The sequence below is a fragment of the Notolepis coatsorum genome (genome assembly GCF_963971535.1).
Source record: "Notolepis coatsorum genome assembly, chromosome: 7".
Lineage (NCBI taxonomy): Eukaryota > Metazoa > Chordata > Actinopteri > Aulopiformes > Paralepididae > Notolepis > Notolepis coatsorum.
The window spans coordinates 130191408-130335586 of NC_140171.1; the positions used below are offsets into that span (position 1 = coordinate 130191408).

The 144179-nt window shown below is 44.7% G+C and overlaps 2 protein-coding genes across 2 annotated transcripts; one reads left to right on the top strand and one right to left on the bottom strand.

The window, feature by feature from the left end:
* Positions 1 to 56582: 56582 nt before the first annotated feature.
* Positions 56583 to 87691, top strand: LOC311232065 (ATP-dependent RNA helicase DDX39A). The gene is made up of 10 exons (XM_084318741.1): positions 56583 to 56704; positions 57784 to 57992; positions 58498 to 58625; positions 61586 to 61862; positions 64159 to 64277; positions 66121 to 66252; positions 83007 to 83116; positions 86529 to 86673; positions 86889 to 87036; positions 87419 to 87691. Exons 2-10 carry the CDS (start codon positions 57785 to 57787, stop codon positions 87433 to 87435), a joined length of 1284 nt encoding a protein of 427 aa, XP_084174867.1. The 5' UTR covers positions 56583 to 56704; position 57784; the 3' UTR covers positions 87436 to 87691.
* Positions 87692 to 87785: 94 nt separating this feature from the next.
* LOC311232254 (CCN family member 1-like) lies at positions 87786 to 120750 on the bottom strand. Its single transcript, XM_084318995.1, has 6 exons — positions 120523 to 120750; positions 116994 to 117207; positions 104502 to 104749; positions 94604 to 94745; positions 94017 to 94195; positions 87786 to 89384 (listed from the first exon to the last, which is right to left on the bottom strand). Exons 1-6 carry the CDS (start codon positions 120571 to 120573, stop codon positions 89079 to 89081), a joined length of 1140 nt encoding a protein of 379 aa, XP_084175121.1. The 5' UTR covers positions 120574 to 120750; the 3' UTR covers positions 87786 to 89078.
* Positions 120751 to 144179: the final 23429 nt, after the last annotated feature.

Genomic DNA, 144179 nt, shown 5'->3' on the forward strand with positions numbered 1-144179 from the left:
TACACGTAAGCACGGAGTCAAGTTCAAGTTGAAATTGATGAATCCCACTCTTTGCTTAGAAATGATCGTACGCACAGGGTAAGCACAAATCTGTGCGTAAGACACGTTGATGAATGAGGGCCCTGGTGCGGGCATTTACCTTACCCAGCCAGCACCTGTAAGGCCATTCCCTCCCCCCCCCCAGACTGTCATCCAGCATCCAGCCCAGGTACTTCACTGCTGTTCTTGCTGCTATAACCTCAGACCCTAATTCTACCTTGAGTTCAGGAGCCATTTTTTATCTGGGCTTAGATCCGAACAAAATAGACTCTGTTTTGCCTAAGTGAAGTGAGAGCCTATTGTCAGACAGCCAATTCCTAACCTTAGAGAGTTCCTCTCCTAGCATTCTTTGGAGTGTACTCAGATCCTTATGGGAGATGAGCAAAGCTGAATCATCTGCAAATAAAAATAAATTACAAGAACATGCTTCTCTCATATCATTTATGTACAATAAAAATAGCAATGGTCCTAAAACACTTCCTTGCGGCACCCCACAAACTATTGGTTTGGCATTCGACAAAAAACCATTGACCTCTACCCTCTGGTCCCTGTCTGTCAGATATGAGGCAATCCACTTTACAGCTGTATCATTCAGTCCCAGAGCTTTCAGTTTATTAAGCAGTAGACCATGATTTACTGTGTCGAAGGCTTTCTGAAGATCAAGTAAGACCATTCCACACAGTTTCCCTTCATCCATCTCCTTTCTTTTTTTGTTGATCTTTTTCCCCCTCCTTTTTCCTCAATTTTTCTCCCATCCCAATGTTAGTCGTTATGCCAATTCCCAATCCCCTTCCTGGTCGCTGCGCACCTACCCCCTATGGTCGGTCTGGGAGAGTGGAGGCTATCACATGCTTCCTCCGACACATGTGTAGCCAATCAACCGCTTCTTTTCACCTGGCAGCGCGGACTCTCACTGAGAGGGTGTAACGTGTGGAAGGATCACACTACCCCCCTTTGATCCTTTCCTCGCTGAGCAGGCGCCCCGACCGAACTGTAGGAGTCGCTGTTTACAACGACCAGGACCCACCCACCAGCTTTCCCACCCCTAACACTGCCAATTGTGTTAGTATGAACAACCAGCCAAGCTGGTAGCAATGCCGAGAGCTGGGCTCGAACCCAGCATTTCCTGCACTAGTGGCGAGCGCCTTGCCCACTGCGCCACTTAGCCGCCCATCCATCTCCTTTCTAATAAAATCAGTTAAAGGAGGCATGAGTCTGTAGAATATGACTTCCTAAAACCCTGATTGAAATTCATATAGAAGTTTGTCCTTGCTAACATATTCTGATATCTGCTCGTGCACCACTCTTTCTAAAATCTTGGACGTGACACTCAAAATGGATACTGGCCTGTAATTACCAGGCTCAGAGCTATTCCCTTTTTTGTACAAGGGAATAATCTTTGCATGTTTAGTACCACTTGGTACAATGCCTTGCTCCAGGGAGAGGTTAATAAGATATGCAACACAGGGAGCTATTTCCTGTGCCCCATCTCTTAAAAACTTTGCAGAAATGTTGTCCAAGTCAGTGGCTTTTGCTATATTAAGCTCGGCCAACATTTCTGCTACTTTCTCAACTGTCACTTTGGTCAAGGTAAATGAATTGGCCAGTACCCCTCGGCCAGAATAAAACCTCTGAATAAACTCCTCTCCATATACTCCTGTTTTAGGAGTATCCTAGTCTAGTGTGTGTGACATCATCAACTGTCTACTGCAACTCAGACGGAGGGGGGCTCGCTCGCTCTCTCTCTCTCGCTCTCTCTCTCTCTCTCTCTCTACGTCCAATATGATTTAAAGCCAAACGTTACACTATAAATACTAACTGGATAGTTGATAAACATTTCATTTCATTATCTGAAATATTCTAAAATCATTAAGTCTGCTATAAGCCATTATCCCTTTGTGTGTGATTATTATTTTCTCACAGTCAAAGTCAAAAAGAAAAACAGAAATAACACGTTTGTCATCGGTAGTAAATCAATGAGATTGTGGACTCTGATGAGGACATGATTGAGGAGGTTTAAGTTAGGTTTATAAAACCTTCACATTTTATTATGTTCTGTTAAATCCTGCAAAGAGGGTAGAGTGAGGAGTCTGATGATGTTTAACAGTAGGTTACAATTAAGATTGAATTGACATGTATTGATTAATCAATCATCAATGAATATATTAAAATAATTAGCTTAAAATTTTACTCTGGCCTCTTATTTAAGTGTATTCTTCAACATAATACCCTATCTACTTGAAATTTACAGAAATTTTTTATATATATGTGACACAAAAATAATTTTTTTTGGCTGGTAAGAAATATGCTTGGCGGGTAGATTTTTCCCATCTACCCGCCACTGGCCGGTGAGTCAAAAAGTTTATTTCGTGCCCTGCCTGTGCTTTATCAAATTCTATTTTACCTTTGATATTTAGGCCAATATTGGGCTTGCCATTGCTGGCTTTGCCCCCACAACCCATGTCTTTCAGAGCTTTCCATAGATTCTTAGGTTCATTTTTGTTTTCCTTTATTAGATTCATGTAGTACCCATTTTTGGTTTCCTTAATCCTTCTTTGAGCTTCATTTCTGCGTTGTTTATATATATCAGCATCTGCTTGCTCATGGGATTTCTTAAATTTCAGCAAGGCCTCCTCCCTTTGCTTAATAGCATTTATAATTTCTGGGTTAAGCCATGGGCTTGATCTCTGCTTTAACCTAACTTGCTTATATGGAGCCATAGTATTCACTACCTGAAGGAAACAGTAGTTAAACAAATCCCAGGCACCATCAACACAATCATTTTCCAACACTGCACACCATTCCATGTTCCTAAGCTGCTCCGTAAAGGTCTCAACACAGTAGTTCTTGAAAGATCTGATTTTAATGTTTTTATGGCTAGACATTTTTTCTCTATGAACCTTCCTGGTACAGTATGTGATGAAGTGGTCACTGATACCATAAGCAATCACACCATGTTGTGAGATATTGCATTTGTCTGACACCATGATAAGATCTATTGTAGTTTGGGTAGTTTTACTTATTCGGGTGGGTTCATTAATCAGCTGAGTTAAGTCAAACAGTTTGCTAAACCTAGTAAAAGCACCATGCGTTGGACAGTCCTTGTTAGATACATCAGTATTAAAATCACCCATCAAAATACATTCGTTTTTCGTCACACCACAGCTAGAAAATACATTCTCTAGTCTAGATTATCATAAAATGCACTTTGATCAGGTGGTCTATAACATACTCCCAATAGCACTGGTTTCGTTTTTTTTTGTCAGGTGAATGTCCAGCAGCACAACTTCTGTCCTAACAGTAAAATGAATATAATTTCTCACAAAAGCACAGACCCCCCCTCCATTACGACTGCGATCCTTTCTGGCTACACGACCCAGAAAAACCTCGGGGTCAGATGAATCTGCACCTGCAGGGGGTGGAGCTGAGGGGGGCGGATCTGTGTCTCGTGGGGCTGGTTCCTCAGGGGCTGGTTTCTCAGGGATGATTAAGTCACTCAGGTCATGTCGACAGATTTTTTATGCCTCAAACAAGGAGTCCAAGAGGTGCTCATCTTCCTTGATACTCTAGAGCATAGATATTCTCCCTTCCAGCATGGACACTTTCTGGGTCAGGCGGAGGCATCCATCGCATCTGGGAGGTGAGGTAGGCATAGTGCCCTACCTTGCAGTCCACAGGACCGAGGCAGTGAAGCAGTCCCAGGAAGGCTGACCCAGACTGGTAGTAAGCAGGCAGGCAGGCAGGCAGGAGACCAACAGGCCAGACACAGGTTCCCTCAAGTAGCTGCTGGTAGCTAGCTAGCTGCTGCAGGGCTGGTGGGTAGCTGCTGGTAGCAAGCTGCTGCAGGGCTGGTGGGTAGCTGCTGGTAGCTAGCTGCTGCAGGGCTGGTAGCTGCTGGTAGCAGTTGAACAGGATCCAGGGTGCAGTGTAGGCCACACCAGGAGTATGGTAGTGCAGGACTCACCAGGGTTTGAACAGACCAGTGATGGTGGGTAGCTGTTGGTAGCTAGCTGCTGCAAGGCTGGTGGGTAGCTGCTAGTAGCTAGCTGCTACAGGGTTGGAGGGTAGCTGCTGGTAGCTAGCTCCTGCGCAGGACTGGGGCTAGCTGCTGCAGGGCTGGTGGGTAGATGCTGGTAGCTAGCTGCTGCAGGGCTGGTGAATAGATGCTGGGACAGCTGAGGCAGCGGCACACATCACTTCCCCAACCCGGTGTTTTGGGGCCAGACCGGCAGAATTCGAACACCTCCTCCTGAATAGTATTTTGTAGGTAGCTATTCAATCAGGGAGCATGTCTAGGTTCCCCGGGTCCTATGTTCCCCGGGTTCTATGTTCCCCGCTTTGATTGATTGATTGATTGAAAATGTTAGACCACCAGCCCTGATTCCAAACTCTAACCTTAACCAGTTCGAAAGAGGGCCTAAGCTTAACCGTTCGAAACAGGGCGGACATTAATAATTAATAAAATAATTAAAATTTATAAAATGTTCAATCTATTAATAAATCAAAGCGGGGAACATAGAACCCGGGGAACATAGGACCCGGGGAACATAGGGATGATCCCTTCAATCACACCCAGGAGCCGTTAGACCACCCTGGCATTTTAAAAGGATGGATCCACAATTTTGGGACCTTCATAATTATGATTTTTAAGGGATTTTACTGTCAGTACTATAACAGAGTATGTTCTGCATGATGTATAATTCAACTTTAATTCAACACAGAAAGGACCCCAGCAGGGGGTATTTCTGTGTGGTTTGCATGTTCTCCCTGTGTTCACGTGGGTTTCCTCTGGGTACACCAGTTTCCTCCCACACCATAAAGACATGCATGGTAGACAGGGACTACAGATGGAAACTAGCTAATTTGCTCAAATCTGGCACATTTACATTGATGTGGAAACTGAAGATGTTCATTAACACTTTGATTGCCTAAGGTTAAATTCATGATATACCATCCGTTGCCAGCTCTATTTAACATGGAGAAGTTCCCCTTCTTTGCAGGGCTATAACTTTTTAAATTCTATTGCTAGATTGCCATTATTAGGGCCCATTCAAGGTCCTATATGTATTGTTCATGGTGTAGCAACGTTAAACTTTTTCATTCACATATTCATACTAAAATATGGTCTAAAGTATAAGTATGTTTTCATCTCTTTCTGCAGCTTTCTCCAGAACGTGATTTATAGCCCCAAATGCATTATATTGATGATGAAATACAGTTTGGTAGGAATCTGTGCGAGATCAAAAATTTCAATTGGACGTACTTCTAGAATTTACTACACGTCATCTGATGTTGACCGGATGGGCGAGGGGGCGTTTATAATTCCGTGGGCAACGTTATACCATTCATCTAATGTGGGTCATATGTTCATCATAGCAGTTAGTAAAGAACACGTTAGAATATAACGCTAAAACTCACCCCAGTCTCCTCGGGCCGTTGGGCGATCAGCGTGGGGTAGACAGTTTTCAATTATGGGATGGCGAAATACCGGATCTATTTCCAGGTTGTATAATAGTATATACGTCCAAATCATGTTGTTTTTTCGAGTTATTTCCACCGATCGATGTTCACTGTGTGAAGACTGAGTCTCTCTAACATTAGCGAGTGCCCGGACCACATATGGAGTGAGTCCTGCCGGGTTAAAGGTTGACATCCGGTTTTTCGATCTGCCGATCGGCCACCAGATGGCGCTCTTGAACCGCTAGAGGATTGAGAGGAGATCAGAACTGTGTGTCAAGGCTGCAGAGGGGAAATATGATTCCGATCACAGATTTTTGAAATATTGATATCAAAGACGAGTTCCGGCGTCCTCTGCAACTTGAGCATGGCGGGGAATGACGAGTTCCGGCGTTTTCTGCAGTTAAAGTGTTAATGTGCAGTGTCCCTGGGTAAAAAAATGTATAAACAAACAAACATAGTTGCATCACTTTCTACCACCTGTTGACCCATGTTTGTCATCAATGAAATACTCATCTTCTATTATTTAATTAAAGGGGCATATTGTCATCGTGTTCTGACCTCAAGTGAATAGCAGACGGTATTTCCGTAACTACTTTCAACTCTAAAATAGGCCCAACTCAAAGAAAGTTTAGGAACGTTTTGGAAATATAGTGTCTGAAGTTCACAGCAAGAAGGTCCTGGGTTCGAACCCCATCAGGGGGCCTTTCTGTGTGGAGTTTGCATGTTCTCCCTGTGTTCGCGTGGGTTTCCTCCAGGTACTCTGGTTTCCTCCCACACCATAAAGACATGCATGGTAGGCAGGGACTACAGATGGAAACGATAGGTTATGTATATAACCTAGTTATATGAGTACTGGCTGAGCGTCTCGCTCTTCGCCATATTGAGATATACCTCATCTCCAGTACCTATTGTACTACATGAACGAAAACAAAGCACCCTTGCACTTGACCAGGCCCCGCCCTAGTGACCTCCTATAAGTCACCAGGCGTGCCAAAGGAAAACAAATCAGAGCCCCTTTTCCGCTGGTGGTGGGGGAGGGAGTGACCGGAGAGCGGGCTGCACACAGCCGGACGGCGACGTTTTTTTAGGGCATGCTCATCCAATGTAGCCGATCCCTCGGCCGCCAAGGCTATCGGCCTTGTGGACACCTGTTGACATTGAGCCCAGGGTACCTCAGGCGGGGGAAACATGGCCGCTGGTCGAGGGCCTCGCCACAGCCGCTGGCGAGGCCGTGCTCTCACCTCTGGCTGCGCGGCGTGAGGCGGTGTGGGGCCTAGGTCAAATACCGCCCACGCTCCAGCGGAAGACCAAAGATCCTCTGCGGAGAGGGGAGCCCTGAGGAGGGAAAAATTCTTTTTAACTTCTCACCCCCTCAAAGGGAGACTAAACCAACCAAGATGTCTGTAAACAAGCGTTGACAGCATCCTAGCCCTCCCTGCGGTTATAGCTTGCGGCTAGGTCAAAGCTAATAACGTCAAAAACCTCGCGCCCTCACCAGACACCATTTTTGACAGAAAAAACAGCAATTCGAACAAAGTTACTAATCGCTGCTAATTCTATACCGTGGCGGTATAAGCTTAACAGCCCACCAGCCACCCGCCGGGCCGACTCACCTCATGGCGTCGGCCGGGCGGGGCACTGTTTCAACATGCCAAAGGCAAAGGACTGATGCCACCTGCTTCATAAACACGGAGCACCAGTGGTGGTTGCAACCAGCAACCTCCACCGTGGTGTGCACCCATGAAGGGGTTAATGAATAAATGAACTAAAAACACCACCAATACACTGTAGAATGGGCTAGCCCATACACACAACGTTAAGGGGATGCGGACCAGAGAAACCCAGTCCCGCATACCATTCATAATATTCACAAAAAGCACACCAGCCCTAGACCTCAGCCCATTCACCCATGAAAAAGGTAAACAAGCCCCCGCAATACTCCCAACAGTAGACATTGATTGACCGTCAGCATGAATGGTTAAGAGGAGGGAAGACCTTTTAGAAAGACATCCCTCAGCGGGGAATCAAAACAGAAACAGTAACCCAGCATATAGCATAGCGTTAGCCACGCGCACCAGGATAACCGGGAAACAACAACGTTTACCAAGATATCCTGCCCCTTGCGCCAATACACAACTCGGTTGTCTCCCGGGACAACTCGAGCAACATCACCAACGCCAGCATTGTTATGCCTAGTGGCGCAGATCCTACCTGGACGCGAGTTAGCCCGATAGCTAAACATTGCGTGACGTCCCTCAATCTGCTGTCAAAAGACGAGGAAACTCCAGGACAGGCCCGACGCGGAGATGCATCGAAATGCATCCAGCTGCAGGACTGCAGAACCCATACGAGGCGCCGTTGGAACATGCCGAGAAGATTCCAGGGGCTGGCAAATCTCTGGCGAAAACCAACATTGTTCAATTTCCCTCTGCATTTCATCACAGCTAGTTACATGGGATGCAAAGCACGTCCATGATGGAAAACGAAAAAGAGGAAGGGCGAGTATGACCACGCCTGGTGACTTATAGGAGGTCACTGGGGCGGGGCCTGGTCAAGTGCAAGGGTGCTTTGTTTTCGTTCATGTAGTACAATAGGTACTGGAGATGAGGTATATCTCAATATGGCGAAAAGAGAGACGCGATTGCCAGTACGAGTATATAACTAGCTAATTAGCTCAAATCTGGTAAAAAATAAATACATAACTTAACTTAAGTTAAAGGAAAACTCCAACATTTTGGGAAATTAGCTTATTTAACATCTTCCCTGGAGTTAGACAAGAAGATACATACCTTTTTTGTCTCTGTGCATGCATTAGGCTTAGGGAACAGCCGCTCCGTTAGCGTAGCTTAGCTTCATCACTGGAAGTTGGTCAGACTTGTACCCTGTCGTTCCCTACAGTGCCCTACAGTCACGAAATACACTCCAAATACAACTCCAAAACGTTCCTGTAAACATGTTGTGACCTGTGTATTTACCACGTGGAGAAATTAAAAATAATTGAATTCGACAATTACGTTTTCTAAGCAAATATACTCGGAACTATTTTTTGCCTAACCACTCCTCTCTGGGCGCAGTGATTTCAGTGCTACTTTTTTTTTTTTATATATTTTTATTTCATTTTTGGAAGAAAAGGCACAGGTACAGGCATACAATGCACATAAAACATACATTTAAATTATTTGCCAATTACATGCATTGGCTTGCCCCTTGCCTCATTTAAAATAAAAAAACTCCTACCCCCTAACCCCTGCACCAACCACCGTTGACAAAAAAATAAATAAAATAATAATAATAATAATAATAATAATAATAATAATAATAATAATAATAATAATAATAATAATAATAATAATAATAATAATAATAATAATAATAATAATAATAATAATAATAATAATAATAGTAACCCCCCCCCCCAACCCACCCCGTCATAGGCCTGAGAAGAAAATTTATTAAACAAAAATTTCAACAAAGACCAAGAAAATAAAAAATAAAAGGAATTATACAGATATAATTAGTTATGTCCTGCTAGCTATATAGTGAAGGTCCTAACTTGATAGAGAATATGGTTCCAGCTATCTATTGTTTGATAGCTTGCACCATTTAATCTAGCTGTAGAGTGCTACTTTCTAACGTGACGCCGTGTTTGTTTACATTCTCATTTCATTCAAATGATCCGAACCGATTGAAGTTTATGGATACCATGACTTAAAATCCTCTTACCTAGACGATTAAAAGCCTCCCCAATTTAGAAAACAGTATTTCCATGGCTGGTCTTGATATGCTGCACTCTAACGGAGCTAACCAGCAACCGGACACTCAAGCAGATAACGAGGGTAATGACTTCCGGTCGGGGAGTTCCAAAATAAAAGAGCGACGTCTATAGCAGCGGAAATACGTTTATTTTGTACATTATCTAACGTTAACACGAACCTAAACTAACGTTACAACTAACCTAAAGTTAAATAAGAGATACAACGGTAGCATTATTCTGCGCACAATAGGATTCAAGTTGAAAATCTGCTAAATGCCCCTTTAATATTTCAAATTTCCCCAGGCTTTTTCTTTTCAAACGCACAGAACGTGTCAAGTGATGTGATATATAATTCATAGTCTTATCACTTTACTACACCTGTCCGAACGTCTTCTCTAAGTCAGGGAAACTTGACACATTAACCCAGGGAGAAATTAGGCTTGTTTACACCCACCATAATACACACCTATCCTACTGGTACAATAGCCTCATCGTACACCGTGTTCCCAATTGATTGTGTGAAGGATTCTGTGTTCGTTCAACTCTATATCGAGTGTCAGAGGCCTCTGTGAGGCTTTCCAAACTGGTCCGGTTAGTCTACCACCCAGCGATACTGTAAATGATACTCCCAGAGAGGTAAATTATCTCCTAACCTCTGTGTAAAAAAATTAATAAAATAACTAACAACAACAACTCAACTATGCTTATGAAATGGCTAGTCATATCAGATGGACTAGAGGCGTTAGGGCACTTGTATGCTGATGGAAATTAATGTTTTTGTCTTGGCTTGTCTATGAATAACGGCTGTTTACCTGAAAAGGACAATGGTGGGCGATGATACGGATCAAATGTCTTTTGAAATGAATATGAAAGAAAAAAACAGTTTGAATAGAGCTAAAAAGAAAACCAATAACTAAATATTTTTGAGCTGAAGAAGGAAGCTTTATGCCATCTAAAATGGCTCCATGGACTTTTGTATAAAAGTATTCTGTACTTCTGTATGATAACTCTTTCTTTGTGATTTATTGTATTTTTCTTGGGACCATGTTGGAAACAAGTCGACAGACTTTCACATGTTATCCTTGTACCCCTTGTTTTTATACTATTGTATAAATTGTATGTACTAAATAAAAATCAAATCAAATCAACTAATAAAGAAACTTTTTTTCCACTGTAGTATGTTTTGCAATGACTAGTACACAGCATTCTGAAGTTAAGTTTCACAAGCCAGTTAACCCTTTCACTACCACACTACAGAAGGTTAACCTTTCACTACCACACTACAGACGGTTAACCGTGAAAGGGTGAAAGGGTTAACCATCTGTAGTGTGGTTGTATCATAAAATATTCTATTTTGAATCTAGTCAAATTAAGCCTATAGATTAAAACCCATATAAATCAGTTTCAGGTGAAACAGTTTCGTAAGGGTATATTTGTAAAAGGTTTGAACCTCTTCCCTGTTCCACAACTTTCCTGAATGCAAGCCATTGCTCTAGCACAGTGGTGCCCAACCAGTCGATCGCGATCAACAGGTAGATCGAGGGCTGATTTCAAGTAGATCTTGATTAATAAAATTAGATTATAAAAAAAAAAAAAAATTTGCTAAATCAACTCTGCCTCTCCTTGTTAACTACAACAAGCAATGCTGTTTGTTATTTAAGATGAGGTCAGACTCGGCACTGACAGATTTGTGTTCATTATGCTGCTTTTATAAAGCCTCAAATGACGGCTTACAATATACAATTTTGGCTGGTAGCTCTCGGCTAGGTGGTAAATTAAAAAGTAGATCTTGGTTCAAAAACGGTTGGGCACCCCTGCTCTAGCAGGTGATTTTTAAGTATGATGAAAAGTGTTGAAGTCCCTCTTGTTAGCAGACCAAGTATCTCCCTTGTCACCTGGCTTTAAAAAACAACATTCTACATTCCCACTATCCTCCTTATAACCTGACCTGCCAAATAGTCTCTTAACACTTTCCGTGCCAGCAGGGGGAGCCAAAAATAGCGCTTGAGTGCCAACACTCTATTCAATGAGAGAGCGATCACATTTGCAAACGCATAAACTATATCTTAAATTATGGCTATGTGTCTAATACGCCCGTCACTTATCAATGACTTGTTTGCAGTCAACATTGTCGAAACGGATTGTTTTTTTAATCGGTTCATTTCCGTTTTATACCATTCTGAAAAATGCTTGTTTTTTGAAACTTTCAAAAAAAAATAAAGATTCTGCAGGAATCGCGCTTTACTGGAATACACAACACGTTGTCATTTTTCGACCTATTTAAGAATCGTTTTCAAATAAACGCTAGATTATCGATAGTATATGTGTACTTATGCACGTTATAGAAGCGGGCTGAAAAATTGATTATCTTATTTCCTGATCAGCACACACACACTCACAGCCACACACACACATATGGGACACGCTGATATATAGGTGAAAAGAGCTCTGATTATCCCAAGACTGGTCAACTAGATTCCTTACCTCAGATCAGATGTTCTCCAAAAATACTATTCAAATTCCTGATCGCCATTCCAAATATCGATCGTGTTTATTGATCCAACGCTGGGTGGTCGAAAGACATATTCCACGCTGTTCTGATGGTGGGCAATGACTGGTATTGTCTCCGGTTACATGCCTGACAAGTAAAATGTGGAATCCGGACTCTTTTTTTCCCATCCATTTCATTCAGTCCAATCCAATGGGGTGCGAATCCGGAGAGACGATAGGGGGCGGTATTTTCCCTGTTTGAGCTCAGACAGATCCCCACTGGTAACGTGAGGCTAGATTGATGAACAATTAAAGGAAATCGATAATAAAAAAAATAACGATTAAAAACGAGATTTCTCGTCGGTTGGCACTCAACGCATGACATGAACTAACGAGATTTCTCGTGGCTGCCACTCAAAGTGTTAAACAGAACCATCTGGGAAGTTGTCCTTTGAAACTGTTTAGAATAGGGCCGGCACTAAAAAAAGTAGTTCCTCAAAGGATGCTAATTGGTCCGAACCACCGTGGTTTGGGCACAAGCGCATACATTTAAGCCTGACAATGTAGATTCTCTTTTTTTTATCCACTTTTTCTCCCATTTTCAATTTTTCTCCAATCCCAATTTCGTATCGTCCAATTCAACCCTCCCCTGTCTCGAACGCTGTTTCTTGCCTCCCACAAGCCGGCTGCAATGTGGACGAAGCCATAAATAGCATGAGTCCCCTCCGATACTCGAGGTAGCAGCCGTCGCATCTTTTCACCTGTGCAGCGTGATCTTTCAGCGTCAGGGGTCTGCGCTTTGGAGGGGCGCCGCCCCCATCGTTTCTTGATTCTACTGCGCAGGCGCACCAACTGACCTGTAGGAGTCGCTGTCCACAATGTCCGATCCCCACCCCTCAGTTTTCCCTCCCCCTAATACTGCCAATTGTATTAGTACGGACGACCAGCCAAACTGAAAACAATGTGGAGAGTTGGGCTCGAACCCAGCGTCTCCAGCATTGGTGGTGAGTGCCTTGCCCACTGCACCACCTAGCCGCCCATCACAATGTAGATTCTCATGTGATCTCGCGAAGCCAACTGCTGTGCAAGGTTATGTCACTCATGCACCTTCAGTCCACTATAATCCTTGGTTCTCCCACTCTATCCCTACCCAGCTACTCTCCCTCTCTCTCTAAGTACAGGATGAGGTGCAGGTGTGTGACAGCGGAGGAGCAGCTGATTGACATCTACCGGCTGATTACCATTCCTATTTACACCTGGCTCAGATGTCATGAGGCTGCCAGATCGTAGTTCCTATTTACCAGTCAGTCCGTATACTCTTGCTTAGTCTCATGTCAGTCCATGTTCAATTGCTTTACCTAACGTTTCTTGTCCTCCTTTGCTCGCAGTTCCTTACCTGGCTTCACACCCTGCTCCCGAGTCCTGGATCCCAGTGTCTCGCCAGTTCTCCGAGATGGACTCCAACACTATACCTATAGCACCATCTTTCCTGCCACACCTGGGTGATCATGGCTGTCACTTGGGACATTAAGACCACGATCCGGGCCGTGCAGACCCTACAACCAGCTCCTGTCCGTTGTCCTGTTGTCCTGTTATTTGTTCCGGAGACTGTTCGTCCAGAGGTCCTCAAGTGGGCTCACTCTTCCAGGCTCACCTGTCACCCCGGCATCCACCACACAGTGGGGTTACATCACATTGTAACAAGTCCTCACACAACACTCCCTATGGGTTACTCCAGCCTCTGCCGTCTCCTCATCGCCCATGGTCACACATTTCCTTGGACTTTGTAACCGGGTTATGCCCGTCGGAAGGAAACGCCACCATCCTTACGGTGGTTGACTGATTTTCTAAGGCCGCCCACTTCACCCCCTCCACAAACTACCCTCTGCCAAGGAGACGGCAATCCTCATGGTCCAGCACGTTTTCCGTCTGCACGGCCTACCCCTTGACATGGTCGCCGACCGGGGGACACAATTCTCAACCCAGTTTTGGAAGGCGTTTTGCTCCCTCATCGGGGCTACAGCCAGCCTATGTGAATCCCCTGGACTGTCTGAGAACCCGTTCCTGGCTACGAGTCACGACCCCACCGCACGTCTGACTACCCTAGCTGCAACTCGCCTACTCCCCAGACCGTCTGAGATCCCGCTTCCGGCTACGACCCTCCACTCGTCTGACTACCGTGCTACTCGCTCACTCCCTGGACTGTCTAATATACTGGTTAGTTACCATATTCTCCTTTTTCCAAATAAATATACCTGTCATTTGGGTTTTCTCTGATTCCACATTGTCTCTGCCTGTTTGTGTCTGCATCTGGGTTCTGGCTTTAGTTAAACTGTTACAGTATGATCTGGCCATGGAACAGAACGCAGCAGACACAAACATAGCAGACACGGATGCGTTCCGTCGAGCGATGACGAATCAGGAGATCATAGTCAAACAGCATAGCCAGACGTTAAAATAAGTCATGGCTACCCTCCAAGGGTTCTCCACTAGCGTCAACGCTATGGCTAGTCAGATTAATCAGCTCACACTGGCCCAAAGTAATCACCCCCGCCACCTCGCCGCTCCCCAGCCTTCAACTCAGTCTCCCTCGCAGGTTTTTGATGGTGAATCTGGAACCTGCAGAAAATTTTTTACGCAGCGTTCACTTGTCTTCGAGCTACAGCCCCTGTCCTACCCCACTGACCGGTCCCGGATAGCTTACCTCATTAACTTGATGCGGGGACGGGCTCTCTCATGGTCTTCTGCTGTCTGAGAGGAACAGTCCGCGTTATGCAACACTTTTCCAGACTTCATCAAGGAGATACACCCTCCCGGCCAGGCCCCCCTTAATTGATTTTCGGGGCTTTTTTTTGTATTTCGGGGGCACCGCATTTTTTTTATGAAAATTAACAAAGATTATAAAACATTGTTGACACTTCGTCCCTATGTTTGATAACGTAATATTAATGTCTCCATATAGGGCTCTACGCTAACCTTTTTCCCAAGGAGCACATGTGCTCCTAAATAACATTTTAAATAAATAAAATCTAAATAAAAATTTAGGAGCACACAAAGAAATTTAGGAGCACAGTGAAAATTGTTCAAGTAACACAGTTTATTAACAAACTATTTATTACATGCATATTATACTGTGCGTGTGCATACTAAGGGCTAAACATCTGTGCAAATAGCACATACCACCAAAATCACAAATTGGCCCATGCCTACTAGACGCAAAGGATATCAGTTGTCAAGTTGCTTTTGTATGTTGTAGTCTTGTCACGATACCAACATTTTGACTTTGATACAGATAGGAAAGGCAATGGAATATATTATTAGATGACAGAACATGGAAAATTCTTTATACAATTATTTAATTCATTATAATTGAAACGCTATTGAATAATAGTTTATTAATAGTTAATACAATTATTCTGTTACAGCTACAACCAGGGGCGGACTGGGACACAAATTCAGCCCGGGACATTCAGACGCACCAGCCCACGCACCGGCCCCGAAACCGGCCCACACAACGGCCGTTATGAAACACTCGTCCAGTATTAAACAACCCAAGGCTGTGGCTAAGGAGTCAACATCAGGGAGACCAAATCTACACCCTGCCCCTAGATGTGCACTTGTGCACAGTGCACGCACACACACACACACCAGGGTTTCCGTTAGAAAAAATTGTTGCCGGCCTCAGTGTCCGGTAGATTTCAATCTACCGGTCAAATGAGAGAAATTCCGGTCAGAGTTTATTGAGCTTAAAAACAATTGATAGGCAAAAGAATGACAACAAAACAAAAGAATGACATCATCAAGGCATGTAGATTTATAATATTTTTACTTAAAACTAGGCTACTTTTGCGTATAAAGTCATTATATTCCAAATAAAATAAGTCCCGAGACTCGTGCTGCTGCCGACTTTAAATCAAATAGGTGTCTGTGGGCAGTCGCCCGACATTAATAAACAACAGTCTGTTATAATCACATTTTTATGAGCTAACGAATTCCGTTATATTGGACATTTGTATTAATTATATCAAGCGAAGAACTGAGAAATTTGGCAGAGAGAGACGGCAACATTATCGTGGGTTTGCGTGACGACTCTCTCTCTCTCCACCTCCCAATGACTTATTTGCGAGAGTATGTCGATGCAGAGCAGCAGATTCAGCTGTTATTGGCTCTTTTCTGGGGACCGCACAGCAGCGCCCCCCACCCAACATTGAATTGAAAATGGCTGAATTGGAGTACTGCTGGAGTACTGCATTGTGCTGCTGCTGCTCCGGCTCTGCAGCTTCACAAAAGTTCGCACACCCAGCACTAAGCTCTCGCTGACAACGTCGTTGTCATTATTAGAAGCAACGATGAAACAAATGTAATGATTGTTTCGTTCATCGCATAGGCTATTTAATTTTAGCCTATTTTAATACAATTCAAATAATCAAATTGTGCTTAGACTCAGGGAATTATTTTCACCGGACATTAAGACCGGAGAGATTAAATATGTCGGACTTCAACAGATTTTGCCGGTCAAATACCGGTAATTACCGGCTAACGGAAACTCTGACACACACACACATATATACCGTTACTTCCAGTCATTGGTATATGTCCTTTTTTTTTTTACTAACATCTTAGTGCCTCATTAGCCTAGAGATTAAGGATACATGAAGTATTAACTACACCATAATAATATTGAGGTTTTGATCCATAGAAAGGTCTGTGCTACACAATTTCAGTTAGATTAGATTTATTGTCCTTTAATTTTGCACTCATGACATTAGTTGCTTGCCGTTTAATCAACAGACCCCCCACTTCCTCCCAGACACCCATTCCAAGAGCATGTTCGCTTTCCAGGTCTCTCTCTCTCTCTCTCTCTCTCTCTCTGTCTGTGTGTCTCTCTCTCTGTCTGTGTGTGTGTGTCTCTCTCTCTCTCGCTCTCTCTCTCTCTCTCTCTCTCTCTCTTGGAACGATGGAATCATCCATGATAAATTAACTTTGACTTGAATGAATGCCCATTCTTTCTCTAGAACAATACAGATTGACAAACGTTTCATTATGCACTAACTAAGGTTAATAAGTTATAATTAAGATATCAATTGTATAAGATTTATTTAGGATAACTAAAAACAGGACTTTACTAAAGGTTGACACTCACAGTAATTTCTTCCATAACAAGCTTAAAATAGCAAAGGATATATGGTTGATCATTTGTCTGTCTTCTATATCGTGTCTGTTTGTCTCTCTCTCTCTCTCTCTCTCTCTCTCTCTCTCCCTCTCTCACACCTTTGTAAAACACTCATGAGACCAAAAAAAATGCCTTTGAAAACAATATGTAAAGATATATAAGATGGTATATATATATACATATTGTTCACACTATGGTGAGGCATAAGACATGGTGTTTAGGGGCGGCTAAGTGGCACAGTGGACAAGGCGCTCGCCACCAACGCAGGAGATGCTGGGTTCAAGCCCAGCTCTCGGCGTTGCTACCAGCTTGGCTGGTCGTTCATACTAACACAATTGGCAGTGTTAGGGGTGGGAAAGCTGGTGGGTGGGGATCGGACTTGTGGACAGCAACTCCTACAGGTCGGTTGGTGCGCCTGTACAGCAGAATCAGGAAGCAACGGGGGCAGCGTGAGCCTCCCACACGTTACTCCTCGCCACTGAGAGATTGCGCTGTACAGGTGAAAAGATGCGACGGCTGCCTCCTCGTGTACCGGAGGGGACACGTGATGCAAGGCTACGTCCACATTGCAGCCGACCAGTGGGAAGCATGGTCTAGCAACATTCGAGACAGGGGAGGGGAGAATTGAAGGGAGAATTGGCAAGGCGAAATTGGGATGGGAGAAAAATAGAAAAAGGACAAGAAAAAGTGGATAAAAAAAAGACATGGTGTTGACACATTCGAGTGGTTAGGGCTGAGCGATATAACGATAACGATAATTATCGCAATGTATTTTAATAATCGATATTGGGGGGGGGATTCCGATTTTCTTTTTTTTTTTAACCCAGATACAGTGGACAGACTTGTCTTTCTTGCCTGCAACTTAAAGTAATGGCTTTGCTTGTCCAAATGACAATACTGACCAAATTGAGATTTATTTTTCTCTTGTCCATTTATTTTGTTTTCTTTCTAATGTAAAATACAGTTTGAAACCATCTGTACACAGTAGGCTATGTGTGCTAGCAGAGCTAGTCTCCAGTCACGAGTCACGGTGCACATGTGCAGTGGTTTGTCCACCAAAAAAGCACCAAAAGATAGAAAAGGAACTAGCAGAGCCAGAACTGTTCAACTCCCCTGGTGCCACAGCCAGCAGAGAAGCCTGTTTACTTTCGCTTTCAAACCAGCTGCAGCCTGAGAACTGGAGTGTGAGGGGCTGTAACACTAAAGATGGCGGCAACGACAAAGAATTGCTGCAAAATAAACATACATCTGTATATATATTTTTTTAATACTTATAACAATATCGATAATTATGGATATCGCGTGATATGATATTGATATCGATATCGTTATCGCAATATAATTTTTTGCCATATCGCCCAGCCCTACAAGTGGTTATAGTGTAACAGAGTATTTTCTGTTTCCCAAATAATAGATTCTTATCAAACTGGTGAACTGGTTTTGTTTCTAGAAGTAGAGCAGGTTGGAAACCCTAAGTATTACTCTCCCCAAAACCAAGACTTCTCCCCAAGCAGAAACAATTTATGAGTAACGCATACCTACTCCCATTATGGGCGGTAAGTGTGTACACAAAGTTAAAACACAGATATACACATTCTCTCCTCAAGTAGATAATGTTTTTTTTTGGTTATCATTATCAATGAATACAAATGTTTACATGTATTAACTCTAGAATTGCCACAGTTATCTACAATAGCAACGATAAAGAAGTGCCAACCACATATTATTATAATAATTCATCCAGTTTTCTTTTAAGTGTTTTGGTTAATCAGAGTGTTTACCAATCGTATATTATCGGGTTTTTTTTGTTCCAAGTGTTCTATATCATACTAGCTTCCGCTCAGCGTCATCTGCACACATCTCACTCCAGTGACGTGCACTGAATAAAAACTTCACAATGTACCTTTACATACCAACATCCGTCTGACCACACCCCCATCCGCTACCTACATAAGCAGGGGTGGGGCCACACACTCATCTCCTTCTCAAATTTCACCCCAATATACCAATCACTTGAAATGGGAAAGAAAGTATTTTTCTGAAGAAAGGAAGAACAAGGAGATACGTTGACGTTATATCTTTATTTTCTCTCTCACTATTTCGAGAAAATACGGCGATAATGTCTTCGTCACTGGAGTGTCTGGAAGATGATGAGTCGTTGAGATCTACAACTGGGTTAGGTTTTGGCCCACAGAAGCACATGTGTAAGTCTGGTACCGGGGCTCTTAAAGGGGCCCTCTCTGTTCTGTGTTTTTTCATTAGTAAAAATCAGATAGCAGGTTAGCACATGAGCTATGTGAAGCTGTTAGATGCTTCATGTAGCATGCTATGACTGGGTCATGCTCTACTTTGTCATTACATCGTATCAGGGGTGAGGGGTCGTAAAGGGGTGAACTGGTAAACCTTTCCTCCCCTTTTCTGATTGGTCAGGGGTTGAAACCCCCTGTCCTTCAGGGTTCCTGTCACGTTGCTGTTCGGCACGTTACTGGGTAGGGGGGGGGGGAGTTTCCTGGTCCCACGCCCTGAAAGATTGGGCGTGTGCACCGCGGAAATTCCCCCGCCATAGAGTACGTCACTGAGCGTGTTTCTATTGGTAAGACTTCCGTGAGTTGTTCAGGTTCCATGTTATGGATCTGTTTCAGGGAGTTGTCAGAGCTCCTCCTCACGAAGCTCCTCCTCAGGGAGAAGTGTCTTCTGTGAGTTCGGACCCTCCGTCCCAGTGAGGGAGCCTCCTCAGAGTTTCAGAGCCTCCTCCTCAGATTGTCACGGTGAGTAGAACTTCAAAAAGGAGTTCTGCTCTATTGTATGTGTATTCGATTCAATTCGATTATTGAGTGTGTATTGGTTCAGAGCCTCCTCCTCTGAGAGTCCTAACCCAAGTGTTACATAGCTCAATGTTGCAATATTCTTTTCAATCTATACAGCTCGCGTGGGAAGTCTCTCTGGGGGTTCCCCGTCCTCTCCTTTTTGGAGTAGGTGGACAGGGTATTGTTTAGGGTTTCCCTGACTCCTCGCCTTATAGGTCTGTTGAGTCATGGGTTTCCCCCCATCATAGGGGTACGTCGCTCACCGTCCCCTCTTATGAAGTGTGGTTGACGGGGTGGTGTTTCCCTCAGCCACTTCGCATGGGATCCATGTCTGTATTATTTGTTCTTTTTCTGAAAAGTGTAAAATTAAAAAGTGGCTTCTTATCGTTCCCCAGGCGGCTTGGAGGAACGGTATCTGGTGTCTTGTTAGACTATCCATTGATGTGTTTTGGGTCTCGACGCGTACATAGTGCTGGCTCTGGGTGTTTCTGATAGGAATCACGCATGAGGCTGGTGCGCCTTGGTTGCTCGTTATTAAAACAGCGTTTTTATAGGGCAACTGGGATGGAGTTTGTCTCTTCCGAGCGCCAGTTTACTAGGTTTGTCTCGACAAATTCTCGTTCATATCTGGGGGATGTTAACGGAATAGATCAAAACATAGGTAGAGGGGTCTCACGCCCTTGGGGTGGGCCACTGAGCGCGTTACAAATGGGACCGTCTGGGTGGCGCCCTCTATAATGTTTAGATCGACACACGTACCTACCCCCTCTCCTGGAGTGGGGATGTTGGCGTGATTAGGGCACGGGACTGAGTCTGGTCACGCTGGTCCAGGTCAGTTAACCCGTTGTCCGCCGGGGACGCAGATCTTCTGTTCTGGTACCCTGAGGGACTTGTGCTTTTTTCAGGGGGGAAAATGCCGGGTCGGCCCGGGTGTCACAGGGTTGGGCGTTATGGAGACCCTGTTTGGATTGGGTACATGTTGTACCCTGTGCTGTCATGAGGGGCTGGTTCTCCTTTTCCTTTCGCCCCCTCTCTTCTCCCGCTTACGCATGTTGAGGTGGTTTTTTATAGTACTCCTCTGGCATCCCTGTGTAGGTCCCGGTCCGCCGGGCCCGGTCCGAAGTCGTTTTCGTCGACCCGTAGGCCTGGGATAACCCCTTTTTGTAAACTGAAACACTTGTACTGCGGTATAGCCAGTGTATACCTGCAGGTGTGTTTTGTAGTTTTTTCCTGAGGGGTTATAGGAACAACCACCGCATGAAGGGGGTGGTTGATTCCCTGGTGTGTTGGAGCGGAGTCAACTCCCGGGTTACCCGGTTGAGTGTGCCCCTGCACGTTCATGACGTCTGCCAATCGTGTCAGCCTTCTCTGCCTTGGCCCCTCTGGAGAGTCGGGGTTTTTTGGTGGAGGCTTTGTCATGGTGCGCAACAATGCCAGCATACGCCCCTTCCGCCGGGGTGCTGTTTTCAGTTCACCCCTTTGGCGCCTGTCTCGTCCGCAGTGCTCCAGGCTCGGGTCAAGTGCCTGCTGCCTGGATTGAGGGATCGACCTCTTCTGGAGGTCGTCTCCCCGGTGCGCTGCCTGCTCCCGCTGTAGTGTAGCCTCTTGAGTGCTTTGAGTTACAGCCGTGCTGACTGCCTGAGTATGCCAGGGTCAGTGTGCCAGGCGGCGTGCTAGTGGGGGGAAGGGCCCGCTCTTGGATGGGCCCTGTCCGAATACGCTGGCGATGTGGGGGGCGGTGTCACTAGTGACCGCCTGGTGAGGTCTTGATGCTGTGGTGTCGTTGACCTCTCCGGGCCCCCTTTTTCCGGGGGGCTCCAGTCCCTTCTGGGTCTGGGTCTTCCTTCGCGCTCCGCTGCTACGGCCTTGCCACGGGGTTGAGTTTGCTCTTGACCCCGTGATTTTGGGGGCGGTAACGAGGTTTGTTCCTTCCGTTCGTTCCCTGGTCTCCCTCCCGTCCTCCAATAGGGAGGGTATCCTTCATTAGGGAGGGTCGGGGGGCTCAGTCCTCCCCGGTCTGATGGTTGTGGGGGGCCTCAGCGGGGTACATTTGTCGAGCTTCAAGCTCCCGCTCAGCTCCCGTTGTGCAGATGACGCTGAGCTGAAGCTAGTATGATATAGAACGATAGGTTATGAATATAACCGTAGTTCTATGAATACTAGTGACGCTCAGCGTCTAGACGCCACTGCAGCCCTTGATCTTTCCTTGTGGTGAAATTTTTGGGAAGGAGATGAGTGTGTGCCCCCACCCCTGCTTATGTAGGTAGCGGATGGGGGTGTGGTCAGACGGATGTTGGTATGTAAAGGTACATTGTGAAGTTTTTATTCAGTGCACGTCACTGGAGTGAGATGTGTGCAGATGACGCTGAGCGTCACTAGTATTCATAGAACTACGGTTATATTCATAACCTATCGTTATTTTTGATTACATCACTAACAAAATAATAAAAGAAAAAAGACTAATTTAATCAGATGAATCACTTTATTCAAATTGAGGATTTAGTTTGAGGATATAAAAAAATAAAAATAAAATGAATTTTAAAAGAAAATGAGAATTTTTTTTTATTTTTTTTTATTTTTTTTTATTAATATATTATATATATATATATATATAAAGAAATATATATTTTTTTTATTAAAAACGAAGGTTCGAACGTTCAAAGAACCCTGAGAAGTTTGAATCCCAAAAACAGGCTTCGGGGACCTTACCAAACATTATTTATATTATTCAAATGGTACTCAAACATGTTCTGTTGTGATGTCACAGTATGATGTCATAATAGACATTCTAGAACATTTGTGATGTCACAGCATGATGTCATAATAGAACATTCTAGAACATTTGTGATGTCACAGTATGATGTCATAATCAAACATTCTAGAACATTTGTGTATCTATTCAACAATTATCTCAGAAGATCTCATTGTGCATCTTGAAACAGTACTGAACACTATTGAACAGATAGACTAAACAACATAGATTGAAGCCTGCATTTCTCAACCAAGGTGCCTTGTCTACTGTTTTGCTGTGGAAAGGTGCGTGTCCACAACGGCTAGCTGTTCTACTTGAATACTGAATGTTAATATTGAATCAGACAATATTGAATACTGAATGGGGCTATGCGTTATAAATGTCATTTTTCAGTCTCTAGCATTGTATTATAGTAATAGGAGTTCGTATCAATGTGTTTTTGGGCCTAAATACTATATTGACGAATTCCTCAGCTACAGCCCATCCCCTGTTTGCCTCTAGTAAATCAGGTCATGTTGATTTGACGACCTGGTGCACGTCACAGGGCGCTGTTTATAGCGCACGGTGATGTGATTGGCTCTGTGGTTTTAGTAATGCCCGCCTCCATTCTTCAACAGACAGACCGGCGTTAGCTCTCGGGACTCGGGAGCGATCGCTAGCTAGTTAGCACCAGCCGGGGCCGGCGTTAGCAACCGGGGGCGTCGCGGAGCATTCAGCCTGCTGGCTACCTAGATCCACTTCAACCAGCGTCGCGGAGCATTCAGCCTGCTGGCTACACAGCTTGTCGGTGTGCTAATAGCCTCTGCAAGCTAACGGTAGCTGGCTCCAGGCTATTAGCACATCGACAAGCTGCTGGAGCTCCCGACGCTCGGCTGGTTGAAGTGGATCTAGGAATGCTCCGCGACGCTCCCGGTTGCTATCATGTGCAGGTCCTCTTCTCAGACCTGTGTACTGCACACGCATCATGCAAGCTACACATCGCTGCATGTTGATCAATGGTGGCCCACTCGGTGCATCACAGTGGGCTACTATTGTGCTAACAACAACCGCGGTGTCCGGCTTGTCGGCCGGCATGAGTGCTCGATTTAAAATGGTTCTCTCCTCTTTGTATACCTTTGTCCTCACAAGTATTCTGCCAGGGAACTTATGGATACAACAATAGTAGTAGTTATAAGGTGTTTGATCATTGTGTCGTTGTACATATTGTGTATACACCGTTAGAAGCTAACGTAGCTTAGCTTGGTAGCTATTGTGCTAACAACATACCCCGACGTCTAGCTTGTTAGCCGGCATGAATGCCCGATTTAAAATGGTTCTCTCCTCTTCGTATACCTTTTTCCTCACAATTATTCTGCCAGGGAACTTATGGACACGACAATAGTAGTAGTTATAAGGTGTTTGAGCTTGTAACGTTAGTTAGCTCATAGCTATCGTTTGAGCTTGTAACGTTAGTTAGCTCATAGCTCTCGTGTACCACGATAGCTATGAGCTAACTAACGTTACAAGCTCAAACACCTTATAACTACTACTATTGTCGTGTCCATAAGTTCCCTGGCAGAATACTTGTGAGGACAAAGGTATACAAAGAGGAGAGAACCATTTTAAATCGGGTATTCATGCCGGCTAACAAGCTAGACGTCGCAGCATGTTGTTAGCACAATAGTAGCCCACTGTGATGCACCGAGTGGGCTACTATTGATCAACATGCAGCGACATGTAGCTTGCATGGTGCAGTGCTTTGCCCCACAGGTCTGAGAAGAGGACCTGTGGTACCCTTGACTGAGATTTCATAATCAAAACTGTTAGATCAACCCTGAAAACTGAAAATATCTGTGGTAATAGTTCATAACATGGACTCTCAGAGTGATGGAACCTATGTTAGCTTCTAACGGTGTATACACAATATGTACAACGACACAATGATTTACATTATTACAAATATGGTAACGTGGTTGTGGCTTTTACAAATAGTGGTAACATATATATATATAGATAGACAGTACTGCTACATCTCTATATTTATGACATACCATATTTGTATGTAACCTGAAACCTAAGGGGGGACCCTGATGTAAACAAGACGAAAGTCTTTCTCTGGTCTGCATCCCCTTAACAATTGTGTGTATTGAGCTGTACTGTATTGTACCCATTCTACAATCTGTTAATAAAGTTTTCAATCAATCAATCAATCAATCAATAAGACCTCCACCTGGATGGAATGACGGGGAGATGGGCGGAGCTATTTGGTGGGTGGCTGTCACTCAAAGTGTGGGTGGAGCCAAGCCAATAATAGCCTGCTTTCATGAGGCTGAAAAATTCTGGTTTTGAGTACAAGATTAGAAATATAAAACAATGATTATTTTTGGAATAAAAATTACACATGTGTTACATAGACTCACAGGAAGTGTGTAAAGTTGCCCAAATAGTGCTAGGAATAGCACTGCATGACACCTTTAATATCAGACCATATTGAATACTGAATGTTAATTCAGGTTGACAGTTGACATCATTTGACAGTTGACAGGGGGCTGGAAAGTTGATTTAAAGGGGACATGCATTATAAATGCCTTTTTTCTGTGTTTAGCATGGTTTTATAGTAATACAGGTTAGTATCAATGGGTCTGTGTCTCTAATTACCATATTGACTCATCAGTCTAGTCTCGAGTTCACAAGATCTTCCCTCACTCAACTAAACTGTTCTGATTTGACGGTTTCTGTGACATTACATTGAAACATTAGCATTGATCTGCAGTAACGCCCCCTCTATGGTTGTAGTGCAGTGTAACCCGACACTTCCTCAAACGGGTTTTCACAGGCAGAGAACGAGCGAGAGGGAGAGAGAGAGAGATAGAGAGCGAGAGAGAGAGAGGGACGGCGGGAGGGACTGCAGAAGTGTGTGTAATGTCAACTGAGCTATCATTTATACGTATAGCTACTGTCCATCAATGTCTTCCTTTTGAATGAAATAGGTTCAGGAGAGAGAGATGTAGAGAGGGAGAGGGAGAGAGAGCGACACACACACACACACACACAGGGCTCTACGCTAACCTTTTTCCCAAGGAGCACATGTGCTCCTAAATGAAAAAATTTAGGAGCACACAAAGAAATTTAGGAGCACACAAAAATATTTAGGAGCACAGTGAAAATATTTCAAGTAACAGTTTTTTTTTTTTTTTATATATAAATGTATATTTGTATTGTGCGTGCATGTGCAAACGGGAACGGGACACACATCTGTGCAATAGCACATACCACCAAAGTCACTGGCCCACTGTGTGCGTGTGTGTGTATCTGCGTGTGCAAACGGGAATGGGACACAGACATTTGAACTATTAAGTGATTAATGCCTACTGTGGCAAAGTTGTAGCCAACAACTAGGCCTAATAAAAAAGGCAGTGACATTAAACAAAAAGGAGACACTGGCATTACCACCAGGGCCATCAGTAGAGGGGACTGTAAGGTGCCTTTTCGGTATACTACCTTTGCTAAAACTGTGTTCTCTGTTAAAGGTGGTAACTACTGGAATAGCCTACCAGTTGGAGTGCCCCACATACTCCATGTTCAAGACCCATCTTAAACTGCATCTTAACACTTTGCCGCCCAACCACGAGTTAACTCATGTTTCGATTCCACCCGTTGAGGACCAGAGCCACGAAGTTGTTATTGTTTTATTCCATATTAATAAACGGATCAAGGTCCCCGATCGGCTCTGCAGATTTACCCGCCAGATTTTAATCGGCGACATGCAATACCGGCCAGATCCTCTTAGGGGCGCCATCGCAAAAACTACGATAAAGCTTATATTCACGACGCTATAAAATGACAACCAACCGATGGATTTTTATTTTCTTTAAGCCATTATGAAGGCACGGTTTATACAAAGCGTTGTCCTCCAGCCACATATTACACTGCAAGCCGTGGTCGTCAATGTGTTAAGGCAAACCAGAACTGTGATCATTTTTAATCTGATTTAGTTTATATAACTTGTTTCTTGTTTTTATTGTTGTTTTTATCATTGATTGTCACAATGCTTTTACCCTAAGCAGGCTATTTATTTATTGAAAGAGTTTTGCTGTCTCCTGTTTAGGGACTATGGGTGTAAATTAGCTCTTGCTACAACCCTGCATGTTTACATTTTGTATTTTGTACTTGATGTTCATTAACATGTGCTGTCCCTATCAAATAAACTATCAAATCAAACTACTGCTACAAAAGTAACAGTCAGTTAACTTTAGCTTTTGCCCCTTTATGCATACAATGCCTATGTTTTGGCTAGTGTTGCTCTTCTAGAAAAATAATCCCCATCGCAATGCATCGATCCTAAGGGGAAAATTCAACTGCATCGATTTGAAAATGTTAGAACCGATTATCGCAATTTTAATGTGTACACAGTGTTATGTTATTGTCATGTCCGTTACAGCCAACACAACGACAATACGACATACGCTACTGCATCAACATTATGATTAACAAAGCAAGGCATTCGTTTTGTTGCATTAACGTTATATTACTATTACTATCGATAAATCTAGGTGTTCTAAAATCTATTGCTATTGGTAAGACTAGAATAAGTTACATTAATTTAATGTTACTTGTGTCTCTGAAAACTCTCGCATATCGCAATGGCGGACTTTCAGGAAGTAAAAAAGGAAATGAAAGCTTCCGATTGGTCATTTCCTTTATTTCCCTTGAAACCAGTCACGTCACTCTACTGTGATTGGACCGTTGGCTTGAGTGCAATGTGGGACTTGTAGTTTTTTAACGATTCATCAGCGGAGAAAAAAAAGCACGACTGAGGCTGTAATCTTCACTCGCACACTGTGCGAGTAATTGATTTTTCCGGTTCGCACACACATATTTCTAGGGGCATATGCGAGCAATATGGTCGCACTGTAGAGCCCTGACACACAGATAGACACAGATATTCTCAGCCCCCCTTTCCTCTGAGCGTTCCCAGGCTTACTATGTGCGTGTGTGTATGTGCGTGTGCAAACGGGACACACATCTGTGCAATAGCACACACCACCAAAGTCACTGGCTGGCCCACAGTGTGCGTGTATGTGGCGGTGCGTGTGCTAACTTCGCTTACGTTATCCGCCTCAGTAACATTAGCTGCCTCGCCGGATTCCTCTTTCTCCTCGTCTCTCTTTTGCTCAAAATAAAAATGAATGGGCTTCATGGCTGGCTGAATTTTTTGCGTCGTCTGATTCTGAATGTTTAACTTGCCTATGCCGGTACCGTGACTTTGTTTTCCAGCGCATACTGTGTTCTCATTTCCTTTCACTCGCATGAAACCAGCCGCGTCACCGCAGGAAACTCTACTGTGATTGGACGTTTATGCGCCTTGTGGAATGTGGGACTTGTAGTTTCTGAACTATTAACAGCGGAGCTGTTTGTAATCTTCACTCGCACACTGCGAGTAAATAATTTTTCCGGTTGGCACACACATATTATTAGGGGCAAATACGAGTGAAATGCTCGCACTGTAGAGCATATATATAATTATATATATATAATTAGTAAACTGTCTGGGGCTTTTCTTGCCCCCCGTAACTGATTTTCGAGGGCATTTGGTCAATTTTTTAGGGCATTTTGCCCCAAGCCCCCCTTAATTTCAAACCCTGCTCCCGGCACTTATTGAGTTTAAGAGTTTCCTGGGCCGCTTGTTAGTGGAGAAATTTGGCATTGAGACCGAGCCTGTTGACCGTCCCGTTAACACTCTTAGCCTCTGGCAACCACGGGAGATTATTTATCTTTTCCTTATAGACTGTCCCCTCACACCCATAGTGTTGGGTTACCCTTGGTTGAGACAGCCTAATCCTCACATCGAATGGTCCACTCGGAAATTCCTCACCTGGAACATCACATGTCACACCTCATGTTTACACTCCGCCAAAGCACCTGTACCCCCCCTTCCCCGGCCATACCCGAGACTTCTGACCTGTCTTCTGTCCCTGTGTCATACCATGATCTTGCAGCCGTCTTTAATAAGGACCAAGCTCTGTCTCTGCCCTCCCACCGCCCTTCCGACTGTGCTATCGAGCTGCTCCTAGGAGCTCCACTTCCCAGCAGTCGTCAGTACAACCTCTCTCTCTCTCTCTCTCTCTCTCTCTCTCTCTCTCTCTCTCTCTCTCTCTCTCTCTCTCTCTCTCTCTCTGCCAGATCGTAGTTCCTATTTACCAGTCAGTCCGTATACTCTTGCTTAGTCTCATGTCAGTCCGTATTCAATTGCCAGACACTGGCTTTAGTGAAACCGTTACAGTAATCCTCCTTACTACAGTAGGTTTGAATGAATCAGCCTCTGATGGCTCAGCTCCCAGCTGGGTCTGCCGTCTGTGACTTTGACATCCAGGCTATGCCACTGCTGCTAACCAGAGGGGCTAACCATACTGCCAGCCAACTTTAGAGTCATAGACAAGGGTAAACGTCAACAACAGCAATACTATTGTGTGATACAAGGACATGCAGCGATATACAGTAGAAAAAGAGATAATATCCTATACTAATCAGCAGTTTATTATGGCGGTACACAACTCCACATAGACACACAGACACGCACACACAGACACGCACACGCACACACACACACACACATGAAACACAAGAGTGTTTATCCTGACAACATTGTCCAGGGCCTATTAGCTTACCACTAACTCACACAGCTATCCACAGCATAACGGAGAAGCAGCAATGATGAGCTGATATGAGCTGCATGTATCTCAAAATGTGCCTCTAGGCTAGGGTTTGTATGTGTGTCATCGGGTGTGTGTTTGTGTTGTTTCCTTGTTTTCCTATCCTTGTGGGAACCAAACAATAATGTTTCTGTCCTTGTGGAGCATTGGCCGTACCCCCACAAGGACAACTGGCTATGGTGAGGGTAAGTCAATGGAATGTCCCCACAAGGCATGTGTGTGTGTGTGTGTGTGTGTGTGTGTGTGTGTGTGTGTGTGTGTGTGTGTGTGTGTGTGTGTGTGTGTGTGTGTGTGTGTGTGTGTGTGTGTGTGTGTGTGTGTGAGAGAGAGAGAGAGAAAAAGAGAGAGAGAGAGAGAGAGAGAGAGAGAGAGAGAGAGAGAGAGAGAGAGAGAGACAGACAGACACACACACAAAAAAAGTGTGTGTGTGTGTGTGTGTGTGTGTGTGTGTGTGTGTGTGTGTGTGTGTGTGTGTGTGTGTGTGTGTGTGTGTGATTTAAGACCTTGCTATTCCAGTATGATGTTGCACTTCCAAACAAGGTCGTCTGGATGTGAAGACCAGATACTTGTTTCCTTGACAGTGAGATGTGATAGATGCTGTTTGGATCAGTGGACTTCAATCTCTCTACCCCCCACTCCATCCTGTTTGCTTTCATACACAGATCTATGATCAACCCATTACTCAGTGATGCATGACTGCATTCATGGGCCATTCAAGCCATAATTGCAGTCACCCGAGTTAATTAATTCCTTGAAAAGTTTCCCCCCTAAAACATATGTTCCATTATTGATTAGTCAGCAAAACCTCAAACATTGTAGTTATCTCACTTTAATTACACAAAGAGATTACATTTAGGATGGGCCTGGTCTTCTGTTTATTACTGTGTATCTGCTATAGTGGAGGGCAGCCATCTGACATACATTGGCATGGCAGGCAAATTACCCATAACATGCATCCAAGATATTGCTTGCACAGTAGGCCCGCCTAAGAAGCCATGAGGATGCAATATCATTGGCTAGGTTGTTTGACGGCACAATTTGACAGCCCCTATAATGGATCTAAAATGCTGATGCATATGGCTACCTGTTCAACGGCCCTGCATTACAGTACGCTGCGATCATCAAATGATGCAACATCTGTAACCAGAATAAATAACACATCTCTTGCGACGCGAATTGTCAGTGCTTTTCAAAACAGCGTGATTGTGCGCAACCACATTCCAACGAGGCCGCCGGCCGCACAGGCAGAACAATGTATTATGGCTCGCAGTATACAGTAGCCCGCCATGCCATAGAAATAGCCGAGTTTAAAGGGATGTATCCATGGGCAGCAGTTAGTGGGCCTATTTCATTTGTCGCTTCTCTTTGCATGATGTAAAGTCTACATTGTAGACAGTCTGCCGACGACAGTGGAATTTTACATTGTGAGAAATGGAGCAGTCTGATGACTGGCTGCTGATGATAGGGTTTCGGGGAACATATCGGATTTAGCTATTATTCAGTCACTGCTTTGCCCATTTCACTACATATTAAGCTAAAATAAACAGGAAAAACAGCAGAACGATCAATGTAAAAACAACAACAATCATAGCGACCATAATGACAGGGGGGGGGATTAACTGTCTATAAATAAAATACAAGAGCAAAATACCAACCTGAATTCCCTTCCCATAATCGGAGCCTTGCTACCGTTGCTCCCAGTCGAAGCCGCCGTGACTATATAGAATATATAGTTATCAGCTAATAAAATCTTAATAGACCCCACCGCTCTTCACGCCGCATACAGATACAATGTCCAACGCAATGCCATCATCACTCGTGCTGCTGTTTCGTTGGAAACAGAGAGAGAGAGAGCGAGTCCCGCGGCTGCCTGCAGTGCCGCTGTGTGAACGGCTTCAATGGATATCGGAGAGTCCGAATCAGAGCAGAAAAACCCTTCTCAGAAGCGTTATCATAACAGAGACAACAAGACAGATGCACAGTTAACAAGATCACATGTGAAAGGCAGCATCAATCATTAAAAGAAAATCATACAGAATCATGGCGTTATTTGGCATTCTATTCGACATGAGGTGGGGCACACCAATCAGATTACAGGGTGAGATATGATTGGCATGTGAGGAACCAATGGTCCGCCCTAACTACGGAACATTTTGTGAGGACAACAAAATAAACCAATCATCTGTGAGCTTTATTCTGCGGGAAGGCGGGACTCGCAGGTGTCAACCAGCGGTGTAGGTTTATGCATTATATAGGCTCCAGTTCACTGTGCCTGTGTTGTGTGTTGTTCTGGGAATTATAAAGAATGTCACCGTTAATGGACTGCTGCAAGCCTGTGCAAACCTTAGGTTAACTGTAGTACAACTGTACATCTACACAAACAATATTGTGTAAACTATTAGTGATCAAATATAATCAGAATAACTGAAAAGTCCTATAGAGAACTACTGGTAACCAGTCCAGGTACAACATTAGAGAAGATGCTGAATGGATTTGGGGCTTGACCCCATCGAAAACTACACAGTAAATTTCGCTGAGTACATTTCACTCAAACTGAGTACATTTGACTCAAACTGAGTAAAATTCACTTGAGCTCAAATGGACTCAGTTTCAGTAAAATTTACTCAGTGAAATTTACTGTGTACAATCAATGGTGACCCCTATCTATCAGAGGAGCCATCTGAAGTAGCCACAACTGCATCAATACTATGTCAGCAGTAGGTCGGTTACAAACGTTATCAAGACCAGAGGCATAACCTGATGTTTGGGCCCTATGGGGACTGACTTAAAGGAACACGTCAACATTTTGGGAAATTAGGAACGTGATTTGACATTACAGTGCATGATTGATTTTTTCACAAATAGGAACAACATAATAATAATAATGATAAATAAATAAGTAAGTGCAAAACAGGACAGAACAGTGAGACAACAATAAGACAGTAAAGTGCAGTGGTAGGGGACATGGAAACAGTGCAGCACAGTTCAATTACTGTCTCCTCCATAGAGAGACAAGAAGATAGATACCAGTTTTTCCTCTCTGTGCATTCAGTAGAAAGCTATCTGGCTGCATGTTAGCCTAGCTTAGCACAATGAATGGAAGCGGACATGGCCGGTTAGCCTTCGGGAGAGGTGTTAGTTGGACAATGCCTAGGCTAACCGAATTTCCAAAGATATTGGCGTATTCTTTTAAATGAATGCTGTCTTGGTTGTTCTCCATGGCAGATTCCTGAGGACATTTTTGCTCTTGGGCCTGGGTGCAGGATTTTTTATGGCGCCTCCCTCTTACTGTTGATCATGTTAATGCAGTGATTTCATGTAATGTGGGCACTTTTCTCTTCTGAGGATCCTCTCTGCGCCCGGGGCGGTTGCACCTCACTGTATTTATACATTTACGGACAGGTTAAGAGGTGACAATGGTTCAGGAGGTAGAGCAGTCGTCTGGTAATCCTGAGTTTCCCGGTTCGATTCCCGCTCCTCCTGGGCAGTGTGTCAAAGAGTCCTTGAGTAAGACACTTAAGCCCTAACTGCTCCCGATGAGTATGTTGGCACCTTGCATGGTTGCCTCTGGCATGAATGGGTGAAATGTGAGGAACAAATTGTAAAGCGCTATATAATTGCACCATTTTCCATTTGATAAAAGAAAATGTCCAATTTATGAATAATGTGAAACAGGGCTCGATTTGTGTCTATGCCTGGCCCTGAGAAACTTGCTCTGTGTTTAAAAGATCCATGTGTGAAGTCTATGAGCGATTCCTATCCTATCTGGTAGTCTAATCACCCTATCTGGGTACAAACATTTTACTCTGTTGCCATCGGGTGGACAAAGTTAGTATTGCAGTTGTAATTTAATTGCTCAGTATCTCAGAATCAGAATCAGAATCAGAATCAGAAAGGTCTTTATTGCCAAGTAGTTTTCACATACTGTACAAGGAATTAGCTTTGGTCGTTTTCGGTGCGACATTGGCAGACAGACATTAACAGACAGATAATACAATAAAGAGGTGGAGTAAGATCAAATGAAATCTGAACTAAGCACAATAGAATAGAATAGAATTATGAAATAAAATAAAATATAGGCCAGGGCTGTACAACTGTAAATAAAGAGGTCGAATAATATTAAATGGAATATAGTACAATAGAATATAGTACAATAAAAATAAAATAGGAATATAGGAATAGGAATAGGCCAGGGCTGTACAATTGGGCAGTTATGTGCAATATATCTTTGTTGAAACTACTGAACCATGGTCAATAAGTCTAGGCCCTTGATTGGGATGTAGTATTTGTATTATTAATGAAATAATAAATACATAATTTTTCAATTTGATGTGACTAGCTACACTGTCCATTAACACTTTGATTGCCAGGCAGCAGGGGGCACTGTGGGCCTTCAGTGCCAGCGTTCTATTCAATGGAGAGAATGGCGTGTTTGCAGTGCTAAAAACTATATTAAATATTATAGCTATGGATCTAATAACGTTTTCGATTGTTTCGATTTGAGTTTCTTCCAGTCAACATGCAAAAAACATATAATTTTTTCATCCGTACATTTCCGTTTTATACCGTGGTGAATATGAGTATAGTTTCAGTGATTCTGAGTAATCCCATGAAAAGTCGCGAAAACAGCGTTTTATTGGAATTCACTTATCACGTTGCCATTCCTCGCTTGGATCAACAATCAATCTGAAATCAACGCTAGATTATCGGTATTATCTTTCATCATGCACGGATGAAAGGGGGCTTGCAGCGGGGCGGCCATTCATGCCATGATGTGACCAACGGTACACGGCCCACACACATAAAACACAGACACGTTTCGATCAGGGGGGGGAATCAGATTAACGCAAAATCGGTAATATAGAGTCCTTACCTTGTCTCTGATGTAATGCAAAAAGAATAATCCAATTATCTGATCGCCATTCCAGATATCCACAGCGATCCTGTCTCCGACGTTATCCGGCATTGCACATGAATGGGCGGGCGGGGTCAGTTGTCCAAGCCATCCCTACAAGCGCTTGTTTTGCCGGAGTGTTTAGGACCCGCCGCAGCTCGGTAGAGAAAAGAAACTACATAGTTTCAAATGGAGTGTAATAGCGTCCGCAAGGCAGTAGGCAGCGGTATTGACTGTCTGCGATCTCAGACACATTCAGTACAGCATGCACAGGCTGCCCCGATGAATTATGAATGGCAATAGCGAATAAAATAAATACTGAAACAGAAACGTAGATCTACGGCGGCTGAGTGGCGCAGTGGGCAAGTCGCTCGCCACTAACGCAGGAGATGCTGGTATCAAGCCCAGCTCTCGGCGTTGCTACCGGGGTTGTCATACTAACACAATTGGCAGTGTTAGAGGGTGGGAAAGCCGGTGGGTGGGGATTGGACGTTGTGGACAGCGACTCCTACAGGTCGGTTGGGTGACGCCTGTACAGCAGAAACAGGAAGTATCGGGGGCAGCGTGAGCCTCCCATGCGTTACTCCTCGCCACTGAGAGTTCGAGCTGTCTGGTGAAAAGATGCGACAGGCTGCCTCCTCGTGTACCGGAGGGGACACGTGATGCAAGGCTTCTATCCTCACTACAGCCGACCAGTGGGAGGCATAGTCTAGCAATGTTCAAGACAGGGGAGGGGAGAATTGGAATTACGGAATTGGGATGGGAGAAAAATAGAAAAATAAGGAGAAATAGTGGATAAAAAAAAAAAACTGTAGATCTACGTTTCTGGCACTCAAGCGCTGGGCCACAGAAACGTAGATCTCCGTTTTCGGCAACCAAAGGGTTAACTGATTCTGATTTGTGAGTAATGTAAGCTTCTTGTAATGTGTACACATCACCAGCTATGATATCCAACATCATTGAGACATGTGAAGGAAATGTTTTATAAACAATGGTACTCAGTTTGTACTGTAAAGGTTCCATACGATAATTATGAAACAATGGTCAATGTTAGTCCCTGTACTGGGCAGGTGGGGGCCATTCTTCCCATATAAGTTTATGCGTTTTTTAATTAATGACGTGCTCAGGGAGATGTTGGAGAAGTTTGTTTTCGTCTACTTAGACAACATTTTGATATTCTCTGAATCCCATGTCAAACATGTCAGGCAGGTCTTGAAGTGCCTTTTGGATGCACGGTTATTCGTGAAGGCTGAGAAGTGTGCCTTCCACGTTAGCTCTGTATCCTTTCTGGGATTCATTGTGTCTGATGGGAGGATTCAAATGGACCCCAAGAAGGTGTCAGCAGTGACGGACTGGCCTACACCTGTCTCGGTCAAGCAGGTGCAACGATTCCTGGGATTTGCTCATTTCTACCGCCGTTTTATTCGTAATTTCAGTTCAGTGGTAGCACCTATCACAGCACTCACCAGGAAGACAGCACCCTCCCATTTCCAGTGGACTCCCAAGGCTGAGGCGGCGTTCGTTGAGCTTAGGAGAAGGTTCAGTTCTGAGCCTATCCTCATTACTCCGAGTCCTAACCCGTCACTGCCATTTATCGTGGAGGTGGATGCTTCTGAGCTTGGAGTCGGAGCTATACTGTCCCAAGGTTCATCGTCTGACGGTAAAGTACACCCATGTGAGTATTATTCACGTGGGCTCTCGCTGGCTGAAAGAAACTATGACGTTGGGGACAGAGAGCTGTTGGCGGTCAAGTTGGCATTGGAGGAGTGGCGCCATTGGCTAGAGGGAGCTGAACACCCATTTACGGTCTGGACAGACCATACAAATTTGGAATATATCCAGGGTGCTCAGAGGAGAAACTCGCGACAGGCTCGCTGGTCACTGTTTTTCTCTCGGTTTAATTTCCTCCTGACGTACCGTCCCGGGTCTAAAAATATCAAGCCGGATGCTCTTTCCCGGTTATATGATGGGTCAGAAGAGGACCATCCTCCTGAGCCCATTGTTCCTGCAGGACAGATCCTAGCTCCTGTGACATGGAGCATTGACTCTGCTGTGCGGAGGGCACAACGTTTGGAACCAGATCCAGGTGGGGTGCCCCCGGGTCGGTTATTTGTGCCAAACAGCATTCGTTCCCGGGTGTTGAAGTGGGGCCACTCCTCTCGGCTGACAGGACATCCCGGAGTGCACAGAACTCGTGACTTCTTGGCCAGAAGGTTCTGGTGGCCTGGTATGATGAAGGACGTCCGTGAATTTGTGGCAGCCTGTCCCGTTTGTGCACAGAACAAAGTGTCTCAACAGTCACCACCAGGTCTGCTTCATCCTTTGCCCATCCCTAGTCGTCCATGGAGCCACATCGCCATGGATTTTGTGACTGGTCTGCCTCCTTCTGATGGTCACAGCGTCATCATGGTAGTGGTGGATAGGTTCTCCAAAGCAGCTCACTTCATTCCGCTGGTCAAGCTGCCATCTGCTCAGGAGACCGCCCAACTGGTGGTTGACCATGTCTTCCGAATTCATGGCATCTGCCAGGACGTGGTGTCGGACCGTGGACCCCAGTTTACTGTGCGGTTCTGTGCTATCCTGGGTGCGTCGGTTAGCCTGTCATCAGGTTTCCACCCGGAGACCAATGGGCAAAAGGAGCACACCAACCAGTCTTCGCTGCTTGGCCTCCTCCAATCCGACCACCAGCTGGCATGGGCAGAATATGCACATAATTCATTGTGCAATGCATCCCCATTGCTCCCCATTCGAGGTTCAGTTTGGTTATCAGCCTCCACTGTTTCCTGAACAGGAGAGGGACGTGGGGGTGCCATCTGCCAAGGCGTTTAACCGTCGGTCTCGGGCAACATGGAAGAGGGTGTGTTCGGCTCTTGTGCGTGCTGCGGCCCGGCACAAGCGGTTGGCGGATGTACACCGTCGCCCTGCGCCTTCCTACTGTGTGGGCCAACAGGTGTGGCTTTCCACACGTGACCTTCCATTACGGGTTGAGTCGCGCAAACTCGCTCCCCGTTTTGTGGGCCCTTTCACTATTGTTCGCAAGATAAACCCGGTCACGATGCGTCTTCGGTTACCCTCGTCGATGAGGGTACACCCTACATTTCACGTATCCCGGCTTAAGCCGGTTCGGAGGAGCAGGTTGGTTCCTGCAGAGAGACCTCCACCTCCCCCTCGATTCGTTGATGGCCAACCTGTGTATACTGTATGGCGTATCCTGTCCAGTAGGCAGGTTGGTAGGGGTATACAGTACTTGGTGGACTGGCAGGGTTATGGGCCAGAGGAGCGCACGTGGGTTCCGGCCAGGGACAGGTTGTTCGGGAATTTCTGAGACTTGTCTCAGAGGGTCCGTCTGGAGCCGTGGTTTTTGCTTCATTTTCACCTTTCTGTGAGGGACAGCTGACTATTTCATCTCCTGTGAGGGATAGCTGTCAATCCCTGGTCTCTGTGGTTAAATTGCCTCATGGGTCGACAGGTGTGTGGGCTTGATTGCACTTGATTCAGTGCAGTTGTGCCTATGGCAATGCTGAGTATTTAAGTTTGGATCTCGCAGTGTCAACTGCTTATTCATTTCCTAGTGTTGGCTATCCTTTTGGCCACGCTTATTATATTGAAGTGTAGTGCTGATTTCTGCTTCAGAATTTAGCCTTTATTGTAGTCATTCTTGTTTTGGGCTACTGGCGTTATTCTACACATAAACTCCCTTAGTGGTGTAGTCCTGTTTTTTGGACTTGATTTATTTTCTTAAATACTCACTTTGAGGCTTCCACCTGTAAAGGTTGTTTTGTGTTTATTTTTGTCCCCCTTCTCCTAAAATGTCTGCGTAAGCAGTTTAGTGGTTATTCGTTTCACGGATAACTTAGAGTCCCTATTATTTGCTCGTGACCCACACACACACACACTGCCAGGGGTGCGTTGCTCATGGGACGGGGTTGCACCCAGAGCAACCGGCTCTGTGAGCAGAAGCACGCGCACGCACATGCACGGATGTGCACGCGTGTGCACACAGGAATGCGCTGCACAGCACTCGACTGATGCGCCAACTCGCTAAGTACCATAGCTGTCAACATTGGCATTTGAAAAAACTGGAAATTTCGCCCCGCCCCCTCCCCCCGGCCCCGCCCCCTCCCAATGGAGCTGCCTCGTCGCTGCCATCTGCTGGTCAAAACCTGTATGTACCCATTCTACAATCTTAAAAGTTTAAGGTTGAATCCTAAATCTCCACTAGGCAACCACTTATCAGTCCAACAAGGACTGGGTGAACTACTAGTTGCTACATTAAATTAATCAGATACCTGGTTGAAAGTGAAATGCTGTGAACATCCCTGCATTAAATGAATGGAAGACAAATTCAGTATAAATTCACTTTATGTAGTAGTATAGCATTAACATGTTCATATTTATTGAAATCTTACAATTCATACATAAATGTTATGATGAATTGAAAATGGGGGAAGAAGTCCTTCTCTGGTCTGCATCCCCTTAACAATTGTGTATTGCGCCATACTGTATTGTACCCATTCTGCAATCTGTTAAAGTTAGCAATCAATCAATGTATTACCATAGTGTCTTTATACCTTCATCGTACATATTAATACTACAACTCAAGAAGAATCAAGAGGTTTATTTGTCACATACATACAGTGAAATGTGGGTGGTCATGCCCGCATTGATTGTGCAAAATACAATAAAGAAACGCAGAAACTGAAGGCCACTGTTATATTGACGAGGCTTAACCCGAGGTTCAATAAGATTCCTTTATTGACTCGTTCGTATATCTGCATCCATTCATGTCGCTCACATCTGTCACGTTCAACTCCTGTGTGTGTCGCCTTCCTGGTACAATAACAACTCCATCGTAAGCTACATCACCGACGATGATGAGGAGGAGTACAGAGCCCGGGTGGAGAGCTTCGTGGGGTGGAGCGACAGCAACCACCTCCAACTCAACACCAGTAAGACCAAGGAGCTGGTGGTGGACTTCCGGAGGGGCAAGAAGAGGCCCCCCCCGATTCCCATCACCATCCGAGGGGTGGATGTGGAGGTGGTGGACTCATATAAGTTCCTTGGGGTACACCTGAACAATAAACTGGACTGGTCGGATAACACAGAGGCCCTCTACAGGAAGGGACAGAGCAGGCTGTTCTTCCTGAGGAGACTCAGGTCCTTCAATGTGTGCAACAGACTGCTGCAGTCATTTTACCAGTCTGTAGTGGCCAGCATCCTCTATTCTATGCTGTGGCATGCTGGGGAGGCTACATCAACTCAAGGGACACCAACAAGCTCAACAAGCTGGTGAGGAAGGCTAGCTCCGTGGTGGGAGTCGAGCTACCTAGACTTGAGGTGATGGCAGAGAGGGGGATGATAAGGAAGCTGGCTGCCATCATGGAGAACCCCTACCACCCCCTCTACGACGAGCTAGTCAAGATGAGAAGCTCGTTCAGCCACAGACTCATTCCCCCCCGACACTCAACTAACCGCCTCGGACAGTCCTTCATACCAGCGGCCATCAGGCTCCACAACAGTGGGCAGCGACTAGCAGCCTCCAGGCTCCACAACAGGGGGCAGCAACTGCTACCAGACATTGACCTGGGACTTATAGGAACCCAAGGAGGACAACCTACACTACCTTAGGCATACTGCACCTTATGTGGATACTGTGATACTGTGAATAATGTATATTTCAGTGGATACTGTGATACTGTGAATAATGTATACTCAGTAGATAGTAAATTATAACACTACCTTATGCATACTGCACCTTATGTGACACTGTGAATAATGTGAATATTCTTTTTCAGCTAGTTAGATGGTAAATTATATTGACCAAATTGACCTAATTGTTTACACTGCCTGTGTTGTTTTTACTACCTGTACCCCCCCCCCCCTTCCCCCATGCTGCTATGATGCCTGAATTTCCCCAAGGGGATCAATAAAGGAATATCTTATCTTATCTACAACGACAATCAAAGAGGTTCAAACCCGAACCTAATACATCACATCCTTCTCTTTAACATATTTTTTTTTCTCAAACAGAACTTAGTATTCTACCTTTGTTTAGCTTGAACTCTTGCTAACATGTCCTATTTCCCAAAAACAAACTTAACAAACATTTCCCAACTTAAATGTTTACTCAGAGCATCCACCTGCTGTAAATGAAATAACAATGTTAGTCACAGACAACTTTCACTTTAAAGGATCCTGTAACATAAACCCACTTGAACCATGACATAATGCAAAGCACTTAATGCGAAAACTTGAATATGAAAATACTCCAACAACATGCATATGAAAACACTCCAGTTACTCTCTGTATCTAGGAGGTAGTTTAACTGGTCTACCAGACCTAGTCTGATACGGCTGCGTTTCAGATTGTCCATCATGTGTCTCTCTGTTTGGTCTGCAACACCTGTGTTCTCTGCTGAACGTGTGCGTGTTGCCAGATTTTCTCTCGTGTCACAGTCCATGTTCTGGTAAGCATCCTGTTCATTTGTAGATAGAAAAGTTCTCTCCTCCGTTTGTCTCAGGTATTTTCTGTTTCTCCTGTACTGTCTCCCATCCGGTGTGCGAACCACATATGAACGCGGTTGGTCATGTTTGTGCAGGACCACGGCCGGCTGCCATGTTTCACCTCTTTGAACCCTGACGTTTTCTCCTGCTTGTAGGTCAGGCAGTCTTTTTGTTTGCCTGTCGAAGTAGAGTTTTTGTTTCTCCTGTTTGTCACTCAACTGCCTACGCACGTATGTAGTTCCTTCTGGAGTGAGCAGTGATGTCGAGGCAGGCAGTTTTCCTTTCAGCCGCCGTCCCATGAGCAACTGTGCCGGTGATAGTCTTACACCTTCCAGCGGTGTGTTGCGATACTCCAATAGCGATATGTAGGGGTCGCCATTACTTCCTTCTGATTTCTTCAGCATATTTTTGATAGTCTGTACTGTTCTTTCTGCTTGCCCATTTGACTGGGCGTGACCGGGACTCGACGTGGTGTGGATGAATTCCCAGCCTTCTGCAAAGTCCTTGAACTCAGCACTGGAATACTGAGGACCATTATCCGTGAAAACAACATCAGGAATGCCATGTCTGGCAAATATTGATTTCAGTCCGACAATGACACTGCCACTGGTAGTGTCTCTCAGTTTTGTGATTTCCGGGAACTTTGAGAAATAGTCCACACACAGCAGGAACTCAGATCCCTTATAATGAAAGAGATCACTCCCTACTTTTGACCACGGTCTGTCTGGTACTGGGTGTGGGAGCAACGGTTCTCTCTGATTGTTGTTCCTGTTCTCATTACATATGGCACACTGAGATACCATCTCCTCAATTTGTGAAGACATGCATGGCCAATATAAAATGTCTCTGGCTCTTTCCTTGCACTTAACAATTCCTAAGTGTGACTCATGGATTTTGTTAATCATTTCTTGTCTCAACTGCTGCGGAACAATGAGCTTCGCTCCCTTGAACATCAGACCATCTGCGTGTGAGATTTCTTCTTTAAATGTCCAATAGGGTTGAATTTCCTTTTGTACAGCACTTCTGTCTTTCGGCCATCCCTTGAGTGTGGTTTCTTTTAGTAGCTGCATTTCGGAGTCTTCTGCCGTTGCTGTTCTGAATGTGTGCAGTTTCTCCTCTGATATCGGCAGCTGCAGAGTAATCATATTCACTTCCAAGTCTTTCTCCAATAGATCTTCTTTCTGCTCTTTCAGGAACGCTCGACTTAGAGCATCTGCAATATGAAGTTCCTTGCCTGGCCTGTAGGTGACTTTTAGGCTGTACCTTTGCAACCTAAGCAGCATTGACTGTAGCCTCATAGGAGCTTGGTGTAAAGGCTTTTTAAAGATGCTCTCCAAAGGCTTGTGGTCGCTCTCAACGTGTATGCTTTTTCCATAAACATACTGATGGAATTTTTCACATCCATAGACTATAGCAAGTAGCTCTTTTTCTATCTGGGCATACCAGCGCTGACAGTCAGTGAGAGACCTAGACCCAAAAGCTACAGGTTGCTCATCTTGTAGTAGGACCGCTCCGAGGCCTTCTGAGCTGGCATCTACTGACATAGTCACTGGTTTGTTGACGTCATAAAACTTCAGGGTTGGAGCACTAGTGACCAGTTTGATTTGTTCAAAACTCCTCTTTTGTGGTTCCTCCCAGTGCCACTCTATGTCATTTTCAAGCAGCTTCCTTAACGGTGCACTGACATCTGACAGATTTGGTATGAACTTGGCGAGATATTGAACCATACTATTGAACCTGAGCAGGTCCTTTGTTCTGTGGTGGGGGTATTTGTGTCACTGCTCTCACCTTCTCCCCATCTGGTTTCAGCCCACTGGCGCTGAGTATGTGTCCTATGTATCTTATTTCACGTGTCCTGACAGCGCACTTGTTCCTGTTCAGTTTCAAGTTGTATTCCCTTGCTCTGTCAAACAGTTTAAGCACCCTGTGGTCGTGCTCTTCCTTGGTGTCTCCCCATACAAGCATGTCATCTATGATGTTTACGACACCTTCTAGACCTTCAATCATCTGCGCTATTGCCCTTTGAAACACCTCTGGCGCAGATGAAATACCAAACGGTAGACGTAAGAATCTGTACCTACCTATGGGAGTGTTAAAGGTGCATAGCTTTGAACTTTCTTCGTCAAGCTTTATTTGCCAAAAACCCTGATTAGCGTCTAACACTGAGAAGAACTTGGCATTTGGCATACAGGAAACTACTTCCTCCACAGTGAGCAATGGGTAATGCTCCCGTTTAATAGCTTCATTTAAGTCCTTAGGATCCATGCAGATTCTGATTTTATTTGGTTTGACCACAGTCACCATACTGTTAACCCACCCAGTTGGCTCAATCTGCCTTGTTATTACCCCCAATTTCTCCATGCGCTGTAGTTCCTCAACTACCCTGTCTCTGAGCGCGACTGGGACCCTCCTGGGAGCATGCACTACAGGTGTAACAGTGGGGTCAACTTGAATATGATGCTGACCGGGTAAGCAGCCCAGTCCACTGAACAGATCATCATAATCCTTAAGAATGTCACTTTCCTTGGAAATGTCATGCATTCTCTTTACTAAACCTAGTTTCTCACAAGTGGCTCCGCCTAGTGTAGCTGGTACATCCTGCTGTGTAATTTCAAACTCTATATTATGCTTTTGGCCTTTGTACTCACATGTCAGTGCTCTCTTGCCCAGTGGTGAAATCTTTTGCCCAAAGAAAGCAACTAGTTTGCATTTGCTCACCCTGAGTCTGCCTCTAACGTCCAGTTCATTCAGCGTTTTCACTGACATGGCGTTGCAGTCAGCGCCTGTATCCAATTTGAAAGTCACTGCTTTTGTTACGGATGTGTTGGCAGAGGGCCCAAGCGCAAACAGATACGAGGGAGAGGTAGATATGGATTGTCAAAAGTGAGCACTGCTCCTTTAATCTTAAACACTTCGAGCCAGGGGTGAAGTGTAACAAAATAATCCAATGTAAACAGAGGGCAGCAACAAAGATGTTTACAAAAATACGTCCAAAGGCAGCAGCAAAAATACAAAAACAAAGAATAGCACAGCTGAAGAACTGGCAGAGGGCTAAATACGAATAACAAATAATAATCTCATAAAGAGAGCAAGTCCAAAAGGCACAAACAAAACACTGCAAGGCAGGCTAGGAAAAACATGAACAACTGACTACAAATTAAAACCCTAACAAACAAAATGAACACTCCACGAAAAACAACGAAGGGAGGAACAAACAAAATAAACACTAGGAACACTTACTACAAAAATACTGGAAGGAGTAACAGGATCACAGGAACAGAGGAACTAGACAGCAAACACTAGTAGGGAATCCAAACAATGAACCGACAAAGAGAGAATGGCAAACAAGGCAGATATACACACACTGATTGACACAAGAGGGTAATTGGGAACGAGACACACCTGATGGGGAAAGCTGAACTAACACACAGGGGTAAGGAAAACAAAAGGCCAAACACACACTGGGGAATAAACTAGACTAGAATCAAAATTACAATTACAGAGAGAACACCATACAAGGGACAAATAAAACAATTACAAAGGGAACGAGACTAAAGACAAAACAACGCTAAAACACACGGGAGACAATACAAACGCCAAGAGTACAAGAATGTCCAAAGGTGGGGGCTGGTGAAGAGTAGAGGAGAAAAGTCCTCGCAAGGGTGGGGGCTGTTGAGGAGAGGAGACAGGGAAAAAGGGTCCAGGGACAGGCGAACCCTCACAGCTTTTCTGTTTATCCTCACTGTTTCATTCCACGGATTTTCCTTGAATTTTGTCTCCATCAGTCTGATGTGTTTTTCCTGCTCCACTTCGACTGTGCCGATGAACATTTCCTCCTCATCACTCTCACTCTGCTCAATTGCATGCAGCTTTTTTTTATATTGGTGCTGTGGTGGGCCCTGCGCTCTACACACCTTGGCAAAGTGATTTCTCTTGTGGCATGATTTACATGTTTGCCCAATTGCCGGACATGTCCTTGTTCCATGTCTGTAACCACATCTGTAGCAACTTGACTCATCTGGTTCAGTATGACCTGTGCTATCTGCAACTTTACTGTCTTTTGGCCTGACTGTTCTCAGTCTGTTCACATCCACCTCTTCTGTCAGTGCTTTCACTTGACTGGTTGTGATCTCACTCGCACGGCAAATATCCAAGGCTTTTGCTAGTGTCAGATCTGCTTCTCTTAACAGTCTGCCTCTTACTTGGTCATTAGTTATGCCACACACTATCCTGTCTCTTATCAGGGATTCGTTCAACTGACCAAATTCACAATCATTGGCTTAATACTTTAAATCCGTGACATAGGCATCTATTGTTTCTGACTGTTTCTGTGCACGTGTGAAGAATATGTGCCTTATATATGGCACGTTTTTCCGGGGCTCACAATAGTCCTGAAATTTCTTCTTCAGTATGTCTATTTTGTCTTTTTCTTCTGCAGTAAAGACAAAATTATTACATACTTTAATCGCCTCCTCTCCGGCGACATGAAGAAACGTCGCACACTGCACTTTCGGAGACTTTTCTGAGATGCCGCTGGCGATGCTAAATAGTTCGAAGCGGTGTGTCCAATTCCTCCAATTTTCAGCAAGATTGCCTTGCAGACTCAATGGCATCGGAGGTTGAAACTGCGCCATCCTCTTATTCCAATTTTTAGTTTACTGACACCATGTTATATTGACAAGGCTTAACCCGAGGTTCAATAAGATTCCTTTATTGACTCGTTCGTATATCTGCATCCATTCATGTCGCTCACGTCTGTCACGTTCAACTCCTGTGTGTGTCGCCTTCCTGGTGACGTCACAATAACAACGACAATCAAAGAGGTTCAAACCCGAACCTAATACATCACAGCCACGTTGGCTTTTGCAAGAAGCATGGACATTTTAACTTCAGCTTTGATGACTTGATCAGCATCTGATGTGTTTCTCGTCACGAACGTAGTCATAACACGGGCATTTTTCATAGCCTCTATGCCTCGCCTATGTTTCGCCGATTTTGTCATGCTGACTGACGTAGTTTTTTCCTCTGTATGCGACATTGAAATCAGCGCGGCATAATTTACAGAAAGCATAGTGTTGAAACGTTGCTTTTCGTGAGGTACGGGGACGCCTCCTCCCACTTGGCGAGATATTTGCAGCTCTTCTTGGCTTTCTTAGCTGCTGGTGGAACAAATCCTCCACAATCCTCTCTCAAGTCCATCGTAGAATGTAATACATTTCACGCTAAACCCCTCCTTTATCCGGGACGGGTGGCTGTTCTTCTTCTTCTTCGGGTCGCAACCGTCTTCCGGTCTGACTTCCTGTGCTAACGTTCTAATCTACACTGCTGCCACCTGTCGTCAGGGAGGGGAATTGCAGCCATTTTGTAAAAATTTATAAAAAATAAAAAAAACAGGAAAAATCCGGGAACGGTATGACGGTGGGAAGGAAGGTTGAAATTCGGGACAATCCCGGGGAAATCGGGATGGTTGACAGCTATGCTAAGTACCCACCTGGCTACTTTGCATAACAATAGCGCAGGTCGTCAGGTATACGTTCTCAGATACATTCACACAAAACTTGTGTGTTCCTCTTCGGGGACAGGAAACGTCCAGGCAGGGACGGCGGTCCTTGGGGCACAGGAGAGATGCTGGTCGTATAAGGGTAAATGGAGGGGTGGATGGAGAAGGAGAGGATGAGGAGGAGTGTGTAGTGGATGGAGAGGGGGATGAAGAGGAGCGTGTGGAGAACGTGAGGGGAAAAGGAGGGTGAGTGAAGTATGCCCGTGCTGTTATTATGACAGGACCCCCCCCTCTACGGGCGCCTCCCGGCGGCCCAGGCTTGCCAGGGTGAGCCCGATGAAAGTCCCGGATGAGACCCGGGTCCAGGATCATTGGCCGGGAGATCCAGCTTCGCTCCTCCGGGCCGTAGCCCTTCCAGTCGACCAGGTACTGGAAGCCGCGGCCGCGGCGCTGCACGTCCAGCAACTCCCGGACCACGTAGGCCGGGTGGTCGTCTATCACCAGTGGAGGAGGGGGATCTGGAGCAGGGGGAGACAGGGGACTGGAGACCACTGGTTTGAGCTGGGAGACATGGAAGGAAGGGTGAATGCGCATATGGGGGGGAGCTGAAGTTTGACAACAGAGGGATTTATGAGGGACAGGATCTTGTACGGCCCCACGAAACGGGGGGTTAGTTTCCGTGAGACGGATTTGAGTGGCAGGTCCCGAGATGAGAGCCATACCATCTGACCTGGTACATAGTCGGGAGCCGGGGTCCGGTGGCGGTTGGCGAAGCGCCGGTTCTGGTCTGTAGTGCGGAGCAGCGCAGCTCTCGTCTCCTCCCAGATCGTCCTGCAGCAGCGGAGATGGTCTTGCACCGACGGCACGGCGATCTCCTCTTCCTGGGCAGGGAACAGCGGGGGTTGGTAGCCCAAAGATGACTCGAAGAGGGACTGACCTGTGGCCGCCGAAGACAGGGAATTGTTGGGAGCGTATTCGACCCACGGCAGGAAGGTGCTCCAGCCGGAGGGGTCCCGGGCTGTCACGCAGCGGAGTGCGGATCCCAGGTCCTGGTTGGCCCGCTCCGACTGGCCGTTGGTCTGTGGGTGGAACCCGGAGGAGAGACTGACCGTGGCCCCCAGAGCCCGACAGAAAGCCCTCCAGACCTGGGATATGAATTGAGGGCCCCTGTCGGAGACTATGTCTGCCGGGATCCCATGGAGTCGGAAGACATGGAGCACCATCAGGTCAGCGGTCTCTGCAGCAGAGGGGAGTTTGGGGAGAGCAACAAAGTGCACAGCCTTTGAGAAACTGTCAACAATGGTGAGGATCGCTGTGTTACCGTGTGAGAGGGGAAGGCCGGTGACGAAGTCCAGGGCGACGTGCGACCAGGGCCGACCGGGGACAGGGAGCGGACGAAGGAGCCCGGCGGGCGGTCGATGGGAGGCCTTCGCACGAGCACAGACGGTGCACGCCAGGACGAAAGCGCGGGTGTCCTCTCTCATGGTGACCCACCAGAAGTGCCTCTTCAACAGGGATAGCGTCCGGTCGATACCAGGGTGGCACGCGAACCGGGAAGCGTGAACCCACTCAAGCACCTGGGAGCGGACAAGGTCAGGGACAAAAAGCCGGTTAGGTGGACCGTTACCTGGGTCCGGCTGGGCACGCTGTGCCTCCCTGACAATGGACTGGATCTCCCAGGTGGCGGTGGCCACCAGACAGGATGTGGAGAGGATGGTGTCGGGGTGTGTGGGACCCTCCTCAGGGACAAACTGTCGGGAGAGGGCGTCTGGCTTGGTGTTCTTGGAACCAGGCCTGTAGGTCAGGGTAAAATTAAACCTGGCGAAGAACAGTGCCCAGCGAGCCTGGCGGGAGTTCAGGCGCTTGGCCGTTGAGACGTAGACAAGGTTCTTGTGGTCCGTCCAAAGCAGGAAGGGGACCTCCAATCCCTCCAGCCAGTGCCTCCATTCCTCCAGGGCTAGCTTGACCGCCAGGAGCTCCAGGTTCCCGATGTCGTAGTTGACCTCGGCCGGGGTTAGGCGGCGTGAGAAGAAGGCGCAGGGGTGTAGTTTCTGGTCGGTGACGGAGCGTTGGGAAAGAACCGCCCCTACTCCAGTGCAGGAGGTGTCCACCTCCACCACGAACTGGCGGGACGTGTCCGGCTGGACGAGGATGGGTGCGGTGGTGAAACGCCGGTGCAGCTCGGCGAAGGCGGAGTCCACTGCGTTGGACCAGACAAAGGGGACGGAAGGCAAGGTGAGTTGGGTGAGGGGCGCCGCGACCAGGCTGTAGTCCCTGATGAAGCGCCGATAAAAGTTGGCAAACCCCAGGAAGCGTTGGAGCTGCTTAACGTTGGTGGGACGGGGCCAGTCGGACACCGCTCTGAGCTTCTCGGGGTCCGCCCAGATCTTGCCGCCCTCAATGATGTAGCCGAGGAAGCCGATGGAGGAGACGTGGAACTCACACTTCTCCGCCTTGACGAACAGCTTGTTCTCCAGAAGACGCTGGAGGACCCGGCGGACGTGCTGGACATGCTCCTCCATGGAGCGGGAGAAGATCAGAATGTCATCTAAATAGACGAAAACGGAGCGGTGGAGTACGTCACGGAGAACGTCATTGACGAGGGCCTGGAAGACAGCAGGGGCGTTGGTCAGTCCAAAGGGCATTACCTTGTACTCGAAGTGGCCGAGTGGTGTCTTGAAGGCCGTCTTCCACTCGTCTCCCTCTCGCATGTGGACAAGGTGATAGGCGTTCCTGAGGTCCAGTTTTGTGAAGATGGTGGCACCTTGCAGGGGCTCAAAAGCAGAGTCGATTAAAGGCAGGGGGTACTTGTTTTTTACTGTGATGTTGTTGAGGCCCCGGTAGTCGATACAGGAGCGAAGGGAATGATCCTTCTTGGAAACGAAGAAGAATCCTGCGCCGACAGGAGAGGAGGAGGGGGTGATTATGCCTGAGGCCAAGGATTCGTGGACGTACTTCTCCATTGATTCTCTCTCTGGGCATGATAGATTGAACAGGCGACTAGCGGGGAGTGGCACTCCGGGGAGTAAATCAATGGCACAGTCATATTGGCGATGAGGAGGCAGGGAGAGAGCCTGTTGCCTGCTAAAACAGCTTTTAAATCATGGTAGGCAGGCGGAATTGCAGACAGATCAATGTTCTCATTGGGGGGGTGCGAACCGGCGCCCTCTAGTGGCGGCCGAGCCGATTGCAGACATGCGACGTGACAGTGGGTGCTCCAGCTGGTCACTAGGCCGGTAGGCCAATTGATAACGGGGTTGTGTAACTTGAGCCAAGGCATGCCCAGGACAATGGGATTGTGAGGAGAGTTGGTAACGTGAAACCGAATATTCTCGCTGTGATTCCCGGATAGCAGAAGGCGGAGGGGTATGGTGTGGCGAGTAATTCGTGTGAGAAGTTTCCCGTTTAACCCCCGGGCGTCACGGGGTATCGGCAAGGCGTCAGTAGCGATGTTGTAACGGGAGACTACTCCGGCGTCGATGAGGTTCTCGTCGGCCCCTGAGTCAACCAGGGCGGATAACGGGAGTGATTGGTTATTTAGACACAGCGTGGCGTGGAATAGCATGTTTGGGCCGGAGCTGGGAGTGATATCAAGACTCGAACAGACGCCCAGCGCTACCCCGTCGTTTGGGCAAAGCGGGCATGAGACAACGGAGTGACCTGTTTGGCCGCAGTACAGACATGCTCCTGTGGCGAGCCTGTGTCGGCGTTCGCTGGGGGGAGACATGAGCGGTCGAGATCCATGGGCTCAGAGGAACTATTTTCTTCAGCGCGGGCGGTGCGACGAGGCGGACCGGGTATAGGTGAACGAGTGGTGCTAGCTTTCTCTCTACGACGTTCCCGAAGACGCATGTCCAGTTCCCTGGCCAAATGGATTAGCTTGCCAAGGGAGGTGGGTTTTTCTTTGGACGCGAGCTCGTCCTTTATAACGTCGCTCAAGCCTTGGCGGAATGCGCCTCGCAGCGGTGTGTCCCCCTAGTCGGAGCTGGCGGCGAGGATGTGGAACTCGATAGCGTATTCGCTTACACTGCGACCTCCCTGGCGGATCGAAAACAAGCCGGAGGCCCCCTCTGAGCCATCTGGAGGGTGGTCAAATACTTTACGCATGTCGTCGACGTACTCAGAGTACGAATTGCAGAGGAAGGAATTATTAAAGTGGAGAGCGGTGGCCCATTTCAACGCCGCGCCTGTGAGCAGAGCCGACAGGTAAGCTACCTTAGACCTATCGCTGTGAAACGTGTAAGGTTGCTGTTCGAACACTAATGAGCACTGAAATAAAAAAGCACAGCACTTGGAGACGCTTCCGTCATAACGCTCTGGTGCGGGGACAGGGGGTTCTCTATGCGGGGGACTCGGTGCAGCGGGGGAAGCGGCTGATAGAGCCTGCTGTGCAACGTGTGCCTCGATACGGTGATATTGTATTTCTCGAGGGCGAGAGCAGCCAGCTGCCCCGTGACGGCGTCTAGGGAGTGAGCGAGTTGATCTACCCGGGCGGTCTGGCCGTTGATGATACTCACAGACTGCTTCTGAAACTTTTTCCATTCCTCTGTCTCGTGTACAGCTGGTGCTGTCATCGTGTTCGTGGTATTCTGTGAGATTGTGGTCTGGAACACAACCCAATTGCTGAATACACAGGAGAGGAGATAGGAGCGTTTTCAAGGGTTTTAATGAAATGAGCAACACAGGAATTGGGGGGAATAGAACGGGTTTATGTTCTGTCTTGTGGCTGCCGTGGCGGCAGCGAGCGAGCAAGTGGTCCTGTTCTTGTCTTGGGGGCTGCTGAGCTGCAGCGGGTGAGCAAGTGTTCCTCTTCAGGGACAGGAAATGTCCAGGCAGGGACGGCGGTCCTTGGGGCACAGGAGAGAACAGGTTAGAGCAAGGCAATACAAAGGGTAGATTCCAGCAGAGCTTTTAGGTAGAGACGTCGTACCTGGGTAGTGGTGGTATTTAATACCACGACGACTTCTGGTCAGCGTCGAGGAGTAGAAGTAGGCACCTCATCAGAGGGGGATAGGGTGCAGCTGTGAAGAGTGAGGTGCCTGACCGCATGTGAATTAGGGGGATGGAGTGCAGCTGGGCTAGGTGGCGTGAAGTTAAGTGATGCTGGTCGTATAAGGGTAAATGGAGGGGTGGATGAAGAAGGAGAGGATGAGGAGGAGTGTGTAGTGGATGGAGAGGGGGATGAAGAGGAGCGTGTGGAGAACGTGAGGGGAAAAGGAGGGGGAGTGAAGTATGCCTGTGCTGTGATTATGACAGAAATGTGTTACATTCCATTAAAACACAGTGCAACCAGCTTTGAAATCACCACTTTCAAAACCACTCTCAAAGAGCATCTACGGGAGACTGCAAATCGAAACTGGCCCCTGTAAATGTCCTAACCCAACCCCCTCCAATGTACAGTAAATGTCCTAACCCAATAATACACGAGACCCTCTTCTTGGGACCAAGTAAGGTTTTGTCGATAATCCAATGTACAGTTACCCCCCCGCCCCCACCTACCTACCCCCCCCCCCCCCCCCCCCCAACCACCTCCAATGGTCAGACTACTGCTTGACCTTACTCCTAGAACCCACCTCACCCCTGCCCACTTTGACAACCTAGGATGACTTAGAGTAGATGACAGAGTACAGCAACTTGCAATGGGCCTGGTCTACAAGATACACTACACGACCAAGGTACCCATGTACATGTCAAAATACTTCCCAAAGGTCAGTGAATACCACGATCACAACACCAGAGGGAGCTCCACAAATCATGTTAAACCCAGATTCGGCTCAAGCAAGGGACTAAACACGTTTAGCAATTATGCCACATCAATGTGGAATGCCCTACCCAAAGCTGTAAAGGAATGTGAATCACTACTACCCACTTTCAAAACCACTCTCAAAGAACACCTACGGGAGGCTGCAATTCGAAACTGGCCCCTGTAAATGTCCTAACCCAACCCCCTCCAATGTACAGTAAATGACCATGTATGGTTTTGTCAATATTCCAATGTACAGTTTTGCTTGTACAGTTGTACAGTGTGTGTCCCCCACCCGCCCACCCCTCCTACCCAACCCCTCCCCCCCCGCCCAACCACCTCCAATGTACAGTCCCCCCCCCCCCCCCCACCCCACTCAACCCCACCCCACCTACCCAACCTCCTCCAATGTACAGTTTCTACGTCAAATGTATATACTCTCTTTTCTGGACTCTTTTTGTATCACAAACAGTACTGTATTTGCAAATCTGGTATGTCATAAATGTATAGATGTAGCAGTACTGTCTATCTGTATGTTGTGTATGTCATATATGTTATGATGAATTGAAAATGGGGGACCCTGATGTAAACAAGACGAAAGTCTTTCTCTGGTCTGCATCCCCTTAACAATTGTATGTATTGAGCTGTACTGTACTGTACCCATTCTGCAATATGTTAATAAAGTTTTCAATCAATCAATCTTAGTGCCTCATTAGCCTAGGGATTAAGGATACATGAAGTATTAACTACACCATAATAATATTGAGGTTTTGATCCATAGAAAGGTCTGTGCTACACAATTTCAGTTAGATTAGATTTATTGTCCTTTAATTTTGCACTCATGACATTAGTTGCTTGCCGTTTAATCAACATCAAAAGACCCCCCACTTCCTCCCAGACACCCATTCCAAGAGCCTGTTCGCTTTCCAGGTCTCTCTCTCTCTCTCTGTCTGTGTGTGTGTGTCTCTCTCCGCACGTGTCGGAGGAAGCGTGCGGATACTTCAGGGTTCCCTTGTACCGACCAGTAGGAGAACATGCGCACAATAATCAGGTAGGGGAGGGGTGGGAATTGGCACAACAACTAAATTGGGACGGGGAGAAAACAGAGAAAATCGGAGAAAGAGAGATACAAAAAATTATAATAATAATAATAGAACATTCTAGAACATTTGTGTGTCACAATATATGTCATAATCAAACATTCTAGAACATTTGTGTTCTATATATATTCAACAATTTGTGGTGGGGAGCATAGTGTAGCGTTTAGGGGGTGCGAGGTGATGATGAAGGAGGTCGCGGATCGGAGAGAGAGAAGGGAGGGTAAGTTGACGTATGCTGGGGCGGTTAGCAGGGCAGGACAGGGTAGCCAAGAAAGGGTGCAGGGGGTTGAAGGAGGGCATTTGGCAGTGAGGGTAGAGCAGGTAGAGAGGGGAAGGGAGGAGAAATTAGGTATTGTGGCCTTCGTGGCAGGGGTAGTTACTGGTATGGCAGAGGCTAAGGGTAAAACAGCGATTGTGAAGATGATTGTTAGGATAGCGGTTCAACATCTGGGATTGGAAGGTCTGGACTGGGAGGTGGTGTATAGCGAATTGGCTGAGGGGGCTGCGAGGGACAAGGCTGCGAGGGACAAAGCAGCCCAGGATAAGATAGCGCCAGGGGGCAAGGTGGGTCCCGCGGAGGGGGGCTCAGACAGGAAGTAGCAGCAGTAGCTGCACTCCAATGGACAATGTAGGTGATGACGGGGTCCAGTAGAAGAAGAAAAAGAAGGTGAAGAAGGAGAAGAAGGAGAAGAAGAAGAGCCCATAAAAAGAATTGCGGAGGGCAGTAATACGCCTCGATGCGTCTACTCTGCCGGAAATTCAAATAAGAAGAAGAAGAAGAAGATCTCATTGTGCATCTTTGAACAGTACTGAACAGATAGACTAAACAACATAGATGGCAGCCTGCATTTCTCAACCAAGGTGCCTTCTTTACCATTTTGAAAGGTGAGTGTCCACAACGGCTAGCTAGCTGTTCTACTTGAATACTGAATGTTAATATTGAATCAGACAATATTGAATACTGAATGTTAATATCAGACCATATTGAATACTGAGTGTTAATTCAGGTTGACAGTTGACATCATTTGACAGTTGACAGGGGGCTGGAAAGTTGATCTAAAGGGGAAATGCATTATAAATGCCTTTTTTCTGTGTTTCACAAATTCAGCCTGAGACGTTCAGAGTCACTCCGGCCCGTGCGCACACACACTATTGTCACCTGTGTGTCGTTGCGCTCTGGGTAGTGTATCTGTAGTAGAGCGCTGTGTAGGCTACATCATCTGGATGGACTGTTTCTGTGCGAGCAAGCATGCATACTATAGAATTTAATCGTGCCGGCCCACATACCGGCCCACATTAGTGGCCCACACACCGACACACACTGGCCCACACACCAGCCCACACACCGGCCCACATTAGTGGCCCACACACCGACTCACACACTGGCCCACACACCAGCCCACACACCGGCCCACATTAGTGGCCCACACACCGACTCACACACTGGCCCACACACCGACTCACACACCGGCCCACACACCGGCCCACATTAGTGGCCCACACACCGACTCACACACTGGCCCACACACCGCCCCACACACTGGCCCATATTAGTGGCCCACACACCGACTCGCACTGGCCCACACCGGCCCGCCGTACAGACCATGTAGCCTGGGAGATTACTGAAATCACTGCAAGAGCTAGTAGGCTATTTTTAAGCATCTTTCTGTGTCAATTTTCATTTTTACATCTAACTTTTTCAGCCCTACCCTACCAAAGTGGGCCGATCGGAGTGGACTAAATGGGCCAGTCGAACCCCCCCATCAAAAAAATATATATATAAAAAAAAAAAAAAAAAAAATTGGACCAGCCCACTTTACTTCCGGTCCATTGGGATTCGTCCTGAACGTCCCGATGGGCGATGGCCAGTCCGGGCCTGCTGGTATGTCATCATCATAAATGTATAGATGTAACAGTACTGTCTCTGTATGTCATGTATGTCATATATGTTATGATGAATTGAAAATGGGGGACCCTGATGTAAACAAGATGAAAGTCTTTCTCTGGTCGCATTCCCTTAACAATTGTGTGTATTGAGCTGTACTGTATTGTACCCATTCTGCAATCTGTTAATAAAATGTTCAATCAATCAATCAAACCAACGCACCCCTGTCCACAGCCCTCACAAAGCCATCCCATGTTCCCAAACTGTCTCAAAAATCGAATAATGTGAAGTGGGGACTCATCTTTCTTTGCCATCATTTTGGGTTAAGCGTCTCGGCATGGAGAGAGTAGGGTATATCTGCAGAGCCACAGAGCCCAACGTCTGGGCGGGGCTTCGTGGCGTGGACGGGTTTGAGGCGAGGCTTCGTGGCGTGGACAAGTATTGTGGCCTGGACAAGTATTTGTTGGAGTGCGCATGCGGATGAGGGGGGGGGGGGGCTCTCTCGCTCGCTCTCTCTCTCGTTTACGAAAAGTATTTGTCGGAGTGCGCATGCGGATGAGGGGGGGGGGGGGGGGGGGGGCGGCTCTCTCGCATATAGTAATAATAGAGTATATACATTTGAGGGGGAATAAACTGTACATATACAGCACTGTTTGTGATACAAAAATAGTAGAGTACATTAACCTGGCACACAACATACTTGTTTTCTTTCACTCTAAAGTACAGTTTATTCCCCCTCAAATGTATATACTCTATTATTACTATATACTCTACTATTTTTGTATCACAAACAGTGCTGTATATTTGTAGACCTCTTCCAATGTACAGTTTATGTATATACTCTATTATTACTATATGCGAGAGAGCCCCCTCATCCGCATGCGCACTCCAACAAATACTTGTCGTAAACGAGAGAGAGCGAGCGAGAGGCGAATGCGGAAGCACTCTTGCACTCTTGGGCTGGCATTAATATAGATGCGAGCGGGAGAGCCCCCCCCCCCCTCATCCGCATGCCCACTCCAACAAATACTTGGCAGGCCACAATACTTGTCCACGCCATGAAGCCCCGCCCAGACGTTGGGCTCTGTGGCTCTGCAGATATACCCTATTGCAGTGTTTCTCAAAGTGGGGGGCGCGCCACCCAGGGGGGGGCGCAGAGGCATGACAGAGGGGGCCTTGAGATTTATTAAAAAAATAATAATAATTGATTACAGAAAATTATCACTAAAGTGCTATCTGTTGCAGCTGCACTGTTCTCCATGAAAATACCATTTCTCAAAATCTGAAAATCATTATTTAATAAAACACAGAAAAGGATCACCAAGTTACTCTGGATAAAAAAAACCTTTACAGACAACATTGAGACAAAGCTTCCTGACACATCTCCATCCAAACTCTTGGAAGAACTCTTTGAAATCTCATCTGATACCACCTAGAGAGCTAGTTTCAGAGTGTGGTGCTGAGCACCAAGTATCTCATCTCATGGCCCACCAAGTATCTCATGATGCAGCAGTTAAGGTGTTGATACCATTCAGGAATCAGGGCCTATTGCATGGAGACGCTCCATGCAGAGAAGACATAATATCGTAATAATTATACTATTTTATAATATTAAAAAAACATTTAAGAAATGTTGAGTTATTCTGCCTCTCTGCTTTTCCTAAACCATAGACAGCGTTTATTTTAATTGCCATACACAGACGTCGTGTGACTGTTTTGCGTTGAACACATAGAAAATGGTTTTTGAGGGGCTCTTATTGACATGAACACTGGCCAATCGCAGTGTCTGAAAGAGCAGAGTGTCCCGCCCTTCCTTCCGGTTGGGGGACTGCATGTGTGAGCAGTAGTTTCTAGCCAGCGTCGCATATTCCAACCAAGCCGAGAAGAAATACAGGACAAACACACTGCTAGGTGATGCATTTACATTCGTTTGTTTCATACTAAACACGTGTTATCGATACCAACACATTGCGGTTTGACTGCCGACGGAGAAACATTTCGACGAACGTGTTTTTAGCTCATTGCTAACCGAGTTAGCTAGCACCGTTACCTTCTGGTTGCATTGTGTCGCAGCTGGGATTATTATGAAGCAAACTATCAGCTAAGTTAGCCCAGTTAGTTCGATTGTATTTTGTTTTTTTAACTGGTTGTTTATCTGTGTCGAATCACACATTGCGTTTAGCACACTGCGAGGAATCAGTAGTTGGAAGGAACATAATAAAATGGTAGCTAACATGAGCTAGGTGCTCGCTGACGTGCTGACACGTTAAGGGTGAGTTTGAATGAGAACGATGGAAGTAGCTCACAACGTTAGTCTTATTGTTTATGGATGGACGCGGCCAGGGTAACTGTTAAAAACGACTACAGCTATACACCACGACGAGTACTATAGTTTTAGTAAATAGCTTCATGTCAACCATACGAGCTTGATCATTCATGCATATTTAATCGGGGTTTCTACAGATGCGGCCTACTAGCAAAACGTTGCTGTTTGGCTGGTAACCCAACCTATACAATAATATACCATAGCATTCCTCTGTTTGAGGAAACCCCGGTATTCAGAGCCTTCTGGGATTATAAACATCGCCTTTTACAATTGATCGAGTCAAACCATTGGACATTAGGCGAACATTTGTTTTCTGGCCTGCTATGGTATTTCCTCCCAACCCAATATACCATTTACCTTGGTATTGGAGCTAGTTGTTATGCTGCTGCTAACTATCTAATGAACTAGTAGTAGACCACTTTATTACAGTGCCAACCAATTGTAGTCATTACAGGGTTGAATTCACGTCTTAACCCGTTCACTACCACACGACAGAAGGTTAACCTTTCACTACCAGAGAGGGTTTCTGTCGTGTAGTTGTGATGAAAGGGTTACCCCTTTGTCGTGTGGCAGTGAAAGGGGGTTGACCTTCTGTGTTGTCACCGTGGAAGGGTTAACCATTTGGGAAGGGTTAAATAATTAATTTTATGACTTCTATTGATAGAATGGCTGAGAATGATGTTGACAATGAGCTGCTGGACTACGAAGAGGACGAGGAACCACAGGGAGCCCCAGAGAGCGCAGCCCCAGCGAGCAAGAAGGAGGTGAAGGGGTCCTATGTCTCCATCCACAGCTCCGGCTTCAGAGACTTCTTGCTCAAACCAGAGCTGCTGCGCGCCATCGTTGACTGTGGTTTTGAGCATCCTTCAGAAGGTGATTATTATTGTGGGATAGAGAATGTTTTTTGGATTTCCTTCATTTTGTCAAACTAAACCTTTGCGATTACAGGGACCATTTGGTCCCATTTAACCTAACTTGCACGTGTTGTATATTGACCAGAGACTTTTGGGATTTATTGTGGTGATAGGAGTTTCCCTTACAAAAGTATTTTCTTGTGAAAATGTTGTTACTGCGACAAGCTGCACGTAATTCCTCACTTGTGCAAATGAACGTGTGAATTCCATTTTTTTGCCACTTTAGACAACCGGTGTAATGTGGAGATATTCTGTGTCAATTTTTGTTGTGTGGAAAATTAAGGGTTGCATGCTTTTTGTATCAAATTAGAATTTTGTTAAGACTTCTCTGCCTTGCCTGGGTAGTTTGACTCCTATGGTCAGAACACAAGCCTTTTGGCACAACACCACAATGAAATCCAAAAGCGTTCTGATCGGGCAAAATAAACGGACTACTTATTAACACAATGTCATTTTTCTTTCAGTTCAACATGAGTGCATTCCCCAAGCCATCCTGGGCATGGACATCTTGTGTCAGGCCAAGTCCGGTATGGGGAAGACGGCCGTGTTTGTGTTGGCCACTCTGCAGCAGATAGAGCCAGTCGATGGACAGGTACGTTTGTTATGTTGCTTTGCAAGGCTGATGTCTCTATCTAACTCCTATACATGAGCCATGCAGCTCTGACGTGTTTGGTTCATACTAGCAGATACCTATACATGAGACATGCAGCTCTGACGTGTTTGGTTCATACTAGCAGATACCTATACATGAGACATGCAGCTCTGACGTGTTTGGTTCATACTAGCAGATACCTATACATGAGCCATGCAGCTCTGACGTGTTTGGTTCATACTAGCAGATACCTATACATGAGCCATGCAGCTCTGACGTGTTTGGTTCATACTAGCAGATACCTATACATGAGACATGCAGCTCTGACGTGTTTGGTTCATACTAGCAGATACCTATACATGAGCCATGCAGCTCTGACGTGTTTGGTTCATACTAGCAGATACCTATACATGAGACATGCAGCTCTGACGTGTTTGGTTCATACTAGCAGATACCTATACATGAGACATGCAGCTCTGACGTGTTTGGTTCATACTAGCAGATACCTATACATGAGACATGCAGCTCTGACGTGTTTGGTTCATACAGGCAGATACCTATACATGAGACATGCAGCTCTGACGTGTTTGGTTCATACAGGCAGATACCTATACATGAGACATGCAGCTCTGACGTGTTTGGTTCATACAGGCAGATACCTATACATGAGACATGCAGCTCTGACGTGTTTGGTTCATACAGGCAGATACCTATACATGAGCCTTGCCATGTCCTATTTAAGTCCCTCTTAGCTTTGCCCATTTGTAACTGTCAGTGTCATAAATGGCCATGATGGAGGGACAGAGTGACCCTCCTTTGGACAATTGACTTGAGTCAAGAGATCCACTCTTCGGCTCTGGTTCTGTCTTGAGGAACACAAGAGTGTTCTTTTGATTCTATGGGTTTTTTCCTCCTCTTCTTTGGGTGTTAAGCAGCCAGGTGATGTTGTCCCATGGACTGCCTGTGAAGCCCATTGAGAAATGTAATGTGATGTTCGGCTATACAAATAAATCTGACTTGACTACAGGTAGGGCTGGGCGATATATCGAGTATACTCGATGTATCGCGGCTTGTTCTACATGAGATGTAGTAAATTAGTATATGTTGTCACGTCGCGGCTGATGAGACTTTAGCTTTAGCGCAGAGCTGTCCTCATTTCATTATAGACATGACCAGCGCGGACCTTGAATTACATGCAATTGTAATTTCATTAGACAGACCAGTGCGGACCTTTAATGACATGCAATTGAATTGACTCAAGCAATGGGCTAACGTTAGCTGCTAACCAAGTTACCGGTATCCATGATGACTAGGTTAAGCTACCTAGCGTTAGCTGCTAACCCTGGAAAACGCTCAAAGCGGACTCCACAACACTAGTTCCATTCGTGAGGAAAGGGGGTGGGTTATATTGACGACGCTTGACAACAGAAGTTTAAACATAAATTTTTTTTATTCGTGTGTCAGTAAACTACTCTTAGTACATTTTCATTTAATTATTTTTTAAAGCATCTTCATGGTTTAATAATGCAAACATATGTTGCAGGGACTTATTATAATCATCATTTTGGCGTGACTGTATGCATCAAAGGGTTAAATCAAGCATTTTTAAGTGCTTTAGAGGAAATGTCAAAATATTGCGATATCTATCGTGATTAGGGATGGGTATCGTTAGGATTTTATCGATACTACTACTCTTATCGATACTGCTTAACGGTTCGGTACTTTATCGATACTCTTATCGGTTCTTTTTGATTATTTTTTTATGATTTTTATATTTGCAGTTGAGAGCATTGGTCATCTCCCTACAGTAAAGATTAGAAATGATTGAATTATTGTAAATTTGTGTGGAGTGGTGGGAATAGCTGCTTCAATAATAACGTATAACAACAACAGACAAGTTGGACAACTATGTATACAAAAAAAACCATATACACTGAATGATTAGTTGTTACCTAAAGTCCTTGGACTCCACTGTAGAGAACGGGTGCAGGCCTTTGACAACAAACTTTGTCACAGCCCTGTGACACTCGTTCACCCTATCCTATGTCATCTTTCCTCTAGCTGCTAGGGAGAAAGGACTTTGGGTGGTGGAGGTAGAGGGAGGATGTGTGGTGGGCTCACTGGCCTGGGACACATTGGTGGCTGATGCCTCAGCTTGACTATCTATAAAACGTTTTTCGATTGTAGTATTTGTAGCTAAACAATTATTTTGTTTATTAGCCTATTTGTAATAATTCGTTAATAGCCTAGGAAACTCCGTATCTTGGCTTACCGGCTGCAGTGGACGTGGATGCAGATGGACCACTGCGCGCAAGGCAGTCGAATACGGCGCATTTCTATTTTCTGCACACTAATATCGTGTTTTGCCAACAAATGTTTTGATAGATTGCTCGTATTGCCACCCTTACTGGCAAATGTTTTGTTGCACTTGTGGCAACGTGCGTTGTCGGCATTGACCCCTAAAGTATATCCATACTTTAGAACGCTTCGCTCTAACCGCCATCACGACTCAGTGCATGCAGACTCAGAGCTGTCTGTGTGCAGCGCGCTTCAGCACGGAGACAGTGCTTTCATTAAGGAGTACCCGTATGTATAAGAACTAAGTACCCGTATGTGTAGCGCGAGGAGTGTGTGTAATAATGACTCGCTGCGGCTCGCTTCTCGTGCAGAGACAGAGAGAGGAGAGATCGTTCACAACCTTTAAATAATAATAATAATAATAATTTCTCTAGAGTATCGATAGCAGTACCGAGGACGTCGGAGCTTATAAATACTCCGGTATTTTCTAATATAGTACCGGTTCCCGTTTAAAACCGGGGTCCGGGGGCATCCCTAATCGTGATATGGCCAAAAAATATAGCGATATCATTTAGAGGCCGTATCGCCCAGCCCTAACTACAGGTATTGCATAAAAAGTGCTCATACATGATTGAAGAACATCCATCTCCCCCTTCTGCCAGGTATCCGTTCTCGTTATGTGCCACACGCGAGAGCTCGCCTTCCAGATCAGCAAAGAGTATGAGCGCTTCTCTAAGTACATGCCCACTGTCAAGGCTGCAGTGTTCTTCGGTGGCCTGCCTATCAAGACGGACGAGGAGGTTTTGAAGAAGAACTGCCCTCACATCGTTGTCGGAACGCCAGGCCGCACTCTGGCCCTCATCCGTAACAAGACTCTCAACCTGAAGAACGTCAAGCACTTCATCCTGGACGAGTGTGACAAGATGCTAGAGCAGTTGGGTGAGTACAGAGCCATAGTTTGGGGCCATAGTCCCACTCCATTGACTATATTCACAAGGTGGCAATTTTTTTTTATCATGAACCGGGTGGAAAGGAATTCCAACCTGGGTATGACATGGAGCAAAATGGCCACTCTGTGAATATGGTCAATGGCTGTTGCTAAGCCATTTTAGATTCTATGGCAGAATATATATATTTATTTTTTATTTTAGGGTATCTCACCATGTGGAGTAAGATAATTATTAATGGTGGTCTATACAATTTTTTATGAATAGGAACCATGATTAGGACCACAGAGACTCGCCCACATCCAGTTATATTGAATAAGCATACGAGTTTATACTGTCATCTATTAGTCAACTACAAACTTTTCCGTCAAGCCAATTGAAGAATCCATTGTGATCGCCGGCCCGGAAAACGCGTGGGTTATGTATTTACAGTACCCAACGCTGAATCAATAAACGCGATCGATATTTGGAATGGCAATCAGGAATTGGAATAATCTTTTTGGATAACATCTGATCTGAGGTAAAAAAAAAAAAAAAAAAAAAATCAGTTTCGACAATGTTGACTGCAAACAAGTCATTGATAAACGACGGGCAGATTAGACACAGCCATAATTTAAGACGGAGATTATGCGTTCACAACACTATCATTGAAGTGGGTGCCGGCATTCAACCACGTTTTACCATGTTAACCAGTGGCACTGGAAGTGTTAATGTCTGAAGGAGTCGACTGAAGGCTTCTTGTTCTCTGCAAAAGCATGCAATTGGTCCACTGATGGATACATCTTGATATTTGTCTAGTCTAGTGTGTTCATTAGATGGGTGAAATCCTCTTTCAGTGCCTCTGTGCCTGTTTTCGTAGGCAGTTAGCCTCTGGTATGCATTCCATTAGCGTTAGCCACGCTTCTAGGCCTCTTTTCTTTTGGAAAGAATGAATATATATATTTTTTAGTATTCGACTAAGAGGTTGGCAGTCGACCACGGCTCCTAGTCGACTAATCGACTAATAGGGGTCAGCCCTACTGTCATCATTGTCGGCCTGAGAAGAGTGAAGACGGTGGAGACGTAACCGCTAAATTACTAGTCTATTCCACGTGATTGTTGTACGCTGTCGAGTTATCACTGCCATCATTCCTAATCAAATGATAAAAAAGATGTTCAGGAGCAGTTTTTTTTTTTATTGTATTTATTATGGATGTCCCATATTATCGGCCTACCGATATTATCGGCCGATATTGGCATTAAAAGGTAATATAGATAAATATAGATAACTATCGGTTTTCAATTTTTTGATTATTATTATTATTTTTTTTACATTTATTTAACCTTTATTTACCCAGGCAAGTAAGAACAAATTCTTATTTTATTTATTGTGAAAAGTATGCATAATGTTTAGGGCTGTCTTAAATACTTCGAAGCTTTGTTTGTAATTCGAAGTTAAAATTTATTTTTTTTGCCTCAAATTTTGCGGCGCCGTTCCGCCTCCATTCCAATTAAACGAAAGTAAGCGGCGCCTCAACTCCACCTCTCTACAACAAGCACATGGAGATTATCTGTGTTGAAAACAACAAGGACATGTGCAGCAGACATGTCGACGAAGAAGCGAAGCAATGCCGTTTGTTATTTAAGACTATGTCGGACAGATTTGTGTTCATTGTGCTGCTTTTTTAAAGTGTCCCGACCCATATAAAAATGTCTTAATAAAACGTGCTTAATTAAGTTGAATTCTGCCTTTGTCTCTATCAACTACATATAAATATTTATATAATTGTTTGCTTGATAGACGAAGGTTGCAACATAATTATGTAATGTCATGTCCGTTGGCTGTGAGAGCAGCCCCACTGCACCCAGGCAGGGCAGCCGAGTGAAACATTGTTGGCTGCGTCACAGTCACGAAAGGGCTACTTAATTAATCAATCCAATCCACTTTATTTATAGAGCACATTTAAAAAAACAACAAAGTTTACCAGTACAAGTCCCACAAACTTAAGATCAATTTTTTTTTTTTTTTTTACATTCCCCCCCCCCCCCCCCCAAGCTTTGAATTAAAATCGAAGCTCGACCCCGAAGCTTCGATTGCCAAAAAAAGCTTCCAAGGTCAGCCCTAATAATGTTGTGTTTTTTTGGGGGGAAACCCTGCATGTATCGGTTGATATCGGTATCGGAAATTAAGACTTGGACAATATCGGTATATCGGTAAAAAAGCCAATATCGAACATCCCTAGTATTTGTAAATACTTACAACTGACGTGACTAGTTCCATAATATTCTTTACCGTTTGTCTCCGTCAGACATGAGGCGCGACGTCCAGGACATCTTCAGGCTGACGCCCCACGAGAAGCAGTGCATGATGTTCAGCGCCACACTGAGCAAGGATATCCGCCCTGTCTGCCGCAAGTTCATGCAAGATGTGAGTCACCGTACACATTTTAGGTTGGAAAAACACGCCATGCAGCTCTGACGTGTTTGGTTCATGCTAGCAGATACCTATACATGAGCCATGCAGCTCTGACGTGTTTGGTTCATACAAGCAGAGACCCATACATGATTGATTGATTGAATACTTTATTTTGACACAAATCGTAGGACAAAACATTTTAAAAGACAAGACAATAACAGTGTCAACAACGCTGGTCAAAAATGGATAAAACACAATAAAGCCAAGGCTTGTTTCCATTGTGGTCCATACATGGAACATAAAAAGGCACAGAAACACAAATGGACATGTACACTAGACAGGATACATCCTAAAAATGTGTATAAAAACACCTAACCTGACAACTCATACAGTTAATTAATGTTAAAAGAAAATCCGCAACCCTTAAAAGCAACTCATGATAAAAGAAATAAAAGCCAAGTTATGATAAAAGAGATAAAAAAAACATTTTAAGACTAATTTGAGTTGCTGCTGAGCCATGTTTTTAGGGCGGATTTAAATCCGAGAGGGGAGTTCAGGTGTTTTATGAATGTTGGCAGGGCATTCCACATTACCGTAGCCGAGTAAAAAAAAAAAATGCATCTTTCCCCATGCATGTCCTGACTCTCGGCGGGACCAGGTCCGTGGGGCTCCCTCTTGTGGCGTGTTTGCGGACATGTCCTACTTTATTAAAATAATTTACTAGGTACTTGGGGACCGTTTCTTTCAGTACTTTAAAAACCAGTAGCATTTTAAGCTGGTGTACCCTTTCTTCAACCCTAAGCCATCCCAGACTGCTAAAGTGGGCTGGCGTTAGGTGAGTCCTAAAGTGAAGGTTGTGCAGGAGTCTCACTAGTTTGTTTTGGGAGGTCTGGAGCTTTGTCTTAATTTGTTTTGATATGTTGCTGTACCATGAAGTGCAAGCATAGTCAAAGTGACATTGGATGAGGGCTCCAGCTAGGGTCCTCAGAGAGTTTCTATTTATGAACGAGGAAATTCTAAATAAAAATTTGGTTTTTTGATTGACCTTAGTAATAACTTTTTGTGCCATTTTTTCGTTAGAAAGTTTGTTATTTAAAATAAAGCCCAGGTAGGTGACCTCCTCTTTATCCTCAATAATGTTTTCACCTACTCTAATTTTAAAACCCTGCGATTTCTTTAGGTTGGCGTTTGACCCAAAGAGTATGGCCTCTGTTTTTCCCAGATGTAGAGACAATTTATTGTCACTGAGCCAAGAGCAGATCTTTTTCATTTCATTGCTCAGGACACTTTCCACTTTAGACTTATCCCTGTCAGAGACCAGGAGTGCCGCTTGCGGTTAGAGCCATGCAGCTCTAACGTGTTTGGTTCATACAAGCAGAGACCCATACATGAGCCATGCAGCTCTGACGTGTTTGGTTCATACAAGCAGAGACCTATACATGAGCCTTGCCATATCCTATTTAAGTCCCTCTTAGCTTTGCCCATTTGTAACTGTCAGTGTCATAAATGGCCATAATGGAGGGACAGAGTGACCCTCCTTGAGACAATTGACTTGAGTCAAGAGATCCACTCTTGGCTCTGGTTCTGTCTTGAGGAACATGTTCCAGAAAATTACTCAAAATTGTACTGTGGTGAAGGTATAAGCTGGATTGTATCATGTGTAAGCAGCTACAATTGTACTGCCAGCACACACTTCTGTTATCAGACCAAGCTCATGAAATCAGCTAAGAGTGTTCTTTTGATTCTTTTTCACTGTAGTTTTGTTTTTTGTCATTGACGAAGGGTCTGAATACCTAGCAACCGGGTGCCATCTGGTTAACTTCACTAACTGGTTTGTCTCCCTCTTGCTGTGTAGCCCATGGAGGTGTTTGTGGACGACGAGACCAAACTGACACTCCACGGTCTGCAGCAGTACTACTGCAAGCTGAAGGACAGCGAGAAGAACCGCAAGCTCTTCGACCTGCTGGATGTGCTTGAGTTCAATCAGGTATATACAGACTCAACTCTTAGAACAGTAGTTGCTCTGGACGCCAGGGTGGCGCACCACGTAGCTGCGCTGCGATTCCCGGACCTGGAGTTCTTTGCCGCATGTCTTCCCCCAAGTCTTCTCCCAACCATCCACTCTGTTGGGCCTGTCCGAAATAAAGCAGTAAAATGCCAAAAAACATTAAAAAAAAAAAAAAAAAAAAAAAACAGTCATTGCTACTAGGGCTGCCCGCTTTGATTTGACACAGATTTTCATTCAATATCGATTCAAATAGGCTTAATGGAGCGGTGTTCAGGGGGCCTGCACCTGCCATAGATGTAATTTGGTCAACTGAGTTTCCGAAGTAGTTAGCAGAAACTCTGTGCAAGGAAAACTAGGGACATCTGCAGGACAGGAAGCAAACAAGAGACATTTGCAGGACAGGAGGCAAACTAACTAGAGACATGTAACGGATCCAGTAAAAGTCAAAGATTGAAAGAACAGTGTTTTCCCTGTAATTGTACGCGAGAACCCTGCCAGGCCAAGCATTTTTATTAAGGCTGTCAAAGTTAACGCGGTATTAACGCGTTATCGCCCGATTCTATTATTATTATTATTATTATTTCATGCACACTTTATTCATTGTTTTAAATTATTATTTTCTTTTAAGTTATTTTGTGCATCACTCTGTTTTGAATTTGATGCAAATTTGCAATGCATGAGGGCCATCCTTTTGTGTTAAATGGCTGCATAAAGCAAGCATTTGTTGACTCATGTTGATGAGAGTATTAAAACTTGGAACTTGAAAATGATCCGTTTAAGGTAGATGATTTTTTTTTTACTAATTTGCGATTAATCGCGAGTGGACAATCATGCGATTAAATATTTTAATCGATTGACAGCACTAATTTTTACATATATATATATATATACTGTTACGACCCTGGCTCATGGGTACGCAACCTATGTGTAACCAACACCAAAACCCTGTGCTCTAACTCAAAACTGCTACTAAACCAAGGAACTATTAATGTAAATGTAAACTAAAGTGCTAAGGTAAACCAACGGACAAGGACTGAAGAACCTAATAGCTCTTTCTCTAAGCACCGACTCTGCATGTGTGTTCCTAGGTCTGTCTTTACAGCTCCCAGCAGGTAACCAATCAGCACTAATTGGCTAATTGGCAGCCCTCACCTGCATGCCCTGGTGACACAGGAGTGACCAGCCTCTAGTACATAACAATATATTTTTTCTTTTTTTTCGTGTGAAGTGAATCAATGCACCTCTCTAATCTACTCGGTAGTTGTAGTCTTTCGAGGGAGAAAAAAAAAGCATGTCTGCGCAGAGTCATGCATCCAACACCAAATCCCACAATTAAGCATTACATCACGCGCAGGAGTGGGTTGTGACAATTAGACCATGCCTAGGGGTGGTTGTTAGACCCCCCTAGGCATGGTCTAATTGTCACAACCAACGACTGCGTGTGGTTTAATGGCTTTTATACAACTGGCACATTCATCCAACCTTATTGCTATTAGGGGTGTAACGGTACGCGGATACGTACTATACCGCCTCAATGTGGTCCTCCGGTACAGTACGTGCTGTGCACCGAACGATTGCAATGGTATGGAACCTTTTTTTGCTGAACTTAAATCCCCCCGGCCCTAATATAACGTGCACAACTAACCGGATGTTAGTTGTGCTCGGGCAGGCGTTTCAGCGTCATGCCCACCCGGACTAACAGACTGAAGTTTAGTTTTTATCCCAGGGCCATATGTGCACTAAACCCAGCTAAAATTTAAAACAACAGTATCCCTTGCACCCCCCCCCCCCCCCCCCCCCCCAAGCACACACAACATTAAGGGATAGTGCAATTATCTTTCACACACCCCTATTTATATTTAATGTTATTTATGCCTTACTCCTGTTTTTAAATTTAATGTGTTTAGGACTGTTTTTATATTTTTACTAGCACCTAGGGCTGCATTTTAAATTTCGTTGTAACAACTGTAACAATGACAATAAAGATCTATTCTATGTTGTTTGTTCATCCCACGCAGCGCGCAGCTACACTGAACAAGAGCTGTAATTCAGCATAGCATATTAGCCTTAGTATGGCGAGTCAATACTAACTGACCAGCCAGAGCTAGAAGATGCTCCCACAACATTCAAGTCTCCCGTTTGGGATCATTTCGGATTCCCAGTTAACCACAGTAATGGACAAAGACGGGTGGATCGCACTAAAGCTACGTGCCGGCTAGCCCCTTTCGTGACTGATGCACACTTGTGATGCAAGCCTTGCATCACAGTCACGAAAGGGGCTACGTTGCCGGCATTGTTCAACTTTATTGCAAACTTTATCACGCATTTGAAACGGCATCACCCTAATGTGAATATCACTGGTACACCGAAGAAGCAAACCCAGCTCCCCGTGGCATTCAAGCAGCATCTCACTATTAATTCAGACCGGGCCAAAGCAATAACAAACGCCATATGCGTTTTTATATCAGCAGATATGCGACCATACTCCGTTGTCGAGAACACTGGGTTTAAGCACATGTTAAAAGTAATAGAGCCCCGCTACCTAGTTCCCTCTCGTCCGTATTTCAGCCAGCAAGTCATACCAGCTCTGTATAAACTAGCCCCTTTTGTGACTGTAGCAAGCCCTGCCCCTGTATTCAAGCAGGGCTTGCTCATGAAAGAGGCTCTGTATAAACAAGCACACGCTACAGTTGTCCAAGGCATCTGCTATATAATAATCTTCAGATTTACATTAAGTGGTATTAGTAGGTTACAGCAGTAAGCATTAGTTTGCTCAGTAAATTATGGCCAACGTTTTATATTGTTTAATACACAGGGTTCGTACGGGTGCTCGAAATCCTTGAAAATGCTTGTATTTCAATGTGCTGTTTTCAAGGTTTAAAATGTGCTTGAATTGTGTATAAAGTGCTGGAAAGTTATTGAAATTGTAATTGTACTTTATACTTTCATAATAAATCGCTATCTGACTGAATAGTTTTGTTTTTAGATAAAGAAATAAAATAAGTCGGAGCGACTATAGCGAGCCTAATTGCGTTCGCCTTTCACGCAAAATGAAATGTTTTTTAATTTTTTTATTATTATTAATATAACCTGTGCCATCAGAGAATAGCGCGCGTGTGTGTGGCCAACATGCCGGGAGGCTGTCGTTTTAATGAGCTCTGGCTTGGAGATATAAAATATAATTCATGGTTAAAAAGAGGAGAACATCCCAGAGTAGCTGTGTGCAAAATATGCAGAAAGGACTTGCAGATTTTTACCATGGGGCAGTCTGCACTTTCGAGCCACATGAAAGGTGAGCCAATGAGCCATGGGTGTTATTAACATGTCTTTGACTGGCTCGCCAGGTACTACTAAGTTCGAGACTACAAGTGCTCCACACCTGTCTCCGTAAATGTTCGTTATAAAAATACCACTTCAATAATCGAAATAGTCAAGTAACAGGCAGAATACATTATTGGAATTACAAACTAGTGTTTACCGGACTCCGTTTTTCACCGCAGTGTTTTGAAATAGGCAGCATGTAGCCTAGCCTAACGGTGTGGAACTGGTGTGGGGCAGTTGTAGTCTGGAACGCAGTAACATACTGTATATGTGTGTCATAATGTAAACAAGACTAATGTATTTCTCTGGTCTGCATCCCCATAACACTATGACGACGAGGCGCCCCGCAGCGATTTAGGCCTCAGAGGATTGTAAACAAACCGATGTACTTTCTAAGAGCTTTATATATAATTTATAGTATTGCTATCTGTCCATTCTCATTGTCACTTGAGTGCATAAACCGTGCCTTCATAATGGCTTAAAGAAAATAAAAATCCATCGGTTGGTTGTCATTTTATAGCGTCGTGAATATAAGGTATATCGCGCTTTTTGTCTAGGCTTTTCTGCAGGAGGCTGCAAAAAAGGCTAAACGTTGGCGCCGTTATATCAAACGCCATTTCTGCTGTATATATACGAATGAAATAAAACAAACTGCGTAGCATCCAGACTATTACAGAGCATCTATGGATGAAATGGGGGCGGCGGGGAACGCCGATCAGTATTATTGATTAGCAATAGAGTGTGCGTTCCGGTAGCCAATGTCGGTAGTCTATCACGTTAGGTTATAAAACAATATCCAATCCAGCTGTAATTTGGGGTAATATTATCCTACCGTCAGGCCATGTGATCGCCGACAGCATTTCCTCACCAGTCATCGGATTCTGGTAGATCGATATGCACATTGGCTAATCATAAATCCCATTATTCCACGCTGAAAAAAACGTTCGGCAAGCTGATCTAAGATGGAGGGGCTTCGTTTGGAATCAAGGCTCTATGATCCGCCCACAGGACTGTAAAAGCATTTTTTTTTTTAAATCCCATTAATGATACTGCAGTGGAGCGATGGCGCCCCTAAGCGGATCTGGCCGGTACTGCATGTTTCGAAAATCTAATATGTGGAAAGATCCTGCTAGTGGATCGGGTACCTAATAAGCGTTATAAATATGGAATAAAACAGTAACAACTCGTCACAAGTATACTCGTGGCTCTGGACCAGAACGCATGGAATCGAAACACCTATATACTCGTGAACGGACGCCATAGTAACACATTGGACGCCAACAACGTGATAATTCGTTATTGCCCGCCATGCGTTGAACGCCAACAACGAATAAACACGTTTTTGGGATCACTATTTCATTTTTTCGCCATGGCATTAATAATTCATCCAGCCTCCCTCCGGGACTGCAGCTGTACCCTGTCTGATATTGCAACGCCTCAATACCATCGCCTGGTGGATGATCGGGCGAGTTACACTCCAAGCCAAACCGGAAGTGGCGCTGGTGCATCGAGGAAATTCCTCTGGTAGTAATATCTTGTAACGTGGGTCTAGATACACACTCGAGTGCATGGGATCGCTTTCGAAACGCAATAATCTATATGATTTCGGCGTTTATTGCGTCATACAAACGGGAAATGGATCTAGCAGATCGACGTCAAATAATTGGAATATTTTTCCTCCAGTCTCATCGGCGAACGGTAAGAGGAATTATAACGTTATTTTCAGCCCGATTGTTTATTCATTTCACTGCAAACCATCTGCTCAACATATCAACCCATACTAAATAAAGCTGCTACTGACTATCAAGGAATTATAAACGACCCCCCCCCCCCTTCCTTCACGCATGATGAAGCATAATGTATACCGATCATATACATTTGAATTTTTTAATATAGCGTGTATAGGAAAGAACCGCCAATCGATAATCTATCATATGCTTCAGGGCCTATAACTCGCGTTTTTGGAATTACAGCCGAAAACCTTAAAAACGTACTTAAAAAAAAATATATATATATATAACGTTCCCACATCCGGAACGATAGATACCCGATGTTGAATGGGCCATAGTAATGTCGATATAGCTATAATATTTAAAAAGTTATAGCCATGCAAAGAAGGTAAACATCTCCATAGGGTTACAGCGCTGGCAGACTGGGCATAAGGATGGGCATACTGCGTGGCAATCAAAGTGTTAACAATTGTGTGTATTGAGCCGTACTGTATTGTACCCATTCTGCAATCTGTTAACGTTTTCAATCAAACGTGACGAGCCAGGCCAATTTTAGCATGTTAATTTATGGAAAATGCAATCTAACAGCTAACGTGAACTTTACAGTAAATTACATGGATAATAATGTTAAGGTAGTTAGTTCATTCCTGTAGGTACTAGGTAGGCCATCATTAGGCTCTAAAATTCATAGGCAGTATCCAGGGGAGGAAACTAACTTTTTGGCTTACCAGCCAACTGGCGAGTATCTGATTTTTTTTACCAGACAAACTGATTTTTTACCAGCCAAAGAAAATCGCTAATTGTGATAATTACTTCTTTGTATGTCTTCGTCTAAATTGATTTTCAATCATAGTAATAATCACACCGTGTCTCTACTCTTTAAAATATTTATTAGCATAAAACATTAATAACAGTCTCTACTCTTCACAATATTAGCATAACACATATTAACATGAAAGAGGGATCTATTCTGGACTGGGTTGGGCTGAACTGGGCAGTGAAAGATGCTGGGTTGGACTGGGTTGGGCAGTGAAAGAAAAAAACCGAAGTATGTTGTGAAGTGTATAGATAGATAGATGTGAAATGTATAGATGTAGCAGTACTGTCTATCTGTATGTCGTGTATGTCATATGTTATGATGAATTGAAAATGGGGGACCCTGATGTAAACAAGACAAAAGTCTTTCTCTGGTCTGCATCCCCTTAACAATTGTGTGTATTGAGCCGTACTGTATTGTACCCATTCTGCAATCTGTTAATAAAGTTTTCAATCAGTCAATCAAGTTAACTTTGAACCTCGGTTGTCAAGCCACGTCAATGTTGTGTATGCATCCGAGTGTTCACTGTGCCTTTAAGACGGCACGGTGGCCTTACGACAGTGCTGTGAAGTACCGTCGAGTGTTGCGGTAACGTCAGTTGGGTTGGTCTGCTGTTGTGCACTGGTTGATCTAGCCCCTTTCGTGACTGCGATGTGCAAGCCAGGGGCTTTTGAGCATGAAATAAAATGTCTAACCTTACGTCGTAGTCCGGTGCGCAATAGACTAACATACACCTCTGTAATTTAAATGTGTCCTTGCCTTGGACTCGAGAGTTGTACTAGGGTTGGATGCAGTTCCCCGTTGCTCAGTCTGTCTGTTTTCCATCTTCTGTGTTTAACGTTATCTGTTTGCGAGTGCTTCCTTGACTGATGGCCAGTACCACGGGACTTTTATTCAACATTCTATATTTCCGCGGGTTGGCCAGTACTGCAGGAACTTTTATTAAACATTATATATGTCCGCGGGTTGGCCAGTACTGCGGGAACTTTTATTAAACATTATATATGTCCGCGGGTTGGCCAGTACTGCAGGAACTTTTATTAAACATTATATATGTCCGCGGGTTGGCCAGTACTGCGGGAACTTTTATTAAACATTATATATGTCCGCGGGTTAGCCAGTACTGCGGGAACTTTTATTAAACATTATATATGTCCGCGGGTTGGCCAGTACTGCGGGAACTTTTATTAAACATTATATATGTCCGCGGGTCTTGTGCAGTGCTCTCGTGGCACTGTCAACTCGCCAGACTGGCGAGTGGTCTTCATGAATCACTCGCCAAACGTAAAAAATACTCGCATTTGGCGAGTAAAATGGCCTAATTTCCTCCCCTGGCAGTATCCTATAAATGAAAATGAAATATAAATTGTGTATGTACATACATAAGGCTCAAGGAGCTGATTGACTGCCTACCTCAAAGTCTGTTATCTTATTTTGCAAATTTTCAGTAAATATTTGATTGAAATTGAAGTTTTATCTGGTGATTATTTGAATGATTGTTTACCTACAGGAATCAACTAACTACCTTAACATTATTATCCATGTAATTTACTGTAAAGTTCACGTTAGCTGTTAGATTGCATATTCCATAAATTAACATGCTAAAATTGGCCTGGCTCGTCACGTTTGATTGATTGAAAACTGTATTAACAGATTGCAGAATGGGTACAGTACGGCTCAATACACACAATTGTTAAGGGGATGCAGACCAGAGAAATACATTTGTCTTGTTTACATCAGGGTCCCCCATTTTCAATTCATCATGACATTTATGACATGCACGACATACAGATACAGTACGTTACTGCATAACACATCGGCTCAGCCAGGTTATATATGATGCCAAGTCTACATCATTTTGGTTGTTTATAGCACAATAACATCTGATTTAATGTGATGGAAGAAGTGAAATAATCATTTTGAGTAAATATTTAATTTGCCACAGCCGCATAAGATGCTGGAAAATCTTGAAAATGCTTGAAAAGTGCTTGCATTTTGCCTTGGAAAATAAATAGATAAATGAAAAGCATTTTTTTTTTTACTGTACCGAAAATAATACCGAACCGTGGATTTTGTGTACCGTTACACCCCTAATTGCTATACAGACATCCAGCAAACTAACGCATCCAACTTTTCTTTAGTTTTTAACCTACTTTCTATAGAACATTCTTAGATGCTTCTATAGAAAATAGGTAAAACAAATTAAAAAGTTTTCTTTGCCCTATAGGGGAAAAAAGTTTTCTTTGCCCTATAAGAGATTTTTTTTCTTTTTTTATATACCTATATATAAACCTACTTTCTATAGAAGCAGCTGGGAGGTGCGCTGTTTTAAGTGAGCGTGGGTTATTGAATTGATTGATTGATTGATTGCTAATTTTATTACTGACCGCCTTGTTTCCATCTGGTTAAGTTTAGGCCCTCTTTCGAAGTTGGTTAAGGTTAGAGTTTGGAATCAGGGCTGGTGGTCTATCGCCCTGCTCTAAAGACAAACTCTAACCTTAACCAACTTCGGAAGAGGGCCTAAACTTAACCAGTTGTAAACAAGGCGGACAGTAATAAAATTAGCTGTTTCCAACTGGTTAAGTTTAGGCCCTCTTTCGAAGTTGGTTAAGGTTAGAGTTTGGAATCAGGGCTGGTGGTCTATCGCCCTGCTCTAAAGACAAACTCTAACCCTTAACTAACTTCGAAAGAGGGCCTAAACGTAACCAGTTGGAAACAAGGCTGCTTCTATAGAAAGTAGGTAAAAAAAAAAATTTCAATCAATCAATTGGCACGATTTTTATTTTGTTCCACAATGACTCATGACCCATCAATTACATCATCTAACATTGTTTAAGCAACTAAGACATTCGCTGTGACAATAGTTTTTCATTTAGTCTTTATGACCCTATCGCCATTATCCTTTCGTAATGTTTCCTGTCCGGCTTGTCCGCAATCTTGCTTTCATCCCTAAAACCACGAATGGCGCATTGATAGTAAGGCGGTTGTGGGCGGGTCCTGGGACCAAGAGCGTTGGGTTATGAAAAATACCCATGTGTAAGTTGACTGTTTCAGCCAATCAGAATCGAGAAATTTGCATGCCGTTGTATAATTCCTAGCAAACGATCATTATCCTCAGCAAGTCGAGCGAGCTATCTATCTCTGGGACACTGGGGCGTGTATGCCTTCTACGAAGGAACTGCGTTTCCGCGTTGGAGTTTTGCGCTCTGATTGGCCAGGTCATGGGACACGATTTTAATATATATATTTGTTTAATTTTTTTTTATACCTTAAACGGATCTTTTTCAAGTTCCAAGTTTTAATACTCTTATCAACATGCGAGTCAACAAATGCTTGCTTTATGCAGCCATTTAACACAAAAGGATGACCCTCATGCATTGCAAATTTGCATCAAATTCAAAACAGAGTGGTGCACAAAATAACTTAAAAGAAAATAATAATTTAAAACAATGAATAAAGTGTGCATGAAATAATAGGGGAAAGAAAACGTTAGGAACTTGTTACATTCACACACACAAGGGCTGATTAATCACACACCCCCCTCTCTCCCTCACACACACTCTCCCAGCTCTCTTTCTCTCTTGCCCCTTCCTCATCTCTCTCACCCCCCTCTCTCTCTATCTCTCTCTCACACACACACACACACACACACACACACACACACACACACACACACACACACACACACATACACACACACACACACACACACACTTCAGCAACAAACATAGTATCAATGAGAGCATCAATAATACACCGGAGTGAAGTCTAGTAATTTCTTTTTTTAGTTAATCTTGAGTTAAAAAAATTAGTGGCATTAATAGAATCGGGAGTTAACGCGTTAATATCGCGTTAACTTTGACAGCCTTAATATATATATATATATTTTTTTTATATCGGCCCTATCTTGATATCGGACCGATACCGATGTGTTAAAGAAATGGCCATATCGGCCGATATTATATCGTGCATCACTAATTTATATCACTTCATTTTACAATACAGGTTTGAGGTTTTACATCCATTATTACACAGGCAAACCTAAAGTAGCAGAGACCTCTGAGGGTTTGTTTTTACGTAACCCCTTAAGCCTGAGTGGTCCAGTACCGGTGCAAAATTAATATCTCATCATAAATAGATCAATACAGTCCATATTAATTATTACAATTGCGTTGTAAACGGCAGTCAAAGTATATTTTCAGCACTACGTTTGTTTACCAATGATTTTAAGTGTTAGCGAAATATGAGTGTATAAATATCTGACTGCATCACAGCGGAAACCTGATGAAACGACGCTGTCATTCAAGTTTTGGACATGGACATTTCATAAAACTACACTACCCAGCTCATGGTAGCCGCTTTGGAAGCTGGAGCTGCTTGACGTGATTTTTTTTTTTTTAAGTTATTTTCGTGATTATATCTCATGGGTCGAAAAAAAAACTGAACGTTATTATCATTCACAGTCTTTGCTGCCCTGTGACGGGCGCCTGGTGGCACTAAATCCAGATTGAACTGTGTCATTGGAAAGAGGAGATTTGGCCTGATCCATAGATCAGGGTTTCCGTTAGAAAAAATTGTTGCCGGTCTCCGTGACCTGCAAGATTTCAATCTACCGGACAAATGAGATTAATTCCGGTCATAGTTTATTGAGCTTTAAAACAATTGATATAGGCTATATAAAGAATGTCATCCTCAAGGCATGTAGATTTATAATATTATTACTTAAAACGAGGCTACTTTTGCGTATAGTCATTAATATATTCCAAATAAAATAAGTCCCTCGATACTCCGTGCTGCTGCTGACTTGAAATAAAATAGACCGCGTATGTGGGCAGTCGGTCCGACACTAAACAGCAGTCTGTTATAATCACATTTTTATGAGCTAACGAATTCCGTTATATTGGACATTTGTATTAATTATATCAAGCGAAGAACTGAGAAATTTTGCAGAGAGAGACGGCAACAACATTATCGTGGGTTTGCGTGATGTATATCTCCACCTCCCAACGGACTTGGTGCTGGTCATAATGTCCGGTGAAAACAACTCCCTCCAAGCACAACTTGACCACCCGAACCGTACCAAAACAGGCCAAAATTAAATAGCCCATGCGACGAACGATTCATTACATTCGTTTCATCGTTGCTCCACCAAGCAGCCGGTCCAACAATGAAAGCTGTTATCAGCGCGAGCCGGCCGCAGTTAGTTTGCAAGAAGCATCCAGCTGCAGACCCGCAGAGCAGCTTTCCAGGTCTGGGGACCGCACTGTGCCAGCAAAGCTGGTGGGTTCTGTGGGTCTGCAGCTGCATGCCTTCCGCAAATCCAGCAGCAAGCTCTCGCTGAGCGAAGCAACGACAACAAACGCAATGATTGTTTCGTTCATCGCATAGGCCACCCAACTCCAGCCCATCCAAATACAATTCAAATAATCAAACTGTGCCCAGAGGGAACTATTTTCACCGGACACTATGACCGGAGAGATTAAATATGTCGGACTTCAACAGATTTTGCCGGCCAAATACCGGTAATTACCGGCTAACGGAAACGCTGCCATAGATGGATGTATGGTTACATCTTGGCTTTGCTAACTTATCTAATGCTAGCTGTTGGCACCATGTTAACAGCAGCCAGCTAGCTCACTTGTTTGATTAGCTCACTATACATCGGCCATGCAGCTCTGACATGTTTGGTTCATATAAGCAGAGACCTATACATGAGCCATGCAGTTCTGACCATGTTTGGTTCATACAAGCAGATACCTATACATGAGACATGCCATGTCCTATTTAAGTCCCTCTTAGCTTTGCCCATTTGTAACTGTCGGTGTCATAAATGGCCATAATGGAGGGACAGAGTGACCCTCCTTTGGACAATTGACTTGAGTCATGAGATCCACTCTTGGCTCAGCTTCTGTCTTGAGGAACAGGTTCCAGAAAAGTACACTGGGGTGAAGGTATAAGCTGGATTGTATGTAAGCCGCGTGAATTCAAGAGTTTTATTTAGTGATGCAATATAATATCGGCCGATATGGCCGTTTTTTTTTACACATCGGTATCGGTCCGATATCAAGATAGGGCCGATATTTAATAATAATGATAATAATTTTTTTTTGTCTTTTGCCATGTTTTGGCCTTAGTTTCAAAATATCAGTCATTTCTGAAAATAAGTTACAAAAGTCTAAAAAAAAATGCCTTTTGGAAAATAGCTCTTTATTTGATTATCATAAAGTGTTTTCTATACAGATATCGACATTGGTAAATATCGGTATCAGCCAGAACACCAATATTAATATCGGTTATCGGTATCGGCCACAATTTTCACATCGGTGCATCACTAGTTTTATTCATCACATGCATACCAGGGCATACAGTGAAATGCGGTTGGCCATGCCCGCTTCGATACACAAAAAACAATAGAATAGTAATAATAATAAAAAGATACTGTACAACGATCTCAAGTTATTTTCTTAGTGTCCCTTTCCTTCCTTTAAAGTGACCTTTTCTTGTGACCTGTGGTGCGTTTGTGTGTGTGCGAGTGCAGAATGTTGTGTGCGTGTGTGGAGAGATCAGTGTTCTGATGGCCTGAGGGAAGAAGCGGAGCCTTAGCCTCTCTGTTCTTGTTGCGTGTATACGGAGGCGCTTGCCTGACCGTAGCAACTTGAACAGGCTGTTATTGGGGTGGTGAGGGTCCTTCATTATTCTACAGGCTCTGGATTTGCACCTCCTATTGAGGTGAAGGTTGTCACCAAGCTAAAATTCTAGTGTCAACTAGGGATGGGAATTGATAAGATTTTATCGATACGATTCCATTATCGATTCTGCTTATCGATACGATTCTTTGTCGCTTCCCTTATCGATTCCTGATCAATTTATAATTTAAATAAATAAATTGGAAATGCAACAGAACTAAGCTGGTTAGAATAACAACATGCAACTTGACATTTCTGATTGTCATTTATTGTTGAGCCCCCATATCAGAAAAATACAAACTGTAACATTTTTTAAAATTAACTATAGCCTACACTTAAATAAAATAATGTATTTGAGATTCTCTTAAAAAAAAATTATTCTTAAACTAATTTAATCTATTGAATAACGACATTTTGAATGTAACTACAGTTCAATATCTTAAACTAATTTAATCTATTGAACCGTAGTTGCATTCAACAGGTCGTTATTCCTCTGACTTCTCTGTCTCTGGTCTTTCAGAGACACACACGTCACACACACACAGAGCTCCCTCCCCGGGCCCCTGTCCTGTAAGCCGGCTTGTGTTGCTACACGGACGTTTGTATGTTGCACGGTACTTCCTGCCTTACCTACTAGTAAACAACAGTCAGCGTGATCACACGCTCTCCGTCTCTTATTATGTGTTCAACTAAAGAGTACAAGGTTTACACAACAGCCCCCACACCCTTTTTTATTTTATTTGTACCTGTACTACCTGCTGTCAGCTGTTATCTCTCTCTGTGAGCTTGATTAGCTAGCGTCAGCTCCGCGGCTAATCTTAGGTTACCCTGACTAGGTTCTAAAACATTGGAGTAGTTTTCACTGCACATAGAAGCAGCCAAACAGCGGGAGCATTTTGGGAGCATATGACCAAAACCCAGGCAATTTCCAGCCCTTAAGGAATCAAATAGTCTGCCATGGCTACATGCGTGGCGCTAACGTTATGCGCAACTGTAGGAAAAACCTGGCATTGATAAGAGGAATCAATAGTCACGGAGGCATGCGATTCCAGGAATCGGACAATTAGGAACCGGCTCCCAACGGGAACCGGTTTTCGATTCCCATCCCTAGTGCCAGCACACACTTCTGTTATCAAACCGAGCTTATGAAATCGGCTAAGAGTGTTCTTTTGATTCATGTAACAGCAGTCAGCTAGCTCACTTGTTTGATTAGCTCACGTTCGCCATTAACCTCTTAAGCCCTAGCCATATTTTCAGAAGATTCGCCTAAAAATAAGTAAATGGAAGATTGCTCTACTTCCACAAGGTCCATTTGCATGTTCTTGGTATCTAGGTTCCCAGTGTCAGAAATATTGTGTCTGTTAATAGGTTTGAGTAAATTGTAATGAACCAAAGGAGAATATCAATTTCCTTTCCCCCCCCCCCCCCCATCTCTGCTGGTGAATAACGCCATGCTAAAATTGACCAGACATGAAGAATTGCCACTAAGCCCATTCAGCACCTTCTTGAGATCACGTCTACAAAAAAATCTAAGCAAATGAATAAAGGGAAGATGATTAAACAGAAGGTTTTGTAGATACAGTACTGAATTCTGCCATCCAATTTGAAATATGATTATATAATATCATGCCTATAAATGACCTTGATCTATGGATCGGGCCAAATCTCCCCTTTCCAATGGCAGAGTTCAATCTGGATGTAGCCACCAGGAGCCCCTGATGGGGCAAAAAAACGTGAGTTTCAAGTTTCTTTAATATTTGTCATACAGAAGTACAGAATACTTTTATACAAAATGCTTCTTACTGTTACGCTCCAGAGACTGTGCAAGACAAGATAAGTATGAAATAAAATAACATAGTAAAATTAGAAGTAAAAAAATGAGGTCACAGTGTTCAGTTTAGACATATGTACAATGTTCGATGCAGAATAGACGTAGTTACCATACAATACTGTGCAGTGTACTAATATACAATACTATATAGTGCAAGGCAGAAATGGGACGAGGTACAATTCACAGTAGGTGTACGAGTTGTAGTGCAAATCCTTTATCAATAAATATAAAGTGTAAAGTGTGTTTGTGTGATCTAAAGTGTGGAGAGTGGGTGCTGCAGTGTGTTGTTTGTTTGAGTGAGTGTGTGCGTGTGGGTGTGTGTGCTGTGTGCATTTGATGGTTGTTGCATAGTGTTTATTGTTCGTTTAGCAGCCTGATGGCCTGGGGATAGAAGCTTCTTCTGAGTCTTTCTGTGCTCGCCTTAAGACTCCGGTATCGCTTGCCTGACCGAAGCAGTTCAAATGAATGAAATCTACTGTAGGTAGTTACTTTTTTATAATGTAAATTGCTCCGCCATTTTTCATCAGATTGCAACACGTTTTTTGCTAGACGTTCACAGAAAGGTAGAGAAACTAAGTGCTTTCTATTTTATGGCAATTTAATGTTCGGTTTGTTGCACCCGTGAGATATGATCCTGAGAAAAAAAAAAGAGGGGGCAAAAAGCTTCACGCTTCAAGTCAGATGATTGACGGGCTGGCGTGAGCTGGGAAGTGTCGTTTTTATTTTTTATTCGAAAGCTCTTCTAGTTGCGTACCTATTTTAACCTCTGTAGCACCAGTGCTATGTGCGGGCATAGTTAACGTTCAGCCCTGGTAGTAGTAGCATAAATCCAGTTAATGATGGAAGAAGTACACATTTTTTCACTTTTCCATCCTATGCGCCTCGTCTGTTTAGGTATTTTTTTCGGTGTACAACAGGCCGGAAAAAAATCGAGGGAAGACACTGATCAACATCTGCTTGTTCGAAATTACCCCCCCCCCCCAATATTTTTACCTGGCCATAACTGCTACAGTATCTTTATTCTTGATAGTAGTGATCCGTTTACATTTAGTAAACAAACAGAAATTCAAGTGAAGTGTAGTTTTGATTTGTGCAACACACATTCTACTTTGTGTTGCAATTTTTGTTCAGTTTGTTGGTGTGTAAAATGCACACGTGTGTGTGTGTGTGGTAGAGATCCTGCCTTCCACTAACTATACTGTCATGATTTTAGCTAGCTACATTACTCAGACATGGTGTAGTGGCTGCTTGTCGCTCCCCAATGAATTGACAAGCGTCACGATGCACCCACTTAGTTATTTCCAAACTTGGCAATCAAAGTTCTTTGATGTTGATAAAGATGGAAAGTCCAAGCTGCAGCCGATGTAGTTTGCATGGGTTTTATTGTCCAAAGGAAAGATGAATGATGATGAAGTTGAACAGAACAGTTGTCAATTGTTTGTTATAGAAGCGGTTCCAACAGTGAAAGCAGGTTTGAGAGTGAATCCTCGCAGGTGCATGTCTAGGCTCTGATTACAGAGCCTCTTATAATAGAGGTGGTGTGCCCCCTAGTGTCCATACATAAATACACCATTCAAACATAATACCGTACAACTTCTAATAATGTCTGTTTTGGCTTCTACAAATGGTTCTTAATATTTTTTTTCTCATTTCTCTTATACACAATATCCACAACATATTGTGGTGAGTTCTTTGGGTTTGTGTGTACCAGGGTTTGTAACCATGTGTCTGTAGTGATTAAAGGAACATACCAACATTATGGGAAAAGTGCTTATTGTCTTCTCCAGAGTCACACAAGCAGTTTTATTGGTAGTCCTGTTGAGGCCTGTCCGTCTGTTTCAAGGCTGCTCATTTCCTCCGTGTGTCCTGCATATACAGTGTACACTTAAGTCCTATATTCATAAATTTCAGTGAGATACACCTTTACATTTGCGTCCACTGTGTTGCATTGGATTCATCCCACTTGAATGCATGTATAATATGCACTAATGTGTGAACTAAACTACGTGTTAGCACAATAGTGAACTCAAAGTCCTATCAAGAAACAGTTTTTTCTAGGCTAGATATTCACTAACTTGCAAAATACTTAATATGATTTTCATCAAAACAACCATATTTGCTCAATAGCCATGCCTGACCGCTTTCAATTTGAACCATAGGACCCACGTGTAGAAATATCTGTGTAGTGTGCCGCAACATAAATCCATTACACAATAGTTGTGTACAAAGCCTTAGTGTGCAGTGTGCACATGTATTTTTTTCCTACTTTGTTGATGGGTACTGTGTGGGCGTCTTCCGTTTACTGTGATCTGTTGTAATAACAAGTGCGGTGCGTGTGTTTACTGTAGGTTGTGATCTTTGTGAAGTCGGTGCAGCGCTGTGTGGCTCTGTCTCAGCTGCTGGTGGAGCAGAACTTCCCTGCTATCGCTATCCACAGGGGCATGGCTCAGGAGGAGAGGTAGGTGTTGCTGCTGGAGACACTTTCCATTCATACCTCATAGATTCAGGTGCCACTGGAGAGACTTTCCATTCATACTAGGGCTGAATGATTAATCTATTTTAAATCGTGATTTGAAATGATGCGATTAACAAATTGCAAAGACCGCGATTAGCAAATTGCAAAGCCTGCGATTTGGGATGCGTTATACAGCGAGTCTGATTCAAGGTGTTTTTTTTGCTCGTCAGTCATGCTCACCAATCAGAAGTAGCCCATGGTAGCTAAGTATACGCCCAGCAAGAGCTTGTGAAACGCCCGTGTGTGAAGACTCAGTCGGGCTCCAGAGCCTGTCTCTCTCCCTCTACTGTATGTTAGGGGTGTAAAGGTACACATATCCGTACCGAACTGAACTGTTTCAGTGTGTACCGTACCGTACCGAACGGCTGTGTAGTGTACCGAACGAATACAACGGTATGTTAACCACTAACAAACGCCCACCGGGGGCTGGTTTTTCCACAATCTAATATAATTATTATTATTTTAAAATAAATTTACAAGTCGATTATTAATTTCAATATAGAATATTCGTTGACAGCCCTACAAGTACAATTAGTTACTGCACACTACATCACCCCTGAGTGGAACATGGAAAGCCAAACTTTCCCCCACTGTACCGAAAACCCGTACCGAACCTTGACTTCAAAACCGAGGTACGTACCGAACCGTGGTTTTTGTGTACCGTTACACCCCTACTGTACGTTCAATAAACGTTTAAGTAGCAAAACGTTACACTATAAAAACGAACTGGATAGTTGATGATGCTAAACATTTCACTTCATTAGCTGAAATATTCTAAAATCATTAAGTCTACTATAATCCATTCTCCCTTTCGGTGCGTGCGCTCGTGTCCCATATCTGGTCAAAAGACCAGATTTTGTCAGTTTGATAGAATTTACTGAGGATTGCCAGACATATTTAAACATAAAAAAATTATAATGCATAATAAATAGGGATGTCCGATATTGGCATTAAAATGTAATATCGGAAAGTATCTGTTTTCATAAAAAATAAATATTTTTTTTACATTTATTTAACCTTTATTTACCCAGGCAAGCAAGAACAAATTCTTATTTTATTTATTGTCAAAAGTATGCATAATGTTGTGTTAATTTCACAACAAGATATATGTAATGTTAATTACCTGAAATTATTCAGTTTTTTGGGGGGGGAAACCCTGCATGTATCGGTTGATATCGGAAATTAAGAGTTGGACAATATCGGTATATCGGAAAAAAAAAAAGCCAATATCGAACATCCCTAATAATAAATGTATACCGGGCGGGTACATGATAATTAGTGCTGTCAGGCGATTAAATTTTTTTGTATCTAATTACAGGATTTGTAATTAATCTAATTAATCGCATAACCATTTTAGGCCTGATATTCTATATTCTATAATCATATTTCAAATGGCATGTGTCCGGATGGCAGAATTCAGTACTGTATCTACAAAACCTTCTGTTTAATCATCTTCCATTTATTCATTTGCTAGATTTTTCATGTCTGGTCAATTTTAGCATGGTGTTATTCAGTCAAAGATAAAACACATTTAATTGATATTCTCATTTGGTTCATTACAATTTACTCAAGCCTAGTAACACACACAGTATTTCTGACACTGGGAATACATTCGCTGAGATCCATAGATGTCCCTAGAATCATGTACCAAGAACATGCAAATGGACCATATTTAAAAAAAGAGTAAATGTGTATTCTATGTTTTTATGGAATTAATGAGATTTAAAAATATTTAAATTAAAAATAATAATAATAAAAAAAAATCTTGAGTTAATTTTCATAAGGCGATAATTTGCTGTGTAATTAATTAATCTAATTAAAATGATAAACTGCCAGCCCTAATGATCATGCAACATAAAAATAAATGGTTGTAGGAACGGTTTGGGAGAGGGAGGTAGGGAGGGGTTTTATGTTGTGAAGTTTAGACTTCAGAGAGAGAGTAAAGTACCGAAAAAGGTACCGTTTGGGTACCGAGCAGACCCACAATAAATCTCTGAGCTGCTTTAAAAAAAAATATATCTCAGAAAAATCGCAATTAGACATTTTCCCAAAATCGTGCAGCCCTAATTCATACCTCATAGATTCAGAGTTGCTATTTCTCTGGCTTCTTGGGACACATTACTGAACCGTATAATGGAGTTGGAAATGAGAAGAAAGACGTGCCCATCCCAATAGTCAATAGGTTGGTTGGGTGCTGAGTTGAAAAAATACCTAAGTTGAAAGAGATCCGCACACCAACTAACTCCCGTTTTTTTAAAGGACTTTCATTTGCAGTAGTGACGTTTCGAGCACAAGGCTCTGCCTCAGACTTCTGACTGCTTCCTTGTGCTTGAAACGGCTGCAAATACAAGTCTTATAACCCTTTCACTACCACACTACAGAAGGTTAACCTTTCACTACCACACTACAGACGGGTTATCTGTAGTGTGGTAGTGAAAGGGTTAACCTTCTGTATTGTCGCAGTGAAAGGGTTAAACGAGAGCTAGTAGGTGTACAGTTATCTTTTTTTTACATTTTCTAAGTTAAACCATCAGTTTGCGGCCACTGGTTGCAAGATTGAGCTATATTAATGTTTTTCTCCATTACACAAATTATTATTATTTCATGCTTGGTGTATGTGTGCCAAACTGCCAATCACATCACTCGAGTTTAGTAAGTCAATTCAATGTTGAGCTTAAGAGACCTACAGTATTTCACACTTGTCAACACAAGCACATTTGTCCAAATCACATCCCTCTGCATCCTCTTACTTATTACTCAATGTACTCATAATCAATATTATAATGTCTCGTTCCTCCTCCAGGCTCAGTATACTCATAATCAATATTATAATGTCTCGTTCCTCCTCCAGGCTCAGTATACTCATAATCAATATTATAATGTCTCGTTCCTCCTCCAGGCTCAGTATACTCATAATCAATATTATAATGTCTCGTTCCTCCTCCAGGCTCAGTATACTCATAATCAATATTATAATGTTTCATTCCTCCTCCACACTCAGTATACTCATAATCAATATTATAATGTCTCGTTCCTCCTCCAGGCTCAGTATACTCATAATCAATATTATAATGTTTCGTTCCTCCTCCACACTCAGTATACTCATAATCAATAATTAAGCGCTCTGAGATTCTCGCGAATGTGGAGCGCGGTACAAATCTAATCCATTATTATTATTATTATTAATATTATGTCTCGTTCCTCCTCCAGACTGTTTACTCATATTATCAATATTATAATGTCTCGTTCCTCCACACACTGTTTACTCGTATTATCAATATTATAATGTCTCGTTCCTCCTCCAGACTCAGTTTACTCATATTATCAATATTATAATGTCTCATTCCTCCTCCAGGCTATCCCGTTACCAGCAATTTAAAAACTTCGAGCGGCGTATCCTGGTGGCCACCAACCTGTTTGGCCGCGGGATGGACATTGAGCGAGTCAACATCGTGTTTAACTACGACATGCCAGAGGACTCCGACACATACCTTCACAGGGTCAGTGCAGCTATATATGAATATCACAATTTACTTCTCTATACCAGAGATGGGCAGCTGTGACACGTTGTATACGCCACATTAATCGATCCCCTTTGTTCACATTCTTGGGATTAATACACATTCATGAATTATCTATGTAAGTTTTTAATATTAAATAGGCGAGGGGCCGGATTACATTAGTGTTGTTGACCTCACGCCGCTCTCTCCTCCAGGTGGCCCGTGCCGGCAGGTTTGGAACCAAGGGTCTGGCCGTCACCTTCGTATCTGACGAGACCGATGCCAAGACACTGAACGACGTGCAGGACCGCTTCGAGGTCAATGTCGCAGAGCTGCCAGAGGAGATCGATATCTCCACCTACAGTAAGCAACCTCTGTGGTTCACTTGTCTCTCTGAAGCTCACCTGTTGACTGGACTGCACTGAGCCAGATTGGGCTTGTTCCCATAGTTCTGTGTTAACGAATCTAAGTCAGTGCAGCAAAGAGCATTTACCGGTAGTCTTGGTGTGTTTTCAGGCTTTAAATCTCTGTTTCTTGACATTGGATTGGTCTTTCTAATGACAACGTAGCAACTCATGGCACAGTGATAATTGCGCAGTGTTTTCATTTCCATTCCTTGAGGATAGGTGATGGCTTTCATTTAAGAAATGTAACATTCAGATGCTCTAATTGTGCAGTAGAACAAACTCTTAATAGCAGTCTTGGAAATAACATGTCCCTTCTCTCTCCTCTTGTGTCGTTTCAGTTGAACAGTCCAGATGAGTGAAGTATTTTTGTTCCACTGAAGATGTGTCGCCCCGTGTCTCTGTATTTTTGTGGAAGAAAAGATTAATCTTAACATTTATTTTAAAGCGCCCCTCCCCCCTTCCGTTATGTCCCATAGCTAAGTTCATGATGACACAACACTTTTGATTTTATTGTATCCCTGGGGGGTGCCCGTTTTAAAATCCACCCCCCTTGTAATAACCGTGGTGTTTTTTTTTTTGTTAATGAAATTAAAACTTTTTCTACCATGTTATTTCACTGTTGGGTTTAATTTCGCTCACCATTTGATGTTATTGCCAAAATTGTGATTTTATTAGGCTGACAAATGTATACAACCTTTTCCCATTAATAGAAAATGCACATGCAATTGCAGACGGTTGTGGATAGTTGTATTTTGGAACATGGATATCTTCACAAGCGGTTTTGGAACATGGATATCTTCACAAGCGGAGGGCACTATCAGCCGCATACTTTAAAGACTCGCAACACTGTTATTTAATCAACCTTAATGCTAGGCATTGGCTGCTAAATGAGAACTTGATACTGTAAGAGTTAAAATAAGCAGTGGCCAGGAGAGTCACATTGGCTGGACGCAACATGAACTTCTAACGACTATAAAGCTCAGGACTGTTTGGAGCCAAGGAGTTGCCATACAGAGAACAAGAACAGAGACATGCAGACCAAAATAATATATTTACAGAATACAATTTGGCATGATTCATTATTACACTTTCAATATTGCAAGAAAATAAAAGCCTTAATAAACTGCATTTGATGCGCAAACATGAAATTGGAGGTAATTTTAAAGGATTTGGTATTGGTCCAGCCCTTGCTCAACTCTTTCCCCTGCTCCAGATCGCGTTCCTTTTAGTTCAACAGTTGGTAGGCTAAAAGGAGTCCATCTCATCATTCATTACCAGCAGGAAATGTACTTTTACATGTCCTTTCATCTCAGCACACTGAGAAAAGCAGTCCATTGCTGCTGCACTCCGTGCTTGAGTTTATAATGCGCTGATTCTGGAAAGTTCTTTAATAAAAAATAAATAACTTATTTATCATTTGATATCCGCATCATGTTTCACACTCCATGTGGGGTATTCTACATAACGTATAGTTCAAAAGTGTTTCTTTTTTGACCTGTCCAGGCTCGTCAGTCATCTTCACTCATTATTCTCAGTGCATTGTGAGACATGGTGTCACTAAATTCACAAAATCCATGAGATTAGTGTAGATTAAGTGGCATGTGTGTAGCACACAAAGTTGTCGACAGTGCGAACCACAGTGCATGATTCTATCGTCTTATTTCGCCCCTCAGGTTGGTCTGACTGAGGATGTCAAAAATGCCGTCACATCTGGTCCAGCAAATGTCCCAGTGTTCCGGAAGTTAGGGGGTGCCCAAGGGCTTTATTTTAGGACCCACGAATACTTGAATAGGAGTGGACTGGTGTACATTACAATCCACTCCAGTCACATATTACTATTTAGGTTGCCTCTATTATAGTGATCAAACACTAGGCAGACCCGTCGTCATGGTCGTTTCGTCGTCTCTCTTGGGAGCCAGATGAGCAAACTGGCTCCTCGTCATAAAATGTCTTCATTCAGGAAGCTGAATCATTTACTGTTACCCAAACAACGGCAACTTAATCGATGAACTTGTGCGTGTCTCCGTACATCCATTTCTGCGGCGGGAGGGCCACTTCGTTAAGATGGCCGCATTCGTCATTGCATTTACAGGACTGGATGAACATGGCAGACTTCAGGAAGCGCTCTCCGTCAGGGCAGACGAAGCTCACGGGCACAGTGCGCGTGCGCCGCGGGGAGCAGCAGCGGCCGTCCACACACGCGCCGCAGTAGTTGGGTCGATAGAGGCGGACGCTCTGGCACTCGCCATAGGACAGGTGGATGGGTTCTGGGGCTTTGTGGGTCGGGGAACACTTCTTCCCTTTCTGTGTTGGATGAGAAAGAGAAGCGGATTCGAGTTATGATATTAGAACGGAAGTGTTCTTGACTTGGAATAAAACAACGACACCGCACCATGTTGTATATAATTACCCACCCTGTGATGCCTTGAATTCATGAAGAATTGTCTCGACATGGAACATAGAATCCAAAGTAGAAATATTTGATGACTTAAGTTAATGGAGATTTGGTTTAACAACAGCTAAACTAGATAAAAACATCCATTTACAAACGCTCACAACTTGTGCAGTATAATCTAAGTCTCCAAGTCAATGTTCTGTACTACAAACATGCATTTTTCGCTAAAACCTTGCTAATGAAAACATTTCTAGTTCAATGCCGCCTTCAAATGGAACTCGTGAGTTCGTGGCCTTGACTTCAAGTGGGTTGAAGTCGTGAGGGGTGGAAGTAACATGTATAAATTAATGTGTAACCGATTAAAATCAAATCAAATAGTCACTTGATGAATTAGCAAATGAGTTAATTAATTCAGAACCAAACTGAATAAAACATCAATAAAATGAAATTACAATCAAACACAATTTAAATAAACTAGACTGGTTTTATCTAACCACCTTGAAATTAAATTCAGTGCACCGCAATTCCATTCGCCACCACTTTCATCAATTCGAGGACACTTTCGTTGTTGAACGGTTCGTTAACGGTGTGTGCTCCATGACATGTGTCAATCAAATTCCCCAGCCCACTATGAGCGGTGGAAGTAACAAATGTATGAAAGGGGTGGTGAATGGAATTGCAGTGCACTGAATTTAATTTCAAGGTGATTAGATAAAACCAGTCTAGTTTATTTAAATTATGCATTTGATTGTTATTTCATTTTATTGATGTTTTATTCAGTTTGGTTCTGAATTAATTTAATTTGCTAAAGCATCAAGTGACTATTTCATTTGATTGCATTTTAATCGGTTACACATTCATTTAATCGGTTACACATTCATTTATCAATTTGTTACTTCCACCCCTCAGAGGACACCGTTGCTAGGCAACTGAGCAATGAGTCTTGAAGTCGCTGAGGCTATAACAATTTTCCACTTACAACGTTGTGAATACCACAACAGTGGGTCATTCTTATGGACTCTTCTCGTGAACACGTTGAAGACGGCACTTAACTGGAAATGTTTTCTTTAAGGTTTTAGCAAAAATGTGTTTATGACTTAGCCTACTGAGCATACGACTTGGATTATACTGCACAAGTTGTGAGAGTTTGTAAACTGATATTTTTTATATAGTTCTGCTGTTGTTAAAACCAAATCTCCATTAACTTCAATTCAGCATACTGTTTTTTTGGGGGGGATTCTATGTTCACTGTAGACATGTGAGATGAACAAAAAAATCTTTATGAATTCAAGGCATCATAGGGTAACTGATATACAAATGATAATTTTTTTGTAACATTGACGTGGAATAACCGTTGTCCCTTCACACCACCCACACTAATTAGTCTCATTAGGAAGACTAGAGACTTTAGACCTCAGCATAGAGTCTCCAGTCCATATAATCCAAACTAAATGCAGGATTAATTTCCACCTTTGAGTGTGTTGTCCTATTGAATACCAACATATTTACACCCATATCCATTATCACCAAAGATTACACCAGACGATAGAGAGATAGGGAGTTCAGTGTCCAGAGGAGGATTAATATAGACCCCACTTTCCCTGGCTCTGGGTAAACAGACAGGGTGTAGCTATGGACAGTTGCTTGGCAGGAATGCCGGGGGTGGGGGACTATATTTGAAAAGGCCACAGCCACCACTGAGCATATCACTGCTGCCCGGATTTCCACTGGAGGTAGAGCATGGTTTCCCCAAAGTGTCCTCGGGCCTAGTCCACATATACACAGGTATTTTGGGAAATGAAAAAAAAGAAGATCCTTTGATTGATTGATTGATTGAAAACTTTATTAACAGATTGCAGAATGGGTACAATACAGTACAGCTCAATACACAATTGTTAAGGGGATGCAGACCAGAGAAAGACTTTCGTCTTGTTTACATCAGGGTCCCCCATTTTCAATTAATCAGGACCACACCAACTTACACAATTACACAAAATTACCTGATGGCATGACCTACAACCGTTTGTGTGTATGGAGGTGCAAAAATGCAGAGAAAATAGGTACTATGTTTTAAAAAATACCTGTATATGTGTGTTGACAGGGCCATTAGTCATGAATGACAGCCTTTTCCATAAGCTACGCTTAGTTTCACCCCTCCACATGGATACACAGCGTATTTCTTTTGTCTGTTTCAGAAAATCTTCACCCTGGCAGGAGTTTTCTAAAAGGTCCGTTTTCACTGACCTAAAAAACACAGTTTGCGTGTGGACAAAAGACAAACGCATAGAAAAAGCATGTATGTGTGGATTATAGGCCTTAGAAATAAAGGTTTGATTTTCTGTTTAATGTTTAACTTGCGCCCCCAAAATTGGCCATTTTAGTTTTAGTTTTTGAGGACTGCATACCTTTTTTGCTAACCAAAACAACATACTTTATACTTATAGCACATGCATGAGCCTGGTCTCTTTTGAAATATGACATTCTGAGGTTTCTGATTCCAGAAAGAAAGTTCACTTTTAGTGCTAATGAAATAGAGCAGGGGTACCCAACTGTTTTTGAACCAAGATCTACTTTTTTATTTACCACCTAGCCGAGAGCTACCAGCCAAAATTGTATATTGTAAGCCATCATTTGAGGCTTTATAAAAGCAGCATAATGAACACATCTGTCAGTGCAGAGTCCGACCTCATCTTAAATAACAAACAGCATTGCATGTTGTAGTTAACAAGGAGAGGCAGAGTTGATTTTCCAAAAAAAAAATTATTTAATAATCAAATTTTATTAATCGAGATCTACTTGAAATCAGCCCGTGATCTACCCGTCGATCGCGATCGACTGGTTGGGCACCACTCAAATAGAGTAACATAGGTCTGAACTTGAGTTGTAGAAAAACTTGTTACTCAAGTTTTAGTTTTTCTGTAGTAGTTAGTAGTCCAGAGGTAGTATTTCCCCAGAAGGTGGTATGGCTTACAAATCCATACAGACCATAGCCTGAAGCGTTATGTAGTACATGTCCAAATTTCATAAAGATACATTCAGAAATGAGTGATTAGGAGTGATTTTGGTAAACTGTGTATAAAAGAAAAACTCAGTTTTCTCATAGACTTCAATTCATTCTGCTGTTTTTCTCTTCCTGTTTTTGCTCGTTAGTTTTTCACCTAGATCATACATCCCCAGATGGGGTATCATTGGAAAGCCACACTCATTGGCTACAACCCTCCACAATCATTTTCGAGATCGCCAAATGATTGACCGAACTAGAGCCCCAAGAGTTGGGAGTGGTATTTTGCACAATACTGTGTACTTTGCACAAGCCTCAAATACCGGCATGTAACTCGAGAACCGCTGAGCGGATTTTCTCGCTATCGACAGGCAACAAATAAGCCTTCAATTCGATATATATATTGTATTACAAAATATGCACACCCGAGCCACTAGAGGTCGCCAAAGTGCCGTTGGGCAAATCGTCCTCAAAAGGGCCCACATGTGGGCCCTTGCAGCTTAAGCGGATAATTATCCAACATAAACTTTGGTTTGGGTCCACGTGGCCTGCCTGGCTCTGAGGTGCGTTTATCAATGTGGCATCATCAATTTTATTACACTGCACTTTGCATCATTTTACATTACTTTTTATTGCACTGCACTGTTGCATAATTTTACTATATTCTATTCTACAATTTTATTGCACTGTACTATTTTACTCTGTCTATTACTTTTTATTACAGGTTCAAAACTGTCAGGTGTTAAACTGTGTGGGTATCAAACAAAAAAGACTGTCAGGCTTTAAAACGGTGCAGGACCCAGGCCTAGAACTGCGCCCAGAGAGAGGGAACTGAGCCCTGAGAGGGAGGTTTGCCCTGAGAGGGAGGTTTGAAGGGTCAAAGTGGGTATCAAACAGGAGGGAAGACTGTCAGGCTTTAAACTGTGGATACCAAACAGAAGGTAAAGACGACTTTGAACTGTTAAACAGTAATCCAGAACTATTTCATTGCACCGTAAAAACTGATTTTATGTCTGCACTTTATGTGCACTATTTTACTATTTTTTTTTTTTTTTTATTGTCTATTTAAACTGAATCAAACCATAAACAAGGTGGCCTGTTGGGATGTTAGATCCTAATGTGAAAAACTCTGATTTTATATGTCTGCACTTTATTTATATATTTTTTAAAGATTTTTCTTTTAACATTTTTACAGCTTTTATCGTAGATAGGACAGGCAGAGAGGAAAGTTGGGTGAAGATGGGGAGGACATGCAGCATAGGTCCCCGGGCCGGATTTTCGAACCCCAGATGCTGTGATTACACTGCGAGCGCAGCTATGTGGTGCGCCACCGTGGCGCCCCGATGTCTGCACTTTATGTGCTCATTTTATGCCTGTCTTTTTTCTGTTGTGAAGCACTTTGAGCTGCAGTTTCTGTATGAAAGGTGCTATACAAATAAAGTTTATTATCATCAGAGGTCTAGGTCTTTTTCACACTCCTGCACAGTGTGCCAAATGTCTCTCTCTCTCTCTCTCTCTCTCGCTCTCTCTCACACTGTACCTTAGGTGGAACAGCCAGGCCTGGGCATGGTCGTATGGTACATATTCTCGTCTCTCTCTCCAACTTGCACCGTGGGTTGTTGTTGGTGATGCGAGAGGACACGCCCAGGCCACAGCTGCGGGAGCACTGTGTCCAGTCAGTGATCTGAGCGACACATCTATCCTTCAGATGGTTCCACACTGGAGAGAGAGCAGGGTCAAGAAGAGGGAGCAAGGGAGTTCATTAAAAAGGAAAGTGGAATTATGAAAAGTCTCAATTAGCGATTGGCGTGTCTTCACTGTGCTCAGTGGTGCCCCACCCATGGTGTGGGTGGGGGTTTGTTCCTATGGAGTCCCATTGGGGCCCTGAGCTCTCTGTAACGCAGTTGGCCACGTATCAAATCAGCCCTTCCTAGCCCGTGTCACATGCGTTTTAATTCTTTTTTTTCTTTTCGATACTGTAGTTTGTTTGACTTAAAGATAGTTTGACTTATACTAGCAACTGGTGGCAGCTAACAATACAGTGTATAGGAAAGACATGGCCATATCAACAAGCAAATGCATCCTGCCCATCTGCCCAACACTCAGAGAGGGAATGTTGACTCTTACCAGGCAGGTGTTTGTAGCCAGGTTCATTCTCCCAGCTGTTGGCCTTCTCTTCTGCCAGCTCATTGCCGAGTGCCAGCTCGTTCCCAGGCCGGGATAGATCAGGTCGGGGGTGCGGCCTAGGGTGGTGTCGTGGTGGAGGAACCTGAGATAAGAGACAAGAAGAAATGAGATAGTCCTATTGTTTTAGAATTAGAATATCTTTATTGCCAAATACTTGTGTTTTATGGTATATCACTGCACTTTCCGCGTTACGTTGAGCTTATGGGTGACAGAGAGCGGGGGGGGGGGGGGGTGAATGAATGTGGATGAGAGCCATGACATTAAGTGGTTGTAGTTATGGCTGTGGGGGTGCTGGAGACATGATCCAATAGACTCTTATACGCCTGAGTCTCCTGAACACGGAGAGACCAATCCCAAGTCGATCTGCACTTTCTCGGCCGAACTATGGTCACTTTTCCTCACCTACTCCCCGAACTCCGTATGCGCAGATTGCCCACGGAGTCTCTGGATTGTCCCGAGATCTAGGTTTATCAATCTGCGCATGTAGAGTTTTGGGAGTAGGTGCGGAAAAGTGACCATAGTTTGGCCGAGAAAGTGCCGATCGACTTGGGATTGGTCTCTCCATGTTCAGGAGACTCAGGCGTATAAAGGATCTTGGATCATGTCTCCAGCACCCCCACAGCCATAACTACAACCACTTAATGTCATGGCTCTCATCCACATTCATTAATCTTCTCCCCCTGCTCTCTCTGCCATGATTTCAGAATACCAGAAGTGTTGCGGTGATCTATGGCCACCATGCTAGTTAGCGGTCTTGTAGTCATGTCTCTCTCTAGCACACATGTTTTTCCTAACATAAATGATCTGTCCGCTCAAAAGACCTGTTGCCTGGTCATCACTGTAAATACATATTTGTTAGTAATTGTCCTACATTTCAAAATAAAGCTTAAAAGGTAGAATCTGTAATTCTGTCAAACAGCGACCTCTAGGCAAAAGAGCCCCACTTGGTACTGCGCTTTTTTTTTGTCTGATGTGTGGGTTGGAGTTTTAACATTTTAAAAAGTTATAATTGTGAATCTTTCCAGACCTCTCTTGGTAGAGCCTGAGGTGTGATCAGCAGTAGCAACCCCTCCCCCTATATACCCACTGAAATACAACCCACACATCAGACAAAAAAATAAAAATATTTAACCCTTTCACTACCACACTACAGAAGGTTAACCTTTCACTACCACACTACAGACGGTTGCGAAAGGGTTAACCATTTGTCGCATGGCAGCGAAAGGGTTAACCTTCTGTATTGCTGCAGTGAAAGGGTTAACCCTTTGTTAGTGTGGTAGTGAAAGGGTTAAACAAAGTGCAATACCATGAGGGGCTCTTTTGCCTAAAGGTCACCGTTTGACAACATTGCAGATTCAACCTTTCTGGATAAAGAGGGGGGATACAACCTCAGAGGACCATTCAACTTAAAAAAAACCTGTGATGAAAACCAACCTGCAAATAATTTGTATCTCCTCTTACGGAGCCACCCTGTGGAATGGGCTCGAGGATGAACTAAAATATTGTGAAAACATAAATCAATTAAAATCTAGACTAAAAAAAATCTATTTGATAGGTACAGAAGGGAAGAGCTTTAATTGCATATTAAAAAAATACATATGATACTGTATTGTACGTTATATCATATTACATTATATAATCATATTATAATTAATTTGTATATTATATTACTATATTTACACTATATGCTATTATATTATGGTACTATATTATATTGTATATATCATGTACTATATATCTCATATCACATTATATATGTGTTGTATACACTATTATGTACTACCGGTATATACTGTAACTGAGGGGTACAATTCCCTGACTGTATTGTTAGATATGATATTTAATACCACTACCTCATGTACTTTAACTTCTGGCCATCCAGTACAAGATATAAGTATGATGAACACTTTCCCACCTGATGAAACGAATCCACACAAATGTACCAAATCGAAGGTTTAATACAGCAAAGGGTGTATACAACGATCACTTAATTACATTTATGATTTGAAATATGAAATATGCACTTTTATGGCAAATGAGTATTCGTAGGTAAATCAACATTGAATGTCCAATCTCTGGTTGCGCAGGGAGTAAGTATACAACCTGGAATATTTAGGAAACGATAGCGATGGTACTTAGATGATTATAGCTGGATACACTAAGGGGGGGGGGGGTCCCGCTGGTTGTAAGACAGTAGGAGGGGGGGGTTAGAGAAGCCGCTGGCGGTATCCCATCTGGCCGACGGTGTCTTGGGAGAATCCAAAGTCTTGGACACGGTTCCCACAGAACCTCGGACCGCAGACGAATACAGCTGGACCCTCTGTGGACGGTATCTGCCGGTCCACAACGGAGAGACGTGAGGCGACCTCACGTGTAGAGCGCCGTCTCACCTGGAGTCCTCTCCGGGGGGTAGTTCCAACACTCCGCAGTGTTGGCCTTTATCCATGGAATAATCAAAGCACACAAAGCATAATCCAAGCCGTGGAAGGCTCGCCGTCGTCCGGGTAGAGTAATCCAATATACAGGTCCAGTCGCTCTTGGCCCGGAGCTCCTCGGATGCAATCACCACTAGGGGTCTGACCAGCCTGGTTAAGCGTCCAGATAACGTCAGGAACGATGGGGGTACTGATAACTTTAGAACTCTAACCGAACGATGCACCATACATAAATAGACTATTATTAGCTTAATAGAATACGTCCAACTCGACGGTATAGTGCCAAACTATGACTATTCAACTATTAATCTACACGATATCTCAATGCCTATTCTGGGCCAAGTAGGCCTTACTACACCGCACGTGCGTCGTGGGGAGGCTTTGCGTCTGTCACTCTGTTGGAGGGTAAAGAACTGGACAAGTTCTACTTTACTTGCGCCATATATATATGCGCTATGAACAAATAGTACCATTCGTATCCGGGGGTTTGCCACGACATGTTAGGCGGTACGATTGAACTTGGACCTAGGGGTATGGCAACCTGGCGCCAGGTTCTCGTCCAATGGTAGAATGAAACTATTATGGGCTGTTTAGTAGAAACGGGGATATTCAATGCATATTGTACAAAGAATATACAGGGGTTATCAAACGATATACAAATACAATTAAATATATATATATAAATAAATATACATATTCGGTTTAATCTGATCCTTCACAACATATACTATTATATATACTATTATATACTGTAGGTATACTATACTGTAATGTGTACTATATGTGTGTACTGTAATGTGTACTATATATGTATGTATGTAAATGAAAAAAAAAGAAAATGAAAAAAAAGAAACGTAAGTCTTCAGGGGTAGGGCCCGACAAGCCTAATGCTTCTCCCTAGCCCTTTTCGGACAATTGGACAATGCTGCAATAGCATCTGGTAAAACCTTTGGTGATTTTAACCGTCTGTAGTGTGGTAGTGAAAGGGTTAAACTTCTGTAGTGTGGTAGTGAAAGGTTAACTCTGTAGTGTGGTAGTGAAAGGGTTAACCTTCTGTAGTGTGGTAGTGAAAGGTTAATCTTCTGTAGTGTGGTAGTGAAAGGGTTAACCTTCTGTAGTGTGGTAGTGAAAGGTTAACCTTCTGTGGTGTGGTAGTGAAAGGTTAATCTTCTGTAGTGTGGCAGTGAAAGGGTTAACCTTCTGTAGTGTGGTAGTGAAAGGGTTAACCTTCTGTAGTGTGGTAGTGAAAGGGTTAACCTTCTGTAGTGTGGTAGTGAAAGGTTAACCTTCTGTAGTGTGGTAGTGAAAGGGTTAACGTTAGGTTATGACTATAACCAAGTTCTGTTAGTTAGGGGCGATGCTTGGCATCGCTACTGCACTATCTCGCGTACGTGCACGCGTACTGAATAAACCACAAATGTACCTCTAATACCAGTATTAGTCTGACCACACCCCTCATCAGCTTACCTTCATAAGCAGGTGTGTGGTCACCTGCTCTCCTCCTTCCCAAGCTTTCACCACAAGGTGAGGACAAGGGCTGCAGCGGCCGTCCGATGCCAAGCATCGCCCCTAACTAACAGAACTTGGTTATAGTCATAACCTAACGTTCTGTATCGTTAGTGGCTTAGCTTGGCATCGCTACTGCACAAGGGAGGCCAAGCGGAGCCACTTGGCTGACAAATACACCCCGCTGACAGCCCCCCAAAACCATCAGAACAGGGAGGGCCGAGCCCCCCCGACCCCCCCTAATGGAGGGTAGCCCCCCTATTAGGGACGTCACGGGAGGGCGACGGACCCGACCGTGCGAAGAGGCACTCAAGCAACTCAACGCACAGGGTGAGCAGACCGTGGCTTGACCCCACGACTACACACACGCACAACCCGCATGCCACCCGGGAACGAACGGAGGAACAACCTCGTTACTGCCCCCAGAATCACGGGGTCAAGGGCAAACCCAACCCCGTGGCAAGGCCGTAGCAGCGGAGCACGAAGGAAGACCCAGACCCACCAAAAGGACTGGACTCCCTAGAATGGGGGCCCGGAGAAGTCCATGATGCCAGCATCAAGACCCCACCAGGTGGGCACGTAGTGCCCCGCCCCCCACATCGCCAGCGTATCCGGACAAAGGCCCCTCAGTTACTGCACCTGGTATTCCCAGGCGGAACCAACCAGGCCATAACCTGCCCAGCTTCCGAGATCGGGCGTGTTCAGGTCGGTATGGCCGTAAGCCGAGCGGGCCCCGTCCCCCCAATAGTACACCGCCTGGCACACTGACCCTGCAGAATAGGCAGTCAGCATGGCCGTAAGCACACAAAAAAGGTTAACCAACGGAAGCAGGCAGCGCACCGGGGAAAAACCAGGCAACAGGCTGTTAACCCTAGCCTGGAGACTGCGGACGAGACAGGCGCCAGAGGGGACAGCTGAACACAGCCGCCCCGGCGGAAGGAGCGTAAGCTGGCGGTGTTGCATGACCAAGCCTCCATTTAACAACCCCCACCCAGAGGGGTCGAGGCAGAGAAGGCTGACACGATTGGCAGACGTCATGAACGTGCAGGGGCACCCTCAAACGGTGAACCCGGGAGTTGACACTGCTCCAACACACCAGGGAATCAACCACCTCGGTGTTACCCAATGCGGTGGTTGTTCCTATAACCCCTCAAGAAAAAACTCCAAAACACACCTGCGGGTATACACCGGCTATACCGCAGTACAAGTGTTTCAGTTTCCAAAAAGGGTTAACCCAGGCCTACGGGTCGCAAACATCACTTCGGACCGGGCCTGGCGGTACGGGAAGCACAGGGTCACCAGAGGAGGTCAAAAAACCACCCCCACAGGCCCCTCTTCGCCATGCGTGAGAGAGGAGCGAAAAATAATGGAGAACCAGCCCCTAAGCACACCGTACCCGGTATTCCCCGGCGGTCTCCCAACCAAGTACTAACCAGGACCAACCTGTGTAGCGGCCGAGATCCGACGAGATCGAGCGCGTACAGAATGGCATGGCTGTAAGCCATGACGACAGTGCTGAGTAAAAACATACCCAACCAGGGTCTCCATAGCGCTTAACCCTGTGACACCCAGACCGACCTGGCATTTTTCCCCCTGAAAAAAGCCCAAGTCCCTCAGGGTACCAGAACAGCAGATCTGCATCCCCGGCGGACAACGGGTTCAACTGATCTGGACCAGCGTGACCAGAACCAGTCCCGTGCCCTAACCACGCCGACATGCCTACTCCAGGAGAAGGGCAGATATGCGTGTTGATCTTAACATGAAAAGAAGGCGCCACCCAGACGTTCGGACGAACCGCGCCTGGTGGCCCACCCCAAGGGCGTGAGACCCCACTACATATGTTCAGATCCATCCCGTCATCATCCCCCAGACATGAACGAGAATCCGTCGACAACCCACCCAGGTCATGGGATGTGGTCGCCGGAAGAGGAAAAACCCCCATCTCAGTTGCTTTATAAAAACGCTGTTTCAACCACAAGCAACCAAGGCGTGCCAGCCAATCGCCTGTTTACAGCGAGCTAGCACTATACGTGCGTCGGGACACACCCCCATCAATGAACAGGCTATTTAGACCTGTCATTGAATCCCCAAGGCGCCCAGGGGAACGACAAGAGGGGTGTGACACTCCCTAACTCCAACACTTCTGGAATAGAAAGAAGGAAGCATCAACAGTATGTATCCCAGTCTACACAGCCGGGGTAAAAAATGTTCACATTTTTACATCCCACCACCCTCCCATAGGAAAGAGACGGGGATCCCCAGAGAGACTTCCCACACGAGCTGTACAGATTGAAAAGAATATATTGCACCTTGAGCCATGTAAAAAACTGGTTTTAGGGCCTCCGGGGAAGAGGCACCGAACCCATACACACTCAATAAACGAATTGAATCGAATATACATACAATAGAAAAGGACCCTTCTAGAGGGTCCACTCACTTTGACAATCTGAGGAGGAAGGCTCTGTACTCTGATGGAGGCTTCCTCACATGGAAGAAGGAGTCCGAACTCACAGAAGGCCTGAGTAGGCGCTTGGTGAGGAGGAGCCCTGACCACCCCCCCTGAAAACAGATCCATCACATGGACCTGAACAGCACACGGAAGTCCTACCAACAGAGACGCGCACGGTGACGTACTCTATGGCGGGGGAATTCCTGCGGTGCACACGCCCAATATACCAGGCCGTGGGACCAGGAACTCCCTCCCCCCCCCCCGTAACGTGCCGAACCGCCACGTGACGGGAACCTTGAAGGACAGGGGGTGTACCCCTGACGACAGAACAATGGGGAGAGGAAAGGTTACCAGTTCACCCCTTTACGACCCCACACCCATGATACGACGTAACGACAAAAAGAGAATATGACACAGTCATAGTCAGCTCTATGAAGCGTTTCACAGCTCCACACAGCGCATGAGCTAACCTGCTATCTGATTTTTACTAAGGAAAAACACAGAATAGAGAAGGCTCTAAGAACCCCGGTCCAACATACACATGTGCTTCTGTGGCCAGTACAACCCAGTTGTAGGTCACATGACACACACAACCCATCATCACCTACAAAAAATGGCAAAAACACTCAACAGAGGAACGCCGTTTTTTTCACAATGAGAGAATACATCATTCTTGATTAGTATCGACCACAGGCCTTGCTAAGCACACATGACAGCAACCAAACCAATTTCCCTTTAGGAAATAAGTTTCTCCAGCAGATTTAGCACAACCTCAGCAATCAAGCTAAGAGTCACATCGTATCCCTACCACACAAAAGACACAATTAATGCACAACATGTCTGATAGGAGGTGATAAAGTCCCCAGGGAACCGGGGGGGAAAAACACAATCCTCCTATTTTACCCTCAATACGGCCAGTTAAAACAGGAAAACCTGTTAATGTGTGAACTCACTGTCCATTGTCATTACAGTCTGAGAAAGAACATTCTTTTACTCACTTGTCACCAAGCATAGCTTCACAGGTCAGTTGCCTTAGTAGTGAGTACACGGTACACATAAACACCATGATGTTTCTCACACAACAACCAGATCAATACATCACGATCTGCACGGAGAAGCTAACTGCCAGTGACAAAAACAGCTCACACACAACCCGCAACGTATCCCAAATGCATTGCAACAACACACGTTTTGGGAAAAAACACCGTTATTTCACAATACATTTAGCAAAGTAAAACCAGAAGACGTGTTATGAGGTCTGGCCAACCCCGTACCTACCCGGAACGCAGATCAGCGAAGTGCAGTCACAAGACACCGTAGAACACAGCCGTCCTGTGTTGTTCGACCCGGGCAGCGTCGCCGCTCCACCAGTCGCTACAGTCCTCTTTGTTGACGCAATCCCCGTCTAGGCTCAGGCAGGGTCGACGAACATCCCCTGTCAAGGATGACGTCGTGGTCAAGAGTGTAAAACATGTTAAAATCAAAGCACGTTCAACAGAATAGCATCAAGCTAACGGCTGCTCCAACCGTTCGGGTGCTATTGCTTCCGCTCGCGAGACGCCGATCTAACGACGCACGCGATCAGAAGCGAGCTCCCGGCGGCGCGCGAGAAGCCAAGCTACCCCGCGCCAGGCCACTGACCGGCTAACCGTAAGCCATGAACATGTAAACAATGACATAACACTCACCCAGACAGGCCGCCGTTCTGAACCCCTCCTCACTTTTTAAGAGAAAAGAGAAAACAAGACGTCAACACCGCTTCACAACGGTGACATTACCACGTCCGGCGGAATCAGCACAGTACCAACTGGCCTGTATAGCTGACTTTGAACATGAATCTGCCGCTATCGCACATTACATGCACATATCCCCTCGTGAAGGAATACTCTCATTTGGATATGAAAGATGGGGTCTTAACACGGTGACAGAGAGAATCCACTCGTCCAGAACACACAGGGATCACCAGTGTCAATGGTCGCGGCCCACTAGTTAAAACTACAATGGTCGCCAGACCAAGGCCTTCTGTCGCCTAGGCGGCTAAACAAAGGACCCTAGCCTGGGGCCGGTTTCCATAAACTTTGTCAAGTAGCCCCCATAGCACTAACAGACAAGTGGAGCCCGCCAGCAAACACTACTCACCCAACCTGGAACGCACCGCTCCTCACAACAGCGGCATGTCCGACAGTTCAGCTGAGGCCTGACAGGTTTCACCCCAACAAACACAGCAAGGAACTGCAGTTGAGAAGCATGCAGCGGCGTGCTCCCAATACGAAAACCGGTGGAGGGTTTTTAGAATGATCATCATCTTCTAGACACTCCAGTACGAAGACAATATCGCCGTATTTTCTCGAAAATAGTGAGAGAGAAAATAAAGATATGATGTCAACGTATCCTTGTTTCCCAAGCTGTTCCTAATCCAATTTCTTCCATCATGGTGTCAAGTGTGGGGATCTACCGAGGCACCTCTTCCTTGTGGTGAAAGCGAGAAGGAGGAGAGCAGGTGACCACACACCTGCTTATGAAGGTAAGCTGATGAGGGGTGTGGTCAGACTAATACTGGTATTAGAGGTACATTTGTGGTTTATTCAGTACGCGTGCACGTACGCGAGATAGTGCAGTAGCGATGCCAAGCTAAGCCACTAACGATACAGAACCTTCTGTAGTGTGGTAGTGAAAGAGTTAACCTTCTGTATTGTGGTGGTGAAAGGTTAACCTTCTGTAGTGTGGTAGTGAAAGGTTAACCTTCTGTAGTGTGGTAGTGAAAGGTTAACCTTCTGTAGTGTGGTAGTGAAAGGTTAACCTTCTGTAGTGTGGTAGTGAAAGGGTTAACCTTCTGTAGTGTGGTAGTGAAAGGTTTAAGGTATATTTTCACGACTGAATGAAAGACAATGGTCCCTGGAGCACTGTTTGAAGCTGGACGTCTGCCTTATCAGTGGCACTTGTTGTCAGAGGCTTATGTTTGGTTCACAGTGTCTCAAAAATCATTTTGTTTTGAGTTACAATAACACAAAATAGAATAATTCTAAGAATGACGTGTTGTAAATAATGTTTAGTAAATATAACTATTTGAAGGCTCTGCAAATGTAAACAAATCCCCCTCTCCTCCCGAAATGGCATAGTGCGACTTTAACCCTTTCACTACTACACTACCAAATGGTTAACCCTTTCATTTCACTGCGAAAACTACACAGAAGGTTAACCCTTTCACTTCCACACGGCAAAGGGTTAACCCTTTCACAACCACACTACAGAAGGTTAACCCTTTCACTAACACACTACAGACGGTTGACCCTCTGGTAGTGAAAGGGTTAATCTTCTGTAGTGTGGTAGTGAAAGGGTTAAAATGAAAAGAACATTTGTAACATCAGATTTCTCTCGAAATGTGTCAAACGGTTTGTGTTTCACATTCAACGCGGTGTCGTCCCCCAATATGCAGTATTTGACGAACCTTGTGTTTAGGTGGAGGGAGCCTGATGCCCTTATTGCAGTCCACGGTGAAGCAGCACTGGCCTGGCACCCTAACCAGCCGTGGGTACGGGCAGGATGGCGACGCAGCGGGTAGTCGGTTGTCACAGAGAGGAGCGCAGCCCACAGCACCATCGATGCAGGTGCACTGATGCTTACAGCCAGCGCGGAAGATCTCTCCGTTCTGGTAGATCTTGCCGCTGTACTCACAAGTACGGCCTTCCTTTTTCGCTGTAGAGACGAGAGCGAAAAAAGAAAAACGTTACACATTCAGCTCAATTGACCTTCTGTGTTGTCGCAGTGAAAGGGTTAACCCTTTGGTAGTGTGGTAGTGAAAGGGTTAAAGACAAGTACAACTTTTTTCATTTGGATGGCTTGTATACACATCAATCCATTGACAATGCTTCAGTAATAGCACTGATTAGAACAATGACGCATAGCAGAAATGAGCTATAGTGGTTTATTTTGGGCACCATTGTGTGTGTGTGTCGGTGACATCTTAGAGCCTCTCTCTGACACGTCTGTCAGTTTCTCAACACAAGGGCATGTTTTGAAGTCCAAAGGGGCCGACAGAGCCACCCGGCAATCCTAGGCATTTTGACACATGTCAACGGCTGAGACCAACAATCTTGCACAATATTTCCAACCCCCCCCCCCCCCCACCACTCCCCCAATAACCACCGAATGCACAACAACCTGATACTGTAACGGTACACAAAAGCCATGTGGAGGAATGCTTAGATGTCGAGGTAGGGGTCAGGGAAAGGTCATGGGAACCCCAAGGACAGAAGGCGACAGACTTAGTATAGAAGAAACCGCTATTCATAGTCTGTGGTGCTATCTTGGCATGGTGCAGATGGAAGGAAGATATATTTTTGTTTCTGCGATACCCCCCCCCCCCCCCCCCCCTTGCCTCATAAGGCAATTAGTATTCATTAAAATACCCCCCTGACGGGCAGACCCCAGGTGGTAAGAGCAGGCAACTGCACCTCCTCATCCATCACGCTCAACATAGGGGCCCCCCAGGGCTGTGTTCTGAGCCCCCTCCTCTACTCCCTGTACACACATGACTGCGTGGCACAGCGATACAACAACACAATCATCAAATTTGCTGATGACACAGTAGTGGTGGGCCTGATCTCTGCCAACGACAAGAGGGCCTACCTGGAAGAGGTAGAGAATCTGTCACAGTGGTGTCAGGAGAACTGCCTCTCCCTGAACGTCAGCAAAACAAAAGAGATGATTGTGGACTTCAGGAGGTCGGGGGTCAAGGACTACAGCCCCCTCAGCATCGACGGGGCACCGGTTGAGAGAGTGAACAGTTTCAAGTACCTCGGAGCCCACATATCCGAGGACTTGACATGGACCACACACATTGACAGTGTTGTGAAGAAGGCACGACAACGCCTCTACTTCCTCAGGCGCCTAAGGAAGTTCCAAGTCAGTCAGAAGATCCTTAGGAACTTCTACTCATGTACAATCGAGAGCATCCTGACTGGCAACATCACCTCCTGGTTTGGGAATAGCACTGCACAAGACCGTAGCAGACTACAAAGAGTGACACGTTCAGCCGAACGCACAATTGGAGGGGGGCTTCCCACCCTCCAGAACATTTACAACAAGCGGTGCAGGGGGAAGGCTAAGAGAATCATCAAGGACTCCAGCCACCCGAACAACTGCCTCTTTGAACTGCTGCGGTCAGGCAAGCGATACCGGAGTCTTAAGGCGAGCACAGAAAGACTCAGAAGGAGCTTCTATCCCCAGGCCATCAGGCTGCTCAACGAACAATGAACACTATGCAGCAACCATCAAATGCACACAGCACACACATCCACACGCACACACTCACTTTAAACGGGCAACTCACTGCAGCACCCACTTTACACACTTTAGAACACATAAACACACTTTACACTTTATATTTATTGGTAAAGGATTTGCAGTACAACTCGCACACCTTACTGTAAAGTGTACCTAAATTGTACCTCATCCCATTTCTGCTCTGCACTATATAGTATTGTATATTAGTACATTGCATAGTATATTGTATGGTAACTCAGTTACTTCTATTCTGCATCGAACATTGTACATATGTCTATACTGAACACTGTGACCTCTATTTTTACTTCTATTTACATGCTATACTATTTTATTTCATACTATCTTGTCTAACACAGTCTCTGGAGCGAAACAGTAAGAAGCATTTTGTATAAAAGTATTCTGTACTTCTGTATGACAACTATTAAAGAAACTTGAAACTTGAACCTCCACCCTCTGCAGGTGTGTGAAGGGGTGGGGAGAACAGGGTTGGTTGTCACATGGGTTGGTTGTCACATTCCTTATATTTCGCTACCAAAAGGCGCCGTCTCCCATATTTTGGTATGGAAATGTCCAGAATTGGGATCAGAGCTCACCTACATAGTCTTCTTTGGAGTAAGACAGCTGAACTTGAGGTGAGAGGACTTTGTGTTTTTCATCAGTATTTTTCTTCTAGGCTTTTACACAATTGGTTTATAATGAAACAATTGTTACCCTTAAAAAGTGTGAAGGGAAAGCTATAGTTTAGATCAGTGGTTCTCAACTGGTCTAGCCTCTGGACTCAACATTTTCCATAGTCATTAAGTTGCGACCCAAATTTTGTAACTACTATGATTTATTTCAAAAAACAAATTTGTGCAGTAATACGCAATCTTTCATGCACTGTTAACTAGATGAAATAAACACAAAAAAGTGCAACAAAAGTGCAACTAGGGCTAAAAACCCAATGAAATAAAATAATAAATAATATGCTTCTTAGCAGATTTCTTAGCTTAACATAACATACCTACGTTTGGGGGAACTAATGGGATAACTGGGGTTGCAACAAAAGTGCAACTAGGGCTAAAAATCCAATGAAATAAAATAATAATAAATAATATATGCTTCTTAGCAGACTTCTTAGCTTAACATAACAGACCTACAGTAAGTTTGGGGGAACTAATGGGATAAATGGGGTTGCAAAAAAAGTGCAACTAGGGCTAAAACACAATGAAATAAAATAATAATAATAATAATAATAATAATAATAATAATAATAATAATAATACCGTACTTTTCGCACTATAAGCCGCACCTGACTATAAGCCGCAGCAGCTAAATTGAATGATGTACATATATAAGCCGCACTGGACTATAAGCCGCAGGTGTTTTAATGTTTAATTACCATATGTAATTAGCATTGGGACACAATACTGTCGGACAAATAACAAGAATTAACTCATTTACAAGTTGTATTAAGTTTAGCAAATAAGGGAACAGATAAATAACATTTCAATGCAGTCAAAAAAGCAATATTTCGATTTTTACATTTTCGGGTTTGGTCACGTCGAGTCACATATAAGCCGCACCGTTATATAAGCCGCAGGGTCGAAAAATGGGGCGGCTTATAGTCCGAAAAGTACGGTAATAATAATAATAATAAATCCTTCTTAGCAGACTTCTTAGCTTAACATCCCAGGGAACTAATGGGATAACTGGGGATGTTGTTTGCTCCTGACCCACTCAAAATGGCCCTGCGACCCACTTTTGTGTCGCGACTCACCAGTTGAGAAACACTGGTTTAGATGGTTGTTAGCCTTGTCACGCGCCAGGCTGTTTGTCACTGTCTCCTGTGTCGCAGCAATCAGCTGCTAATTGGGGAGCTGCCTGTCAGGGCTCAAAAGGCCCTCCCCCGCCCCACACACTGCCACTCTACTGCTGGAAGACACTGTGGGAGCAGTGTCTCCCCCCCCCCTCCACCACAATTATCTCTTGTTTGTGTTAGTTATTATAATAAATATATCCTTTTTGGTTTAAACTTGACCGTTGGTGTCTGTGTCCCCTGTATGTTGCTTCCCTCTGAGCCAGGGTCGTAACAGCCTCGATACTAGCAAGACATTCCAGTTGGGGTTGGTTGTCACATTCTCTTTGGGGTTGGTTGTCACATGGGGCCGTTTCTTCACCAACTTGGAGGAGGTGATGGATGAGCTGAGGTGAGGACCGAGCAGAGCCCAATGCACCCCAGCCCACCTACCAAGCCTAGTACATCCCAGCCTAGACCACCTGCCAAGCCTAGTACATCCCAGCCTAGACCACCTGCCAAGCCTAGTACATCCCAGCCTAGACCACCTGCCAAGCCTAGTACAGCCCAGCCTAGACCACCTGCCAAGCCTAGTACATCCCAGTGCACTCCACTCCAGCTGGAAAGGCAACCAGCAAGAACAAGAAACCGAAAAGAAAGAGACAGGAGGAGTCTTCATCAGATGAAGATGATTGTTTTTGTTTGGTTTGTATGGAAACGTTCTCCAACAGCCGTTCAGGGGAGGTATGGGAGAAGTGTTGGATGTGCAACCAGTGGGCACACAAGCTCTGCTTAGTTGGAGTGCCCAGACCCTACATTTACCATCACTGTAACTCAGATAGTGAATGAATGTAGCCTAGTTGTGTTGGCTATTATTGTTAGGCCTATTTTGTTCATATTTTGTTATATAGGATGGTCTAAAGATGTGTTTCCTGTTTATGTTCATGTTAACACATCCACCGCCGGAAACGCTTTAAAACGTTATTGCCCGCCATGCTTATACCGCCAGACCACGCTGTACAGCGATATTGAGATCAATATTTCATTTTTTCGCCATGGCATTCATAATTCATATATACACCTCCGAGCTGGACCCTACTGCTAAAAAAACGACGGCTCAATACCGCCGCCTGGTGGATGGTCGAGCGAGTTACACTGGTAAACAGGATATGACTGCTGTGCGTCCATTAAATTCATCCGGCCGTCATGTTCCCTTGTTAATTGTTATTTATTAGTTCCTTGTATGTTGTTTTGTTTACTCTGTCTAGTGTTCAGTCTTCTTGTGCAGTTAGTTCTGTTACGTATTCGCTCTTGCTCGGCATCGCTCTCTGCACTATCTCGCATATGTGCACGCGCACTGAATAAAGACCACAAATGTACCTTTAATCCCAATATTCATCTGACCACACCCCTATCAGCTTACCCACATAAGCAGGGGTGGGGCCACCCACTCGCCTCCTTCTCGCTTTCACCACAAGGAAGAAGTGCCTCGGTAGATCCCCACACTTGACACCATGCTGGAAGAAAGGATTAGGAGCAGCTTTGGGAAACAAGGATACGTTGACATCATATCTTTATTTTCTCTCTCACTGTTTGAGAAAATATGGCGATATTGTCTTCGTACTGGAGTGTCTGGAAGATGATGATCATTCTAAAAATCCTCCACCGGTTTTCGTATTGGGAGTTCGTGCCGCTACATGCTTTTCCAACTGCAGTCCTTGCTGTGTGCTGGTTGCGGTAAAGGCACAGCTGGGCTGTAGGACACGCCGCGGTTGTGAGACGCGGTGGGTTCCTGGTTCTGGTGAGTTATGTTTGCTGGCAGGCTTCACTTGTCTGTTAGTGCTATGGGGGCTACTTGACAATGTTTATGAAAACCGGCCCCAGGCTAGGGTCCTTTGTTCAGTCTCCTATACGACAGAAGACCTTGGTCTGAAGCCATTTTAGTTTAACTAGTGGGCCGCGACCATTAACACTGGTGATCCCTGTGTGTTCTGGACGAGTGGGTATCTCTCTGTCCCGTGTTAAGCCCCTTCTTTCATATCCAAATGAGAGTATTCCTTCACGAGGAGATATGTGCATGGATGTGCGATAGCGGCAGATCCATGTTCAAGTCAGCTACACAGGCCAGTTTGGTATTGTGCTGATTCCGTCGGGTGTTGGTAAAATCACCGTTGTAAAGCAGTGTTGACATCTTGTTTCTCTTTTCTCTTAAAAAGTGAGGAGAGGTTCAGAACGGCGGCCTGTCTGGGTGAGTGTTATGTCATTGTATACATGTTCAGGTGATAGCTGCTTAGCTTACGGTTAGCCAGTCAGCTGTTAGCTGCTGCGTTAGCCTGCTGGGATCGCTGCATGGCCTACTTAGGTTGGGCCTACTGTTAGCCAGTCAGCTGTTAGCTGCGGCGCTAGCATGTCGTGATCACTAGGTAACGTTAGATTGCTGCTATAGGCCAAGGCCTGGCGCGGGGTAGCTTCAGCTCCTCGCGCGCCGCCGCGAGCTCGCTTCTGGTCGCGTGCGCCGTTAGCTCGGCGTCTCGCGAGCAGGGGCAGTAGCGCCCGAACGGTTGGAGCGGCCGTTAGCTTAATGCTACTCTGTTGAACGTGCTTTGATTATAACATGTTTTACACTCTTGACTACGACATCATCCTTGACAGGGGATGTTCGTCGACCCTGCCCTGAGCCTGGACGGGGATTGCGTCAACAAAGAGGACTGTAGCGACTGGTTGGAGCGACGACGCTGCCCAGTTCGAGCAACACAGGATCGGCTGTGTTGTCTACGGGGTCTTGAGTCTGCGCTTCGCTGATCTACGTTCCGGGTAGGACAAGGTTTGACCAGACCTTATAACACGTCTTCTGGTTTTACTTTTCTAAATGTTTTGTGAATAACGATGTTTTCCCAAAACGTGTGTTGCTGCAATGCATTTAGGATACGACACGAGTTATGTGTGAACTGTTTTTGTCACTGGCAGTTAGCTTCTCCGTGCAAATCGGGTTGTTGTTACAGATGTGAAAATGATCTGGTTGTTGTGTGAGAAACATCATGGTGTTTATATGTACTGTGTACTCACAACTAAGGTAACTAACCTATGAAGCTATGCTTAGTGACAAGTGAGTAAAAGAATGTTCTTTTCTCAGCCTGTGATGACAATGAACAGTGTTCACATATTAACAGGTTTTCCTGTTTTAACTGGCCGTATTAAGGGTAAAATAAGAGGATTGTGTTTCCCCCCGGTTCCCTGGGGACTTTTTCATCCTCCTATCAGACATGTTGCACTACATTGTGTCTTTTGTGTGGTAGGGATGCGATGTAACCCTTAGCTTGATTGCTGAGGTTGTGCTAAAACTGCTGGAGAAACTTTATTTTCCTAAAAGAAAAGATTGTTTGGTCGCTGTCGTGTGTGCTTAGCAAGGCCTGTGGCCGATACTAATCGAGAATTATGTATTCTCTCATTATGAAAAACGGCGTTCCTCTGTAGAGTGTTTTTGCCATTTTTTGTAGGTGATGGTGGGTTGTGTGTGTCATGTGACCTACAACTGGGTTGGACTGGCCACAGAAGCACATGTGTATGTTGGACCGGGGCTCTTAGGGCCCTCTCTATTCTGTGTTTTTTCCTTAGTAAAAATCAGATAGCAGGTTAGCTCATGCGCTGTGTGGAGCTGTCAAACGCTTCATAGAGCTGACTATGACTGTGTCATATTCTCTTTTTGTCATTACATCGTATCATGGGTGTGGGGTCGTAAAGGGGTGAACTGGTAACCTTTTCTCTCCTCCTTGTTTCTGTCGGTCAGGGGTACACCCCCTGTCCTTCAAGGTTCCCGTCACGTGGCGGTTCGGCACGTTACGGGGGGGGGGGGGTGGGGGGGGGTGGGGGGGGGAGTTTCCTGGTCCCACGGCCTGGTATATTGGGCGTGTGCACCGCAGGAATTCCCCCGCCATAGAGTACGTCACCGTGCGCGTCTCTGTTGGTAGGACTTCCGTGTGCTGTTCAGGTCCATGTGATGGATCTGTTTCAGGGGGGGTGGTCAGGGCTCCTCCTCACCAAGCGCCTATTCGGGCCTTCTGTGAGTTCGGACTCCTTCTTCCATGTGAGGGAGCCTCCATCAGAGTACAGAGCCTTCCTCCTCAGATTGTCAAAGTGAGTGGACCCTCTAGAAGGTGTCCTATTCTATTGTATATGTATTCGATTCAATTCTATTATTGAGTGTGTATGGGTTCAGTGCCTCTTCCCCGGAGAGCCCTAAAACCAATTTTTTACATGGCTCAAGGTGCAATATATTCTTTTCAATCTGTACAGCTCGCGTGGGAAGTCTCTCTGGGGATCCCCGTCTCCTTCCTATGGGAGGGTGGTGGGATGTAAAAATGTGAAATTTTTTTACCCCCGGCTGTGTAGACTGGGATACATACTGTTGATGCTTCCTTCTTTTCTATTCAAAAAGTGTTGGAGTTAGGGAGTGTCACACCCCTCTTGTCGTTCCCCTGGGCGCCTTGGGGATTCAATGACAGGTCTAAATAGCCTGTTCATTGATGGGGGTGTGTCCCGACGCACGTATAGGGCTAGCTCGCTGTAAACAGGCGACTGACTGGCACGCCTTGGTTGCTTGTGGTTAAAACGGCGTTTTTATAAAGCAACTGAGATGGGGGTTTTTCCTCTTCCGACGACCCAATCCCACGACCTGGGTTGGTTTTCGACGGATTCTCGTTCATGTCTGGGGGATGATGACGGAATGGATCTGAACATATGTAGAGGGGTCTCACGCCCTTGGGGTGGGCCACCAGGCGCGGTTCGCCCGAACGTCTGGGTGGCGCCTTCTTTTCATGTTAAGATCGACACGCATATCTGCCCTTTCTCCTGGAGTAGGCATGTCGGCGTGGTTAGGGCACGGGACTGGTTCTGGTCACGCTGGTCCGGATCAGTTGAACCCGTTGTCCGCCGGGGATGCAGATCTGCTGTTCTGGTACCCTGAGGGACTTGGGCTTTTTTCAGGGGGAAAAATGCCAGGTCGGTCCGGGTGTCACAGGGTTAAGCGCTATGGAGACCCTGGTTGGGTACGTTTTTACTCAGCACTGTCGTAATGGCTTACGGCCATGCCATTCTGTACACGCTCGATCTCGGCGGATCTCGGCCGCTACACAGGTTGGTCCTGGTTAGTACTTGGTTGGGAGACCGCCTGGGAATACCAAGTACGGTGTGCTTAGGGGCTGGTTCTCCATTCTTTTTCGCTCTTCTCTCACGCATGGCGAAGAGGGGCCTGTGGGGGTGGTTTTTGACCTCCTCTGGTGACCCTGTGCTTCCCGTACCGCCAGGCCCGGTCCGAAGTAATGTTTCGTCGACCCGTAGGCCTAGGTTAACCCTTTTTTGGAAACTGAAACACTTGTACTGCGGTATAGCCGGTGTATACCGGCAGGTGTGTTTTGGAGTTTTTTCTTGAGGGGTTATAGGAACAACCACCGCATTGGGTAACACCAATGTGGTTGATTCCCTGGTGTGTTGGAGCAGTGTCAACTCCCGGGTTCACCGTTTGAGGGTGCCCCTGCACGTTCATGACGTCTGCCAATCGTGTCAGCCTTCTCTGCCTCGACCCCTCTGGGTGGGGGTTTTTAATTGGAGGCTTGGTCATGCAACACCGCCAGCTTACGCTCCTTCCGCCGGGGCTGTGTTCAGCTGTCCCCTCTGGCGCCTGTCTCGTCCGCAGTCTCCAGGCTAGGGTTAATAGCCTGTTGCCTGGTTTTTCCCCGGTGCGCTGCCTGCTTCCGTTGGTTAACCTTTTTTGTGTGCTTACGGCCATGCTGACTGCCTGTTGCAGGGTCAGTGTGCCAGGCGGTGTACTATTGGGGGGACGGGGCCCGCTCGGCTGAGGGGCCTTTGTCCGAATACGCTGGCGATGTGGGGGGCGGGGCACTACGTGCCCACTTGGTGGGGTCTTGATGCTGGCATCATGGACTTCTCCGGGCCCCCATTCCAGGGAGTCCAGTCCTTTTGGTGGGTCTGGGTCTTCCTTCGCGCTCCGCTGCTACGGCCTTGCCACGGGGTTGGGTTTGCCCTTGACCCCGTGATTCTGGGGGCAGTAACGAGGTTGTTCCTCCGTTCGTTCCCGGGTGGCATGTGGGTTGTGCGTGTGTGTAGTCGTGGGGTCAAGCCACGGTCTGCTCACCCTGTGCGTTGTGTTGCTTGAGTGCCTCTTCGCACGGTCGGGTCCGTCGCCCTCCCGTGAAGCCCCTAATAGGGGGGGTGCCCTCCATTAGGGTGGGTCGGGGGGGCTGTCAGCGGGGTGTATTTGTCGGCCGTTGGCTCTCGCTCGGCCTCCCTTGTGCAGAGAGCGATGCCGAGCGAGAGCGAATACGTAACAGAACGTTAGGTTATGACTATAACCAAGTTCTGTTAGTATAGCGTCGCTCGGCATCCGACGCCGCTGCAGCCTTTGACCTCGCCTTGTGGCGAAAGCTTGGGAAGGAGGCGAGTGGGTGGCCCCACCCCTGCTTATATGGGTAAGCTGATAGGGGTGTGGTCAGATGAATATTGGGATTAAAGGTACATTTGTGGTCTTTATTCAGTGCGCGTGCACATATGCGAGATAGTGCAGAGAGCGATGCCGAGCGTCGCTATACTAACAGAACTTGGTTATAGTCATAACCTAACGTTCTGTGTGCTTCCCTGTTTATATTCCCCATTGTGTTTGGTCTTGTGTTTTCCTGTAGCCCTGTGTTAGTTCTGCCTTTCCCTCATGTGTGTCTCGTTTTGCTAATTGCCCTGCTGTCTCTCTAGTGTTAATTGTTCCCCCTATATCTGGTGTGTGTTTCCCTACTCTTGTTGTCGGTTCATTATTGGAGTTCCTTGTTTTGAGATCCCTGAGTATCCTGTCCTTGCTGTTACCCTCGTCCTTGCGCTGTCATTCGTTCCTTGTCTCCCTATGTTTCAGTAAGTCTAGTTTTTCAGTTTGTATTGTCATCTTTGTTTTCGTTTTTACAGTCTCGTTTTCTTAGTGTTTATTTTGTAGATTAGTTGTGCCTTCCCCTACCAGCTCTGCTGTGGTTCCTCTGTTGATTTTGTACCTGCTCTCATTTATGAGATTCCTTGTTTTGGTTGCTACCCTTTTTGAAGTAAAGACAATTTTCGTAATATCTTTGTTGCTGCCCTTGTTTGCAATTGGATTCTTTTTAGTTACACTTCACCCCTGGCTCGAAGTGTTCAAATTAAAGGAGCAGTGCTCACTTTTGACAATCCATATCTACCTCTCCCTCGTATCTGTTTGCGCCTGGGCCCTCTGCTAACACAATGAGAAAATATTATGAGCGTTTATTTTAGGACATGTTATTCTCCATATTTCTCCAAACAACTCTTGTTCCGTCGAACCAAACAATCATAGCAACAAATTAAAAAATTAAATAAACATAAAAATAAAATAAGGAATTATAAACAAAAGGTCAAGAGCAATGTGTTTGGTTAGCAGACATGTCCAAAAAAGGAGTAGATGGAAGCAAAGCTTATTGATCCCTACCCCCTTACATTTATATTTGTTCTTCCATTAATTTTACTAGATATAACAATTTTGTGTATTACAATATAGAATATACTTTTACTTATATTAAAAGATTACAAGAAGAGAACTTGATTCACTTGACAGCAGTGAATATAGTACTGCACTACATACACAATATAACATAACTTTGTTTATCCTCAATACTAATTTCTGTATTTTTCCAATGTGTATTTTTTTAGCCGCTTTTTAAATTGTGCCACATGTTTACTCTGTTTGATGTATTCGGGTAAATTATTCCACAACTTCACTCCACACACCGATATGCACATGCTTTTCTACAGTTATAGTTGCATTTTTTAATATAGCGTGTATCTGGAATAAACAGCAGTTGATAATCTATATATGCGTTTATGCCTATAACTCACGTTCTATGAATTACTGCAGAAAACGATAACACTTATATTCTAGAAGGTATTTTTGGAAGAATCTATGAATGAAAAAGTATAACGTTCCTACATCCTGAACAATAGATAATCGATGTTGAATGGGTCATAGTAATGTCAAAAAGTTATAGCCCTGCAAAGAAGGTGAACATCTCCATGGGCTTAGAGTGGTGGCAGTGAGGCTACATTGATGGATATAACCGTGGCAGGGAATGTATTAAGGTGCATTAAGTTAGGTTTGTCAACTTGTCAATGCATTCAACTTTCAAATTTAGTTCTGCCTTCTTGCCTTCTTTTTAAGATTTTTCCCATTAAAACACATTGTGACAACCAACCCCATAGTGTGTGACAACCATCCCTGTGATGGGGTTGGTTGTCTGGTGTCTTTTATAGGTAATTTCCTCTTTGAGAGGGATACACATTTCAAGCTTCAATTTAATGTAGGAATGACTATTGAAAGATGTTTTGATGATTAGCAATTCACACCAGAGTAAAAAGTGTGACAACCATCCCTGTTCTCCCCTACAATGTGCTAAATGCTGGGGCTATGACTGTTTCAACACATGGGTTGTTTCTTGTGTAGAGATACGTTATGCAGGTCTATAATTGCTGTTTGTGGACAATATTCCCAGCAAAAGATACAAAAATAAATATATTCAAATGTATCCTGGCAACAAGATACAACTCCTTGGACACCATTGGCGCTGCCCAAAAAGTTGCCCTGTTTATCAATACCTTTTTAAGTTGATGATACCAGAGCAACTTTTTGAAGCAACCGAGATACTGCCTATCCCCATAACGTAATGGGGATAGGCAAAAGCATTCAGGAGCAAAAGAGCCATGGGAAAAAATAGGAAGATTTTCCTCTTTAGAACAAGAGTGGTGGTGGCAATCATTGTGGTTGTGGCAACCTCCCCACCACCAACCCACCCACGACCACTCCCCTGTCATCCTCACCTCGACAGATACCCCAGGCCATGGTAACGTCATTGCCGTAGTTACACTCCAGGCCCTTGTGATGGTCACAGGGCATCGTCGGACTGCAGTCTTGGTTAAGCTGGGCGGCACACACCTTGCAGCAGCCGCAGCCGTCCGGCACGGCACTCACCCCTGGGGGGCAAACCAGAGGCGTGGCAGGACACTGACACACCGCGGGGCAGCTGGCAGTCACCTGGAGTAACGAGGGAAGAAAGTGTGCTGTTATGGTCCTCCTGTGTAGGACCCAGGCCTAGAACTGCACCCTGAGAGAGGGAACTGTGCCCTGAGAGAGGGAACTGCGCCCTGAGAGAGGGAACTGCACCCTGAGAGAGGGAACTGCACCCTGAGAGGGAGGTTTGCCCTGGGTGGGAGGTTCAAAGGGTCAAAGTGGGTATAAAACAGGAGGGAAGACTGTCAAGTTTTAAACTGTGGATACCAAACAAAGAAGGTAAAGATGACTTTGAACTGTTGAACAGTAATCCAGAACTATTTTATTGCACTGTAAAATATATATATATTTTATCCTATTCTACAATTTTATTGCACTGCACTATTTTACTCTGTCTATTTTATCTTACTCTTGTCTATTTAAAACTGAATCAAACCATAAACAGGTGGCCTGTTGGGATGTTAGATCCTAATGTGAAAAACTGATTTTATGTCTTTTTTTCTGTTGTGAAGCACTTTGAGCTGCAGTTTCTGTATGAAAGGTGCTATACAAATAAAGTTTATTATTATTACAGAAACTTCCAATCTTCCAGAAAGTTTACTTTTCTCTGAAGTTCAGGAGTTGATTTCCCCATTGAAATCTATATGGAAGTATATATAGTTTAGATAGTTTGGCTTCTGGGGGCCACAATGTGGGGGGAGATATTAATAGTTTTAAAGAGCCAAGTGGGTAGATTAAACGGTTTTAAGGTAGGACAATGATAGATGTATGTTTAACCCTTTCACTACCACACTACAGAAGGTTAACCCTTTCACTACCATGCCACAGACTATTAACCGTCTGTAGTGTGGTAGTGAAAGGGTTAACCTTCTGTAGTGTAGTTGTGAAAGGGTTAACCCTTTGTCGTGTGGCAGTGAAAGGGTTAAAGAAGACCAATGAGATATGTAATGTCCAACTGGAGTCCCAGTCCTTTGCCATTGGGGAACAAACCAAATATCTACTAGTGCCTGAAGAGGATTTGATCAATATCTTATGTAAGTGCATCTGCAAGACAAAGAGCTGCTTGGTGTGTGTGATATTTTGGGATATTTGCTAATATTTTTGCCAATCTCTTTACGCATACTATAACACTATATGAACCTATTATAGTATTGTTATATTTCTGATGTGTTCAAAACTCCAGTTAGTTTAATAGTGCAATTTTCATTGTGTTTGATTGATTGATTGATTGAAAACTTTATTAACAGATTGCAGAATGGGTACAATACAGTACAGCTCAATACACACAATTGTTAAGGGGATGCAGACCAGAGAAAGACTTTCGTCTTGTTTCCACCAGGGTCCCCCATTTTCAATTCATCAGGACATATATGACATACATGACATACAGATAGTCAGTACTGCTACATCTATACATTTATGACATACCAGATTTGCAAATACAGTACTGTTTGTGATACAGAGGGAGTCAAGAAAAGGGAGTATATACATTTGACGTAGAAACTGTACATTGGAGGAGGTTGGGTGGGGGGGGTTGGGTACACTGGGATATTGACAACCATACTGGGTAATTTACATTGGAGGTGGTTGGGGGGGGGGGGGGGGGGCACACTGTATAAGCAAGCAAAACTGTACATTGAGGGGGGGGAGACTCTGTACAAACAAACAAAATTGTACATTGGACTATTGACAAAACCATACTAGGTAAATGACTGTACATTGGAGGGGGTTGGGTTAGGATATTTACAGGGGCCAGTGTTGAATTGCAGTCTCCCGTAGGTGTCTCTTGAGAGAGGTTTTGAAAGTGGGTAGTGATCCACATTCCTTTACAGCTTTGGGTAGGGCGTTCCACATTGATGTGGCATAATTGCGAAACGTGTTTAGTCCCTTATTTGAGCCGAATCTGGGTTTAACATGATTTGTGGAGCTCCCTCTGGTGTTGTGATCGTGGTATTCACTGACCTTTGGGAAGTATTTTGCCATGTACATGGGTACCTTGGTCGTGTAGTGTATCTTGTAGACCAGGCCCATTGCAAGTTGCTGTACTCTGTCATCTACTCTAAGCCATCCTAGGTTGTCAAAGTGGGCAGGGGTGAGGTGGGTTCTAGGAGTAAGGTCAAGCAGTAGTCTGACCAGTTTGTTTTGAGATGTTTGTAATTTTGTTTTTAGCGCCTTTGAGGTGCTTTGGTACCATGAGGTGCAAGCATAGTCGTAGTACCCCTGAATGAGTGCTCCTGCCAGAGTCTTCAGGGTATTCTTGTTTACCAGAGAGGAGATCCGGTACAAGAATCGAGTTCGTTGGTTGACTTTTTTTATTACATTGGATGCCATTTTGTCACAGGAGAGATTAGCCTCTAGGATGGAACCCAGGTAGGTAATTTCATCTTTCCTTGTGACAATATTGTCACCCACTGTAACTGAGAAGCCGTCGGTCTTGCTGAGTTTGTTATTTGAACCGAAGAGAATGGACTCTGTTTTGCCCATGTGTAATGATAGTTTGTTATCAGCGAGCCATATGCAGATTCTGCCTAGTTCCGAGCTGAGGGTTTTTTCAACCTGTAACTTGTTCTTGTCAGAGACCAGCAGGGCTGAGTCGTCCGCAAACAGGAACAAGTTGCAGTCACAAGCTGACGACATGTCATTTGCATAAATTAGGAACATCATCATGATCATGTAGCCTATGTATGTGGCTGTTTATAACCGGTTGTTTTTCCCATTTACAATATTCCTCATTATGTGTGGACAATGTATGGAGGTTACATCATTGTGTATAGGCTATTATGCCTACAGACTAGTGAGATATTCCGTAATGTATAGGGCAACAGTTGCCTGAGTTAAGTCATTGCTGACAAGTCATCCTAGACACGGACTGTCTGTCTACTGTCTAGACAACTTGCGTTTTGTACCCAATACCCGTGATTTGAGTCATAGTTGCAGTTGCAGCACCCCTTTGCCAACTTGTTGCTGTTGGCCCCGCATGGGCGTAGAGATAACAAGTCAATCATACAGTGCTCAACATGCACAAACGTGTCGCAAAGCCAACTATACAGAGAGTAGCTGCAGTCTGTTATTATTCGTATGGAGAATTAAAAAAGGGTAGGCTATATGGACTTATTTCCATGTTGGATATGGAAGACACAGTTTGGAATTTACTAAAAGGAATAACCTCCGCTCAGTGTAGGTTATTATAGGTTCCAAACGAACTTTGTCTAAGAGATTGCCCACCCGACATAACTAATAAATAAATGCATGCATAGCATAAATAAGCATCGTGGCGTGGCTATTAACATGTCAACAATTTGTCCAGTGTAGGTGAGTGTCATGTCAATAACAACTTACCTGTGTGCCGACTGCTATTGTCAAAAGAGCAAGATGTATCATAAAAGCCATGACCACCAAACGAATTAAATATAATAAACTAATAATAAATAAACAGTTTTTGTATCCACTGTGCGATAGATAGACTGCGGTGCAGAAATATAGTTTCAGAAAGTCGCAGGGGAAAATGTCTTTCAATGAAATCAATAAAACGTCGTAGTCCACTCCAGTCCAGGCTCGATCAGAGGAGCGTCAGTGGGACTCCTGTGTCTCTACAGACTCGGGAACGGCCCTGTCTCATTTATACCAACCTCGTGATGAGCGACACAGAAGCCCCGCCCCCAACACAAGTCTACCCAATTAACATTGAGGCGAAGGTCCAGACATTCCGAATGGGTGGAGTTATAAGAGGAGAAACGTTGATTAGGGGGCGTGCTTGGGAATGAATGCAGCCATTCACAAAATTGTCGGGGGTCACTCTATATTTATTTTATAGGTTAAAAAAACTCAAATGTAACCGGCGCTTTGAAGTCACATTTACGCACATTCCTACTTTCGGCCACCCAATATACTCAGCTGGCGAGGTAGACAGTACAGTAACATTAATGGGAAGTCCACCTCATGAAGAAAAGTGAAGAATGTTGTCTGCTGATTGATTGATTGATTGAAAACTTTATTAACAGATTGCAGAATGGGTACAGTACAGTACAGCTCAATACATACAATTGTTAAGGGGATGCAGACCAGAGAAAGACTTTCGTACTCATGGTACCAAAGCACCTCAAAGATTACAAACATCACAAAACAAACTGGTCAGACTACTACTTGACCTTACCCCTAGAACCCACCTCACCCCTGCCCACTTTGACAACCTAGGATGGCTTAGAGTAGACGACAGAGTACAGCAACTTGCAATGGGCCTGGTCTACAAGATACACTATACGACTAAGGTACCCATGTACATGTCAAAATACTTCCCAAAGGTCAGTGAATACCACGACCACAACACCAGAGGAAGCTCAACAAATCATGTTAAACCCAGATTTGCCTCAAACAAGGGACTAAACACATTTAGCAATTATGCCACATCAATGTGGAACGCCCTACCCAAAGCTGTAAAGGAATGTGAATCCCTACCCACATTCAAAACCGCTCTTAAAGAGCACCTACGGGAGTCTGCAATTCAAAACTGGCCCCGTAAATGTCCAAACCCCCCACCCCCTCCTAATAGACAGTCTCCTCCCCACCGCATGTATATATTCTCTCCCCACCGTATCTCTCTCCCACCCACCCACCTCCTAATGTACAGTCCCCTCCCCATCATATGTATATACTCTGTCAGGATCTATGGGTAACAGTACTGTATATTTGAATACCGTTTATGTCACAAATGTATCAGTACTAAATACCTGTATGTCATAAATGTCATGTATGTTGTGTATGTCATAAATGTCAATATGAATTGAAAATGGGGGACCCTGATGTAAACAAGACAAACACTGTACAACTGTACAAGCAAAACTGTACATTGGAATATTGACAAAACCATACTTGGTCATTTACTGTACATTGGAGGGGGTTGGGTTAGGACATTTACATTTGCTCCTGGACTAATGTAACCTATAGGCCAAGCCTGCCAACCAAGTGTGGGGGTAGCATATACGCATAATGGCATTATGGCAGTAGGCCTAAAGCATTAGCTTGAGAAAGTGAACATATGATAATTACCTCTGCTTGCCTGATATCATAGCGAGTGAATATGTTTCCATGTGGGCTACTACTGCCAAAGCAGGTTTTGATTGTTTTGCTATCTTGAATACTCTGCCATAAATTCAGCTGGCTTGGCTGTTTCTGGCCATTATTTCCAACCACACGGTGCTGACATGGGAACCATGAGGTTATGAGAACCGGGAAAGAATGTGTAAATTCATGGTAATAATAACAACCTTATTCTGCCAGCCCAGAATATTCTACAAAAGCCCCTCCCTTCCCCCTTTTTCCTTTTTCGACCACAGGTTTTTCAGCCACACCTGCCCCGACACAGAGACACCCTTTGATGAATGAAGAATGTATGAAATGTGATAGGCAGTATATTCCGAGAGTCAAATTCGCGTTATGAACGCCCAAGTATCATAGCCCTCAAAACCCACCTTTTTACCCTTGCTTTCAACCCATGAACTCCTTCCTCTCTCACCTTTTTATATATAATAATAATAAAAAAAGTTCTACTAAAGTAAAGTGTCTTTGAGCATTAGGAAAAGCGCTATATAAATCTGATGTATTATTATTATTATTATTATTATTATTATTATTATTATTATTATTATTATTATTATTATTATTATTATTATTATTATTATTATTATTATTATTATTATTATTATTATTATTATTATTATTATTATTATTATTATTATTATTATTATTATTTTTTTTTGATCAACTTTTTCTCCCATTTTTCTATATTTTTTCTCCCATCCCAATTTCGTATCATCCAATTCAACCCTCCCCTGTCACGAACGCTGTTTCTTGCCTCCCACAAGCCGGCTGCAATGTGGACTAAGTCATACATAGCACAAGTCCCCTCCGGTACTTGAGGTAACAGCAGTTGCATCTTTTCACCTGCGCAGCTCGATCTCTCAGTGGTGAGGAGTAACGCGTGGGAGGCTCACGCTGCCCCCGACACTTCCTGATTCCACTGCGCAGGCGCACCAACCGACCTGTAGGAGTCGCTGTCCACAACGCCCGATCCCCACCCATCAGTTTCCCACCCCCTAATACGGCCAATGTGTATTAGTACGGACGACCAGCTAAACTGAAAGCAAATGTGGAGCGCTCGGCTCGAACAGGCGAGCCCAGCGTCTCCAGATCTCGTGGCGAGAGCCTTGCCCACTACGCCACTTAGTAACAATATTATTATTATTATTATTATTATTATTATTATTATTATTATTATTATTATTATTATTATTATTATTATAGGAGACCCGGCTGAGACAGGTCTATCTCACCTGCAAGGGGTGATTCTCCTTTGGCTGACTGTAGGATCTATTGTTTACTATGAGATATAGTACACTAGTTAGTACTAGACTATTTATTAAAGCTGGTCATTGGAGGTGTGTGTGTGTGTGTGTGTGTATGTGTGTGTGTGTGTGTGTGTGTGTGTGTGTGTGTGTGTGTGTGTGTGTGTGTGTGTGTGTGTGTGTGTGTGTGTGTGTGTGTGTGTGTGTGTGTGTGTGTGTGTGTGTGTTTGTGCGCGTGTGGCCACTGTCTGTTTTAAGTTTTAAGATGAATAATAATAATAATAATAATAATAATAATAATAATAATAATAATAATAATAATAATAATAATAATAATAATAATAATAATAATAATAATAATAATAATAATAATAATAATTCATTTATTTTGTATAGCGCTTTTCAAAGACCCAAAGTCGCTGACAATAGGCAAAAAAGAAACAGAGAAAACAAAGAAACATAGAACTACAGGGAAAATGAGGACAATAAGAATACACAGGAACATAAAACCACGAGTAAATACGGGAGTGAGTGGGGGAGACAGTCGGGAGGAGATTAAGGGAAAACCAAGGGGGTGGAGGGGGGCAAGAGAGGAGAGAACGTGGGGCAGGGGGAAATGGTGGCGAGTTGGGTAAGGAAGGTTGAATGCTTGGGAGAACAGGTAGGTTTTGAGTCTGGATTTGAAGGTGGAGAGTGAGGGAGAGTCTCTGATGGTCTGAGGGAGGGAGTTCCAGAGTCGGGGTGCAGCTCGTGAGAATGCCCGGTCACCAAAGCTTTTGAGTTTGGATGATGGGACAGTGAGGGAAAGAGTGGAAGAGGACCGGAGGGAACGGGTGGGGCGGTAGGGGAGAAGGAGGTCAGTCAGGTAGGGGGGGGGGGGGGGGGGCAGGCTATGGAGGGCTTTGAAGGTGAGGAGTAGTGTTTTGAAGTTAATGCGTTCCTTGATCGGGAGCCAGTGGAGGGAGTGGAGGACAGGAGTGATGTGTTTGCGGGACCGGGTGTTAGTGAGGAGGCGGGCGGCTGAGTTTTGGACCATCTGCAGTTTATGGAGGGAGCGGGAGGTGATGCCAGTGAGGAGGGAGTTACAGTAGTCCAGGAGGGAGGAGATGAAGGCGTGTATGAGGGATTCAGCAGCAGGGGGGAGAGGCAGTGACGGATTTTGGCAATGTTGCAGAGGTGAAAATAGGAAGTTTTGACAATGGAGCGGACATGGGGGTCAAATGAGAGGGTGGGGTCGAGGATGACACCGAGGTTGCGGACTAGGGGGGAGGGGGTGATGGTGGAGTCATTGATGGTGAGTGTGATGGGTCCGGATCTGGTGAGGGTGGTGTTGGTGCCGATGATGAAAAGTTCTGTCTTGTTGCTATTTAATTTGAGGAGGTTATGGGTCATCCAGGTTTGTAGTTCAGTGATGCAGGATTCAATGTGACTGAGGGGAGGGCTGTGGGGGGATTGTGTGGTGATGTAAATTTGGGTGTCATCAGCATAGCAGTGGAAGTTGAGGTTGTATTTGCGAATGATGTGACAGAGGGGGAGAATGTAGCAGATGAAGAGCAGGAGGCCTAGGACTGAGCCTTAGGGGACCCCCTGTGTGACTGGGGAGGGGGAAGAGGTGTGGCCGGAGAGGGAGATAAATTGATGTCTGTCAGTGAGATATAGACGGTGGGCCGAAGGTCTCTAGAGGCTTCCGTTAATGAAATGATTGATCTGGTTTTACAGAGTATGTTATTGTAATATGAACTACATAATATACTATAATAACACATTTCCGTTTGTTGGCAACGGTTTTTGGGTCATATCTTTATGAAAATTAATGTGTTGATAAGATAAAAACTACCTACGTTTGTGAAAAGGGGCGTTGCTGCGGAACCAATCAAAACGCGGTACAACGTCAGGTGACTTGATTTCTCCCAATGACATTCCTCAAGCTCCGGAAACTAGGAAGTAAATTTGCGACTCGTCTGTTGACAACACTGGATTTAGCTCTGCATCGGTAAGCTCTCAATACTCATATACATTACTATTGAAATGCATTTTTACTTAACTCTACAGCATTATTCAAACGTGATAGGAAGTTATGAGTCATCAGCTGTTTATATGCAGTCCGTTTTGACTTCCGATTACACATTGGAAAATGTTGTAGCCAGCTCACAGACTAACGTTACGTTAGCATTTTAACTTTCTCAGATAGCAATCTAACATTACGTTAGTGTAAATCAAACAACTCTAACCCAATACTAATAATAGTAACTTGTTTCACATTCTTGCTGTGTGTTACACTATGGTATAGCGGTATGTGTTGTTGCCTGTGACGTTGTACTGCTACATCTATTTATGACATACCAGATTTGTAAATACAGTACTGTTTGTCACAAGACGTTGTCACAACAGTTACATATGTACAAAATATACTGTCTCATAAATATACTCTTCCAATATATAAATATACATATAAATATATTGTTTTAGATGCTGTTGTCACTATGAATTACAAATGGGGGGCCCTGATGTAAACAAGACAAACGTCTTTCTCTGGTCTGCATCCCCTTAACAATAGTTTGATATTGGATGGTCCCTGTGCTGTTGTTTACTGTCTATCTGTATGTCATGTATGTAATATGTTATGATGAATTGAAAATGGGGGACCCTGATGTAAACAAGATGAAAGTCTTTCTCTGGTCTGCATCCCATTAACAATTGTGTGTATTGAGCTGTACTGTACTGTACCCATTCTGCAATCTGTTAATATGATGAATAACGTTATCTATTGTAGTAACAATGTTCCAAAATGTATTGATTGTTTTTCTGTTTCCCCAGATGCTCAACCCTGGACCACACGACAGATATATTCTAGGCCTAATTAACCCTAGCCTGAGGGTTCTATAGTAATCAATCATGCAAGCTCAAAGATTAAGCTCTTGAGGTGACTGGCCCTGCTCTATATCAAGAACCATTATCAGAGTGGCAACTGCAGGACCTGTATTTCCCAAAACAATGAATATCATGATTGAATGAGAGGCCATGGTAAACAGCACAGTGAATAAACAATGTGCAGTCCCCTTATATATTGTTCTGGATAGAAGTGGGGCCAGGCTAATCTGCAAGAGCTCAACTTTTGAACAAGGATGGTCATCCTCTCACATAAGCTGTCCGGGGACGACTCACACAGCTCTCTACTCTCTGGGCCCTGGACTGGACACCCCTCCACTGTACTAGTTACACATTACACACATACAAATGACAATAACACTATGTAACAACCATCAAATGCACTCACAGCACACACATCCACACGCACACACTCACTCCTCTACTCCCTGTACACACACGACTGTGTGGCTCAGCGGAGTAGCAATACAATCATCAAATTTGCTGACGACACAGTGGTGGTGGGCCTGATCTCTGCCAACGACGAGAGGGCCTACCTGGAAGAGGTCAAGGTCCTGGCGGGATGGTGCCAGGAAAACAGCCTCTCCCTGAACGTCAGCAAAACAAAGGAGATGATTGTGGACTTCAGGAGGTCGGGGGTCAAGGACTACAGCCGGTTGAGAGAGTCAACAGCTTTAAGTACCTCGGAGCCTACATATCCGAGGACTTGACATGGACCACACACATTGACAGTGTTGTGAAGAAGGCACGACAACGCCTCTACTTCCTCAGGCGCCTAAGGAAGTTCCAAGTCAGCCAGAAGATCCTTAAGAACTTCTACTCATGTACAATAGAGAGCATCTTGACTGGCAACATCACCTCCTGGTTTGGGAATAGCACTGCACAAGACCGAAGCAGACTACAAAGAGTGACACGTTCAGCCGAACGCACAATTGGAGGGGGGCTCCCCACCCTCCAGAACATTTACAACAAGCGTTGCAAGGGCAAGGCTAAGAGAATCATTAAAGACTCCAGTCACCCGAACAACTGCCTCTTTGAACTGCTGCGGTCAGGCAAGCGATACCGGAGTCTCAAGGCGAGCACAGAAAGACTCAGAAGAAGCTTCTATCCCCAGGCCATCAGGCTGCTAAACGAACAATGAACAACACTACACAACAACAACCACCAAACGCACATAGCACACACATCCACACGCACACACTCACTTTAAACAAACACACTGTAGCACCCACTCCACACACTTTATAGCACACACCCACTTTAAACAAACACACTGTAGCACCCACTCCCCACACTTTATATTTATTGATGAAGGATTGCACTACAACTCGTACACCTTACTGTAAATTGTACCTAAATTGTACCTCATCCCATTTCTGCTTTGCACTATATAGTACTGTACATTAGTACCAGTGGCGGTTGGAATGCCCCACGGGCCCTGAGGCGAGATTGACAGCTCTTGACAGCTCGGGCCAGCTCGGGCCCCCCCCCCCCCCCGACCAACACCACCAGACCCGGCACCGGGACATCCCTCCCTCCTCCCACGTGTGCGCCTTTTATAGATAATTCATTTGTATCGCAACGGAGTCACGGATCTAGTCGTGCCACGTAGCATTATGTAGACAAAATTCATATAGAATAAACAAGTCTAAAACAAAGACTTTTAAACGAAGTTTAGCCTATTAAATCATTTTATAAGCATTCGTTTATTTGCGGTCTGTGTGAGAACTGAAGCAACCACCATCTGCCTGACAGCGTGGGGACAGAGAGAGGAGAGGAGAGGAGAGGAGAGGAGAGGAGAGGAGAGGAGAGGAGAGGAGAGGAGAGGAGAGGAGAGGGGAGGGCTGGGCTGGGCTGGTGTTCTGCAGATTGTTGCTTCAGTGTTCTCACGCAGACCACAAATAAACGAACGCTTATAAAATGATTTAATAGGCTAAACTTCGTTTAAAAGTCTTTGTTTTAGACTTGTTTATTCTATTTGAATTTATTCGACATAATGCTACGTGGCACGACTAGATCCATGACTCCGTTGCGATACAAATAAATTATCTATAAAAGTGCCCTATCTTTTAAATCCATCCACTGCTGTGGCGAGCCTGGGGCGAGCCTTTATCGCTACCGGGAAAACATAGGGGGAACATAGGGGGCCCGGAGAACATAGAACCCTTTTGGAACATGGGAAACATAGGGGGCCCGGGGAACATAGGACCCGGGCCCCGGGGCATGGCGCAATGCAGTCTGTCATCCAGTCCCACGAACGAACGGCAACTCCATTCAGTCCCGGGCCGGGCCCGGGCCCTAGACCCCCCGCGGGCCATAAGGCGGCTGCCTCAGTCGCCTCGCCTATATATCCGCGGCTGATTAGTACACTGCATAGTATTGTATATTATATGGTAACTCAGAACATTGTACATATGTCTATACCGAACACTGTGACCTCATTTTCTTCTTCTAAATTGCATGCTATACTATGTTATTTGATACTATCTTGTCTAGCACAGTCTCTGGAGCGTAACAGTAAGAAGCATTTTGTATGAAAGTATTCTGTACTTCTGTATGACAACTATTAAAGAAACTTGAAACTTGAAACAAACAACTGACTGCAGCACCCACTTTAGAACACCTAAACACACTTTATATTTATTGGCAAAGAATTTGCACTACAACCCATACCTCATTACACCTTACTGTAAATTGTACCTCATCCCATTTCTGCATTGTACTGTATAGTATATTGTATTGTAACTGTTACAAAGGGTCAGATTAAACCGAATATATATATTTATTACTTGAGATATATTGTATAATATTTGTATATCGTCTGATATCCCTTGTATATTCTTTGTACATATACACGGAATATCCCTTTACCTAGGTACAGGCCAGACCATAATATTCGTTCTCCTATTGGACAGCGACCCCCTAGGCGCCAACGGCCATACCCCCAATGTCTAGTTCAAAGCCACCGCTAAGACATGTCTCAACATGCCCAGGTTTGCGCAGTAATACGAGACAGAACTGAGGTTGGCACTAGATAATTCACCTTACGTATAAATACGGCGCAGGTGGAAACAGCAGCACTTCGTTCACTTCGTTCAGTTCATTCAGTTCATCATTCGTTCAAAGTAACGTATCGTCTTATCAAACGTTAAAGCCTTCACCACGAGTCAACGACCAAGTGAAGTGAGCAACCTTGCGTCTAAATAGAGCACTTAGAACCGCGTGCAAATAGGATAGTAAAAGTGTCAGAGCTTAGTGAAATAACGTCAAGTTCGACCTAGTTAATGTGAAGTACCGTGCACAGGAGAATCTACACCGGCAAATGCAGAGCCTTTTCCGGCTGGATTATATTGCTTTTGGTACCGTGGCTGCTGGAGCAGAGAACCGTCTACCCCACTGCTGTGTGGGATCTACCCGTGAGGAGCATCACTCAAGCCCGTCTCTAGGAAGAGGCTGGCTGGCTTTCATCCATGCTGTCGCGCCGACCAGGATTATAGCTGCTGCTTTTGTCTGCCGATCGAGGGGAGTATATGTACCGACTCCCGTAGCTGGAGCTTATTGATTCCTCGTTGATCCAGACTTTTGCTCCCGAACATTCCTCTCCCCTGCTGGCTTACAACCGGAGGGAACCCCCTTAGTATCTCCAGCCGACTACGAGTGTACCTTATATAATTCTTATGCTACAGGTGGTATTAATTATCTCCATCGTAATATGCTCATGGACTTACGCTCTTGACCTATTCATGCACATTCTTCGCCATACAAGCGCGACCCTAATTCTCAATACTGTAATCTAATATTGCTGCTCTTCTAATAAATATTCCAAACAGGACTTTCTTTGTTAAGCCGTGTTATTGTGTGGGTGTTCATCATATATACCTGTGTACTGTATGGCCAGTAATTAAAGTACATAACTCAGTAGTGGTTTAATGATACCATACTCTCAATACAGTCAGGGAATTGTACCCCTCAGTTACAGTAACTCAGTTACTTTTCTACTCTGCATTGTACATTGTATGTATATATTGAACACTTGTCTACGTACTTGACTTCTATTTTATACTTATCTATTTTTATCTAGCACAATCTCTGGAGCAAAACAGAAAGAAGCATTTTATATAAAAGTATTCTGTACTTCTGTATGACAACTAATAAAGAAACTTGAACATCAAAAAATCAACATTCTGTTCTCTATGCCAGGCTAGATCTGACCTTGACTCATGTTACAGGATTAATACACACTTTATACACAAATTGCATATAGCATTCTCTTTGGTAGCATTCATTCTGTGTTTATTGTGTCATACTGGGGAATAATATTAATATTATTATGTCCTATTGGGGACATAATTTAAAATTCTGAGCAATTCAATAGTTTTTTTTATGGAGAGGACGTCTGACATTAATTGAAAACTGTATTAACAGATTGCAGAATGGGTACAATACAGTACAGCTCAATACACACAATTGTTAAGGGGATGCAGACCAGAGAAAGACTTTCATCTTGTTTACATCAGGGTCCCCCATTTTCAATTCATCATAACATATATGACATACATGACATACAGATACAGTAGGCCTACTGCTACATCTATACATTTAATTATGACATACCAGATTTGCAAATACAGTACTGTTTATGATACAAAGAGTCCAGAAAAGTATCAAACAATTGCAGATGGGATGCAGACCAGAGAAAGACGTTTGTCTTGTTTACACCAGGGTCCCCCATTTGTAATTCATAGTGACAACAGCATCTAAAACAATATATTTATATGTATATTTATATATTGGAAGAGTATATTTATGAGACAGTATATTTGCAGTCCAGAGAAAGACTTTCGTGAGAGACCAACAAAGTGAGGTATGTAAAAACTTGGAATCAAATTGTGGTCATAGATCTAACGTTAATATCACGTTAACAATCTAATGGCTAGAAAGCTCACCTGACGTCGATATGGCTTAATACAGTGCGAAATACAATCTTATAGTAAGAAACAAAACACAAGTTGAACATAGTTTTGAACGTTTTATTACAATAGTATTTAGGTCGGACCGTCGGATCTAACGTTAATATCACGTTAACCATCTAAAGCTCATCTGTGACGTCGTTATGGTTAATACAGTGCGAAATACAATCTTATATAGTAACAAAACAATACACAAGTTGAACATAGTTTTGAACGTTTTATTACAATAGTATTTAGGTCGGACCGTCGGATCTAACGTTAATATCACGTTAACCATCTAAAGCTCATCTGTGACGTCGTTATGGTTAATACAGTGCGAAATACAATCTTATATAGTAACAAAACAATACACAAATTGAACATAGTTTTGAACGTTTTATTACAATAGTATTTAGGTCGGACCGTCGGATCTAACGTTAATATCACGTTAACAATCTAATGGCTAGAAAGCTCACCTGACGTCGATATGGCTTAATACAGTGCGAAATACAATCTTATAGTAAGAAACAAAACACAAGTTGAACATAGTTTTGAACGTTTTATTACAATAGTATTTAGGTCGGACCGTCGGATGAATGAATGAATGAATGAAAACTTTATTTAACAGATTGCAGAATGGGTACAATACAGTACGGCTCAATACATACAATTGTTAAGGGGATGCAGACCTGAGAAAGACGTTTGTCTTGTTTCCATCAGGGTCCCCCATTTTCAATTCATATAGACATATATGACATACATGACATACAGATAGTCAGTACTGCTACATCTATACATTTATGACATACCAGATTTGCAAATACAGTACTGTTTGTGATACAGAAGGAGTCAAGAAAAGGGAGTATATACATTTGACGTAGAAACTGTACATTGGAGGAGGTTGGGTGGGGGGGGTTGGGTACATTGGGATATTGACAACCATACTGGGTAATTTACATTGGAGGTGGTTGGGGGGGGGGGGGGGGGCACACTGTATAAACAAGTAACACTGTACATTGAGGGGGGGGGGGGAGGAGACACTGTACAAACAAACACAATTGTACATTGAACTATTGACAAAACCATACTAGGTAAATGACTGTACATTGGAGGGGGTTGGGTTAGGATATTTACAGGGGCCAGTGTTGAATTGCAGTCTCCCGTAGGTGTCCCTTGAGAGAGGTTTTGAAAGTGGGTAGTGATCCACATTCCTTTACAGCTTTGGGTAGGGCGTTCCACATTGATGTGGCATAATTGCGAAACGTGTTTAGTCCCTTATTTGAGCCGAATCTGGGTTTAACATGATTTGTGGAGCTCCCTCTGGTGTTGTGATCGTGGTATTCACTGACCTTTGGGAAGTATTTTGACATGTACATGGGTACCTTGGTCGTGTAGTGTATCTTGTAGACCAGGCCCATTGCAAGTTGTTGTACTCTGTCGTCTACTCTAAGCCATCCTAGGTTGTCGAAGTGGGCAGGGGTGAGGTGGGTTCTAGGAGTAAGGTCAAGCAGTAGTCTGACCAGTTTGTTTTGAGATGTTTGTAATTTTGTTTTTAGCGCCTTTGAGGTGCTTTGGTACCATGAGGTGCAAGCATAGTCGTAGTACCCCTGAATGAGTGCTCCTGCCAGAGTCTTCAGGGTGTTCTTGTTTACCAGAGAGGAGATCCGGTACAAGAATCGAGTTCGTTGGTTGACTTTTTTTATTACATTGGATGCCATTTTGTCACAGGAGAGATTAGCCTCTAGGATGGAACCCAGGTAGGTAATTTCATCTTTCCTTGTGACAATATTGTCACCCACTGTAACTGAGAAGCCGTCGGTCTTGCTGAGTTTGTTATTTGAACCGAAGAGAATGGACTCTGTTTTGCCCATGTGTAATGATAGTTTGTTATCAGCGAGCCATATGCAGATTCTGCCTAGTTCCGAGCTGAGGGTTTTTTCAACCTGTAACTTGTTCTTGTCAGAGACCAGCAGGGCTGAGTCGTCCGCAAACAGGAACAAGTTGCAGTCACAAGCTGACGACATGTCATTTGCATAAATTAGGAACAGTAGCGGTCCTAGTATGCTTCCTTGTGGAACACCACAGCTCACTGTGAGGGGGGGGGATAGGGTACCGTTTACCTCCACCATCTGTTCCCTCCCCTCAAGGTAGGATTGCATCCAGCTCACTGATAGACTATCAAAACCAATTGCTTTTAGCTTGTCAATCAGAATGGAGTGATTGACCGTGTCAAAGGCCTTTTGTAGGTCCAGCATGACCATGCTATTAACTAACGTTAATATCACGTTAACCATCTAAATCTCATCTGTGACGTCGTTATGGTTAATACAGTGCGAAATACAATCTTATATAGTAACAAAACAATACACAAGTTGAACATAGTTTTGAACGTTTTATTACAATAGTATTTAGGTCGGACCGTCGGATCTAACGTTAATATCACGTTAACCATCTAAAGCTCATCTGTGACGTCGTTATGGTTAATACAGTGCGAAATACAATCGTATATAGTAACAAAACAATACACAAATTGAACATAGTTTTGAACGTTTTATTACAATAGTATTTACTGTCTCATGTTGTGTATAATCAGCTAGCGTTCCAGTCAGATCCATTCTCCGTTGTTCTTGTTGACAATTTTGGGGTCCCGAAATCCCGTTTCTGTATCCTGATTGGTTTATCAGCTAGAGGTGTCCAAAGATATGCATGAGCAAACATGTAATTTAAATGTAAGATTACAAACACCGATGACCAACAGACGGCTGGCCAACAAACGTATTTTGACTCAACATAATAACTAGATATTACACACAAAGAATTGTGTAGTCTGCCAACATGGATCAATCAAGTTCACTTTAGACTGACTCGGCCTCCCATCTAATAGGAAGAAAACCAGTCAAGTGCTGTGCCCTCAACACCCAGTTGGTGCAGCCTTTGGAGGAGGATGGAGTGACCCACTGTGTCAAAGGCTAGTAGATCTATCAGGATGTTGAGGGCACCAGCATCAGCGGAGATGAGGAGGTCGTTGATTACTTTGACCAGTGCAGTTTCAGTGCTATGAGCAGGGCGGAAGCCAGATTGGAGGGGTTCGTAGAGGGTGTTGGACTGGAGATGGGAGTGGAGTTGGGAGGCAGCAATGCGTTCAAGTGTTTTGGAGAAGAAAGGGAGATTGGATATGGGGCGGTAGTTGGAGAGGTTGGATGGGTCGAGGGTGGGTTTTTTAAGGACAGGGGTGACAGCGGCGAGTTTATAGGGGGAGGGGACGTGGCCTAGGGATAGTGACTGGTTGAAGAGGGCGGTGAGGTGGGGGATGAGAGCAGAGAGGCAGGCCTTGGTGAGAGTAGTGGGGAGGGGGTCAAGGGAGCAGGTAGTGGACTTGGAGGTGGTCATGAAATCCGTGATGAAGGAGGAGTGCGAAATACAATCGTATATAGTAACAAAACAATACACAAATTGAACATAGTTTTGAACGTTTTATTACAATAGTATTTACTGTCTCATGTTGTGTATAATCAGCTAGCGTTCCAGTCAGATCCATTCTCCGTTGTTCTTGTTGACAATTTTGGGGTCCCGAAATCCCGTTTCTGTATCCTGATTGGTTTATCAGCTAGAGGTGTCCAAAGATATGCATGAGCAAACATGTAATTTAAATGTAAGATTACGAACACCGATGACCAACAGACGGCTGGCCAACAAACGTATTTTGACTCAACATAATAACTAGATATTACACACAAAGAATTGTGTAGTCTGCCAACATGGATCAATCAAGTTCACTTTAGACTGACTCGGCCTCCCATCTAATAGGAAGAAAACCAGTCAAGTGCTGTGCCCTCAACACCCAGTTGGTGCAGCCTTTGGAGGAGGATGGAGTGACCCACTGTGTCAAAGGCTAGTAGATCTATCAGGATGTTGAGGGCACCAGCATCAGCGGAGATGAGGAGGTCGTTGATTACTTTGACCAGTGCAGTTTCAGTGCTATGAGCAGGGCGGAAGCCAGATTGGAGGGGTTCGTAGAGGGTGTTGGACTGGAGATGGGAGTGGAGTTGGGAGGCAGCAATGCGTTCAAGTGTTTTGGAGAAGAAAGGGAGATTGGATATGGGGCGGTAGTTGGAGAGGTTGGATGGGTCGAGGGTGGGTTTTTTAAGGACAGGGGTGACAGCGGCGAGTTTATAGGGGGAGGGGACGTGGCCTAGGGATAGTGACTGGTTGAAGAGGGCGGTGAGGTGGGGGATGAGAGCAGGGAGGCAGGCCTTGGTGAGAGTAGTGGGGAGGGGGTCAAGGGAGCAGGTAGTGGACTTGGAGGTGGTCATGAAATCCGTGATGAAGGAGGAGTCGACTGGGGCGAAGGCAGTAAAAGGGGTGGGAGGGATGGAGTCAGGTGGGGGGAAAATGATAGTAGGGGGGGGCGAGGGTGGGGGAGTTGGCGATGCGGGCGGTCAGTGAGCTGTTGATTTGAGATATTTTGTTATTGAAGGAGAGGAGAAATGAGTTGCAGAGGTCAGGGGAGGAGAGTGAGTTATTGTCCGGGGGTTGTAGGAGTTTCTTGACAGTGGAGAAGAGGGTCCGGGGGTTGCGGTTGCTGCTGTTGATGATGGTGGAGTAGTGGGCAGGTTTGGCAGCTTGAAGTGCATCACGGTAGGAGGAGACGTGCAGTTTGTGGAGGTCGGCGTGGATGGTGAGATGTTTTGTTTATAGAGGCGTTCAAGTTGGCGGCCAGTCTGCTTCATGGAGCGGAGTTCCGGAGTGTACCAGGGGGAGGAGGGGGTGAATGAGACAATGATAGTTTTCAGGGGTGCCAGTGAGACGAGGGAGTCTGAGAGAGTGGAGTTGAGCAGGAGGGCGTAGTCATCAGGGTTAGAGGGGCCGGAGTCAGGGGGAAAGGCAGAGGATATGGACTGGGACAGGGTGAGAGGGTCAATGGATTTTATGTTTCGGAAAGAGATGGTGCGTTTGTTGGAGTGGTGGGGTGGGGGAAGGGGAGCAGAGAAAAGGATGCAGTAGTGGTCAGAGAGTGGGAATGGGATAGGGTGAGTGTAACTGAGGGGTACAATTCCCTGACTGTATTGAATAAGTATGGTATCATTAAACCACTACTGCGTTATGTACATTACTACTGGCCATACAGTACACATGTATATGTGATGAACACCGACACAATAACACGGCTTAACAAGGAAAGTACTGTTTGTAATATTTATTAGAAGAGCACCAAGATTATCTTACATTTATTAAGAATTAGAGTTGCGCTTGTAAGGTGAAGAATGTGCATGAATAGGTCAAGAGCGTAAGTCCATGAGCATATTACGATGGGAATAATTAATATCACCTGTAGCATAAGAATTATCTAAGGCACACTCGTAGGTCAGCTGGAGATACTAAGGGGGTTCCCTCCGGTTGTAAGCCAGCAGGGGAGAGGAATGTTCGGGAGCAAAAGTCTGGATCAACGAGGAATCAATAAGCTCCAGCTACGGGAGGCGGTACATATACTCCCCTTGATCGGCAGACAAAAAGCAGCAGCTATAATCCAAGTATGCGGGACAGCATGGATAAAGGCCAGCCAGCCTCTTCCTAGAGACGGGCTCGAGTGATGCTCCTCACGGGTAAATCCCACACAGCAGTGGGGGTAGACGGTTCTCTGCTCCAGCAGCCATGGTACCAAAGCAATAATAATCCAGCCGGAAAAGGCTCTGCATTCACCGGTGTAGATTCTCCTGTGCACGGTACTTCACATTAACTAGGTCGAACTTGACGTTATTTCACTAAGCTCTGACACTTTTACTATCCTATTTGCACGCGGTTCTAAGTGCTCTATTTAGACGCAAGGTTGCTCACTTCACTTGGTCGTTGACTCGTGATGAAGGCTTCAACTTGTTGGGTTAACTCGTTTGAGGGTAACTAACTGCTGTATCCACCTGCAACGTATTTATACGTAAGGTGAATAATCTAGTGCCAACCTCAGTTCTGTCTCGTATTACTGCGCAAAACTGGGCATGTTGAGACATGTCTTAGTGGTGACTTTGAACTAGACATTGGGGGGTATGGCCGTGGCGCCTAGGGGGTCGCTGTCCAATAGGAGAACGAATATTATGGTCTGGCTTGTACCTAGGTAAAGGGATATTCCGTGTATATGTACAAAGAATATACAAGGGATATCAAACGATATACAAATATTATACATGGGATCTCAAGCAATAAATATATATATTCGGTTTAATCTGACCCTTTGTAACAGCCGCCTCCTAATTAGTCCGCACCTAATTAGATAAGCAGAGACAGATTAACCGTCTTGTCCACTACTCAATGTCCGTTGTGAGGAGTAGGGCAATTCACAAAGTCAGTGGGTCATGGTCGTCATTAAGGGAGTCGGGTAGCCTTGGCAACTCTATCAGCCTCGCCACGGGTCGGGTGTATGTCCGTCCCTGGACGAGCACTTCTGCCGCTCTGACCTTTCCGTCGGCACCAGTGATCACTTTGCTTACGCGACCGGCCGGCCACGCAGCTCGGGGTAGTGACTGGTCTATGATCACGACGACTGTGTCCACTTTTAAGTTGTCCCCGTCCTTGACCCGCTTCTGACGGGCTGGAAGGGATGGTAGGGGGGTTAGGAGGAAGCGGGCCTGAGACTGCTTTGATCTGTGCTTGGCTGTGCCTCCACCTCCTCCGTCTGTTTCTCTTGTTTGGTCTGTACCCCGTCTGAGGAGGGGCCGGTTCCGGCCGCTCCATCAAGGAGTCGCTTGGGGTGCTGGGTTCGAGGTCAGCTACGTCTGGAGCGCAGCTGAGGGGGGTGGAGTTCCGAACTCCCTCTTGTGCCCACGGTTCTCTCACAGGCCTCTCGCTTAATGTCAATAGCCTCTCAACGGGCTGTACGAGAGAGTGGCCGGTGTCGCTCACCTTTGTGTGTAGGCAGCGTGTAGACGTGGGTTGACTGTCAAGTCCGTAGAGGGGGCCCTGGAGCGTCCACCCCAGTCGGGTCTGAACCGCGACTGGGCATCCTTTGGGTCCGATGTGGGCCACCTCAATTGGGAGAATGAGGTCCGCGTGGTCGGAGCCGATGAGCAGGGTCGGTGTGGCGCCGTCGATAAGCGGTATAGGTAGTTGACGTAGGTGCACATACTTCGCCATCAGCTGTGGGATGGGGTAGGTGTACTGTGACAGGCCTATGTCGTGGCTGGTGAAGACGTTGGTAATACTATACTGCTTCTCGGGCTGGTCCACCGCTGCTATCTTGAAGGAGACATTTTCACCCTTTATGGTCTTCTGGTCTCTTCTGATGGTACGTATTGTCATTGTTCCTTTGGCACCCCGCAGGCCCAACTGGGCTGCGGCGGAAGCGAGGAGGAGAGTCTTTTCAGACCCATCGTCTAGGACGGCGTAAGTGTCCAGGACCTTGTCCTCGTAGCTCAGGAGCACTCTGACCACTTTGATGAGCACTCGGGGGGTCCCGCTATGCTGGTCTATATGGAGCACTCCTGTTGGTCGGTTGCCTTGGATCTTCTGGAGTGGTGCCGACTCGCGGTCGTCCGAGTGGCACCGTGACTCCCAGTGTCTGCTGTAGCAGTCGGGACACCAGGGGGCGGTCTGGTGGGTCTTCGGTACTGGTGCCACCGCCTCGGCCTGGTACATTACCCTGACGGGCCCACTTTGTTGTCCTGGCGGACGCCTGTTGATGTCGTGCAGGACCTCCAAGTGGGCGCCGCCGCACCTGCTGCACTTCTTCTTCAAGCGGCACTCAGCTGCCATATGGCTGCGCGCGCAGCGGAAGCAGCGGCGGTGGTCTTTGATCCACTGACTCACCTCGTCCGTGGTCAACTTCCCGAAAGTGTCGCATTGATACAGCCGATGTTCCCCTTCACAGTACTGGCATTCAATCTTCCACTCCTCTTTCGTCGAGGGGGTGTTGTGGTTCTTGTGCTGCGGTACTGATTCGGCTTGGTGCATAACAGTCACCGACCGGCGGTTATCATTTGATCCCCGAGGTCCTGGTCTTGGGCTTGATCCACTCCACACGAACGTGTCCAGTCGTAGGCTGCTGACCTCCCTGGCGAGGAAATCAGATAAGTCTAGGAGGGATGCCTCTGGGCCGTTGGGGTCACGGTGGTCTCTCTGCCGCCGAAAACGCTCTTGTCGGGCGGGAGGGAGCTTCTCTAATATCCTTTCTACATTAGAGTTAGCGTACAGTTCGTATATCCCTTTTTCCTTTTGGGACCCCAGCATCCCTACCAGGGACTGTACCTTGATAGAGAGGTCATCTAATGCTCTGTTGTCTCTGGCTGGGGGGAGACGGTCGATGTCTCTTATCTCTTGTATCACGTCGTCCCATATGCGTCCATAACGTTGGTCGAGGGCTACTAGAGCCGCGGTGTATGGGGTACTTGAGTTGGAATATGCCAGCGCTATATTATGCGCTCTGGGCACCTTCAGGTGCTTGAGGAGGATAGCATATTTGTACGTCTCGTCTGGGACGTCGGACATCATAGTCTCTAAGCACATCCGTAGCTCCGTGTACTGTGCTCTGTCCTCGTGTGTAAAATCCGGGAACGTCGGTGTGCCAAGGTACGATGCCATGGATGGCTGGCACATCGGTGAGCGTTGGGGGAGAGGCCTCCTGGGCGAGTCTCCCCGTACGTGTCGTCATGGGCTGGTACTTAGTGGGTACCAGGGGCCGGGTACCCAGGTGCTGTTCCTCGGTGCTGACGGTGGGCTGTACTGGGCCTCCTGGTCCAGAGTACGTTGCTGCTGGTCGGGGCTGTACTGGGCCTCCTGGTCCAGAGTACGTTGCTGCTGGTCGGCTTGACATTCCTCCTCTTCCTCTTCCTCTTCCTCTGCTAGGTCCTGGAGTCTTCTGTTCAGTCTCTCGGCGACGTAGGCCGGTTCTTCCCGGTTGCTGGGTCTCGTATGGACCGGCCGGGGAGGGGGTTCGGAGACGCAGACAGGATCCTCCTGTTGGCGGGGTCCCGGGTCGCTTGGTCGGGTAGGGGAATGTGCCCTAGACCCTTGTCGGGATGATCTCCGGGAGCTCCGTGCGGAGAGAGGGGGTGTCGCCATGGCGATCAATTGTTCTACCGTCTGCGCCTGCAGCCGGTCGCGCTCTGCTTCGCGCTGGGCATGGGCGGCGTCGCGCACTGCTTCGCGCTGGGCATTGGCGGCGTCGCGCTGTGCATTGGCGCTGGCATGGGCGGCGTGGAGCTGTGCATTGGCGGCGTCGCGCTGTGCATTGGCGGCGGCGTGCTGCGCATCGGCGCGGCGTGCTGCGCATCGGCGCGGCTTCTTTCAATGTTCTCTTCCGTCTGAAGGCGTCTGGTCTCCAGTCTTATGCGGTCGTCTTCACTCCTTTGTTGCGCCCGGAAGCGCTCTCGCTCGGTTTCCAGCGTGTTCGCGCTCACTGAGGGCTTGCGCTTGGAGTTGCGCGTGAAAGCGCTCTCGTTGGTCTGCAGCTTGTTCGCGCTCGCTCGTCTGTTGCGCTTGGAGTCGATCGCGTTCACCCTGAAGTCGATCGCGTTCGGTGGAGGCTGCCAGGGTGGCGATGAATGCCTGCGCCAGCATCTTGTCCGCCTCGCTGGGGGAAGACACCGACGGAGGTGATCGGCTTCTGGCAGTGCTCGTTGGAGATCTGTTCTCTGGGCGCGCCTCGAGGTCCGTCTCCTGGGCGCGCTTCTCTTCTGGTAGTGGGTCGGGTTCTGTCCCTGGAGCGCTTTCTTTATCCTGGAGCTCTCCGGGGACCGTCCCGTTGACGTCGTCGGGGGGTAAAGTCATGTCATGTCCCTCCTGGTCCCCCCCGTGGGCTTGGTCAGTTTCGTTAGAACCCACTGGGGTCTCTACTGGCAAGGTCGCCTGGTCGGTAGGGTTTGACATACTTTTACTATCCGCTTTTTCCGCGTTTAACGTCTGTATAAAGCTAGGTAGTAGACTGGCAGCGTAGTCCTCTAGGTAAGGAGGTGGCTGCCGTCTGCGCTGCGGGCGATCTAGCTTAGGAGAACCGTTTGTGGAGTGTTCACCGCTGGCCATGTCAATATTAATATTATATTAATATTACGCTAATTACCCTCCGGCTCGAAGGACCAATTGTAACTGAGGGGTACAATTCCCTGACTGTATTGAATAAGTATGGTATCATTAAACCACTACTGCGTTATGTACATTACTACTGGCCATACAGTACACATGTATATGTGATGAACACCCACACAATAACACGGCTTAACAAGGAAAGTACTGTTTGTAATATTTATTAGAAGAGCACCAAGATTATCTTACATTTATTAAGAATTAGAGTTGCGCTTGTAAGGCGAAGAATGTGCATGAATAGGTCAAGAGCGTAAGTCCATGAGCATATTACGATGGGAATAATTAATATCACCTGTAGCATAAGAATTATCTAAGGCACACTCGTAGGTCAGCTGGAGATACTAAGGGGGTTCCCTCCGGTTGTAAGCCAGCAGGGGAGAGGAATGTTCGGGAGCAAAAGTCTGGATCAACGAGGAATCAATAAGCTCCAGCTACGGGAGGCGGTACATATACTCCCCTTGATCGGCAGACAAAAAGCAGCAGCTATAATCCAAGTATGCGGGACAGCATGGATAAAGGCCAGCCAGCCTCTTCCTAGAGACGGGCTCGAGTGATTCTCCTCACGGGTAAATCCCACACAGCAGTGGGGGTAGACGGTTCTCTGCTCCAGCAGCCACGGTACCAAAGCAATAATAATCCAGCCGGAAAAGGCTCTGCATTCACCGGTGTAGATTCTCCTGTGCACGGTACTTCACATTAACTAGGTCGAACTTGACGTTATTTCACTAAGCTCTGACACTTTTACTATCCTATTCGCACGCGGTTCTAAGTGCTCTATTTAGACGCAAGGTTGCTCACTTCACTTGGTCGTTGACTCGTGATGAAGGCTTCAACTTGTTGGGTTAACTCGTTTGAGGGTAACTAACTACTGTATCCACCTGCAACGTATTTATACGTAAGGTGAATAATCTAGTGCCAACCTCAGTTCTGTCTCGTATTACTGCGCAAAACTGGGCATGTTGAGACATGTCTTAGCGGTGACTTTGAACTAGACATTGGGGCAGTGGAGGCTGCTGACCAAATTTTTAGGTGAAGCACAAATTATTATATTATATTATATATTAAATTATATTTTTAAAACATCCCCCACTGTGTGTCAGTGGTCAGTGGACACAGATGAAAACATATTAACATTAGGTGACAGCGCACCTGACCAGATGAAATCATATTAGGTGACAGCGCACCTGACCAGATGAAATCATATTAGGTGACAGCGCACCTGACCAGATCAAAACATATTAGGTGACAGCGCACCTGACCAGATGAAATCATATTAGGTGACGGCCCACCTGACCAGATCAAAACATATTAGGTGACAGCGCACCTGACCAGATCAAAACATATTAGGTGACAGCGCACCTGATCAGATCAAAACATTTTAGGTGACAGCGCACCTGACCAGATCAAAACATATTAGGTGACAGCGCACCTGATCAGATCAAAACATTTTAGATAGCGCACCTGACCAGATCAAAACATATTAGATGAAGGTGACAAGGAAGCCACAGACTCATACCCCCCCGACACTCAACTAACCGCCTCGGACAGTCCTTCATACCAGTGGCCATCAGGCTCCACAACAGTGGGCAGCAACTGCTGCCAGACATCGACCTGGGACTTATAGGAACCCAAGGAGGACAACTTACACTACCTTAGGCATACTGCACCTTATGTGGATACTGTGATACTGTGAATAATGAATAATGTATATTTCAGTTAGTTAGATAGTAAATTATAACACTACCTTATGCATACTGCACCTTATGTGACACTGTGAAAATATATTTCAGTTAGTTAGATAGTAAATTATATTGACCTATTTGTTTACACTGCTTGTGTTGTTTTCACTACCTGTACCCCCCCCCCCCCCCTTCCCCCATGCTGCTATGATGCCTGAATTTCCCCAAGGGGATCAATAAAGGAATATCTTATCTTATCTTAAAAGGAAAGATGAAATTCCCTACCTGGGTTCCATCCTATAGAGGCAAATCATTCCTGTGACAAAATGGGATCCAATGTAATAAAACTAAGTCAACCAACAAACTAGATTCTTGTACCGGATCTCCTCTCTGGTAAACAAGAATACCTTGAAGACTCTAACAGGAGCACTCATTCAAGGGTACTACGACTATGCTTGCACCTCATGGTACCAAAGCACCAGGGGGCGCAGGGGGTCCGCCAGACCACAGATGATTTGAGGTCTTTTTTTTTTTTTTTTTTTTTTAATTTTAATTTGTTTTATTTTTTTTATCATCAGAAGCATGAATAGTCTCTCCACTACAATAAAAAAATAAAGATAAATAAATAAACATCTAGACATGATTTTTGAATGTTAACAGTAGGCTACCGGGTAGCCGCTAAAACGCGAATCAGTTGACTGTATCACTTTCTGTAGCTAGCCTAGCACGCTAGTTAACTTTCTCGGCTCGTCTGCAGTCAGCCGCCAGAGGCGAAAATGTGTGACAAACGAAAAGGAGATGATGGCAGCTCATCTGCAAAAAAAGTTAGGACCTACAGCAATCGCGAAAATTACATCACCATGGGCTTCACTGAGGGACCAGACAAACGACCTGAGTGTGTGATTTGTGGAGAAAAGTTGGCAAACTCGAGCCTGAAGCCCAGCAAGCTGAAGAGACATCAGGCGTCTAAGCACCCAGAAACCGTTGGGAAGGATCCAGACTTTTTTCGGAGGAAAGAACAGTCTCTCAAGGCGAACAAGCCTGTTGATGTTAGAGTAGCGTGGAGCAGG

Bases quoted from the DNA above. Each gene is read 5' to 3' on its own strand.
- LOC311232065 (XM_084318741.1), top strand. From the start codon at position 57,785: ATGGCTGAGAATGATGTTGACAATGAGCTGCTGGACTACGAAGAGGAC. The intron at 57,993-58,497 runs GTGATTATTATT...TTTTTCTTTCAG, and splicing joins TTTTGAGCATCCTTCAGAAG to TTCAACATGAGTGCATTCCC. The intron at 66,253-83,006 runs GTATATACAGAC...TGTTTACTGTAG, and splicing joins ATGTGCTTGAGTTCAATCAG to GTTGTGATCTTTGTGAAGTC.
- LOC311232254 (XM_084318995.1), bottom strand. From the start codon at position 120,573: ATGGCTTTTATGATACATCTTGCTCTTTTGACAATAGCAGTCGGCACA. The intron at 117,208-120,522 runs GTAAGTTGTTAT...TCGTTACTCCAG, and splicing joins CAATAGCAGTCGGCACACAG to GTGACTGCCAGCTGCCCCGC. The intron at 94,196-94,603 runs GTAAGAGTCAAC...CTCTCTCTCCAG, and splicing joins TGGCTACAAACACCTGCCTG to TGTGGAACCATCTGAAGGAT.